At 37.6% G+C, this 128,908-nt stretch overlaps 1 protein-coding gene and 1 long non-coding RNA gene across 4 annotated transcripts; one reads left to right on the forward strand and one right to left on the reverse strand.

Moving 5' to 3' along the window:
- Positions 1–66,607: 66,607 nt before the first annotated feature.
- Positions 66,608–89,681, reverse strand: LOC131662402 (uncharacterized). Of its 3 annotated transcripts, XR_009301553.1 has the most exons (3): positions 89,541–89,681; positions 88,305–88,460; positions 66,608–72,512 (listed from the first exon to the last, which is right to left on the reverse strand). XR_009301553.1 is itself a non-coding variant. In XM_058932175.1 (2 exons), the coding sequence occupies exon 2, from the start codon at positions 82,774–82,776 to the stop codon at positions 81,037–81,039; it is 1,740 nt and encodes a 579-aa protein (XP_058788158.1). In that variant the 5' UTR covers positions 82,777–88,460; positions 89,541–89,681; the 3' UTR covers positions 74,765–81,036. The 3 variants fall into 3 exon arrangements, 1 of the variants encoding a protein (XP_058788158.1); XR_009301552.1 differs by lacking the exon at positions 88,305–88,460 and having other exon boundaries at positions 89,541–89,676; XM_058932175.1 differs by lacking the exon at positions 66,608–72,512 and having other exon boundaries at positions 74,765–88,460.
- On the forward strand, positions 89,448–90,930 carry LOC131662403 (uncharacterized). The gene is made up of 3 exons (XR_009301554.1): positions 89,448–89,983; positions 90,119–90,442; positions 90,596–90,930. It is a non-coding gene; the product is annotated as an uncharacterized LOC131662403 (long non-coding RNA).
- The last annotated feature ends 37,978 nt before the right edge of the window (positions 90,931–128,908 follow it).

The following is a 128,908-nucleotide window of genomic DNA, read 5'->3' on the forward strand; positions in this document are numbered from 1 at the left end:
CCGATGTAACAGAACCACAGAACCAAGAATTAAAATGAAAAACAACAAATAGAAATAACCCTTTCTTTGGAAACAATAAAAAGATGGTCCCCAGTGGAGTCGCCATTTTTCTGTGCGGGTGAAAAATCGTTTATCCTCTTTTTTATGGGATGAGACACCTGATGCCTTCTTTGGGCTCGAGTGCTCATAAAAATGATTTTTCTTTGTTCCGACCAAACTTTTTATTATTTCCAAAGGAGGAAAAGGAAAAAAGTTGCAATAACCTAAAAAGTGGGGGGAGATCTTGGGTAAGAGGGTTGGTTATACGAAGGGAAGATATTAGCACCCAACGTATCTATAGTACTCTATAGGTTTCTTTGTTGTGTTTGTTTCATTCTATGTTATGGTGGAGGTTCTGTTATGAAGTAGGTGGGAGACTAAGGTGTTTGTTTGATTATGCTCGCAAAGATCATCGCGATCCTCTGCATACATATCCCTTAGAGGGAATCAGAGCATCTGTAGCTCGGGGTCTACGGGTGCTAAGGTTTGAGTGGTTTGAGAGAGAAGTTTTGCCCGCCAAGGAGTAAGACCTTGTGCCTACATATTCTCAAAGGGATGTTGAGAAAGTCAGAGCAATCGTAGTTCCCACTTATGCTAGTGGAAGCAAAGGATAAGAGACAAATGTCATCTAAATGTTCGATGTATCTAATCTATATCATCACATACATTTGTTTGTTTTTGTTTGAAAATCTTTTCATTATAAGCCATGGACTGTGCCACTTATGGCGCTTAGAATGATAAAGATGTTTTTTAGCCAGCCTTGTGGCAAAAACTTTCAATGAAGTCAGCCTTGTGACAAAAAGTTTTGATTAATCAGCCAGCCTTGTGGCAAAAGTTTCAATGAAGTCAGCCTTGTGACAAAAACTTTGATTAATCAGCCAGTACGGTGGCAAAAAGGTTTGATTGATTAGCCAGCCTTGTGGCAAAAAGAGTTTGATAAATTTGATTGATTGATTAATTGATTGATTGAAAAATTTGATTGATTGATTGATTGATTGATTGGCAAAAGTCAATGGTGATCTTGTACAATTGACTTTTTCAGACGAATCGCGTTTCTGGAGATTTCAAATGAACCAGGCTATCCTCACCAAATGAATGGTATGAATGGATCATATTTAGGCATTAGAGGATATTGAGCCATGATTTGAGTTGTGGCACCATGTCCTGATTAAAAAGGCAGTTGTTCAGTGAATTAGGTCAAAAAACCCTAATTGTCGACCTGATGAAATTGATGACTGTGGATCTTGAATTGAGATGTAATTTCCATTGGATGTTGTCATAGGGATTATTTGAAGATGATTGAAACCTTTGATTGACTTCCTGGGGATTTTTAGGGTTTCCCAAATGTGATCCCTGATTTTCAGTCCCTGATAGTTCAAAACCCTAATCTGAGGATTTGTTTGATCAATCTCTGGGTGAGGGATGTCTTGATCCAATAAATTAGGTCAAGATGATGTACTTGGGGTCTTGAGGTCATGTCCCAAGTCATTAGGTCAAATTCTGAGCAAAAATCAAGAGTATGCTGTCTTCAGTCAAAACCCTAATTTGGTCGATTCAAAGCTGTTGAGCTTGTTGAAGTGAATCTCTGAGGACCAAATGTTGATTGTTGATGAAGATAGTTCTTTTGAGATGAAGGGAGAATAAAACCCTAATTGATTGTTACTTGCACTGATGAGTGATTTCTTGATTAAACCCTGCTGAGCACAAGTAACAAACACAAGCTATGCAATTTGTTAGAGATGCAAATGATGTATATGCAATGATATGAGGTGGTATCTTAGGTCAAAAATTGGGGTATGACACTAATTTATTTCATAGTTAATCTCAATTTAATAAACAAACATTTAACTATCTTTACATTAATTAACAACCCATTTTTTTTAAAACTAGTAATAAGTTATTAAAACAGTAGCATATATTATTACAATTGCTTTTTTTATCTTTAACCTGTATTTATCTATTTTATTTTCTTCATTATTATTATTATTATTATTATTATTATTATTACTATTATTATTATTATTATTATTATTATTATATATTTCAATAACATATTAATATGAAATTGTAATAAAAATATAATAATAATATAATATATTATTAATCACATATTCTGTTTTTTTAATTGTTCACAATATTCCTCAGTCTCGTTCATCTTCATCTTGTCTCACTTTTTACGATCAACGTTTCCGATGAACAATTCCGATCAACATCGTTATCCATTCTTGATCAATGTTTGCGAGGAGATGAGTTCAATTTCAAGAATGGTAAGTATTGTTACTGGTACAAAGAAATTATGTTCGGATGTTAACGTAAAGTGTGTAATAGTATGTTGATGGATGACGTCGGTGTTCCCATTTTCGGATAAATTTGGAAATACATATATGATGTTCCGAGTATCGGATTGATATTTTGTTTGAACCTATGATGAGATAAGAATATGTTCTATCCTATGAAGTGTTTTCAAATACGGTAGATATATTCCTATATGGAGGGACCCTAAAGTCGGTTACAAAACTAGAGGCTTTTGGGGCATGGATGATTATTACTGCGGTCGTTTGAGACGAGGCCAAGTGTAATATGTTGTTGGAGAATAAGTTGAGCAAGTGAGATGTTCGGTATTGAAAAGGATGTGAAAGTATTGGAGAAGCGCATAACGATGCAGCTGGTCCCGATTAACAATGATTAGAGTGACATTAACCTTTTAAGGAAAGATGTTTTAAAAGGAATTGGATTCGTGTTTATGATGCCAAAGTAGTGGCATGTGTAAGAGAAGAATTGGACAGGATCTATCATCAAACCGATGTAGAACGGTATTGCTGAGATTTCAATTGGAACAAGACGAAGTGTAATGTACTGGCATAGTATTAATTATTGAGTTGGAGAATACTTAACCTTCGTGTGATGCTATGTGAGTTTAATGTGGACAGTGTAATATGTTGAGCATTGGTGCCTCATCGACAAAGTCGAATGAGAGGAAAATTGTGGAAGGAATTGTAAACCTCAAAGAAGATTATTGAATTATGGTGCTTTAGGTGATTTGAATAACAGTTCTAAAGGAACACTATTATAGTTTGGTAATGATGGTTTATACTCCATTATGGTTGTCGGCTGTCTATTGACAAATTGAGGAACTAGTCATCCTTAATCTCTTGTTGATAGTAGAAAGGATCGTATCGGATGGGATAGACTTGTCTTGCTATCTTAATAGTGTGTAAAGTGATTGATGTTATATTGCGAGGATAGTTGCTCACCAGTTGTGTGAATTAATCGAGCAGTGGCTAAGAAAGAGTTTAGACGTATTGAGCAATACGGAGTAGCGGGTTTACATGCGAGCTAACGTCGCAAAATGAAAGATTAAGAATACCAAAGTGAACAAACGATTTTATAGTGGATATTAATGAAGTTCGAAGCTAGATTGAAACTCGTGGACTAGATGGTTAATGGAAATTTAATAAGGACATTGATTTAAGGTGGATGAATAGAGTTGCGCAGCTGAAGCGTGATGTGGCACAGTTGCTATGCGTGTACGACTGGTTAGAGGTGGAAGATTAAAAATATCAGAATTCTATGGGAATGGTGTGTCTTAATCTACATGCTTGACTTAGTGGATTGTTGATATAGGGTTGTTGTGCCAAAGCACTATGTTTCCTAGTAAATATTTGCTGATTTTATAAGGAGATTATTGTGGTTGTTGGTCGATGGTGAGCTATGTGTATGTTTGTTGAGTTATACTGTTGAGTTGATGTTATAATGATTTAGTTACTGTTGTTGTTGATTACCGTAAATGATGAATAATACTCCATAAAATGACGAAGTTGATTATGTTGGTTATGTTGATGTCACTAAAAGAGTGATACAATGGGGTGAATAGATTTGTTGATATTTTGATAATTGATGTCGTATATCCAAGTATGAGTGTGTTGTTGTTACTAACTTAACGGTTATGTCGGGAAGGTGATGACTGATTAGTGTCATACCACAAAATTTGCCCATACATTTTTCTCATTCCAATTCAAATCAGTACCTAAAGTTCATAGATACTTTCTCCCATACAAAGGCTCTGAACTAGGGTTTGGGACATTCAAAGGAAAATCACTGGATCAATGGCTCCAAAGTATCTCATATGGCTCAATACATCTCACATTATCCCTATGACAAGTATCAAGGCTCATCTCAAAGTTCTGGTCACTCAAAAGTTCAGAAAGTCAACAGTCGACTGATTGACCCAAAAGGTCAACTGTGGTCAAAGCAAAGTCAAAACTCCTGATTTCTTGTCAAGATCCTCATATTAAAGTATCATTCACCATTTGATCAATAATTGATCATGGTTCATCAAGGAAAGATCAAAAATCAACAAATCAAGAAGTTTCTAAATTAGGGTTTTGTATAGGAAAAGTCAACTGAACTTTGACCAGCCATACCTCTCACATGGATCATCCAAAATTTTCCATCCAAAGCTCATTTTGAAGGAAATTTGATTCTCTACAAAATTGTGTCTCACATGACAAGTCTAGAAATGCTTCATTTGAGAGATATGGACCAAAACATTATAGGTCCTTTTCAAAAGTCAATAAAAAGACACTTTTTTCAAAAGGACATAAAATGAGAATGGAAAAGAATTTTGATATGAGACCAAAGACACTGGTTAGAGGACTCTTTAAGGTTTCCAAAGAGTCTACAAGCTTGAAAAAATATTGAGATATGAAGAAATGGCATGGGGTGCAAGTTCACCTATTTTTCAATGGTGTACAAAGGAGAAAAAGCCTAAAACTCAAAATATTTCCAAATTGGCCTATATTATCTCTATCCAATCTTCATCATAAGCCCATGCACGCCCTAAGATAAGATTTTTTTTATTTTTAAGCTTTTATTATTTATTTTATGGTTTTTATTATTTTAAATCATAAATTAAATACATAAAATCATAAAAAATAAGTAGAGATCTTATTTTGCTCCAATTCCAATCAAATATATTACATTAATGACAAAAATTTCGTGATCTTTAGAGCTTGAGTGAAAAATATTGGATTGGGACTTATTTAGAAAGGATTAAAATATATTTCCAATCAAATTTTCCAAAACTTGCAAATCAAGAGTCCTCTAACCAATGCCTTTGGTCTCATGTCAAAATGATTTTTGATGCTCCTTGTGTGTCCTTTTGAAAAAAGTGTCTTTTTGTTGACTTTGAAAATGACCTGTAATGTCTTTGATCATATTTTTCAAATGGTGAATCCAATGACCATGGGATCAATGGCATTTGAAAGATAATTGAATTTCCTTCAAAACAAGCTTTGGTTTGAATTTTTTGGATGAAGGATGAGAGAGTTATGATCAGTCAAAGTTGAGTTGACTTTTCAGGCAAAAACCCTAATTTTGAATCTTAGGGTTTTGTTGATTTTTGATCTTTCCTTGATGAATTATGATCATCCAATGATCAAATGATGAATCCTTTGACAAAATATGGACTTTGACAAAAAATTTCATTTTTGACTGTCTGTTGACTTTTTTGGTCAAACGGGTCGTCTGTTGACTGTTTGAGCTGCTGACGGTGCGTCTGAGTGAATTGAAGTTTGAAAATTTGTATGATGGTACTTTGAGATATATGGATGTGTATGAAATCCATTTGAGCTCTCAAAAACTTGTTTCTCCTGTAAAAACAAGAAAAACCCTGATTAGGGACTGTTTGTGTAGGAGACAGTTAAGCGTACCTGATTTTTGTGCAGTGTTGAGTCTCTGCTAATCGCGTGATATTCAGAAGACTTCTAGAACAAAAATCTTGGAATTTTGAATTGTGAAAGATTGATTTGATTGATGGTACAAAACACTGAGAATTGTACTGCCAGCAGTTTGGCTGTCAACTGACTGTTCAGGTATTGATGTAGCAGTTAGAGTGAAAAATCAACAGTCAAAGTTAATTTTCTTTTTTGTTGTTTTTTGTTTTTGTTTTATGTAAAAAATGAAAGTTTATTTACTTGACTTGTTAGAAAAACACAGACATAATAAATAACATATATACTGTTACCAGTACAGTCTGAGTTTCCTGATTCTGCGCCTGCAAAAGGATTTAACTCTGTACCAATTGTGTCAGTACCATTTATCTGTAAATAAATAAATAGCATGTGTGAAGTAATAAACAGTATTTGGCGTTTGCGTAAGAATAAATTCAACTGCAAGCCAAATTACTGTATAAGAAAGATTCTAAAAACTAAGTATTTCATACGTCAGGATATTTGTTGAAATAAAAATCCATGATTATATGAGACTCTTAATTTTCAGATTGGAGTTTTCTTGAAAAATATGTGGGCAAATTTTGGGGTATAACAGTTGCCCCTATTCAATCTTCTTAAACCTGAAGAGATTGTCTGAAATCTGAAGGTAGAAGATGATTGAATATTTAGATGCCCTGAAAATTTGCACTTACCTTGATCAGAAGAGATGTTGGAAGTGGCATTTGAATGTCGTCTGCGAAATGTTGTTGGCAGATTGAAACATTACCTGAGATGGGCTTTCATATGCCACCTGGTGAATGTGTTGATGGTTTGTTCATCAGAATGAATTCATTGATTATATCTTGATGAAGGATTTGAAAGTCTTTGTGTTGACTATTTCGGAACCGTCCAAGGTTACCGCTTTAAGTCTTGGAAGATAATCGTTACGGAACTTGTCCAAAGTTTTTCCGATTTAGATTTTGGAAGTTGATCATTGTGGAACCGTCTGAGGTATCGCTTTAGATCTGCAATGTTAGATCGTTTTGGAACCGTCTGAGGTATCGCTTTAGATCTGCAACGTTAAATCGTTCTGGAACCGCCTGAGGTATCGCTTTAGATCTGCAATGTTAGATCGTTTTGGAACCGTCTGAGGTATCGCTTTAGATCTGCAACGTTAGATCGTTCTTGGAACCGTCTGAGGTATCGCTTTAGATCTGTGATGCTAGATCGTTCTGGAACCGTCTGAGGTATCGCTTTAGATCTGTGATGCTTGTTTTTGAGTTGGTGAGTGATCAGAATGAATCTTCGGCTTGATTATATCTGAGAGAACCGTTCATGGAATTCAGGTGAACACTGCATGTGATTGAGAACATCTTTGTTGAAGATATCTGCCTACCTGAAAAATCAAGTTAGTGATATGCAATGTTTATGATGCATGTAAATGTGAGATATTCCCGGAGAAATATGCATGTTATGCTGTGTATGAATATGCGCATGATGCATGATGTATGATGTATGATGTATGAATATGTGAATGTATGAATGTATGAATGTATGAATGTATGAATGTGATGTCAAGCTTCTAATTGGAAAAATAAATTCCCACTAGTCAGCTGGACATGAATGTATTGTGATCGTTGATGATCTTTTGTCTTGCTTGAGTACCCTCGTCTGGGGAAATTCTTTGAGAACCCGGGTATCCCGTTGAAGGATCTTTGACTACTGCTTGGGGAACCAAAGGTAACTGGAAGTTCTGATGCCCTTTCAAATGGGAATGAGGAAGATGCATAATCCTCCGATGCACTATCTGACCAAGTCCGGGTGCGGGGATCACATCTTCTGAAGATAGTAATCTGGAACAACCCTGCTGGGAAATAAGACTTCTTTTGAAGAGAAAATCTTTTTGAGGAATTCGCTGAGAAATGCGTTTCTCTTGGTGATTTCCTTCTGATGGAATGATGTCCAGATGATCGGGACATTTCCTGAATGCCATTCCTGTTTTTCCTGGTAAACATCAATCATATTCAAATGCATATGTTCATTCAAAATTATCATTGGGACGCTTACGTATTTAAACAGAAAAAATGAAAATAGTGATTTTTGAAAGAGCTGCATTGAAAAGAGCCATGATAGGCGGGTTAGCACAGGGAGACAACAATCCTAGAAGTAGGAAACTGTCAGAAAGTTTTGGAAAATATTTATGAAGATAAATAGCTATGTGAAAATGATCCAGTCAAGTTTCAACTCTGCTATTGCCAATCTGTCTTCGAGCATCTCATCCCTCACTTGTTGGAAGAAAGTGATTAGACTGATCGGTGTCTTTGAGGTGTTGAATCTTGATGGTGAGTAGGCAGCTGAACGGAACACAGTTGTATGCTTCATTCCCTAACTTTTGCCTAGGCCGCCCTTTCAGGTTTTCAGCCTACCGGGATAGTATTTGTTTAGTCTCTAATTTTTGCCTGGACCGCCCTTTCGGGTTTTCAATCCACCGAGACGCTCATTTTTTTGCCTAAGTTGCCCTTTCAGGTTTTCAACTTAGCGAGCTGTTTTTTTTTTTTTAAGAGAAGTATTTTTTGACTATGTCAGCATTCACAGGGTGTGGGAAATCCTCGCCATCCATGGTGGTAAGCAACATGGCGCCGCCGGAGAATATTTTCTTGATTATGAATGGTCCCTCGTAGGTGGGAGTCCATTTGCCTCTGGGATCACCTTGTGGTAAGATGATGCGTTTGACAACCAAGCCACCAGTTTGGTATGCTTGACTTTTGACTTTTTTGTTGAAGGCTTTGATCATGCGCTTTTGGTATAGCTGACCATGACAAATAGCTGCGAGCCTTTTCTCATCAATCAAGTTTATCTGGTCCAACCGTGTTTGAATCCAATCGTCTTCGTCTAGATTGGCTTCTTTCATAATCCTTAGGGAAGGAATCTGAATTTCAATTGGAAGAACTGCCTCCATACCATAGACTAAGGAGAATGGAGTTGCCCCTGTTGAAGTACGCGCAGATGTGCGATAACCATGAAGAGCAAAAGGTAACATCTCATGCCAGTCTTTGTAGGTTACTGTCATTTTTTGTATGATTTTCTTGATGTTCTTGTTGGCAGCTTCCACCGCGCCGTTCATCTTTGGTCGATATGGAGAGGAATTATGATGTTTGATCTTGAACTGTGTGCAAAGTTCAGTAATCATTCTGTTGTTCAGATTTGTGCCATTGTCCGTGATAATCCGTTCAGGGATGCCATACCGACAAATGAGATTGTATTTGATGAACCGGGCTACCACATTTTTGGTGACAGAAGCAAATGAAGCTGCTTCTACCCACTTTGTGAAGTAGTCAATAGCGACCAAGATAAAGCGATGTCCGTTGGAGGCAGTAGGTTTGATTTCTCCAATCATATCAATACCCCACATTGCAAAAGGCCAAGGAGCTGTCAGGACGCTTAATGGAACTGGAGGTACATGTACTTTGTCAGCGTATATCTGGCATTTGTGACATGTTCGGGAGTGACGATGGCAGTCTGTTTCCATGGTAGACCAGTAATAACCTGCTCTAAGGATCTTTTTAGCCATTGTATGTCCACTGGAATGAGTACCGAAGGCACCATTGTGTATTTCTTCCATGATCTGTTCTGCTTCCTTCTTGTTTACACAGCGAAGTAAAGTCGAGTCATGGTTGCGTTTGTATAGGGTTCCATTGCTTAGAAAGAATTTGGCAGCAAATCTCCTTAGAAACTTTCTGTCGTTAATGGATGCCCCTTCAGGGTACTCCTGAGCTTCGAGATATCTTTTTACTTCATGGAACCATGGTTTTTCCTCGGTTCCTTCGGTATTGATCTCATTGCAATAGGATGGTTCATCTTGCCTGTAGATGGTGATCATAGGCGCCTCGTTGTCCCACCTGACTTTGAACATGGATGACATGGTAGCTAAAGCATCAGCTAGTTGATTTTCCTCACGTGGGATGTGTTCGAAAGTGATTTCTTCGAAGTAAAGAATCAAACTCAGCACATATTCTTTGTAAGGAATTAGATTTGGGTGCTTCGTGTCCCATTCCCCTTTGACTTGGTAGATTACCAAGGCCGAGTCTCCGTAGACTTCTAGGAATTTGATTCTTAGATCGATTGCAGCTTTAAGACCCAGAATATATGCTTCGTATTCGGCTATATTGTTAGTGCAATTGAAGCATAATCTGGCAGTGAACGGTGTGTAACTTCCTGCAGGGGAAATGATCACAGCTCCGATGCCATTGCCAAGTGCTTTAGAAGCACCGTCAAAAACCATAGTCCACCGGGATCCTGGCTCGGGTCCTTCTTCTGGTCCTGGTTGTTTGTAGTCATTGACTAGCATAATGTCTTCGTCTGGGAAGTCAAAGTTCAATGCTTGATAATCATCCACTGCTTGATGAGCCAGATGATCAGCTACCACACTTCCTTTGATTGCTTTTTGTGAAGTGTATTGAATGTCATATTCTGTTAAGATCATTTGCCATCTCGCTATTCTTCCAGAGAGAGCAGGTTTTTCGAACACGTATTTGATGGGATCCATCTTGGAGATTAGGAAAGTGGTGTGATTTAGCATGTACTGTCTTAGCCGGCGAGCTGCCCAAGCTAAGGCACAACAAGTTTTTTCGAGTAGTGAGTATCTTGTTTCACAATCGGTAAACTTTTTGCTAAGATAGTAGATTGCGTGCTCCTTTCGGCCGGATTCGTCATGTTGTCCTAGCACACACCCCATTGAGTCTTCTAACACAGTTAGGTACATTATCAGAGGTCTGCCTTCCACAGGTGGCAACAAGATTGGAGGTTTTTGGAGATATTCTTTGATTTTGTCAAAGGCTAACTGGCATTTGTCATTCCACCTTTCCACTTGATCTTTCTTCAACAGTTTGAAGATCGGCACACAAGTAGTAGTCATGTGGGCAATAAATCGGGCGATGTAATTCAGACGTCCCAAGAATCCTCTGACTTGTTTCTCAGTACGAGGTATAGGCATTTCTTGAATGGCTTTAACCTTGGCGGGATCAACCTCAATACCTTTGCTGCTGACGATGAAACCTAAGAGTTTGCCGGATCTTACTCCAAAGGTACACTTATTTGGGTTCAGTCGCAACTTGTATTTCTTGAGTCTGTCAAACAACTTGTGTAAATGACCCAAATGTTCTTCCTCGGTGTTGGATTTTGCAATCATGTCATCGACATACACCTCTATTTCTTGATGAATCATATCATGAAATAGCGCTACCATTGCACGTTGGTAGGTTGCTCCTGCGTTTTTCAGACCAAAGGGCATTACTTTGTAACAAAAGGTTCCCCAGGGTGTTGTGAAGGTTGTTTTTTCCATGTCTTCGGGTGCCATCTTGATTTGATTGTACCCTGAGAATCCGTCCATAAAGGAGAATACCTTGCATTGTGCGGTATTGTCAACCAGTACATCGATGTGTGGTAAAGGGAAATCATCTTTGGGACTTGCCCGGTTCAGATCTCTGTAGTCCACGCACATTCTGACTTTCCCGTCTTTTTTAGGTACAGGGACGATGTTAGCTATCCAAGGAGGATAACTTACAACTTTTAGGAATCCGGCATTGAACTGTTTTTCAACCTCGTCTTTGATCTTTTTTGACATATCAGGCCTACTTCTTCGTAGTTTTTGTTTGACTGGAATGCTACCTTCTTTGATTGGTAGGCGATGAACTACAATGTCCGTGTCAAGGCCTGGCATATCCTCATAGGACCAGGCGAATATCTCGACGTAGTCTCGCAGCATTTGAATCAGTCTTTGCTTGACGCTGTGTTCTAAATCAGCCCCTATTTTGACTTCTTTCTTTTCTTCGTTGCTGCCCAAGTTGATGACCTCAATTGGCTCCTCGTGAGGCTGTATGGCCTTGTCTTCTTGTTCTAGCAGCCTTGCAAGTTCTCTTGGCACTTCACAATCTTCCTCACTTTCGTCCTCAGTTTGGTAGATCGGATTTTCAAAGTCATGACGGGCAATAGCAGAATCGTTGTTGACTGGATCCAGAGTGTATGTGAATCTGCAAGTTAATTATGTGAGTATGTGTGAAGAAAAAACATAGCTATTAGAAAGCGAAGAAAGAAGGAAAAAGGATCACAAAATTTAAATATGCAAGCGTCCCATGATTTTATTGAATGCACATGATCATGATATGATAAGCCCTTATAGAAGGACCAGTGTGCTAAGGCACACGGCTTTCAAGCTCATGGTTCGATTGTTCAGGAACCACTTTTATCTTTGCACATTATACACAAAGAAAACAGGAAATGGCATTTACTCCTGGTCAAAGGAGATCACATCCTCAGCTTTCCAGTTGTTCAATCCACTGTTGTGAGCAGGGGGTACCCAGCTGTTCCAGTTGCAGTTGTCTTTTTCATCTCCCACAGCATTGATTTCATTAGTGGGAAAATGAGCCGGTGATCCTTCGGGATAAGGGATATACTCTGCTGGATACGAGAGCCCAGGCTGAGATATCTCTGTTGGCTGAGCGAGATGCTCGATAAGGCCGTCCCATGAAGTCGGGATGATGTCTTGAATAGAGACTTGTGCATCTTGGTGAGGAGTGTATGCTGACAGAAAGCAACCCTCGTTATTTGGTATTTCCCTGGCTTTTTCAAGAGCGAAATTGTCATCGTAATGTTCATCCCATCCAGTTGGGACAATGTCCTCCATGGCAATTTGTGAGCTCGGAGGAGCGGAATATTTCACCATATAGTCATATTTGCCGCTGGGTTCTCCTAGCGTGTCCCATACTTCTTTGGGTGGATTTTGATATTGCTCAGTGACGGGATTTGTGAAAATTTGATCATTTCCAACTTCATCACCCCATCCAGTCGGGGTAAGGTCCTCCATAGCAATATAAGAATTCTGAGGTTCGGCATACTGATAATTATACCCGCCGTTTGGTTCTCCCACAGCATCCCACATTCCCATGGAAATGGGTGGAATTTCATCTGGATATGGCTGAATGATATGGTTCAAGAACACTCCTTCATCTTCAATAGCGTTTACTTCTTGGCTGACGAAGTGTGACATTAATCCTCCAGAACGAGGACTTTGATCATTCTTTTGATTTTCACTATCATAGCCCAGACCTAGCTTGTCAGACTTGTAGGGTATATCGGGAAGCTGTCCCCATACTGTGCAATCACCCTGTTCAATCATGGCTTTGGCATCTTTGAGAGAAGCCATAGTTGTAGTTGGAGTAGCAGGAATATGCTTGGTGGTAGAGACATCTGGAGAGACCACCTCAAATGATTGGTATGGAGTTTCGATGAATTCGTCCTCCAACTCAACATATTTGGAATTGCTTAGGTGACTAACCACATATTCCTCTTCGCCATAGACTGTGACAATCTTTCCTTTTACTGGATATTTTAACTTCTGATGCAGGGTAGAAGTTACAGCGTTTGCCCCATGTATCCAAGGGCGTCCAAGTAAACAGGAGTAGGCTGGGTGAATTTCCATTACGTAAAAGATAGAATCAAAGATTTGAGAACCCACTCTGATTGGGAGATTCACTTTTCCGTATACTGTTCTGGTTGACCCGTCAAAGGCTCTTACCACAACATCGCTTGGTTGTAACACAATTCCTTCGAAGTCAAGCTTTTCTAGTACTGTTTTCGGTAACACGTTCAGAGAAGAACCGTTATCTACTAGCACATGAGATAGAGTGGTGCCATTACATTCAATGGAGATATGTAAGGCTTTGTTGTGATTTTTTCCAGCAGGGGTTAGATCCACATCAGAGAAACCGAGACCATTGCTCACGGTTAGATTGGCAACACAATTCTCAAATTGGTCGACTGAGATCTCTTGAGGCACATGCGCAGCTTTTAGGAACTTCATCAGAGCTTTGGCATGAGCTTCTGAATATTTTAGCAGAGATAGCATTGAGATTTTTGAAGCAGTGTGCCCCAGTTGCTCAACAATATTGTAATCACTTTTGCAGATGATTTTCAATATTTCCTCCATTTCTTGCTTTGATGGATCCTCAGCAGTGATCTCCACCGGGGTTTGAATTTGTTCAACTTGTGGCTCTTTGCCTCGAGCGTTGACATTTTGATTAGGAACTGGGACTCGGACTGGACCAGCAGCAACATTTGGAGAAATTTCTGGTGAAAAGATTCTTCCACTTCTCGTGATCTTGCTGGTACCCACAATATTACCCACAGTTGGAGTAGTTAACTTTGCGGTCTCTTCAGTCGAGGTACTCTGCTTAACTCCATGAATGTAAACATTAGTGTCATATCCCCATGGGACAGCTTTGTCTGAGGAGTATGGAAATGGAGTTGGACTAGCAATGACTACTGATGCCACTTTGAGTGTAGCAGAAATTTTGAATGGAACCTTGGCAGAGATTTTGAATGGTAAGCTGGAGATCACTGAGACATCCTCTATTCTTATCCCGTTTGCAAAGACTTCGCACAGTACGTCCATAGAAGGGAGCCTCTCAAACATAATGATACGGCGATCCATCCACTTTTGAATTCCCATCCTCAGATTTTCACAACCATTGGGCAGGCATGAGCAATAAAAGCAGTCGGGGTCACACCCTGGGAAGTAACCAGCTCGGATTAGCTTTCCTTTGACTTCGCAGAGTGGAGTTGATAATTCGTTCACATCATAGATGTAAACAGTGTCCAGGATAGCGTTGACAGTTTTGTCATGCTTTGGCATAGGTGCTGTGATGACATTTGGAGTTTCTGGAGGATCGAACTCAATTTCACCAGCATCTATCATATCTTGTATTTTATTTTTCAGGGCCCAGCAGTGATCTGCGTCATGTCCTGGACAGTTTGAGTGATAGGCACATGTCGCATCAGGGCGATAATTCAGAGAGGAAGTGTTGACATTCTTTGGAGGACCTCTTAAGGTGATCAGATCTGCTTTTAGCAAGTGCTGCAATGCCTGAGAAATTGGCATGTTGATTTTGGTGAAATTTCTTCTTGGTGCATCTGGTCGATGCGTATATTTTGGCTGTTGATCTTTTTGAGGTGCAGATGCGGAGATCAGAACTGCCCCTACAGATTGATGCTGCTCACTTTTGCGACTTTTTTGAATTTGAGTTGCATTGACCTCATTTCTCCCACTGATGGGCCTTTTTGTAGTACCAGAGGTGGAACCTATTTGAATTTTTCCATTTTGAATGCCACTTTCGACACGTTCTCCGGTCAGTATCAGGTCAGTGAAACCTGATGATGAGCTTCCCAGCAAATGGCTATAGAAAGGGCCAGTTAAAGTGCCCATGAACATGTCAACTAGTTCGCGATCAGATAAGGGTGGTTGAACCCTTCCAGCCATATCTCTCCACTTTTGTGCATATCCTTTGAAACTTTCTTTTGGTCCCATAGACATGCCCCTTAGTTGAGTACGGGTTGGCGCAAGATCAGCATTGTATTGGTACTGTTTGTAAAAAGCAGCAGCTAATTCTTCCCAAGTATGAACCTTGGTATTTTCCAGCTGGTAGTACCACTCGAGTTGTGTACCCGACAGACTTTCTTGGAAGAAGTGAATCCACAATTTGTTATCTGTTGTATGAGGTTGTATCTTCCTCACATAGGATCTCAGATGTAGTTTCGGGCAAGAAACTCCATCATATTTTGCAAAGACAGGAACTTTGAATTTTGGAGGGATAACAACATCCGAGATGAGCCCCAGATCATTGAAATCTAGGCCAGGTATTTTTTGTATCTCCATAGCTTTCATACGGTCTTCCAGCTGTTGGTATTTTTCATTATCCGGTTCGTCCCCAGAATGATCATTTTCTTCATTTGAAGAGAGAGAGGGTTTAGCAGAACCCTGGTTGCTTTGATTGTCTTCTTGTTCATCATCACCGACTGTTTCAGGGATCGGTGGCTTTGTGAACTTTTTGACTGGGATTTTGATCTTCCTTTTCAGGTGACTCACGCCTACAGATCCTTTAGGCTTCTTTTTCTTCTTGATTATCAGGGCTTTCAGTTCTTGCTGCCCCTTTGCCAGTTCCAGAATTGCCACTTGAACTTGGGCATTCTGTGCTTCGAGATTCTTGATGCTCATTTCAGATTCCATCTCTTCTGACTGAAATAAACAGCGAGAAGATGAGAAATCCGTCATGTGAACCTGTTATGCAATGTGTATGACTGGATGCCATGTGTATGCAATGTATGAAATGTATATGCAATGTATATGAATGCAATGTATGAAATTTATATGCAATGCATGAAGTGAAATGTGTGTGCAATGTTTCAAGGATCTTAGAGTTTAGATTTGTTAAAGAAGAAACAAACGTTAGTTAATCAATTTATTTCTTTTTTCTTTTTTGCTTCTTTTTTCTTTTTTCTTTGCCTCATTTGGGCTTACAAGACAGAAATAAAATAAATGATCCTTCAGGTCTCCCGTGGACGCTTTCTCTTTGCCCCCAGGAATGTGTTGATCTGTTGTTCTTCTTGAAGCTGTCCGGTGAGCTCCAATATCCTTCTCTCATAGTCCTGACAGTATGATTTGAAGGTGTCTCTTTCCTCTTTGAGTTGAACCCAAGATTTTTGCAACTCTTCTAGGTCAGTTGGCATCTCCGGGTGTAGAATAACTTGAGGTTCATATCCTTCGACCTCTGGTTCAATAGTCACAGGTAGTACAGCGGGATATGGCATAAGGAGTTTCTGAGCATGAGTGCGGACCCATCTGAGGTAGGGTTCCATAGGGATAGAATTCCATTGCCCCAGAGTTTTGCTTTCTATTCTATAGACACTGCCCCATGCATGTATGAACCTTCGTCGGTGTCTATGAGAATCATTCTCGTAATCAAACACAATGCCATGGATAATCATGTCATGAGGACCGTTGCTCCTTGCATATCCGAATTGGCGTAGAGCTAAAGAGGGATTGTAAGCGATGCCTCCTTTGATGCCAAGGAGTGGCACATTAGGGTATTCTCCACAATGATCAATGATAGTAATGTCTCTTTGAAAGAAGTTGTTCCACCGGATATCTGAATGAGACAAAGACATAATCCTGCGAGACCAATGCATTCTTTGTTCATTTCTCAACACTGATCGGGGAAGATGAAATGTAAACCACCTAGCCAGTAGTGGTATACAGCACATGAGAGTTCCTCGTTTCTTCATGGTACGAGTGTGTAGAGAATGTAGAATGTCTCCCAGCAATGTTGGTACCGGGTTACGGATTAGGAAAAGGTTGATGATGTGTACACTTATGAACTGGTCGGGATTTGGGAATAAAACCAACCCATAGATCAAAAGTGCCATAACTTCCTCAAAAGCTGGATAACTTTTGTTTTCTAGCAGTAGTCGAGCCTTTTCCAATAAGAATTTGGCAAGTAAACCCTTAACTCCACTCTTTGTTTCCCAATTGGACTCGATTTCTGATTTCCGCAGATGTAAAGCAGCAGCAATGACTTCAGGTTTTGGAATCCTTTCTAAACCAGTGAAAGGTAATTGATTTCGAACAGGCAATCCAATTAGTTCAGAGAATTCTTCCAAAGTGGGTACCAACTGGTAATCAGGAAAGGTAAAGCAATGATGTTCAGGGTCAAAGAACTGGAACAGGACCCGTATCATGTCTTCTTCAAATTTTGAGGTAACCAAATGGAGTAGGTGACCATGTCTTTCAGTGAATTGAACATTCCTGGGGAATTCTGACACTAAGTCTTTTAGTTCAGATGGTACCGTTGAGATGTTGATTCGGATGTAATCTTTGGTGGCGGGAGCCATTACCTGCAAAAACAAAGGTAAACTCTTTGATCCTTGAAGTGTTTGGTGCAAAAATGATATGCTTATGATGCAAACATGTGGCACACAAAAACAAATCAAACAATAGCCTTAGGTTTAAAGGCTTGCATGGAGCTGATAGGTGATACCCTCCCCACTGAAGTTGAGTTGGTTAAAACCTGTCCTAGAATAGTATTCGGGTTCTATGATCCTTGGAAGTAACATCTCAATACGGCGCTCGAGCGGCCGATCAAAATATTCCTCGAGGATAACTAACTTCGATCAATTTCAAAGCTAGCCACTTAATAGGCCACAAGTCAAGTTCAACTAAAAAGGTTCTAAGACAAATTAGTGTTTAATGACATTTCGGAAGCCTAATATACTCCTTGATCGTTTTCAAGGGACATCAGTATAAACCAAAGTATCGCACTAACGATGACTACCAGATCAACCGTATCGGTACATGCCGTACAGTTTCCTTGGTCTAATGTCATATACTTAAGGTATCTCGAGATTCGGGTTAGAATCTTTCACACAAGCAAAATACCCAAGCAAGCCTTTGAAAAATAGAGCAATCAAGTCAATCAATTGAAAACATCGAAGTGATCTATTCTCTTAAGGTAACCCCTTTTGAAAACATTTTGTTTTTGAAAGTATCTCCCCAGCAGAGTCGCCAGTTCTGTGGACCTCCGATTTTTTTTAATACCGGGCCATACCTCTGATCTGTAGAGATACGTGAACTGACTCTTTTTTGTCGCTTAATGCTTTCGCATTTTTTTTGAAAATATCACAGAGTCGCCACCGACCTTTTATTTTATCCAATTAAGGAAAGGTTTATAAAAGAAACAGAAAAAAGACCTTTAAGAAATTCTGGGTAAAGGGGTAGGTTATACAAAGGGAAGGTGTTAGCACCCTTTGTATCCATGGTTATCCATGGGCTCTTAAGTTTGCTTAGCTCACTTGTTTTTCGATCACTTTTCAATTGCTCTGAAATTGCTCATATGTGGTTTCAAATACCTTTGTAAATTGAATTTTGTAATGATCCGTGTGTGGATGTATACAAAATGCTTGTTTATCTTTCGAAAGATGTTTTGAAAAGAACGTTAACTTTGTAATAACCCGTGTTTGGATGTATACAAAGTATTGTCTTTTTTGAAAGTTTTGAAAAATCAACAGTGTATGAGAATTTTGTTTGTTTTGATTTGAGCAAGCAAACTAGGAGGTCTACCCTGAGTTGTAAGGTCTTTATCCTATTTCCTTTAAAAATCTATCCTTTCACCGGATATAAAAGCAAGGTTCGATTTTGTACTCAAAACAGTGGAATTTTGACTTTGATTTTGAAAGGAATGAGAAGGGATTACCTCAAGAGGTGCAAGTGTGATTGTGATTGGATTCAGATATTTATCTTTGAAGTTAGTGATCTAACGGTTCAATTTTATCTTTGACATACACGCAGTTTATATGTGCTGGAAATTAAAATGCGGAAATGTAAAGTGCGGAAAGTAAATCTACGCTATTACATCGATTGTGCAGGAAATGTAAACTAGCCTATTTACATGAATTTGACATCCTATACATTTATCTAGGAATTTAAATTGCAAGAAAAATAAAAGGCATGTTTTTTGGATTTTTTATGATTTATTTTAATTATAATTAATGCATGATTAATTAAATTAAAATGAAGAAAAAAGATGAAAATAGATTTAAACCTAGAAATTAAGTTTAAAATATGTACAAAATATTTGTTAATTAATTTTAAAACAAAACTAATTTTTTTGGAATTTTTGGAAATTGATTTGAAATTGATTTAAGTTAATTAAAACATAATTATGCAAATAATTATACAAATAATTAAAACTTAAAAAGAAAATTATTCAAAATATGTACAAAATTAGTTTATAATATATAAACAATATTTAACACAAAGAACAATTTTTTTTATGATTTTTTGATTGGTTAGAATAATTAAAAAGCAAATATATAAATATATACTAATTAATTATGCAAAAATATTAAAATTTTGAAGAAAATAAAATATTTTTATTTCAGAAAATAATATATTATTTTAGAAGTCTAAAAATATTTTTTGTGTATTTTTTGGATTTTTAAAACTATTTTTAATTAATTTAACAAAGAAATTAAAATAAAATAGAAAATAAAATAGAAATTAAAAGGGATACTTATCAGGTGTGGAAATTCATGAGGGAGTATGATGTTCATGCGTTTTTTGAGGCGTTGGATCAGATTACTAGGAGATCTGATGGCTGAAAAAGTGAGGGAACATGATAGTCACATGGGAATCTGAGCACATAGCCATTCAGGTAGTCAGAGTCCACGCTGGGACCCACGCTGGTTGACCAGCGAGTGAGGGACGCCCACGTGGTCGTCTTCTTCCTTCGTCCCATGCAGATTTCTTGAATGCAAATTATGGCGGTTAAAACCGTCGTAACTTGCGTTGCAGAACCGCCACAACTCGCATGAACCTACATCCTGCAAAAACGTTAGTTTCAAACAACAAAAGCAACCCAGATCCCCTAATTAGGATGCTCTGAGTTCATTGGTGGTGTTAGTTTTGATTAAAATCCACTCTATCTATGGAAACGAAAGCTTTGTATCTTTAGAGTCCAAAAATGGCATACGATGCTCTAGGGTGTATGGCTCATATGTGATACGTTGGATCAGCTTTAATTCATGTTAGGACCACATAGAAATCATCGTATTACATTGAAAAGGATTATAGCATGAGATATTGAAACTGGAAGTTTTAATGGAATATGGAAGAATAGATATGTATGTTCTATGTACAAACAAACAAGACTATTGATTGGAACCTGTTCTATAATAGCCCAGGAGAAGATTGAAATGTTTATTTGAGATTGATATGAGCTTATACAAGGAAAACGAAAATTACAAGTGTTTATGTATTTTTTGAGAATTTTGGTGTGTTTCTTTGATATACCCTTGGCTATTTTCGTGTGTGTTTGGCCCCCCTTTGTTGCTGAAATATCTTGAGCTATTTATAGGCCAAGATGTGCTTAAATTTGAAGCTAAGAAGCATTGATGGCTTTTGTTGAAATTTTGGCTTTCAAACTTAAGTTTCAAGCAACCATTGCTTAATTTCTACACACTCTTGCTCTAGGCCTTCCTTGAATCTTCTTTGCTGCAGAATATTGACTATTTTTTGATGAGTCATGCTTAAGATTTAAGCTACCATTTATCCATCCATTTTCCTTTTAATTTTATTCTTAAAATAAGATAAAATCAAGCAAAAAATGAATAAAAATGGTGTGGGCTTAGTCTTGGTCGTGGGAGGCCCATAATATTGTGGAAATGATGTTTGAACCATGAAAACTTGGCCCCATTTGGGAAAAATGCATTTTTGAGCAATGTTGGTTTTATGCATTTTCCAAAATTTAGCCAACTTCAACAAGGTGTAAATCCTTCAATTTTTGTCATATGAAGGAGATCTTGCACTTTTTGGAAACCTCAAAGAGTCCTCTAACCAATGCCTTTGGTCTCATGTCAAAATGATTTTTGATGCTCCTTGTGTGTCCTTTTGAAAAAAGTGTCTTTTTGTTGACTTTGAAAATGACCTGTAATGTCTTTGATCATATTTTTCAAATGGTGAATCCAATGACCATGGGATCAATGGCATTTGAAAGATAATTGAATTTCCTTCAAAACAAGCTTTGGTTTGAATTTTTTGGATGAAGGATGAGAGAGTTATGATCAGTCAAAGTTGAGTTGACTTTTCAGGCAAAAACCCTAATTTTGAATCTTAGGGTTTTGTTGATTTTTGATCTTTCCTTGATGAATTATGATCATCCAATGATCAAATGATGAATCCTTTGACAAAATATGGACTTTGACAAAAAATTTCATTTTTGACTGTCTGTTGACTTTTTTGGTCAAACGGGTCGTCTGTTGACTGTTTGAGCTGCTGACGGTGCGTCTGAGTGAATTGAAGTTTGAAAATTTGTATGATGGTACTTTTAGATATATGGATGTGTATGAAATCCATTTGAGCTCTCAAAAACTTGTTTCTCCTGTAAAAACAAGAAAAACCCTGATTAGGGACTGTTTGTGTAGGAGACAGTTAAGCGTACCTGATTTTTGTGCAGTGTTGAGTCTCTGCTAATCGCGTGATATTCAGAAGACTTCTAGAACAAAAATCTTGGAATTTTGAATTGTGAAAGATTGATTTGATTGATGGTACAAAACACTGAGAATTCTACTGCCAGCAGTTTGGCTGTCAACTGACTGTTCAGGTATTGATGTAGCAGTTAGAGTGAAAAATCAACAGTCAAAGTTAATTTTCTTTTTTGTTGTTTTTTGTCTTTGTTTTATGTAAAAAATGAAAGTTTATTTACTTGACTTGTTAGAAAAACACAGACATAATAAATAACATATATACTGTTACCAGTACAGTCTGAGTTTCCTGATTCTGCGCCTGCAAAAGGATTTAACTCTGTACCAATTGTGTCAGTACCATTTATCTGTAAATAAATAAATAGCATGTGTGAAGTAATAAACAGTATTTGGCGTTTGCGTAAGAATAAATTCAACTGCAAGCCAAATTACTGTATAAGAAAGATTCTAAAAACTAAGTATTTCATACGTCAGGATATTTGTTGAAATAAAAATCCATGATTATATGAGACTCTTAATTTTCAGATTGGAGTTTTCTTGAAAAATATGTGGGCAAATTTTGGGGTATAACACTATCGACTCAAACACGTTCCTAAGACATCTCTGAGTGTGTTTCAATCATTCCCAGGCTTTAAAACATCAAGAACAAGGCACTGTAAGTCACTTTTGACCGATTCCTATTCTGGTTTGAATCCACTCATTCATGCATTATTAATCAAATTTATATGCATATTCATGTTTGCCATATTGCTATTAACGTTTCTGGAGTTTTAATTGGATTTCTGGGCATGTTTGGGACTAACTCCATTGTTAGGGTTTCTTTAAAGTTTTTTAGGGCTTTCTGATATAAGCATTTGTTGACCTAATTGACACCATAATCAAATTCACGAGGCTTGTATGAATGTAACGAGGCCATCGCGAAAGATTTTTGTATACTCTAGGTCCTCTTCGCTATTTTTCACAGGTGTAGAAGGTGAGGCTTTTTACAGCGTATTTGCAACGTGCGGTGTAAAAAGAATGTTGCAGGTTTTAGTTGAAGAAGATGACCACGCGTCAGCTTCTCATTGGTGCAAAGAGGCGCGCTGAAGAGTTTTCAAACTCTTGGATTCGGTGCGTTAAGAAACACGCTGATACGATGCTCCCTCAGCACGCTGACCACTGGATCAAGCACTCACCAGATCCAACGCACAACAGGCTGCGATTCCACCATGCTCCACGCGCGTGAGCCACACAGGATCCAGCTAAGTATTTTCCAATTATTTTTATTTTTAATTCTATAACATAGTTTTATTTTATATATATATATATATATATATATATATATATATATATATATATATATATATATATATATATATATATATATATATATATATTATATATCAATTTTGTTCTTTTTTCTTTTTCTTCTCTAATATAAGTTTATATATATATTTTATAAAAAAACTTTTTATATATATAATATATTTATTTATTTGTTTATTTTATATATAATATACTTATTTATATAATTAATATGTTTTATTATATTTAGTTATATTTATTTATATTAATTTTATTTTCTTAATAAGATATTATATATATTTATATATTTATTTTGATTATACTTTTAAATTATATATTTATTATATTTATTTTCCTTTTCTTATTTATATTTAATTATTTCAAAAATTCATATTTATTTTGTTTTTATTCCAAAAATTTCCTAAAAATACCTGTTGTGCTCGATTTTATTCTCTCGTCCCGATTTAATTAATTAGGTCGTCAGACCAATAAATAATTAAATTATTTTCTTTTTCTTTTCAATTATACCCTAATCAGGGTTTTCAACGATCGTTCCCTACACTGAAATATTTCTTTGCCATGTCTTTTTCAGGGTCGACTTTTCAAGTGCCTTCCGACTATGCGCCTGATCAAGACTCAAAGCTAAGTACCCTATTTTATTCTTAAAAGTCTATTTTGTTTCCTTTTAAAATCAGGGTTTGCCTTGCTTTCATTCTTCTGCCTTTGCCCTTTTCAGGTTTACCTCCGAGGCTTCCCTCCGACCACCAACCATGTCAGATCAAATTCAAAAGCTAAGTCTCTTTTCATATTTGTTTAATTTCTCTTTGCCATTCTTGTAGTAAATTAGGGTTAACCCTAATTGTCATTGAATTAGCCATACACTCACTGTTTTCTATTATTTCTTTTTCAATTCTCTAAATGGTCAGAGTCAATGCTTCATGCACAAGGCAAACCTTTGCCCATCAACCTTCATCAATCGAAGCTAAGTTTCTTTCACCCTTTTCCTTTTATTGTTATTATTATTGATTAAGGTTAATCCCAATTATCATTTGAACCGATAATGCACTCACCCTCTGTTTATTATTTCTCTTTCAATTTTCAGGGTTCGTCGACTGCCAAAGCTACGAGTACTGGTAACCCTGAACCCTAATCCTGATATTTCTTTTTATTTTTTTATTATTACTTATGTCAAACCCTATTAAGGGATCCGCTGGTTTCATTTTCCCCTTCCCCATACTATTGTTATTGCTTTATATTAAACTGCGTGGTTAGTAATATTAGGGAGTGCAACCTTGAATTGAATTAGCCTCATTAATTACAAGATAATTTAATCGAATTAACCACGTGATTGTTGCACCCACGCACACTTTTGGGGTAACCTCTTTGTTGCCTTGTTGCCTGTTGCTCTGTTGCCTTGTTGCCTGTTGCCTGTTGCCTTGTTGCCTGTTACCTGTTGCCTTTGTGTTTTTTTGCAGAATAAGCCATGTCCCTCGAATATGAGGATACCCCAGCCATGCTGCCTCGATAAACAAAGATCATGGTCCCTAATGAGGCAGCCTTCGATATACTAACATGATCTCGACCCTCGGAAGTTGCCTACGAAAAAGGCTGAGGTATATTCTGGTTGCCTACGAAGAGGCTACTCTGATCCTTCCCTTTAGACTACCTGCCTCTCTATGGCATGAGACAATTTTATGGCGAAGGATATTTCGACGACCCTTTAACATCCAAATGAAAGGCTTTCTGCCCTCTTATGGCACGAATAGACCCTTTCTTCCTGAAAGGCTAAAAGAAACTTTGTTTTCGTCAAACTATAAGGTAATTGCTCCTAATTGCCTTGCTCTGGCTTATCTCTTTTCATCTTTTTCTCAAAACAAACACTCTCAAGGCTACGCTCATTTACGAGCTAAAGTCCCTGAGTTTCTTCTTCGTCTTTTCTTTTCAAACGAGCAAAGCAATTAAGAGCCCATGGAAAACCATGGATGCAAAGGGTGCCTTACACCTTCCCTTTGCATAATTACCCCCCGAACTCAAATCTTTTTAAGGTGTTTTCCTGTTTCTTTTAGCCTTTCTGATTTAATTTGGATAAAATAAAAGTCGGTGGCGACTCATGCTTAACCGCGACATTTCGATTATAAAGAGTCAGTTCACCGTATTACAGAACTGGCGACTCTGCTGGGGATATTCGATAAAAAGAGGGGTTACCTTAAAAGTTTAGGAATCACTTAAATGTTTTCTATTGTTTGCTTTGCTTGTTTTATTTTTCAGGGGCGTTTTGGGAAAATTGAAGGACGAATCCTATTCCCGGATTCAAGAACACTTAAGTTTAGGAGTGGCATAGTCATGGCGACCTCTTTCACATATGTGGGAGATGAGTCAATATGAAGTTCACGCTTGAGTTAGGACTCCATAGCATATGCACACCTTTCTCAAATGAGGGAGGTCTATGTATGTGTCTGTGGGTGCGCCGGAGCTCAAGGACCTTTAGTTACCCTTAACCCATCCTGGCCTTTAGGAACGTAGTGGGGGGACTACTCTTGACAAATGTTAAGAACTAGTCGCCACCCGATGCTACAATTCAGATAGGTTCTTTCTCAAAGTATCATTGCATGGTGCGAATGCATCATGTCCGAGGGTGCTTTAGAAGGGCTGACAATTCTGGATAACTTATAGAACCCGTTGCTGAAATCTCCTTATCCATAGAAGTACCCTTGGGAAGGACACCTGATCAGACTCCATGCAAGCCTTAAGCCAAAAAAATTTGTGACTGGTGTGACTTGATTGTGTTTGCTACTAACCTTCGTTCCTTGTAGGTTTTGTTAAAAGGACTTGTTTGTCCTTACTATCTCACACTATGCCAAATGAACTTCATTCGCATAACATCATGACATCATGACATCATAAGCATAACATGATTTAACTAACCCTTTCAAGGATCTTAGGAATTTAGGGCGCGCAATTTCAGGTGCTCTTATCAAAGACTGAATTCCTATCAAGGGGCAAGAGGATTTACTTTCCTCTGGCCACATACCTTCCAATTCAGAGACTCAGTACCTATCAAGGGGCAAGAGGATTTATTTTCCTCTAGCCGTGTACTTTAAAATTCAGAAGTATCCCGAATCAAGAGGCGATGACCCACTCGATATGGTGAGCTTGATTCTCAAAGAAAGACGTTCAAAGACAAAATTCATAATCCTTCAGACAAAGACGCGACCAAAATATTTTTTAATGTTGCTAACTAAATTCCTAAAGATCCTTGAAAAGATTGCATTTGCATTCATAACATCACATAAAACTAACTTTTCCTTTCAGGTCGACCAACTGGTCAGAAAAATATCATCAACAAATCAATCCTAATCAGATGAACATTCTGGAAGCTTGATCCCCAGACTTCTGAAAGTTCCAATCAGATGAACATTCTGGAAGCTTGACCCCCAGACTTCTGAAACAATCCTAATCAGATGAACATTCTGGAAGCTTGATCCCCAGACTTCTGAAAGTTCCAATCAGATGAACATTATGGAAGCTTGACCCCCAGACTTCTGAAACAATCCTAATCAGATGGACATTCTGGAAGCTTGACCCCCAGACTTCTGAAACATTCCAATCAGATATACATTCCGGAAGCTCGAACCCTGGACATTCTGAAAGTTCCAATCAGATGAACATTCTGGAAGCTTGACCCCCAGGCTTCTGAAACATTCCAATCAGATATACATCCCGAAAGCTCGAACCCCGGACATTCTGAAATATCCTTATCAGATACACATTCCGGAAGCTCGAACCACGGATACTCTGAATCTCTACACCAGTTCCACAACAACGACGCAAGCCAGATGCACCTAAGAGTCAATTCACCAAAATCAATATGTCGTCGGCTCAAACATTACAACATCTGTTGAAGATCAGATTGATTACTCTGAGGGATGCTCCTGAGAATTCTAACACCTCTGGCTATAAACTCAATGCGAGGTGCGCATACCATCCCAACAGTCCTGGTCATGATACAAATAGTTGTTGGTCATTGAAAAACAAGATTCAAGACATGATCGATGCTGGAGAAATTGAATTCAACCACCCGAGAACTCCTGTGGTGATCACCGCTCCTATGCCCAGTCACGACAAGACTGATTAATGTTTAAAGTGGATGAACTTTTAATCATTAGCTTTACTTTCATTTGCAATTTCTAGTCTGTTTGTTTAAACATTCGAATCATGATAGACATTATATACTTTAATAGTTATCATCAATGCATTGCATATGTTTGTCTTGAATACATTATTTCGTTATCACTCATTTTAAATTGTGTATTTACTTTGCATATGTTTTGTGTTTATTCAACTCCTGCTAAGCTGTAAGCCTTTTGAGGGAGGATGACGAAAACGATACCGCAACCTCATACAGTATGCTTTTGGATGGACTATGCTGACGATGTACAGGCATTGTTTCAATTCCTAAACAGTGGAGATATAAGGATGTTAATCCCTCGTCAACCCCTTTGAGCCTAAGGAGTAGAAGTTTCTTTCTTGTACTAATTAAAACCCTTGATCATAATCTGGGGCAGGGTAGTTCTCAGTTAATTTGGCTGTGCATTCTATTTTAAGAGAATCATCCGGTACACCTTTCAACAAATGTTTCAATCACAAGCGTTCATCCGCAAACATCAAAGAAGTGTTGGAGATGTCAATCAAAAGACAATGACGGTTCATCAATCATCCAAACAAGGCAGTCAATATCTTTCAAAACAAAAAATGGAAAAAACATATATACAAAGAAAAGCCTGCTAAGTCAAAAATCAAAAAGAAGACTTAGGCAAAAATCAAAGCGCCCCGCTGACTGTAAGCTCAAAAGAGACAGTTCAGGCAAAAGTTAGGGATATCAAAAAGATGAAAAAAGAAGTCAATAAATTCCTGAACAACACAATGTCGTGACTACCAAAAGGAAGAAGTGACTGCCATCTCAAAAGTTCTCTCTGCTTGTGAATCATCATCATTATCAAAGGTGCAAATCCAAAAATCTCTTGGAACCTGAATGCATAAGTTGAATTAACTGAGCTTAGGACTGAAGAACATCACGAAGAAGGGGATGGGTATAAATAAATTTTGAGCCATTATCCTTTGTTTCTTAAACTGTGAACCAAGCCACGTTACAACCCTTGAAAGTCCTAACTGAAGCATGGTTAGTTCGAAAGCATACTGTCATAACAAAGGTATCCCGACTCCTTAAGGTTTATCACAAATGCTAAGTTGATGCAAACCTCATGTTGTTACAAATATCATGTTTTTACAAATGTCACGCTTTTACATCTCATGCTAATGATTTTCAAAAACCTAAGACAAACGTATGCATTGCATCTCATGAATTCATTATTAAACATATTCTGCTACATAATTTCAAATGTTAGCATCAGAATAAATTTGCACAGGGTATGGCTAATGACTGAAAGTTATCCCGACAAACAAAATTACTCCAAGAAGCCATGTCTCTTACGTATACAAGGGGCATGACATGTTTTGTCCAATCAATCTGGGGCAATCAAGTCAAGATTCCTAGAATCTCTCATGGATGCTCGAACAATTAGGGGCATGCATCCAAGTATATCTAAAGCTACTCCCCAATCAACGTGAGACATTGTCATGAGCCTATGATTACTGGGGGCATATCTCCCAAAGTGAACATCTCATAAAGTCCTCGCGAGGCGAATCTTTCCAAGCTTCCTGCTAATGGGGCAAATCTATGCAAGTCCAGTCCAACATCTTGATCAATACTCAGTGGCGTGTCCTGAATCAAGTAGTAAGTTACTATGATACTGGGGGCAACTTTCAAGACACCTACATCTCCCCCACAGAGCCAGGTTCATAAGATCATATCCCCAGAGTAATAATTAAGAAGATATCTTCAAAAGTTCTCGTCCCGACACAAATATGGATCCCCAACAGAGTTTGCATCTTCAACACTTTGCTCTTCTCCAACATGGTTTACTAATAACTTTTTCCAATCAGGGTACATCAAGTTGCTGATCGTCCCCAAGCAGAAATCATAAATCCCCAGCTGAGCATCTTCAAGATAGGATCAAACATCAAAGTTACAATGACAAGGAGATCCACCTTCTCAATCAAGATGTGTCAAATAGAACAAATCTAGTCACACAAGTCATAAACATACATCATAAACATACATCATAAGTCATAAACACATCCATACATTACATACACATTCCTCATTTATTTTGAAGCATATAACTCATGCATCATGGCATTGCATGAAAAAGTAACAATGTTTGACAGGTACATTACAAGGATTCGAATCTTATTCAAAGCGACGCCTGACGCATGGCATTCCAGACATCTACGGATGAAATTTGGATAAGTCTAATGCACGACTCATCCAACGACCTAACGCACGGTCTTCCAGACATCTAAGGATGCAAGTGAGAATAGTCTGACACACGATTAATTCTCCGGCCTAACGCATGGTGTTCCAAACATCTGAGGATGCAATCAAGATTAGTCTAACGCACGACTCATCTTCAGCCTAACGCACGGTTTTCCAAACATCTGAGGATGCAATCAAGATTAGTCTAACGCACGACTCATCTTCAACCTAGCGCACGGTTTTCCAAACATCTGAGGATGCAATCAAGATTAGTCTAACGCACGACTCATCTTCAGCCTAACGCACGGTTTTCCAGACATCTGAGGATGCAATCAAGATTAGTCTAACGCACGATTTATCTTCAGCCTAACACACGGTTTTCTAGACATCTGCGGATGCAAACTAGAAACAGTCTAACGTATGACACATTCTAACTCTCGAGCTTATCAAGTCAGATGGCATCTTTAAGCCCATCCCCGACGAAAGTCCCTACTTCAGCTGGGGCAAATTTTCTTGGTACTCTAGTGTTCAATCACCTTCCACCTTCAGATACCGACTGGCATACAAACCACTCTACATCTTCAGGTTTAAGACAATTGAACAGGGGCAGCTGTCATACCCCAAAATTTGCCCATACATTTTTCTCATTCCAATTCAAATCAGTACATAAAGTTCATAGATACTTTCTCCCATACAAAGGCTCTGAACTAGGGTTTGGGACATTCAAAGGAAAATCACTGGATCAATGGCTCCAAAGTATCTCATATGGCTCAATACATCTCACATTATCCCTATAACAAGTATCAAGGCTCATCTCAAAGTTCTGGTCACTCAAAAGTTCAGAAAGTCAACAGTCGACTGATTGACCCAAAAGGTCAACTGTGGTCAAAGCAAAGTCAAAACTCCTGATTTCTTGTCAAGATCCTCATATTGAAGTATCATTCACCATTTGATCAAGAATTGATCATGGTTCATCAAGGAAAGATCAAAAATCAACAAATCAAGAAGTTTCTAAATTAGGGTTTTGTATAGGAAAAGTCAACTGAACTTTGACCAGCCATAACACTCACACGGAACATCCAAAATTTTCCATCCAAAGCTCATTTTGAAGGAAATTTGATTCACTACAAAATTGTGTCTCACATGCCAAGTCTAGAAATGCTGCATTTGAGAGATATGGACCAAAACATTATAGGTCCTTTTCAAAAGTCAATAAAAAGACACTTTTTTCAAAAGGACATAAAATGAGAATGGAAAAGAATTTTGATATGAGACCAAAGACAATGGTTAGAGGACTCTTTAAAGTTTCCAAAGAGTCTACAAGATTGGAAAAATATTGAGATATGAAGAAATGGCATGGGGTGCAAGTTCACCTATTTTTCAAAGGTGTACAAAGGAGAAAAAACCTAAAACTCAAAATATTTCCAAATGGGCCTATATTATCTCTATCCAATCTTCATCATAAGCCCATGCACGCCCTAAGAAAAGATCTTTTTTATTTTTAAGCTTTTATTATTTATTTTATGGTTTTTATTATTTTAAATCATAAATTAAATACATAAAATCATAAAAAATAAGTAGAGATCTTATTTTGCTCCAATTCCAATCAAATATATTACATTAATGACAAAAATTTCGTGATCTTTAGAGCTTGAGTGAAAAATATTGGATTGGGACTTATTTAGAAAGGATTAAAATATATTTCCAATCAAATTTTCCAAAACTTGCAAATCAAGATTCAACAAGATTCTTTTCAGTTTTGTTAACCTAAAATCCTTCTCTATAAGTACCCAAGCAATGCAGATCACAGGGGTTCACGAAATTTGCCTAAAGAACCATCAAACCCGAGTTCAAAAAGTGCAAACAAATTCAAGATTCAATTCTGAGTTTAAGGCTAATTCAAGGGTTGTTATCGACTCAAACACGTTCCTAAGACATCTCTGAGTGTGTTTCAATCATTCCCAGGCTTTAAAACATCAAGAACAAGGCACTGTAAGTCACTTTCGACCGATTCCTATTCTGGTTTGAATCCACTCATTCATACATTATTAATCAAATTTATATGCATATTCATGTTTGCCATATTGCTATTAACGTTTCTGGAGTTTTAATTGGATTTCTGGGCATGTTTGGGACTAACTCCATTGTTAGGGTTTCTTTAAAGTTTTTTAGGGCTTTCTGATATAAGCATTTGTTGACCTAATTGACACCATAATCAAATTCGCGAGGCTTGTATGAATGTAACGAGGCCATCGCGAAAGATTTTTGTATACTCTAGGTCCTCTTCGCCATTTTTCACAGGTGTAGAAGGTGAGGCTTTTTACAGCGTATTTGCAACGCGTGGTGTAAAAAGAATGTTGCAGGTTTTAGTTGAAGAAGATGACCACGCGTCAGCTTCTCATTGGTGCAAAGAGGCGCGCTGAAGAGTTCTCAAACTCTAGGATTCGGTGCGTTAAGAAACACGCTGATACGATGCTCCCTCAGCACGCTGACCACTGGATCAAGCACTCACCAGATCCAACGCACAACAGGCTGCGATTCCACCATGCTCCACGCGCGTGAGCCACACAGGATCCAGCTAAGTATTTTCCAATTATTTTTATTTTTAATTCTATAACATAGTTTTATTTTATATATATATATATATATATATATATATATATATATATATATATAATATATCAATTTTGTTCTTTTTTCTTTTTCTTCTCTAATATAAGTTTATATATATATTTTATAAAAAAACTTTTTATATATATAATATATTTATTTATTTGTTTATTTTATATATAATATATTTATTTATATAATTAATATGTTTTATTATATTTAGTTATATTTATTTATATTAATTTTATTTTCTTAATAAGATATTATATATATTTATATATTTATTTTGATTATAATTTTAAATTATATATTTATTATATTTATTTTCCCTTTCTTATTTATATTTAATTATTTCAAAAATTCATATTTATTTTGTTTTTATTCCAAAAATTTCCTAAAAATACCTGTTGTGCTCGATTTTATTCTCTCATCCCGATTTAATTAATTAGGTCGTCAGACCATTAATTAATTAAATTATTTTCTTTTTCTTTTCAATTATACCCTAATCAGGGTTTTCAACGGCATGAGATTATGCTGACTTTGAGAGTCCAGCGTGAGGCCCACTGAAGTTGACTGGCGAATAGAAAGATGAGGATAGGCCACGCGAGCAGTCAAAGGGTCCTCATAACTATTCATCATCTTCTTCAATTTACCTATGGAATTTGCTGCGGATTTACCTGCAACATTAACTGCGGATTTTGCTTTCAATTCTTTAACCTTTTGGATGACCTACAAAACGAAAATAAAAAAGAACAAGGGCCACCCAGATCACCTAAATGGACCCTTCTGAACATGATGGTGTCGTTAGTTTTTTCATTTGGAGCCTCTATCATAGAAAACGAAAGGTTTACATCTTTGAAGCTCAAAAATGGTAGAGCTTCAAAACCACGTTTGAACTTGCATGTAATCACTCAAATCTACCCTATGTCATGCCATGAGTCCATTCAAATGATTAGTTTGTATTATAGTTAAGCATGCATATGAAAACGAAAGCTACATGGTTATGAACATGAAGGTGATCGTGAGCATGTTTAAGGTTGTTTCAATCACATGTTATGAGTCAATCCTTACCTATGATGTTATACAAGAGTAATAGGATGATTATTTTGTATTGATAGTGGCTGGAAATATGAAAACGAAAATTACATATATTTGATATTTTTTTGAGAATTTTATGTAGATGATGGCTATGCTCTTGCTATAATTTCGTGTGTGTCTTGTTGTTGATGTATTCCACTTCATTTATAGGCCAAGAGCTGCTTGGAAGTGAAGCTAAGAGCATTGATTGCTTGGTTGAAAGTTTGATTTTTAAATATTAAAAATCCTTGAATATTTGACCAAGTCTTGCTATCCTTTACTTCTCTTGCCTTGTGCTTCAATTCTCTGCAGAAAATCAGAGATTCCTTGGGTGACTCATGCTTATATTGTAAGCTACCCATTATCCATTCATTTTTCCTTTTAATTTAATCTTAAAATAAGATAAAATTAAGCAAAAAATGAATAAAAATGGTATGGGCTTAGTCTTGGTCGTGGGAGGCCCATAATATTATGGAAATGATGTTTGAACCATGAAAACTTGGTCCCATTTGGAAAAAATACATTTTTGAGCAATGTTGATTTCATGCATTTTCCCAAAATTTAGCCAACTTCAACAAGGTGTAAATCCCTCAATTTTTGTCATATGAATGAGATCTTGCACTTTTTGGAAACCTCAAAGAGTCCTCTAACCAATGTCTTTGGTCTCATGTCAAAATGATTTTTGATGCTCCTTGTGTGTCCTTTTGAAAAAAGTGTCTTTTTGTTGACTTTGAAAATGACCTGTAATGTCTTTGGTCATATTTTTCAAATGGTGAATCCAATGATCATGGAATCAATTACATTTGAAAGATAATTGAATTTCCTTCAAAATGAGCTTTGGTTTGAATTTTTTGGATGAAGGATGAGAGAGTTATGACCAGTCAAAGTTGAGTTGACTTTTCAGGTAAAAACCCTAATTTTGAATCTTAGGGTTTTGTTGATTTTTGATCTTTCCTTGATGAATTATGATCATACAATGATCAAATGATGAATCCTTTGACAAAATATGGACTTTGACAAAAAATTTCATTTTTGACTGTCTGTTGACTTTTTTGGTCAAACGGGTCGTCTGTTAACTGTTTGAGCTGCTGACGGTGCGTCTGAGCGAATTGAAGTTTGAAAATTTGTATGATGGTACTTTGAGATATATGGATGTGCATGAAATCCATTTGGGGTCTCAAAAACTTGTTTCTCCTATAAAAACAAGAAAACCCTAGTCAGGGACTGTTTGTGTAGGAGACAGTTAAGCGTACCTGATTTTTGTGCAGTGTTGAGTCTCTGCTAATCGCGTGATATTCAGAAGACTTCTAGAACAAAAATCTTGGAATTTTGAATTGTAAAAGATTGATTTGATTGATGGTACAAAACACTGAGAATTGTACTGCCAGCAGTTTGACTGTCGACTCACTGTTATCAGTACAGTCTGAGTTTCCTGATTCTGCGCCTGCAAAAAGATTTAACTCTGTACCAATTGTGTCAGTACTATTTATCTGTAAATAAATAAATAGCATGTGTGAAGTAATAAAAAGTATTTGGCGTTTGCGTAAGAATAAATTCAACTGCAAGCCAAATTACTGTATAAGAAAAATTCTAAAAACTAAGTATTTCATATGTCAAGATATTTGTTGGAATAAAAATCCATGATTATATGAGACTCTTAATTTTCAGATTGGAGTTTTCTTGAAAAAGATGCGGGCAAATTTTGGGGTATAACAAATAGCAACGAACTCCTCTGTGTATTATGTATTCAGGCAGAATTTTCTCGGAATCATCTTTAGTGATGACATTGACCGTTGGTCGAGCAGGATTTGAAGGTCCTGGTTTGTCAACCTTGTACTTTGTAGTGCTGAGGCGGTCTTCTTCTGCTTCTTGAAGAGCATAAGATGAGGCACATGTATTCTTAAGAGGCACATGCTCTGGATTTTCAGGATATAATTTCCAATCTTCGGGATGAAGAGACTCATTGTCAGAGACACTTTGTAACGCCCGGAAAATAAGTATATGCTTAATTTGGACGTTTGTGACGCTTATTGGAATTTTACCGTTTTTGGAGTCGTTTCAGTCGGTATTAGTTCGGGATGGCGGGCTAATATTTAATTGAAGGTTTTCATATTTTTGGTACTAGAAATATTAGTAAGGTAATATTCCGCGTTTTGGGGCGTTTGAACGGTATTTGAGCGTAGGGGCATTTTGGTCATTTCCGCGGGATAGATATTTTCTTTATAAGAAAGAAATATTGTGAGAAGGAAAGGGGATGGAAAGAAAAAGGAAAGAAAGAAGAGAAGAGAGGAAGAAGAAGAGCAAAGAGGAAAAACAAGAGAAAATGGAGGATTCTCAACCGAATCGAGTTCCGATCGTTGCTATAGCAAGGTAAGGGGGTGAATCTAATTTATCTTGGATGTATGGTTCTTATAGTCTTGTTCTTGTTCTTCTTGTTCCAATTTCCACAATTTTCTTGTGTGGTCTTTGTTTAATTTAAGTTTGTTTGAGAATGATTGTATGATGATTAAATGATATCCTTGTTGTGTTATGGTGATTGATCATGTTTGTTTTCCATTTCTATGGCTTGATTGAGTTTGGATAAAATGTTAGGTTTTGAGATAGATTGATGAATCAACCATGAAAAGCTTGATGTTATGTTGTTTATATGGTATGTATGTGTTGTATTGGTGTTATAATGATGTTTTGGAGTGGTTTTGGTGGGTATAAGGGGCTTGAGACAGTTCTGTTCGTGCTGGGTTTTTTCTGGTTTTTCGCAGGTCCGCTAAGCGGCCTCAGGTCCGCTGAGCGGAGTTTTCGATGGTCCGTTTCTGGAATTACCGCTTAGCGGCCTAAAGCAGCCCGCTGAGCGGCCAACATCATATTTTATTTTATTTTTCCAAAACTTCGAAACTTCGTAACTCCTGAACCGTAACTCCGATTTTGTCGCCGTTCGAAGCGTTGGAAAGCTAACGCAATGAACTATATTATTATATAATTAAATGATTCATAGGATGAAGTATTCCATTATTTTTATTAGGATCAAGTGATGAATTGTGTAGTATGTTCAATTATCCGAACTTTGAAACCTTGTAACTTTTGATTTGTAGCTCCATTTTGTACGTCGTTCGAAGTGTTAGGAAGCTAGTTGGATGTTCTATATGATAGTATAGGCTTGGTTAGCTTGTTATTAGTTGGTTATGAGGGTTGTTGATGAAAACACATAATTGTTTATATGCGCGATATGATTGGTAAATAATCATAGTGCTTGGTTGTAATTGTTAATGATGTAGGATGTAGTAGTGGTTGGTTGATTTTCATAAATGGTTTTGTGAAATAGTACATGATAAATCATGATGATGTGTTGTGTGAATGTTATCGTATTGGTACGAGGTATGTGATTAGTTGTCGATAACATGAGATCATGTTCATATGTGTTATGTATTAATGAATGTTCATTCTTAATATGTGACAATGTTTGGTTGTTTGTTATTAACATGATGTGTGGCCTTATGGCAAGTAATTGTTGTTATGAGAATGATGTATTATCATTGTTGAATTGTTGTTATTACAACTTGTTGATGATGTATTGATGGAGTTGTGGGCCAATGGCCAATATTAATTTGATGTGTATAAGTGTGTTATACGTTCATCTATGCCGATGTGGTCAATATGTTTGAACGGTGAGTGTGTGCTGTGTGCTGATTAATGCCTGTGTGGTAATTATGGTGTGATGTAATTGATAACGATGTTATCAATTGGTGATGTATCCTTTTGGATAGAATATAAACGGTGTAACGTGGGTATGTGACCGTGTTATATTATTGATGATGTTGTTGTCGTGTAATAGAGTCATATATTTGCACAGCATAACATTTCATTACGTTAATGGCGGAATGCTATTAGCAGGTGGCCTGAATTGGCAATTATTACCAGTGGGGGCTTAATGCTCGGTAAAAAGGTGTATTTGCCCGAGTGGCAAGAGGTCATCAGTGGGGGCTAAATGCTCGATGACGTTTAGTCGTAGCTTGATGCTCGACAAAGGTGTATTTTCCTGAGGGAAAGAAGTCCCAGCATAATGCTCGGCAAAGGTGTATTTGTCATAATGACAAGGGGAGTTTTACTCCGGATTTGGTACCACATGCATATGCATAGTCGAGTCTCATTCATCATTGTATGTCTTTATAATTTATGTTATCATTCATGTGTCACATTACTTAAATATATTGATTGTGGTTGAATGAGTGGATTACTTTGTTGTATGATTCTTGATGATACTTGTTGGCATTACTATAATTGTCATGCTTTCATTATGAATTATATTCTCACCCTTCTGCTGATTTGATGCTTGAGTGGCATCCTGCAGATTAGCCGCTTTGGAAGTCTTTTGGAAGAGGTAGTTCTCGAGTTGGTCTTTTCGGTCGCTCTGATATGTAACACTGGGTAGTCGGGAGTCTGTTTGTTATTTATTTTTTATATGACTCTTTTGAACATGTATATGTGATAACGTGCCATTGTATATTGTAAACACTTTATTTTGGAAAACTCCTCTTTGAGAGTGAGAGCTATACGTATATATATATATATATATATATATATATATATATATATATATATATATATATATATATATATATATATATATATATATATATATATATATCTTCCGTGTGTTATGTATCATGTTATTGGCAGGTGTGTATGCTTTTGACATCGGTGATGTCCGTTTGTTTTCAAGGTGATTGTTTGGTTACTTAGTGTAACATCCTAATTGTGTTGTATGAAATTTTAATACTCTGATATTTTCTTGCCTAAATGCTTTGGGTAGAATTGGGGTGTTACATTAGTGGTATCAGAGCAGGTCGGTCTGCCCGGCCAGTGTTGTCTAATGTTGTTTAATTCCTCAGTACGTGATAAGTGTGTGGAGCACTTTCAGTACTTGTTATGCCTCTAGTCGGTTGTATGTAGGAGTGGTTTGAAGCTCAGTGGGGGAGAAGATATGCTTCTCGGATATGTTTCAGTTGCAAGATGTTAGTATGCTATTGAGGCCAGCAGTACTAGTGTTGTTGGAATTTGTTGTTTTCTGAAGTGAAGGCGACTTGGACTTAAGACTTTGGTTGTTAATCAAGTTGGAGTGTCTCGGAGTAGATTTTGTTATTTCTAAGGAATGGAATTTAGAGAGTTGTGATGCTCTAACGCTACTGATGGACTATGAAGTTGTTGTTTGAGTAGCCTTGTGTGAGGTGTCGTTGTTGGATCAATGATTAAGGAAATTATTGTGGTAGACTTTGTTGTAGGAGTTATTGACGTTGTTGGAAACGTTTTGGAACTCGAGTAAGAATTAGGAGTACGAAGAGATGAGTAGGATCTCAGGTATTTTGTTTTGAGATATTGGTTAGAAGTGTCTTGGTACGTAGCTGCAAGACGTCGGTGTTAGCTGGTTCAGATAATCTTGGGAGATTTATGAATTATGGAATCATAGTGCTTCTGAGCTATGAGAAAAAGTTGGAAAAGAATATTATTAATGTTAGTACTGATAGTTTATATTCTATTATGATTGTCGGCTACCTATTGACAAATTGAGGACTTGATCACCCTTAATCTCTTGTTGATAGTAGACGAGATCGTATTGGACGTGATAGGCTTATCTGGCTAGTTTGATAATATGGGAAGTGAATGAGTCGGTGCAAGGTGGTACGACGTTGTTTATGTTGTCGACGACTTTGGATGTCCTTGAGAAAGAGCAATGGTGAGAATTGCGGATAGTTGTGCATTTGTATAAGTGTTTCTTAAAGGTTTAAGTGATTCGTCGTAGAAAAAGGGGAATTTTGTCTTGGAGTTCTATTTTGACAGATTTAGTTCCTAGAACTATTGTTGTGTCGAGGGTTCCGTATCGGATGCCAACTTCTGAGATGAAAGAGTTGAGGAGTCAACTTAAGGATTTTCTTGAGAAGAGGTTTGTTCGTTCAAGTGTGTCGTCGTAGAGTACACGTGTTTTGTTGGTTAAGAAGGAGTTGTTTGCTAAGTTTCCTTGTATGAGTTTTTGGTTGCGTGAAGTGAATGTTCAAGGGGTAAGTGGAGGTTTATGCTTTTATACAAGTTAAGATTTTTGAAAGGATTTATCTGTCACAAGATTTAGAGTTGGCAGTTGTTATTTCTGTTTGGGAAATTTAAAGGCACTAATTTTTCGGATCAAGATTTGTGTGTGTACGTGACTACAAGAGTTTGAAGTATTCATTTGATCAGGACGAGTTGAATACGAGAAACCATTGCATACGTCTATGTCGATGATTCGAGTATTGTGATTGTTGAAATAATTGTGGGATTTGAGTTGGGTTTGTAAAGAGACTTCTTCAGGCGTTGAGCTTTTTATGTGAAAGCTTACTTATGGCATTCTTGATGAGATTAGAAAAGGTCAGAAATCGGATTTGAATGGGTTGATAAGATGACATTTATTAGTCAAAGGTAAATATGGTGATCTTCGGATTGATAAGAACAATGTCATGGGATGTCATGATCAAGTTTGTATTCCTAATGTTCGGATTTGAAAAGAGGACTTTGGATGAAGTGCTTCGTAGTGATTTGAGTATTCATCCTAATGCTACTAAGAGATATCAAGATTTGAGAAGGTCATTTTTAGTGGCAAGGTAATGAAGAAGGATATGAAGGAATTTGTTTATTTGTGTTTGACTTGTCAGGAGTCGTCTGGTTTCATGTAACTGTTATCCATTCCTGAGTAGAAGTGGAATAGCATTTCTATGGATTTTGTTTCTGGTTTGCCGAGGACGTCGAGTAATTGTGAGGCGATTTGGGTCATTGTGGATATATTGACGAAATCTGCTCACGTTATTTCGATAAGAATGGATTAACCGATGGAAGTACTGGCGAGTGGTATGTTGATAAAATTGTTTGTTGGTTTGTTTGTTTGCATGGTGTTTCGGAAGGTATTGTTCAGATTGAGATCCGAGGTTTATTTCTGAAATTTTGAGAAGGTTCGCAAGGTACTTTGGGTACGAAGTTGCGGTTGAATTTGGCGTATCATCCTCAAACGGATGGTCAGACTGAGAGGACGGTTTGGTCACTTAAGGATCTATGGGGGCTTGTGTTGTGAAACAAGGATGTGTTTGGATTAGCTTTTACCTTTGAATTGGATAATACAAAGACTTTTGTCTGGTGTGCAAGCTGACACATCATATTAAGAGGTTGAGTATGTTAAGAGAGAACAATGAGTTTCTGGTGAATACTAGAAGGAGCTGGAAGATGGTTATGGAATTGGTAAATCTGTTTGTTGTGGGAAATCAGAGTGCGCATCGGGAGCGTGAAATGACGCGGTTCGTATGTGTATGAATTGTTAGAGTTCAAATTATGGACAGTGGATGTGGTAGGAATTATAAGACCACCAGATGTTTTGGTTACATGTTTGACTGCTATGTCTTGGCATGGTTATTTGGATGTTGTGCGACCGGGTTGTTGTCTGTGTCTTGGTTATTTCTTGTGTTTTGGTGTTAGTCGATGAGTGCATTGTATGGGCATTGCCTCTCGTTGTCGTTGTTGTGTTTTGGTTGTTTGGCTTTTAGCTGGAGTGATTCGTTGTTGGTGCTGATTGTGTCGTTGCTTCCGTGGCTTGATAGTTGGTTAGTCGGATGCGAGAGCGTATCCAAGTTTGTTTGTGTTTGGGATATTTCCGAGGACGGAATTCTTCTAAGTGGGGGAGAGTTGTAACGCCCGGAAAATAAGTATATGCTTAATTTGGACGTTTGTGACGCTTATTGGAATTTTACCGTTTTTGGAGTCGTTTCAGTCGGTATTAGTTTGGGATGGCGGGCTAATATTTAATTGAAGGTTTTCATATTTTTGGTACTAGAAATATTAGTAAGGTAATATTCCGCGTTTTGGGGCGTTTGAACGGTATTTGAGCGTAGGGGCATTTTGGTCATTTCCGCGGGATAGATATTTTCTTTATAAGAAAGAAATATTGTGAGAAGGAAAGGGGATGGAAAGAAAAAGGAAAGAAAGAAGAGAAGAGAGGAAGAAGAAGAGCAAAGAGGAAAAACAAGAGAAAATGGAGGATTCTCAACCGAATCGAGTTCCGATCGTTGCTATAGCAAGGTAAGGGGGTGAATCTAATTTATCTTGGATGTATGATTCTTATAGTCTTGTTCTTGTTCTTGTTCTTGTTCTTGTTCTTGTTCTTCTTGTTCCAATTTCCACAATTTTCTTGTGTGGTCTTTGTTTGATTTAAGTTTGTTTGAGAATGATTGTATGATGATTAAATGATATCCTTGTTGTGTTATGGTGATTGATCATGTTTGTTTTCCATTTCTATGGCTTGATTGAGTTTGGATAAAATGTTAGGTTTTGAGATAGATTGATGAATCAACCATGAAAAGCTTGATGTTATGTTGTTTATATGGTATGTATGTGTTGTATTGGTGTTATAATGATGTTTTGGAGTGGTTTTGGTGGGTATAAGGGGCTTGAGACAGTTCTGTTCGTGCTGGGTTTTTTCTGGTTTTTCGCAGGTCCGCTAAGCGGCCTCAGGTCCGCTGAGCGGAGTTTTCGATGGTCCGTTTATGAAATTACCGCTTAGCGGCCTAAAGCAGCCCGCTGAGCGGCCAACAGCATATTTTATTTTATTTTTCCAAAACTTCGAAACTTCGTAACTCCTGAACCGTAACTCCGATTTTGTCGCCGTTCGAAGCGTTGGAAAGCTAACGCAATGAACTATATTATTATCTAATTAAATGATTCATAGGATGAAGTATTCCATTATTTTTATTAGGATCAAGTGATGAATTGTGTAGTATGTTCAATTATCCGAACTTTGAAACCTTGTAACTTTTGATTCGTAGCTCCGTTACGTACGCCGTTTCGTACGCCGTTCATAAATGGTTTTGTGAACTAGTACATGATAAATCATGATGATGTGTTGTGTGAATGTTATCGTATTGGTACGAGGTATGTGATTAGTTGTCGATAACATGAGATCATGTTCATATGTGTTATGTATTAATGAATGTTCATTCTTAATATGTGACAATGTTTGGTTGTTTGTTATTAACATGATGTGTGGCCTTATGGCAAGTAATTGTTGTTATGAGAATGATGTATTATCATTGTTGAATTGTTGTTATTACAACTTGTTGATGATGTATTGATGGAGTTGTGGGCCAATGGCCAATATTAATTTGATGTGTATAAGTGTGTTATACGTTCATCTATGCCGATGTGGCCAGTATGTTTGAACGGTGAGTGTGTGCTGTGTGCTTATTAATGCCTGTGTGGTAATTATGGTGTGATGTAATTGATAACGATGTTATTAATTGGTGATGTATCCTTTTGGATAGAATATAAACGGTGTAACGTGGGTATGTGACCGTGTTATATTATTGATGATGTTGTTGTCGTGTAATAGAGTCATATATTTGCACAGCATAACATTTCATTACGTTAATGGTGGAATGCTATTAGCAGGTGGCCTGAATTGGCAATTATTACCAGTGGGGGCTTAATGCTCGGTAAAAAGGTGTATTTGCCCGAGTGGCAAGAGGTCATCAGTGGGGGCTAAATGCTCGATGACGTTTAGTCGTAGCTTGATGCTCGACAAAGGTGTATTTTCCTGAGGGAAAGAAGTCACAGCATAATGCTCGGCAAAGGTGTATTTGTCATAATGACAAGGGGAGTTTTACTCCGGATTTGGTACCACATGCATATGCATAGTCGAGTCTCATTCATCATTGTCTGTCTTTATAATTTATGTTATCATTCATGTGTCACATTACTTATATATATTGATTGTGGTTGAATGAGTGGATTACTTTGTTGTATTATTCTTGATGATACTTGTTGGCATTACTATAATTGTCATGCTTTCATTATGAATTATATTCTCACCCTTCTGCTGATTTGATGCTTGAGGGGCATCCTGCAGATTAGCCGCTTTGGAAGTCTTTTGGAAGAGGTAGTTCTCCAGTTGGTCTTGTCGGTCGCTCTGATATGTAACACTGGGTAGTCGGGAGTCTGTTGTTATTTATTTGTATATGACTTTTTTGAACATTTATATGTGATAACGTGCCATTGTATATTGTAAACACTTTATTTTGGAAAACTCCTCTTTGAGAGTGAGAGCTATACGTATATATATATATATATATATATATATATATATATATATATATATATATATATATATATATATATATATATATATATGTTCATATCTTCCGTGTGTTATGTATCATGTTATTGGCAGGTGTGTATGCTTTTGACGTCGGTGATGTCCGTTTGTTTTCAAGGTGATTGTTTGGTTACTTAGTGTAACATCCTAATTGTGTTGTATGAAATTTTAATACTCTGATATTTTCTTGCCTAAATGCTTTGGGTAGAATTGGGGTGTTACACACTTTCCAAGTCAATTATGGGGCATCTTCCCCACCATCTTCAAAAATGGCATTTATGTGAGAATAAACGTCTCCAGGGTTATCAACCTTGGCAGATGCGTTGAAGCTGGAATCTTTAGTAATCTCAAGCTGCTGTGAAAGTTGAGAGGGCTTGTAGGCCTCTTCTGGTTGACTGTTATATTCAAAGGGATCTCCCCATCCAGTTGGTTGGATTTCTTCGATAGAAATCTTTGAACTTTCAGGCGCAGTATATTTCACCATATAATCAAACTTGCCACTTGGTTGTCCCAAGGTGTCCCAAATCTCTGCAGGAATAGGCGGAGTTTCTTTAGAAATTGGTTTGACCTTGCCTCTGGATTTCTCTGAAGGAGGATAGAACGGTGCATATGGTTCTTCCTGAGATAGGTATCCCGAATCATTGAGATAACATTTCCATTCTTCTTTAAGATCGGAGAGACTTTCTTCGGTGTCTTCTTCGATAAGGACATTAACCTCTTGAGGAATTGGGTTAAGGAACCCTCCACTAAGGAACGTTTCTTTGATCGGACGAAGGGTTTCATCCTTTTTGGTGCAATTCAAGAACATCGATGAACATCCGAGTCCTGCTCTGGTTTCATTGTTGGTAGGGATTACAACTTACCCCCAGCCGGTGGTAGTGCCATCTTTTACTACCTTTACCGCCTCTTTGTAAGAAGAGATTCGTCTTCTAAAGAGAGACCTTGGAACTGCGTTCCTTCCACATTATTAGCACTAATGAAATAGAAAGTGGATAAGTGGCTCACCATCAAGGCTTGCTCCCCACTTATTGTTACCAACTTTCCATTTGTTACAAATTTTAGTTTTTGATGGAGCGTAGACGTTACTGCCCCTACTTCATGGATCCATGGTTGTCCTAGCAGACAGCTATAAGCAGCTTGAATGTCCATGACTTGGAAGATGATTTGAAATGTATGTGGACCAATTGTCATGGGAAGGTTAACTTTGCCAATAACAGATTTTCGTGATCCATCAAATGCTTTGACTACTACACCACTGAACTTCATAGGCATTCCTTGGTAAGATAAACGAGCAAGAGTCGTCTTTGGCATCACATTCAAGGAAGATCCGGTGTCTAATAGCACATTTGACAAAGAGTCTGACTGATAGTTCATAGAAATGTGTAGAGCAAGATTGTGATTTCTACCCTCCTCGGGGAGTTCTTCATCACAAAAGCCTAAATTGTTGCAAGCTGTTATGTTGGCTATTATCCCATCAAAATGGTCAATAGTCACATCGTGGTCTACGAAAGCTTGATCCGAAAGTCTCATCAGGGCCTCCCTATGGGCTTCAGAGTTTAAAAGCAATGAAAGTATTGAGATCTTTGAAGGAGTCTGCATAAGCTGATCCACAATTTTGTATTCACTTCTTTTGATGAGTTTCAGGATTTCATCAAAGTCAGGATTGACATTGGCTCCACTGGATTGGCCAACATCAGTGTTTGGATTACTGATAGTATTTTCCTCAGGATTCCCCACCGGTGTATCAACAGGATTTTGCCTGGTTGCAGGAGCAACGGGCTCCTTTGGAGGTAGTGGAGTGTACACATGATAGGAAAATAGCAAGTGTACTATTTTTGCCTATTGTAGTAATAAAAGGAATTTCCTCCGAATGTCGATCTCAAGGACTGCTTGAGGATATAGAGTTTGAATATGATTTCAATTAAACAAAAGGTCACTGGTAAATGGTTTGGTTTATAAGGAAACGATGAAAATATGCAATTTAGAAATAGCGAATAAATTGGTTAAACAAATAACAAATATGAGTAGTATGCTAAAGGTAGGTGAATGATTCTGCCTGCAATAATTTCAACTTATCAATGCAATAATATACTTCACAACAATTGATTACCGGTTCTCTAGAGCATCTAAGCCTAAGTCCTTAGTCAGAAGATCTTTGAACACAAACCTTAACTTCTATGTCCATAGTCAATTACGGTAATGATCAAGCATTCAAATATCGAGAATTTTCCGGTCAAGATAAAGTATTTCTAGTCCTAGATAATATTTATTATCCCATGTTCTTATTCAGGTCGATAGATAATAGCTGTCCAGCTTAAAACTTATAAAAACTCATAATCCGTTTTTCCGACGGTTTATGCATTAAGAACGATAACAAGAACAAATCAATTTAACCATGAATAATAAAATTACTGCATTGACAAATACGAATTCATTACATTCATAATCAGGGTCACCCCCTTTAGCAAAAAGGGGTTTAGCTACTCATAATCAAAAACAAAGCAATGAAAAGAATTGTTGTCATTACAAAATTTGTGGAGGAATCAATCTTCAATTGTGTAAACTCTTGAATGATGTGAAACCCTTGCCAAATTCTGAGTTCTCCAGCGCTCTGAACGTGTCTTCGCAGTCCAAAAATCGTCCAACCCGGTGAAATTCGCAGTACTGGTTTATATAGGTTTGAGATGGGCAACATTTTGGGCCTCATACGCGTATGAGACTCCCTATACGCGTATGGGCAGAGCAATTTTTACACATGAATTCAGCACAACGCGTATGAGACGCGTACAGGATGGGGGTCATACGCGTATGACATTCCCATACGCGTATGAGCAGACTGGTTTTTTGCCTTGGAATTTGAGGGACGCGTATGGGACTGGAGCCTGACCAAGGCATACGCGTATCAGCAGGTCCATACGCGTATGGGCTGCCTTAACTTGGATTTTCTCCCTTTCTTGCTTGTCCCTGCTTTTGTGCTCCTGATCTTGGACATCCATGCTCATAAACCTGAAACCACTAATTATACCACAAAAGAGCGTAAAAAGGAACTAGAAAGTGGTTACCTTAAGCAAAAATACTTTTTATTGAAAAGAACAAAGATAACTTAAAATCGCGTGTTAAATCAAACAGTTTACCTGAATTCTTATTTTTTAAATGGTGAAATACTAACAAAAATGGTGACTGATCACAACCCCAAACTTAAATTGTTGCTTGTCCTCAAGCAACTCCAAATCAAGACCAATCATATCACCCCAAACTTATTTGAAACAAAACTCTTACCACAATACCTGTGAAATCTTTCGCACCTCATTTCGCGATCACCCCTTTAATTCTTCCAACTTTATGCCACCATCGCTTAGAGACACTTCCATTTTGAAACATCATTCGACCTGTCAGCTTCTTTCACACTCTCACCAGTTCTCTCAGGGGTTCATGTGTTTACACTCAAATTCATGGTATGTAATACTCACTCAATAATTCGAATGAATCCTAATCCTTGTTAACATGCATAATTCACACACTTTGTCGAGGTCTTTAAGGATGTAATGTGGCTCGGGTCAAGGTGGAATAAAAACAGAAGGATGAAGGTTTCAAGTTTCAAGTATGTGTCTCTGCGTCTCATTGCTAAACACGGTTACTGTTGGGTCTCTTGGAAAAGTTTTCGGGTAATTCCATGCACTTATTCCTGAGTACCTTTTCATTGTAAGCTCTCTTTTTCTTTTTTTTTTTTTATATATATAAATATTATTTTTTTTTGTACTCATATTGTGAGTTCATCTTTTGAACATCATTGCATAGCTACCCCAAACTTACACGTTGCTATTCCAGGAGCAACCCCAAACTTACACAAAAACCAAGAAACCAACAATTGTAATTTACATACTTGAAACAGGGGAAGGTCAGGGTGTGAGAGAAAGAAAAGATAGCTTTTTTTTTTTTTTTTTTTAGCTCGAAAATGGGTAACAAGGGATAATCAACATTAGGTGACTACAAAAGGCTCTAGGGTGAAAGAAAAAAACTTGCCTCAGTGTGTGTTCATGCAGTATACAACAGAAAGGACGCATGCAAATTCTGAATAGTAGAATCATACCTGAATATCTCTCATGGAACGGAATGAATAATCGGCTATATCTGATCTCACCATGGTAGTTTGATGTTGACAGGTCTCCTGATGATTCTCCATATTGTGCTTCTTCACTCAAGTTGTCACAAAGCTGTTAGTATTTCAGGATGACGTTGACTAAAGTGCGTCCGATCGTGAGTCACAGGTATCTATGAATGAGGTAACATGATTGGATGATTTACTCATTTGTGGAGTTTAGAATCAAGGTCACCCATTTAGTTAGAACCACCATCTCTATAAACAAGAAATTCATACTGAATGATAAAACAACGAATTCATTAATAAGTTATGCCCAAAAGGCGATTACAGAGAAATGAAACTAAAATAAAACCAAAACAACGAAAGCAAAGTACATCAAAACACACGATAACTATAAGCAATTGAAACAAAATAAAAACTAACAAACAAACTCGAAGATAACAAAAGAACTCTATGCGTCGGTTCTTCCATCTCTGTCCTGCATATCCGCATCATAACTGATGTGCTCATCGATATCAAAAGGTGTCCCCTGAACAAATGCATCTATTGGGGATACATTCGGCTGTGGGTCAGGGTTTTGCTGATGTGGCTGTTCCTGCGGGATAAAGGGCCCCCCCATCTGAAATGGTGCAGGAAATCCCGGCATGCGAACGATCCCAAAAGACGGATCATCTGAAGTGCCCGAATAACGATCACGGAAGCGCTGAGCATCATTCCACAAATCAGTCTGGTGACACATATAGCGTGCTGGAATCCCCATCTGCAGGCACTGGTCTTGCCACAGACACCAACCTGACATCATAAACCGATACAACCGAGAGTTTTCATCCATCATATCTGCAGGTAAAGATGATGGAACAGATGCAGAAGCATCTGGAGCAGTAGTACTCTCTGGTGCGGGGGTGGTGTTCTCAGGTCTAGCTGTGCCACTCGGTCCTGAGCCATCATCTCTAGGTTCTTCAGCCTGAGTGTTGTGAGGAGCAACGAGAGACAACCAACTCGTCCCTAAGGATTTAGCTGGTCTAACCACCGGTCCATCAAGATCTGGAACGCCTGCTTTCCTGCACAACAAATAAATCACAGAAGCATGACCGAGCGCTTTCTTTGAAGAAGATTGCGCTATGTCGTCCATATCAGAAGAGATGATCCGCCCAATGTTCACAGGACGGTGGGTCAGAAAAAAATATAGCAACATTGCTCTTTCAGCAATTAAATCAGAGCCGCTTTGATTGGTGCTCAGAGTGTGATGGACAAAGAACGCCCAAGCTTTTGGAATAGGGGCCAAATCCACCACCATCATCTTTGAAGGCGAGGCTCTTGTAGTAGGGTGCCAGTCTTTTCCTTCTTGAAGCAACAAATTCTTCATCTCGTCAAATGGCCAGAATCTTCTCATGGACATCTTCATCTCTTGATAGTGACAATGTTCCTCGAGGGGTCGTGATTTCAGAATCCGATTAATCTTATCAGCACTGAAGTTTATTCTTTTACCCCGAACTCGAGATTCCAACACTGGATCAACCTCTGATTCTGGCCTGAAGGCGTTGGCATAAAATTCTTGGATCAAAACTCTGCTAACAGGTTTAATCCGCTCATTCAGAAATGTTAACTTTTGTTCTGGAAGAACAGTTTGGACTTCAGGTAGTTCCTCGGGTGTTAACGTCCAGGATCTTTCTTCAATAATGTTTCTGGTGGCTAAACTCTCAAACTTTGCATAGTGTGCAGCAGATCTGAATCTGTTACGATCATATGGGGCCATGGTTGAGAAGAAAGAACAATGTAACCTGAAAACTGAGGCACAAAAACACAAAAAAATACAAAATTCTGCAGATGAAATGAGAGCAATACGAGAGTTGTGCGTATGGAAAAACAGAATAATGATCAGAAATGTCAGGAAAAAGTATAAATAGTGGGACCAGAAAACCATACGCGTATCATACGCGAGAATGGACGACCCATACGCGTATCATACGCCTCATACGCGTATGGGCAGAGTGATTTTTGTGTGTAAATTTCATGGATCTCGTATCAGCCAAAGTCATACGCGTATGGTGTTTCTCATACGCAACCTCCAACGGTCACAAATTGAAACACGCGTATCCAGATCTCGTATCACATGTCATACGCGTATGGCTGCGTACCTGGCCCACCATACGCGTACCATACGCATACGACCAGAGCCCTCTCCCTTTGTGTCCAATATCCCATACGCGTATGGCTAGGTCTCATACGCGTATGGGCAGCAAAAAATTTTAACTTTTTCAAAAAAATATTTTTATTATTATTTTTTTTTTTTTTATTTTTATTTTTTTTAATTTTTTTATTTTAACTGAATGAAAGAACTTTGCGGTAAAACAAAATGCGTACCTTCCTTGGGTTGCCTCCCAAGCAGCGCTTCGTTTAACGTCGCATGGCTCGACGGTCTCCACATCAAGATGTGAGACGAAGATATTGAATCAAACCTACCTCTTGGACTTGATGGTAAGGTTTTAACCTCTGTCCGTTGACTTTGAAAATATCCCCGTTACTTGGGTTTTTAACCTCCACTGCTCCATGAGGGAATACTTTCGTGACCACGAATGGTCCGGACCACCTTGACTTTAATTTCCCAGGGAACAGCTTCAACCTGGAGTTAAACAATAAAACAAACTGCCCTTCCCAAAATTCTTTCTTCTCGATCCTCTGATCATGCCATTTTTTTGTGTTTTCTTTATATATTTTGGCATTTTCATACGCATAGTTCCTAAATTCTTCTAACTCATGGAGTTGGAGAATTCGGGAACCATCAGCTGTTTTGGGATCGAGGTTTAAGAATTTGGTGGCCCAAAATGCCTTGTGCTCGAGTTCGAGTGGCAAATGACAAGGTTTACCATAAACAAGCTGATACGGAGACATACCTATCGGTGTTTTGAATGCTGTTCTGTAAGCCCAAAGCGCGTCATCCAATTTCACAGCCCAGTCTTTCCTAGAAGCACTAACAGTCTTTTCCAATATCTGTTTGATCTGCCTGTTGAACACTTCTACCTGTCCACTCGTCTGAGGGTGATATGGTGTTGCGATCTTGTGCTTCACATTGTATTTTTTTAGCAAACTCTCCATAAGCTTATTCAGAAAGTGAGTGCCTTCATCACTAATCAAGGCTCTTGGTACCCCAAACCTGGAAAAGATATTGTGTCTAAGAAAGCTCACAACTACTTTAGCATCATTTGTGGCTAATGCTACAGCTTCTACCCACTTGGACACATAATCGACCGCCACCAAAATATAGTTCTTTCCGAATGATGGTGGAAACGGTCCCATAAAATCAATACCCCACACATCAAACAGCTCTACCTCTAACATTGAATTCTGTGGCATCTGGTTTCTCCTCGTGATGTTACCTGTTCTTTGGCATCTGTCACATTCTCGGACCAAGTAATAGGCATCCTTGAATAGCGTAGGCCAATAGAACCCGGATTGGAGGACTTTTGCTGCTGTTCTATCTCCACTAAAGTGTCCTCCATACTCGGAATCGTGACAAGCCTTCAGTATATCTCTCTGCTCTCCTTCGGGAATACACCTTCTGATTAGGCCATCCACTCCCCTTTTGTATAGGAATGGGTCATCCCACAAATAAAACCTGCAATCATAGAGAAACTTTTTCTTTTGGTGAGCACTAAAATCATCAGGTATAACTCCACCTACCAAGTAATTGGCATAGTCAGCAAACCATGGAGTTCCAGTCACCGCTAGGATTCTCTCATCAGCAAATGTGTCTTGGATTGGATGCTCCTCTTCAGTTTCCTTAATCGGGTTCATGCGAGATAAGTGATCTGCAACTGTATTCTCACACCCCTTTTTATCTTTGATTTCAAGATCAAATTCCTGAAGGAGAAGTATCCATCTCAACAGTCTTGGTTTGGATTCCTGCTTAGCAAACAAATACTTTAAAGCAGCATGATCAGTATAAACAATAACCTTAGACCCAAGTAAATAAGACCTGAATTTGTCAAAAGCATAAACCACGGCCAACAACTCCTTTTCGGTAGTTGCATAGTTCATTTGGGCCGGATTAAGGACATGACTAGCATAATATATCACATGTAATAATTTGTCCTTTCTTTGTCCCAAAACAGCCCCCACAGCAATGTCACTAGCATCACACATTATTTCAAAAGGTAATGACCAATCGGGGGCTATTACAACAGGTGCAGTACTCAACTTACTCTTTAAAGTCTCAAAAGCTGCCAAACAATTACCATCAAAATTAAAGGGCTTATCTTTAACAAGCAAATCAGTTAATGGTTTGGCTACTTTTGAGAAGTCTCTGATAAACCTGCGATAGAAGCCTGCATGTCCTATAAAGCTCCTTATCCCCCTTTCATTCACAGGGGGTGGAAGGTTAGCTATCACCTCCACTTTGGCTTTGTCCACTTCAATTCCTTTATGGGAAATCTTGTGGCCAAGCACGATACCCTCCTGCACCATAAAATGGCATTTCTCCCAATTGAGAATAAGGTTAGTTTCCTGACACCTTTTCAAAACAAGAGATAAGTTAGCCAAACAAATATCAAAAGAAGAACCAAAAACAGAAAAATCATCCATAAACACCTCCATATGCTTTTCAAGCATGTCGGCAAATATAGATGTCATACATCTCTGAAAAGTAGCTGGGGCATTGCATAACCCAAACGGCATCCGTCTGTAAGCAAAAATACCATAAGGGCATGTGAAAGCAGTCTTCTCCTGATCTTCTGGGGCTACAGCAATCTGATTGTACCCCGAATATCCATCCAGAAAACAGTAATACTCATACCCTGCAAGTCTCTCTAACATCTGATCAATAAACGGAAGAGGAAAATGATCCTTCCTTGTCGCAGTGTTGAGTCTTCTGTAATCAATGCATACTCGCCACCCTGTTACTGTGCGAGTTGGAATCAGCTCATTTTTTTCATTCAAGATCACTGTGGTTCCTCCTTTCTTAGGTACCACATGTACTGGACTCACCCAAGAACTATCTGAAATAGGATAAATTAATCCTGCATCCAACAACTTTACCACTTCTTTCCTTACTACCTCTTTCATTGCTGGATTTAACCTCCTTTGAGGTTGCACAACCGGTTTCTGGTTATCCTCCATCAGTATTTTATGCATGCATACCGTGGGGCTAATTCCTTTAATATCCTCGATAGTCCAACCAATAGCACTCTTATGTTTCTTAAGTACCTGTATCAACTTTTCTTCATCTTTTTCATTTAACTCAGAATTGATAATAGCAGGACATTTTTCTCCAGATTCTAGGAAAACATATTTAAGATTAACAGGAAGTTGTTTTAACTCAGAACTTGTACCTGTTTTGTTTTCCTTTTTATCTTCTATTTCCGGTGAACCTCTTAAATCCTCCCACCGGTGTGGTTTGGATTTCAACCAAGGTGGTTGTGCATCAAAAAGAGCAAGAATTTCTTTTTCCTTCTCATTATCACTCTCCTCCATCTCCTCAGTTGACAAACACAGAACTCTTTCTAAAGGTGATTCTGGAAAACTACTCTGAATGTTATCGGCTACTATCTGATTAATCACTTCCACTGAGTGATTTGTACCTACATCCTCTTTGTGCTTCATAGTGCTTCTCACATTAATTTTCAGCTCCTCATCATAAACCTTAAGAGTCATAGTACCATTCTCAATGTCTATCATACACCTACCCGTCTCTAAAAATGGTCTACCCAAGATCAGGGGTATCTCCTCATCTTCTGGCATTTCCAGAATTACAAAATCAACAGGAAAAACAAATTTATCAACTTTAACCAGAACATCTTCAACAATCCCATAGGGCTTTTTCACCGAGTGATCAGCAAATTGAAGTGTCATTCTGGTGTCTTGAACTCTTCCAATCCCGAGCTTCCTGTAGATGGACAAAGGCATAAGGCTCACACTAGCCCCCAAATCAATCAGAGCTCTTTTAAAGGATCTATCTCCAATGGTGCAAGGAATAGTAACCGAGCCTCTATCTGGTTTTTTAACTGGAATCTTCATACCCTGCAAAATAGCACTACAAGTTTCAGTTAGTATAACAGAGTCAGTGTCGGTGGTGCGCTTCTTGGATATGATGTCCTTCATGAATTTGGCATAGATAGGCATTTGCTCAAGTGCCTCAGAGAATGGGATGTTGATTTCCAACTTCCTGAACATTTCTACAAACTTCTGAAAATTTTTCTCGTCCTGCTTCTGCTTCTTGTTCCTTTGTGGGAATGGGAGCTTTATTATGGGTTTTTGCTCATTGGACTTTTCCTTCACAGCTGGCTTCACTATGACTTCTTCCGTTGGGGTTGTTTTATTTTCTAAGATTTCCAAATCCACTTCAAGTAGTGTATCTTCTTCTTCAACTTTCTTTTCAAGAACTTCAGTTGCTTTTCCACTTCTTGTAGTTACTGCACTCACATTATTATGCTCTCTCGGGTTTGTCACAGTTGCACTTGGTAAAGCACCTGGTGCTTGAGAGCTCGTGATCTGCTGTGCTATCTGCCCAAGTTGAAGTTCAAGATTTTTGATAGAAGCATTAGTGTTCCTTTGGTTGTCCCTTGTCTCTTCCTGGAATTTAACATTCTGCATTGCCATTTTTTCAATGGCAATCTCCCAATCTGCTTTCTTTGGCCCTTGTTGCTGATAGGATTGCTGAGGTGTGTGATATTGTTGCTGGTAAGGTGGTTGTTGAGGCATGTACTGTTGTTGTTGAGGGATTTGCTTTTGGACATTACCCTGTTGATCCTTCCACGAAAAATTTGGATGATTCTTCCACCCTGGATTATAAGTGTTGGAATAGGGATTATTCTGCCTCAAGAACTTTATACCCTCCACTTGTTCTGCAGTAGCAATACAATGAATGGCAAAGTGTGGTCCAGCACAGATTTCACAAACCATCGCTTGAGCGGGTTGAACTTGAGCTACCGTTTGAGTACCTAAGTGCATACCTTTCAGTCTTCTTTCCACTTCAGCTTTAATTTGATCTTCCATGTTCACAACCTGATTTGCCAATTTTAAATCAATTTTTCCTTCAGGTTGGCTCACAGTACGATCATATAGCTCCAAATGCTCGTTAGCAGCAATAGCCTCAATAATCTTCTTAATACCAGAAGGTGTCGCGAAATTAGTTGATCCACCGGCAGCTGTATCAATAAGTTGCTTTGTCTTTAATCTCAACCCATTCACAAAGTTTTGCATTTGTTCAGTTGCGTCCAGATTATGAGTGGGACATGCAACTAAACACCTCTTAAACCTTTTGTATGCATCTCCCAGTGACTCTCCATCCTTCTGTTTAAAATTCATAATGTCATACCTCTTGCGGATATACACAGAAGCTGGAAAATACTCATTCAGAAATGCTGTTTCCATTTGTTGCCAAGTAGTAATACTTCCTGCAGGTAGGGAATAAAACCATTCTTCGGCGTCCTCAGATAAGGTAAAGGGAAACATAACCAACCGTTTTGCTTCTTCTGAGTGCCCCTCAATTTTTAATGATGTGGTCATTGTCAGGAATTTTTGTAGGTGCTTGTTGGCATCTTCATTGACTTTTCCTGAAAACGGTTTACTTTCCAGCTGACGAATGGTTGATGGGTGCAACTGAAAGTGAGCAACATTTACCGGTTGATTTACTATTGTCAATCTCCCTGCTGGATTATTTTCTCTACCATAATCTCCCAAGAGTCTTTCTGGAGGAGGTAAGTCAGCCATGATATGAATTTCTGGTTGTGAACCTGTGTCTGACTCAGAATCCGAATGTTCGGAGTGAACAATGATTTCTTCCTCGCTTTCTGGTTCTGCCAGTCTTTCTCGTTTAGCTTGTCGAAGTCTAGCTCGCAAAGATCTTTCGGGTTCTGCGTCAAAATGAAAATCAGCTGAGGCCTTACCTCGCATAAACAGATTAGACAGAAGTTAGTATGGTAAAAGTACAAAAGTAACTGTAATAATAAAATTTTAGTCGCGGAGCAACAAAATTTTAATTGAAATAATTCTATTAACTCTATTATCTTTGGCAGTCCCCGGCAACGGCGCCAAAAACTTGATAGGAAAATAGCAAGTGTACTATTTTTGCCTATTGTAGTAATAAAAGGAATTTCCTCCGAATGTCGATCTCAAGGACTGCTTGAGGATATAGAGTTTGAATATGATTTCAATTAAACAAAAGGTCACTGGTAAATGGTTTGGTTTATAAGGAAACGATGAAAATATGCAATTTAGAAATAGCGAATAAATTGGTTAAACAAATAACAAATATGAGTAGTATGCTAAAGGTAGGTGAATGATTCTGCCTGCAATAATTTCAACTTATCAATGCAATAATATACTTCACAACAATTGATTACCGGTTCTCTAGAGCATCTAAGCCTAAGTCCTTAGTCAGAAGATCTTTGAACACAAACCTTAACTTCTATGTCCATAGTCAATTACGGTAATGATCAAGCATTCAAATATCGAGAATTTTCCGGTCAAGATAAAGTATTTCTAGTCCTAGATAATATTTATTATCCCATGTTCTTATTCAGGTCGATAGATAATAGCTGTCCAGCTTAAAACTTATAAAAACTCATAATCCGTTTTTCCGACGGTTTATGCATTAAGAACGATAACAAGAACAAATCAATTTAACCATGAATAATAAAATTACTGCATTGACAAATACGAATTCATTACATTCATAATCAGGGTCACCCCCTTTAGCAAAAAGGGGTTTAGCTACTCATAATCAAAAACAAAGCAATGAAAAGAATTGTTGTCATTACAAAATTTGTGGAGGAATCAATCTTCAATTGTGTAAACTCTTGAATGATGTGAAACCCTTGCCAAATTCTGAGTTCTCCAGCGCTCTGAACGTGTCTTCGCAGTCCAAAAATCGTCCAACCCGGTGAAATTCGCAGTACTGGTTTATATAGGTTTGAGATGGGCAACATTTTGGGCCTCATACGCGTATGAGACTCCCTATACGCGTATGGGCAGAGCAATTTTTACACATGAATTCAGCACAACGCGTATGAGACGCGTACAGGATGGGGGTCATACGCGTATGACATTCCCATACGCGTATGAGCAGACTGGTTTTTTGCCTTGGAATTTGAGGGACGCGTATGGGACTGGAGCCTGACCAAGGCATACGCGTATCAGCAGGTCCATACGCGTATGGGCTGCCTTAACTTGGATTTTCTCCCTTTCTTGCTTGTCCCTGCTTTTGTGCTCCTGATCTTGGACATCCATGCTCATAAACCTGAAACCACTAATTATACCACAAAAGAGCGTAAAAAGGAACTAGAAAGTGGTTACCTTAAGCAAAAATACTTTTTATTGAAAAGAACAAAGATAACTTAAAATCGCGTGTTAAATCAAACAGTTTACCTGAATTCTTATTTTTTAAATGGTGAAATACTAACAAAAATGGTGACTGATCAACACACGTCCACTTCTTGTTACTCGACTCACATCGGCGATATTTATGATATATGAAAGAGTAGGTATGGGAACTTCTTGTCCATTCTTCATCATTGTTGCATTGTAGTGGTAGGGAACTACTTTGTCAGAGTCATAAGGAACAGGTCCAGGTAGACAAATGATCAAAGGAGAAACATGAACTCTTGGTTTGTTGTAGGTAATTTCTATGCGCTCAGGCATGTTGAAATGAGGAACGATGACGTTAACTTCAGACGTTACCGAGTTGATATCTGAGACTAAATGCTCATGCGGATAACATCCTATCATGTTAACTTCATCTTCATTCCTATTTCTGAAGATTTGAATAGTACCATCATCTAGCAAAACTTGAAGATCTCTTCTCACAGTCAAGCATCCATGAGGATCTATGCTACATATTCTACAGGACCATTGTGATATCGTCGAAAGTCCCGCATTTGATAGAGAGTGGCGTGCATTTGCACCAAATTCGCTCTTGACAAGTTTATGTCATAGATTCGGTATTGGCCAGGACATCCATACACCATGTTTACAACATGCCCTCCATGATTGGGCAGCAGATTTTCTTGCACATTGAAGCAACTGGAAAACTCATCGAAACAAATACAATAAAGTCGCCATCGAACATATATTTATCCTATGCACAGGAATGGAAAATATCGAAGAAAACCAGATAACAAGCAATGGTCTCAGAGAAAGGGTAAGGGTGTCTGTTACGTGAGGGGAAGGTATTAACACCCCTCACGTCTGTGGTACTCCACAGGATCCATTCTTGCTAGTTTTCTAATCTAAGGGTGTGTGTGTGTGTGTATCATGCTATGTGTAAAGGGAAACATGCAATAGAAGATATACAAATAAGAGGAAAGATGCAATGGAAGGAATAAGCAAATAAGCAAGAAATTCGAACGAAAATAAGAAAAGAAAAAGTTCGCTCGCTAGGGTGTTCGTACCTTGTGCCTACGTACCTCCAATGTGCAATGGAGAAACCAGAGCGCCGTAGTTCGGCTCAAATGTTTCTGTTTCTATCTCAATTCGCGTCTCTTAGAGAAACGGAACTGAGTACCCTAAGGGAGCATGCAAACAAGGAGCATCACAAAGATCCTAGCAAACATGGCATGTGAACAGGCATCACAGATAAGAACATGCGAACAGGCATCGCAAATAGAAAACAGACATGTAATAAGTATACACGAATGTGAGTGTGTGAACAGGCATCACAAGTGATAACGCGAACAGGCATAGCAAACAACATGTAACAAGCATACATGTGCAAGTGTGTGAACAAGCATCACAAAGATATCATACGAAAAGGCATCGCAGATAAGAAGATAGTGAACAAGCATCACAAAGATATCATACTAATAGGCATAGCAGATAAGAACATGGTGAACAAGCATCACAACCATATGGCATATAATCGAGCTCCGCTCGAGAAACAAACAAACTACCGAAGCAGTAATCAATGCAAATGCAACACACAAACGAGCTCGGCTCGTAAAGCAAGCAAACTACCGAAGTAGTGACCGGGGGACAGGGGAAGTGCTTTAGCTAACGGGGAAAGCCACCTGAAGCTACTATCAACGGGGAAAGCCACCCGAGATAGATACACTACAGACTGTTAGCTAACGGGGAAAGCCACCCGAAGCTATCGTCAACGGGGAAAGCCACCCGAGACCGGTACGCCACAGACTTTTAGCTAACGGGGAAAGCCACCCGAAGCTACTGTCAACGGGGAAATCCACCCGAGACAGGCACAACACAGACTGTTAGCTAACGGGGAAAGCCACCCGAAGCTATTGTGAACGGGGAAATCAATCGCACCAGAAGCGAATTCGTGTCCCACAAATAAAGTGGAACACGAAGCAAGTCGAATCTCAATCAAAGGCTCTCTTGAAGTACCTCGCACATCTCAACAACCAAATCAGTAATAAAAAGGAGGCACGCACCCACCATAGAAAATAATAGAAATTAAATTCTAAGTAAATTCTAAAACAAAATTTTACAAGAGCAAATTGTTTTTATGACATTTTATCTAATAATTAGAACAAAATTATGTACAAAAATATTCCAATTCTAACAAGCAAAAGGTATCACATGTTTTTATTATATCTTCTTATCAATGCGAGAAATCTAATCAAACATAATGTTTTTCATGGTATTTTATCAAAGAATTAAAACTAAACAATATAACAAAACATTTAAATTCTAACAAGCAAAATATTACATGTTTTTTGAATTTTTTTTATCAATGCGAAAAAGCTAATCAAACATCATATTTTTTCATGGCATTTTCATCTAAGAAATAAAACAAAACTATGCAACAAAACATCTAAATTCTAACAAGGAAACTACATGTTTATATATCTTTTTTATCATGCAAAAGAAACTAACAAAATATATTGTTTTTATGTTTTTATTACCTAAAAAAATAAGAAAAATAACTAATTCTAAAAAATGAATTATATGAGAAACAGGGGTTGTTAAGTTGAAAATATGTTGCAGGAAGCAAATTTGGGCGCAGGGTCACTGGAATTAGGCCCAACAGAGTTTTTGTTCAGAATGTTGTATGGAAAAAAATGAAGATGGCCTCCTATGGGGTGTATGAACAGCAATTTGGTGGCCCAAGTTTATCACAAATGATGATATTGCTCATAATTGATTCAGATTTTTGTCTTAATCCCCAATTAAAGTCATTTACATTATGGTTTCAGATTTTAATTCAATTACAAGCTAATCAAATCAAATCAAAATAACGTAAAAGGGGATTAGGTTTACCTATTGTGACGCATCAAGTCCTTCTTCTCCCCCCGTGTGAACTCGACGGCGCGGCGGAATAGCCTCCTTCTCCGATGAACGAAATTGCAGCACCACCGTGATGCCCTCATCAGCACGTATCAACATCTTCCTCTTATTGCATCTCCTTCTCGCCTCTCCATATCTACTCATATCTCATCATTGGAATCAAGTCCCTCCGGCCTCCATTTCAAGCTCTCTCTCATGATCTCCTTCTTCGTTGAGCTTTCGTTTCCGTTCTGAAGCGCTATCGTGAATTAGTGACGATGACCGTTATTGATAGTAAATCTTGACTTCTGCGGATGATTAAAGATGATGATTGAATGGAGACGACGCGTGTACGATTGAAGCGTGAAAATGAAAAGGAATCGGAGATCTTTTGATTGAAACATTGATGAAGATGATGATAATGATTGAGACTTCGCTTGGAGGTTGTGTTGAAAGTCGATGAAGAGCTTGAATCTGCGGATGAAGATTTACTCATGATTATTGAAGAGTGAAACCTTGTCACGATTCAGTTATGGATTTTTCCTTGATGCGATAACTCTATTACATGTTTTGTTCTCTTTGTTCCTTTCTTTTCTTCCTCCTTTCGCGATTTACAATCCTTCACCTTCTCCTTCTTCTTCAACTTGCAAACTTGCGATGGTAATGAGGTTGTGATAGTTATGGTTGATTTTGTGCTGCAGACATGAAGATTCGATGAAGACTTTTCTGTTGATTCAAAAGAGGGATCGAGATTCTTGGATGAAGAGGTTGAAGAAGTTTTTAAAGATGATGCTGATCGGTGTTGAACTACGCAAAGTGATTGATGATGAATTGTGAAGGTTGAAGATATGAAGATTATGGAGTGTGGAAGGCTGAAAAAGTGATGAAGAAGATGAAGAAGTTATGAAGGTGATGAAGGATCGATGATGGAGATTGAAGGTGATTCATGAAGGTGAAGATTGGAATCTGTTAGCCATTGAAGAGAGTTGTGGTTGAATGGTTATCAACACAGTTCAGAGGGAGAGGTAAAGTTTGTTACGTTTCTGTTCTCCTTTTTTTTCTCTTTTCTTTCTTTGTTCTTTTTGTTACCATTTTTGTTAAGCTTTTTCTGTTATGCCTTTTTTTTGTTCCGGTTGATTTCGGTTTATTGAATCCATTTCTTGTGGGAATTATGCAGGTAAAGTTTACGATACGGAACCGGTTTTGACGTGGTTCGGTTTATGAGTACCAGGCTGAACCGAACTTGATTTAGTGCAGGTTTTGGATGTTAGTGTGCAGATGATTGGTTGAATTCGGAATTACAAGGCGACACTGATTTTGATGTCACGTTTTTTTTTCTTTGCGTAGGCTCTGTCTGGGTTTAGGTTGACAATATGCAGGTTTTGGATGGTTTAGTTTATGACTTTTTTGTTGTAATTTTGAAATTTGGCTTTTGTAATGTATATTTGGATATTTGAATTTGGATGATGAATTTTGTAAGAAATTGCTTTGAATGAATGTTATGATTTGAATTATAGAACTTCGTGTGCTAACACCTTATGAATGAATCTTCCATTTTTGCAATCTTGAATTAATTCTTGATAAATCATATGCTTAAGAATTTGGATCCCACCAACTAATCTCGAACACCAATTTGAATTTATGGAATCAAACTTCAAACCCCGATCATCTTATTCTTCGAATGCAACATTAGCTTTAATCGTTAAGCCAAGTCGAAAGTAAATGCGAGAGTAAGCACGTCTTGAACTAAATGAACCCACAAGTCTAACTCTCACGCCATGACATGCACTGCACTTCAATCCGACTTAACAATAAAGCTTTGAGAAATTCTTGAGGAAGATAAGAATCAAAGCACATAAGAAATCCTCAACATGAAATCCAATGAAGCTCAGTTGAATTAACAACTGCAAGCACCTTATAAGAAACTCTTTATTATTTTTCTTCAATTTTGAATGACGAAATAAACATCCTTTATAACTTATAGCACAGGAAAAAAGGCAAATTTTGGGGTGCAACAGCTGCCCCTATTCAAACTTCTTAAACCTGACGAGTGAGAAACGAAAGTTTCAAACCGTTAAGGTGGAAGGAGATTGAATACTAGAATGAACTCGAAAATTTGCGCTCTTGATAATTAACTAATCCAGCTTGCAACAAGAAGGCAACCCCATTGCTGAGGGAAAAACAAACTTCAATTGGTGTAGGCACCAAGAGAAGGTCGACATCTTCGTTTGATCTACATATCAAAACGAAATAGATGTCTTTGGCCGATCTGAATATCGGAAACAAGAATGTCTTCAACTGATCTGGGGACATCAGGACTGAGCAGACATGTCTTCTTCTGGAGAAAATAAATTGTCAGGTGGGTGGATATCCTCAACTGATCCTGTCATACCCCCAAATTTTGCCCATACTATTTTCTTATGTGCAAGTTCAAATAAATACACAAAGCTCCAAGACACACTCCCCTATACCAGGCTCAGAAACTATGGTTTGGTTTGTTCAAAGGAAAATCAACGAATCAATGGCTCCCAGGCATCCCATATGGCCCAAGATATCTCATATTACCTCTATAACAAGTATCAAGTCTCAACTCAAAAGATTAGTCACCCAATTGTTCAGAAATCCAACAGTCGACTGGGTTGACCTAAAAGTCAACTGTGGTCAAAGTAAAGTCAAAACTCCTGATTTTTTTTCAAGATCCTCATATTGAAGTATCATTCACCATTTGATCAAGAATTGATCATGGTTCATCAAGGAAAGATCAGAAATCAACAATTCCAAAAGTTCCTCAATTAGGTTTTGCATAGGAAAAGTCAACTGAACTTTGACCAGTCATAACTTCTACATGGAACATCAGAAATTTTCCATCCCAAAGCTCATTTTGAAGGAAATTTGATTCTCTACAATTTTGTGTCTCACAAGCCAAGTCTAAAAATGCTTCATTTGAGAGATATGGACTAAAAGATTATAGGTCCTTTTTGAAAGTCAACCAAAAACAATTTTTTGTCAAAGCCTATATCATCAAGATAAAATCTTCAAATGGAAAAATGCTTCCAAAGTGGCTTGTAGAGGACATTTTGAGGCTTCCAAAAAGTCCTAGAACTCCTCCATATCTTAAAAATCTTCAATATGAAGGAGATTTGTTTTGATTCTATTTTCACTTGATTCCAATCACCAATTAAATCATAAATTTGGTCCAAATTCGTGGAGATTCATATTGATTAGAAATATTGAAATTTGACCAACTTAGAAAATTGAAAAAATATATTTCAATCAAATCTCCCATGAAAGAAGCGATTTCAGACCAAATTAAAGGTCCCTTTGAGTTCGTGAGGGCATATAGATTCGATCTGGGCTATTGTATTGTGTTTGTTGGTTTGAAATTGAAGGTTTTGAGCATCGTGACCTGTTGCCACGTTAAAAAACCGTGGCCGAATGTCTGTGTTTTAAAGAACACAAAGGTTGAAGATGAACAGTACCGGCGCCAATCTGTTCTGGTTTGAATTTTCACCATTAATTCTTTATATATTATGAAAGAGCGCCATATAATTAACAACAAGCGCATTTGGCTGAAGTGGCAAGGCGTGTTGCTGTGGATTGAAACGACATGGGTTCGATCCCAACGTTGTGCAGTATTTCTTTTTTGCATAATGGTTTCGTTTCAGGTTTCCTTGGCAGATCCAGTGTCCCTAAATCTTGAGGGAGCATCATATGCCCTCATATCAAAACCGCCTGATCGTCTGAGATGCAAATCTAACGCCCCTTCTAAAGCAGGAACACCACGCGCCAACAAATGTGCATCACACTGAATAGGAGCTAAGTTCCAATTTTTTCTTTATATATTTTATTGCATAAGTTAATTTTCTTTTATCCTCCTTTTATATATTTTGATTTGTCTAACAAACTTTTTTTTAATTAAAACCTTTTTCAATTTCCTTTTTATAAAATCACTATATTATTTATTATTTATTTTGATTAATTTATTTTAATTATTAATAAGAATTTCTATTTTGATAATTAAATGTTAAATTAATTTAAATTGTTTAAATTATTTAATTAATTATAATAATTTTTATTAATTGATTAAACTAAATATTAGGTTTAGGATTTAATCAAAACTTTTTTTATTATTATTATCGATTCAATTAATTAGGTAGAATACCAATAATTAATTAAATTGATTTTTATTTATTCTATTAAACTTAGTCTTTATCTAATTCATGCTCGAACCAGGGTTTACAAGACACTGCCCTACACTGAAAAATTCTTTTCCTTGTGCAATCTTTTTAGGGTTACCATCAGGATTCGTCCGACTACGCGCCTTCATCAATCGAAGCTAAGTATTCAATTTAATTTTTAAGTCTATTTTGTTTCCTTTTATTGTAAGGTTTACCTTTTGAACTCCGCATACACTCACATCTATTTTCTGCCTCTGCCTTTGCCATTTTTCAGGGTTAACCCCGAGGCTTCCTCCGACTGCCAACCATATCAGGTCAAATTCAAAGCTAAGTGTCTATTTATTTATTTCATTTTAAATTCTTTTATCCTTTTATTTTGATTAGGGTTAGTTATGTTTGCCTCTGAACCGATAATGCACTCACCCTACTCTTGTTTCTATTTTTACCACCTTTTCAGGGTTTACCAATTTCCAAAGCTTCGAATAGTCGGTAACCCTAAACCCTGATCTTAATTATTACTTGTGTTAAACCTTTTTGCTTTATTTATCCCGCTGGTTTCAATTTCCCTTTCCCCCGCTGGTTTCTTTTTCCCCTTCCCCGTATTCCTTTGATTATATTGTTTATGTTATTGCATGGTTAGTAATCTTAGGGAGTGCAAGTCTTGAACTGAATTAGGATGACTAATTACAAGATAAATAATTGAACTTAATCACGTGATTGTTGCACTCACGCACACTTTTTAGTAACCCGTCATGTTGCCTGTTGCCTTGTTGCCTTGTTGCCTTGTGTTTTTTTTGCAGAATAGCCATGTCCCTCGAATACGAGGATACCTCAGCAAATGTTGCCCTCAGTTCATTCAAAGGTCATAAGTCCCTAATGATGTTGCCTTCGATACACTAATATGACCCCGTCCCTCGAAGTGGCCTACGAAGTGCTGAGGTATCCTCTGGTTGCCTACGAAAGGCTATTCTGGTCCTTCCCTTAGACTACCAGCCTCTCTATGGCATGGGAAAGTCTTATGGCGAACGACATTGCGACGACCCTTCAACCTCCAAATGAAAGGCTTCCTGCCCTCTTATGGCATGGATAGACCCTTTCACCCTGAAAGGCTAAAAGAACTTCTTTTTCAAACTATAAGGTATTTGCCCCTAATTGCTTTGCCTTGCTCTAAAAACTTTTTTTTATATTCTTTCCCATAAACCTTCAAAAATCTACGCTTATTTACAAGCTAAAGTCTTATTTCTTTTCTACACTTTTTTTTCCTTCAAAAGAGCAAAGCAATTAAGAGCCCATGGATAACCATGGATGCCAAGGGTGCCTTACACCTTCCCTTTGCATAAATTACCCCCCGAACCCTGTTTTCTTTAAAAAGGTTTTTTTCCTGTTCTTTTATCCTTTCTAATATTTGGATAAAATAAAAGTCGGTGGCGACTCTTGCTTAACCGCGACATTTCGATAAAAAGTCAGTTCACCGTATTACAGATCGGAACCATCAGGATTGTGTCCTTCTACTGATCTGGGGGCACCAGGAAGGAAATGGATATCCTCAACCGATCTGGGGGCATCGGGAATTTTAAAGAATGCTTTCAACTGATATGGGGACATCAGGACTGAGCAAGTAAGTCTTCTTCCGATGAAAATAAATCGTCAGGTGGGTGGAAGTCCTCAACTGATCAGAAACATAAGGATTGTGCCTTCTACTGATCTGGGGGCATCAGGAAGAAAATGGACCTCCTCAACCGATCTGGGGGCACCGGGAATCAATATTGTCTTCAACTGATCTGGGGACATGAGGACTGAGCAGACATATCTTCTTCTGAACGAACTAAATCGTCAGGGAATAGATATTTCCGACTGATTTGGGGCATCAGAGGGCTTGCTCCTTCGGAAGATCTTAGAGATCTAGAGGCAGTTCTTTCAACTAAACTGAATTTCAGGATAAGAACAAATATCCTCAACGGATCTGGGGACATTGGGAATAGGAGTGTCTTCAACTGACCTGGCGATATCAGGAATAATAGACAGTCCTCTTCTGATGAATTAAATCATCAGGAGATATCTCCGACTGATCTGAGGCATCAGTGGGCTAGCTCCTTAGGAAGATCTTGGGAGATCCGGAGGCGATTCCTTCAACTAATCTGGATATTAGGATAGGAACAGATATCTTCAACCGATCTGGGGACATCGGGAATAAGCATGACTTTCATCTGGTCTGACATTTTCAGGGAGAGGGAGACAAACTTCTTCTGATTTAGACATTAGGTTGAGCGCCTGTAATGATTAGGCGAGTTGCTCTCTGGGAGGCATTTTGAGATTTGGATGACTTTCATGTAGAAAGAAACAGATGTGATATGATCTATGCATGATGCATGTATGAATGCTTTAGGGAATAACATTCCTAAGAAGGAATACGCTATACGCTTTTAAGAATGTTATGCGAATGATGCATGATTCGGATGCTGCTTAGGGAGACAATGGAGGAGCACTGAATTGCTGAAGCAGTCCTGGAGAGAGTATAGAACTCTGTGGGGAGGACAAGATGAGTTACCAAGGGTCACCATTGCAAGCTGACAAAGATGGATCAAAAATCTGCTGGAGATGATCAACTCTAGACGCGAGCTCTGGCTGGGGAATAAATCTCGCTTGGGGATATGAACATCCCGATTAACTGCTTGGGGAATACCCTGGCAACTTTACTAGAGAATAAAATTCTCGACACGCTGGGGATGAGGAGATAAGAGCAAGTCTTGGAGACAACTCGGATGGGGAGTACCACTTGCTGGTGAAGGATGCATCCCGCTGGGGAAATCCTTGAAGGAAACAGATTCTGATGAGGATACAAGTGAAACTCTACTGAGGAGAGACTCAGTGGGGAAGATTAATACTTTCGCATACTAGTCCACTAAGAAGATAAGAAATCCGCTGGGGATAAGGAACTCGGCCTAAGAACCTCTTGCTAGACAACTCCACTGGGGAATAGTGTAACACCCTTCTAAACCCCCGCGGAAAATACAATAATAATCAGAGTAAACATGAAATACAAGGATGTCACAACTTCTTTAACATAAAATACCATAGTCATTTGTCATGCCACACGAGGAACCATTTAACATAAATACAATTCATGTTCAACACAGCGGATTATAATTCATAACATTGCATATTCATCATCATTCATGCAAGTTACTCTAATACAATTATAAAACAACAAAGCCAACAGAGTATTTCGTCTCTAAACTAGCGTTCCCCAGTGTTACAATCAGAGCATGACTCGACACGAACTACGGGCTAGCCTACAAGCTATCTTCACCCAATCAAGACGCCGCTACATCCTTAATCTGAAATCATCAAAGTAAGGGTGAGTTTCATTCGAATTAACAAGCATTATGCAATCATAAGCAATAAAATCTCATAGTAATTATCATCCACTCAATCATACATATAATCAGAATTATTACAACAAGTAAGCATCAATCCAACAATATTGGCCATCGGCCCACAACTCATCAATTATACCAATGATCAAGTTATATTAACAACATATTCTTAATACATCAATCATATAAACACACCAAGGCATAACACTGAATTCCATCCAATCATGTTATAACCAATGCATATGATTAAACTGACACTATGCATGTGGTACCATACATGGGATATACCCATCCAACTGATATCCTCATCACTGAGATACAGTTTAACCAGCACCGATTCCACACACAGGGAATCATGCTCACCAAATATCCAGCACCGATTCCACACACTGGGAATCATGCTCACCAAAATATCCAGCACCGATTCCACACACTGGGAATCATGCTCACCAAAATATCCAGCACCGATTCCACACACTGGGAATCATGCTCACCAAAATATCCAGCACCGATTCCACACACTGGGAATCATGCTCACCAAAATATCCAGCACCGATTCCACACACTGGGAATCATGCTCACCATTTTGATCCACTTTCATCACCGGGATCCATCACCAAAAATGTATGCCAATGAATGCAACATATAACATGCTTACAACATCACCAATCCGATGTAACACATCGTCTCATTATCATCACCAAATCATCACCAACAAGCATGTATATATTCTTAGCATTCATACAAACATATCACACATACGTTCACCACAGTTCACATGTTAATATTAACAGTATATTAACATTCATAAATCATCAATCATCACCACGTTCATACATCGTTACATCTAACATCATTGCACACAATGTAACCAATTATCAAAACAACCCAACAACATAATCACAAAACATGTATTCATTTACGACATGTTATAAACCAACATCACCCAATGAATATCACAATCTCATCACCAATACAGAACATGCATCAATAGTCATATATATAAGCACATATACATATACTATCTTTCAATTCATTAATAATTAAATCGAGTTTAAAAAGTAAAGTTGGCTATTGCCCATTTTATCAATTCATCAGATAAAGCATCTCATTAGCTTCGCAACGCCCAAAACGGCACATAAATCGGATACTCAGATCAAAAGTTATGAGTTTTTAAAGATAAAACATTTTTAGAAACAGTGCTGCAGGAACGGGGTTGTCCCTACGTGGGAACCGGTTCCTGGCAGTCTCAAAAGTCACGTCTCTGATTTTTACTATGGGGAACCGGGTTGTCCCTACATGGGAACCGGTTCCCAGCTACCCAGAATCCATATTTCTCTGTTTTTACAAGGGGGAACCGGTTCGTCCCACATGGGAACCGGTTCCTACGTACCTGCACAGCAAAAATCACCATTTTGACAGCTTTTACCCTATCCCATAACCCCAATTTCAGGTACATACGAACATAGCACACAATTATCATTGTTTTTCACACAATTACACATTTCAAATAGGTTATTGACATGTATTAACATCATATATCACAAGTATCAACAGAATCATGTTAATTCATACAAGATTATCAAAACCTAACAAAATTCCCAAACCCGACACGTACGATTGAACTAGACAACAATCCTAATCAATCATACTACCTACAATCACATAAGGAATACTAACCCGAAGAATCCCCCCTTACCTCAGAGTCGAAACTTCGAAGGTTCTCTTCCCCTTTGGCTCTTCTCACTTTCACGTGTTCTCCTTTCTTCAGACTCAGTTCCTGCTTCTGCTTCCTCTTTTTCCCAAATTCCTTATTTTATGAAAAATAAAATAAAATATTATAATGGGCTTGCTTAGTCAACACCCCCTCTTCTGCTAACCACCACTCTAGGCCCAAATGCCAATATTTCACCATTTTCCAAATAATTCCAAATAAAAATACTAAAATTCCAATTATTTAATTTAAATCCAAATTAAATTAATAAACTGAAATTATGGGGTGTTACAACTCTCCCCCACTAAAAGAGTTTTCGTCCTCGAAAACTTACCTTAGACGAAAAGTCTCGTGATAGGAGTACTTCATTTGACTCTCCCATTCTCCGTTAACACTTTCTTAGTCGAATCTCCAAGTTCATCTGACATAACCAACATAAGCATGTCTCATGCATTCAATCTCAGCTCTTACGTCGCATTTGACCATCCTCAGGTGTACCACTTGCTATAACTCCAACGGTTACAATAATGAAACTTCGAGGTGCGATCCATACAATACGCTCAACAACTGAATAATACAATTACACAATCCATGGTATGATCGCAACTGATCAACACTGTAGTAATAGATTCCATTTACCCACGTACCAACCTTAGACACACTCTTCCAATTGAGCGATAAAGTAATACCTACACTTACTCAGAGCAAATTCCTGAGTTACTACATCTATTAAAAACATTCCCACCATCGGAACAAGCACACATCAGTAGTTATAATTACATAGCTCATTATCCTCAATATACCATTGCTTACAAGATAGCTCAATTGAGTCCCACTCTCCACTAAGAATCAAATTAACTTCGTCCTTCGCAGAGTATAATTCCTCATTATATTCATAAATTTACATAACACCTTACAACAGTACGAAATTATTATAGCGTCATGTAATATCAATTCTTCTTCTTAACTCCTCCGAATACATACTCGTTAGCTACGTACAACCATAACAAAATATCCATCGTCTCGGCAATTATTCAAAAGGTCATAATCCTTTGGCACGACATCCTTACGTCCACGAGATTCTAAACCCAACATATAGATAAACACATATTCTCCATGTAGGATTTCCGACATATTCATTCCTCACTGCTCACGAGTAGCACTCATAACACCACTCTACATCATACTTTCGCTGTACGACTACGACTACTCGTCTTAAGTCACCGTCCAATGCTTCGTACCCCTTCATATTCACTTCCTCCTAAGTTCCCACAATATGGTGAGTGGTTATTCTCACATCTCAGCATTCATCACATCTTATACCATTAAGGTAACAAGCAATCTTATACCATCTATATGATTCCGCCTATTATCAACAAGAGATTAAGGGTGATCAAGTCCTCAATTTGTCAATAGGTAGCCGACAATCATATTTAAGCATAAACCGTTGTTACTACATAATAGTGTCTTTTTCCGAGTTTGCACTCAAACTCATTAACATTGTCATAGTCTAATAATTCTCTATGGTGTCCTTCTTCTAGAATATTCCTTTTCAGCTCGGTAACATCAGGAACACAAACGCGATTTCCGAACCTCATTACACCATCCTCGCCAATTCTGAATTCACCGTCTTTACCTTAGTAATTCAAGGTCGACTTATCGATCAACTCAACATCAGCTTTCTGACTTTCTCTAATCTCGTCTAGAATACCATTAGTCAGTCTCAGCATACCCAATCCAACATTAGTAGGAACACCTTCACATACCAACTTAATTCTCTGAATTGTTCAATTAAATCCAACTCTTTCACCATCAGCGTCGACATTTTTAGAAGCAACCTCGAACCATACAAATAATGTCACTGCAACATCAAAACAAAACCATGGCTGCCAATTCTAAATCATGAGTCAGATAATTCATTTCCTGCGCTTTTAATCGTCCCGACGCATAAGTTACTACTTACTGGTTTTACATCAATACACCATCCAAACCCATCAACGACGCATCACAATATACCACAAATGGTTCCAAAGTCTATGTCACTTTTTTTTTCTACTGATTCCCTCATCACTCAAATCCATTAATACTTAAATCATCTTTATCATCTTATTCATCAACGACATATTCTACTCGACTTCGTTCCGAACAATCGCGGTAATAGGCATTCCTATTCAACACTTGTTCATGCTTCTTTAACCGACATCATCATATCTCCTCATAGGATCAGTCTATGGTATTTATAACTCTTCCATAAGGTATAACATAATCTCTCCTCTTCATGGGTTCAAACGGTACATTAATCCGACACTCAGAGCTCAAGACATGTATGTTTCCAACCGTTACCCAAGATACAATACCGATACCATGCAACGAAACTCTATACGACATCTCCAAAACTTCTCAATTGGCACATTTAATCTCTAAGATTGCTTCTCAACAAGCCTCCTCATTATTCTTTTATTCTGTTTAACTCTGACACTGACATCCCATGCCGCACCAACGAACAATCTAGTTCTAAGGACAAGTGTAACCGTAACTTCACCCCTTTCTAACATCATCCTGACACCAATAAATATGTTACAGCTGCTACAACCATTTTTATAACAAAGTTCATCTCGTTAGCTTTCCGACGCTTCAAACGGAACTCAAATCGGATGTCCAGAACTCCAGTTATGAATTTTCGAAGTTTCATAACGATTCAGCAATCTTCCTGCGATTTGCTTACGAAAATTCTGCTCCAAAACTCATCCTCTTCAAATTAATCTCATTATTAACATCATCTTATCACATCTCTTCGCTTCCAAACTTCTTATAACTTAAACAACACATTTCATCGCTGAAGTTCGATTTCTGTAACATCCTGAAACCAAATTCATGTACGCCATCATCAACCTTCTTATCCTTGAGATCATATTCGTCTCTTTGCATCACTCGCACTTCGAAACCTTCTCAACAACATCGATAACCTCCACCATCATCTCAATTACTTACTAGTAATCCTACGACAAGGTCTACGACAATACTTCTTTTAATCACTGCTTCAACAGCAACCTTTTACATAGGGCTACTCATACAACAACATCGCAGTACGTCAGTAGCACTTGAAGCATCACAACTTCCAAATTCCATTTCTCAGAAATAACCATCATCTACTGCGAGACACCCCGACTGAACAACAACCACGGTCTTCAGTCCATGTCACCTTCGCTTCAGAAAACAATAACTCCACACTCTTGTACTGCTGCTCTGCGCATCACTCTAACATCTTGCATCTAAGACATATCCGAGGGGCATAGCTTCTCCCCCACTAGTTTCAATCCCACTTCTGCAGACAAACAGTTAGAACACACTGAGTACCAACAGTGTTTCACACACATGTCGCGTACCGAAAGGAAATTAACAACAAGACTCTGGTCACAAGGACCGACTATGCTCTGATACCACTATTGTAACACCCTTCTAAACCCCCGCGGAAAATACAATAATAATCAGAGTAAACATGAAATACAAGGATGTCACAACTTCTTTAACATAAAATACCATAGTCATTTGTCATGCCACACGAGGAACCATTTAACATAAATACAATTCATGTTCAACACAGCGGATTATAATTCATAACATTGCATATTCATCATCATTCATGCAAGTTACTCTAATACAATTATAAAACAACAAAGCCAACAGAGTATTTCGTCTCTAAACTAGCGTTCCCCAGTGTTACAATCAGAGCATGACTCGACACGAACTACGGGCTAGCCTACAAGCTATCTTCACCCAATCAAGACGCCGCTACATCCTTAATCTGAAATCATCAAAGTAAGGGTGAGTTTCATTCGAATTAACAAGCATTATGCAATCATAAGCAATAAAATCTCATAGTAATTATCATCCACTCAATCATACATATAATCAGAATTATTACAACAAGTAAGCATCAATCCAACAATATTGGCCATCGGCCCACAACTCATCAATTATACCAATGATCAAGTTATATTAACAACATATTCTTAATACATCAATCATATAAACACACCAAGGCATAACACTGAATTCCATCCAATCATGTTATAACCAATGCATATGATTAAACTGACACTATGCATGTGGTACCATACATGGGATATACCCATCCAACTGATATCCTCATCACTGAGATACAGTTTAACCAGCACCGATTCCACACACAGGGAATCATGCTCACCAAATATCCAGCACCGATTCCACACACTGGGAATCATGCTCACCAAAATATCCAGCACCGATTCCACACACTGGGAATCATGCTCACCAAAATATCCAGCACCGATTCCACACACTGGGAATCATGCTCACCAAAATATCCAGCACCGATTCCACACACTGGGAATCATGCTCACCAAAATATCCAGCACCGATTCCACACACTGGGAATCATGCTCACCATTTTGATCCACTTTCATCACCGGGATCCATCACCAAAAATGTATGCCAATGAATGCAACATATAACATGCTTACAACATCACCAATCCGATGTAACACATCGTCTCATTATCATCACCAAATCATCACCAACAAGCATGTATATATTCTTAGCATTCATACAAACATATCACACATACGTTCACCACAGTTCACATGTTAATATTAACAGTATATTAACATTCATAAATCATCAATCATCACCACGTTCATACATCGTTACATCTAACATCATTGCACACAATGTAACCAATTATCAAAACAACCCAACAACATAATCACAAAACATGTATTCATTTACGACATGTTATAAACCAACATCACCCAATGAATATCACAATCTCATCACCAATACAGAACATGCATCAATAGTCATATATATAAGCACATATACATATACTATCTTTCAATTCATTAATAATTAAATCGAGTTTAAAAAGTAAAGTTGGCTATTGCCCATTTTATCAATTCATCAGATAAAGCATCTCATTAGCTTCGCAACGCCCAAAACGGCACATAAATCGGATACTCAGATCAAAAGTTATGAGTTTTTAAAGATAAAACATTTTTAGAAACAGTGCTGCAGGAACGGGGTTGTCCCTACGTGGGAACCGGTTCCTGGCAGTCTCAAAAGTCACGTCTCTGATTTTTACTATGGGGAACCGGGTTGTCCCTACATGGGAACCGGTTCCCAGCTACCCAGAATCCATATTTCTCTGTTTTTACAAGGGGGAACCGGTTCGTCCCACATGGGAACCGGTTCCTACGTACCTGCACAGCAAAAATCACCATTTTGACAGCTTTTACCCTATCCCATAACCCCAATTTCAGGTACATACGAACATAGCACACAATTATCATTGTTTTTCACACAATTACACATTTCAAATAGGTTATTGACATGTATTAACATCATATATCACAAGTATCAACAGAATCATGTTAATTCATACAAGATTATCAAAACCTAACAAAATTCCCAAACCCGACACGTACGATTGAACTAGACAACAATCCTAATCAATCATACTACCTACAATCACATAAGGAATACTAACCCGAAGAATCCCCCCTTACCTCAGAGTCGAAACTTCGAAGGTTCTCTTCCCCTTTGGCTCTTCTCACTTTCACGTGTTCTCCTTTCTTCAGACTCAGTTCCTGCTTCTGCTTCCTCTTTTTCCCAAATTCCTTATTTTATGAAAAATAAAATAAAATATTATAATGGGCTTGCTTAGTCAACACCCCCTCTTCTGCTAACCACCACTCTAGGCCCAAATGCCAATATTTCACCATTTTCCAAATAATTCCAAATAAAAATACTAAAATTCCAATTATTTAATTTAAATCCAAATTAAATTAATAAACTGAAATTATGGGGTGTTACAAATAGGATGACTCTCCTGGGGAAAACAAGTCAATATGTTGGGGAGAGAAACGCTCTACTAAGGAGAACGAGGAACTCAGGCAAGGAACCTCATTAAGAGCTTGCTGGGGAATCAGATACCATTCAATCATGATTCAACTAGGGAGAAGGTATTCCACCGGGGAATAAGGCTTCTGAAGCACGAAGATCTCGTTGAAATATGCTTTGTTGAGGATATGAGAATCTTGGAACAAAGAAAACCTCATCTGGATGTACTCAGCTGGGGAATGAGAATCTCTCACTTAGATAGATCCACCAACGCGCTGACATGGTGTACTCGAATGGATGTACCTGCCAGGTAAACAGATGAAAATGCCCCAGGATATAGCATGACATTTCCACGGGATTTCCTCACATGGCAGAGGATAGTGATGCTCACCCATAATGGGCAAATGCAAGAGCAAACAAATTGTTAGACAACTGAGCTTTGAAACTTTCCATAGGAGCAATGGATTCACGAGTTGACAGGAAAGCAGTGATTAGAACACCAAACAAGTATCTGCCGGAGAATCAAATGAGCATTGATTTTCTGAGAGAATACCACCAGGAAGTGGGATAGAGGGTCAAGCAAGTATTGAATTCAAAGGGACCAAACAAGCATTGGCTTTCAAAGGATTCTGCAGATTCGCATTGATTGTGAGGATGCCAACAAGTAATGGGCTTACAGTATCAGATCAATACTGAAGATGACGACTTTGACTCCCAACGGCCCTCAGATTAACATGTTGTTTAGCTCACATCTGAACTTTAAACCGAACACCTCCTGATGAGGATAGAATGCCAATGCATAGTGCTTTTCCCCAGCCTGTAGGGACTTTGAAGAAATTCGTCTCGTAAGGACCTCTTGAGATTCGTGCTACTCGTAAGGATATTTTAGGCTCGAAATTATTTGGTGCCCACCCCCTTCGTGATGTTCTCCATTCCTAAGATCAGTTAACTCGGTGCGAGCATTCATCTTTCAAGAGGAACTTGAGATGATCGAGGAATCGACGAGGTCTTCTGGACATGACAATCACTTTACCTTTTGTTTTTGGTGTCTGATCACACGACGTTGTTCTTTGTTGAGGATTCTTATTTTGTAATCCTTTTTTTTCTTTTTTCTTTTTTCTTTTTTTTTTGTTTCCCTAACTTTTGCCTGTACAATATTTTTTGAATTTCGAGTTGGATGTCCAGCGGGATGCCCTAACTTTTGCCTAAGTCACATGCTTTCAACTTGTTGACTTAGCGGGCTTTTCTTTTTTTTATTCATTCTCTTTTTTTTGAACAATTTGTGTGATTATGAGTCTCTTTGACTTGTTGAAATGGTAGTGATTGTGACTGCCTGAGTCTTTGATTGATGAGGAATTACCATTGTGGTATTGTCATATTTTGACCTCCTGATGTGAGGGATAAACACGACGGTTTTGATGTCGATCTCGAACTCCTGATGTGAGGGATAATTTTGATGTCTCGACCTCTTGAGGTGAAGGATAACCGTTATGGATTTGACTTTCCTTAGCCTTTTGAAAGACAACCATTGTTATGTCCTTGGATGCGTACTCCTAATGAGTTCTGAATGCTTGATCAGGTTAACTGAACACTACCCGCCCCTGGGTTAAATGTGAGGGTTTTTCGTATAGAAAAGAAACTCCTACTTCGAAGGCTCAGAGGGGTTATCGAGGGTCTATCTCCCTTATATCTCCGGTGTTTGGGAATTTGAAACAATGCATGTACATCATCAACAAGGTTCTACTCAAAATCATACCATTTGAGGTTAAGTGTATTATGTTCATCATTCTCCCTTCAGAGTTATCATGTTTTGTTAACAAGAGTTGAGTATCACGAAAAGCATAGAAAAACATATAAGAGCAAAAGCGAATGGATTTTTTCAAGACAAACCTATCCAATGCATTATGATTATAGTTCAAAAACAAACAAGTTTTGCATGCAACAAATATTGACAAAGCAAGAAAGATTACACATGAAAATGCATGATGATTCAAGAAATCCAACGTTGAGGAGATTCTCTCCGTATGGAATTATTGCTTCAAAAGATCCGCTGAGTCGGAGGAGAACTTCAATTCTGGCCCTCAAGTGCGAATTGTTAGACGCTGGCCTAAGGATCTAGAGGGGGGGTGAATAGATCGTTCACAGATTTGCGGAGTTAAACAAATTTTAAGCGGAAGTGATTCTGAATCAACTCGCGTCTATTCCGAACCACTATTGAAACGATTGTATATGTGTTTAAAACCAATCAAAAACTTGAGGTAAGTGATAAGAGTATACGTTGGAGAATCAAAGCGTCACTCTTATTGAAAATCAAATTAACTTCTTGTATGATGGACAATGTTTGCAATGCAGTAAAAGTGATAGAAACAAATATACAAACACTTGGTGATAATGATCAAATTGATGGTGATTCAATATGTGATGGATTGTGATATTTATGTATGTTCTTAACTCACAATCTTAACACTCGCTACGACTACGTCTGCCCCCAATTCCAAACTGAAATTGGGAAATCTTTCATTAATGTTGAAAGCAGTTTATACAAAGAAGATAACAAAGCGATAAACAATAAACCGAAATTGTCGATCCTTTGAGTCTTCTTCCCCCTTAATCTTGAGTCAGATCAAGGTGATCCAAGAGCGTCACGTGATCCCTTTTCTGCAGTGTCTTCAATTCCCTCGAACCCTTGTTCTTCAATCTTCACACTCAGATGATTCTTCTATGAACACTCTTGATAAAAACCCCAAAGAATTACCTATCTTGGAGGACAAAACCCGCAGATTTTATTCACCAAAAACCCCACAAATCTTCACCCACTAGGAATCTTCAATTCCGTTCCATGGACGTTATCGAACTCGATCACTAACCCTCAACGCAAGAATGATTATGTGTAATTGTGTTGGAGATGACGAAGAACGAAGATGAGAAGATCTTGTGTATCTTTCAGTCGTTGGTGTTTTTTGATAATTGAACCTTGGACAATATATATGATAGCTTATCAGTTGGAGATGAGAAAAACAGAATTTTTGGCATTCTTGATCAGTTAGGTCGACCTCTTGTAGTGCTTAGGTCGACCTAGCAGAGCTTGAAGAAATTTTCTCCCAGTTAGGTCGACCTGTTGAAGAAGTAGGTCGACCAGAATCCACTTCAGATGCGTTTTGGGGACATTTTCTCAGATTAGGTCGACCTAGTTGTTGTGTAGGTCGACCTAGCAGACTGATATGTAAATTTCTTCATTTTAGGTCAACCTGTGTTGGGAGTAGGTCGACCTGACTGTTGTTTTTCTGAGTTCCTCTCATTTTTGCTTGTGTTGAGTCGACCTGTATGCATGTTAGGTCGACCTGCTCTGTTATGAGTGACCAATGCTTGCTTTTCTTTGAGTTTTCTGCTTCCACTTTGTTGCTTGTATGCTTATTGGGTTTGCCATGAATCAAAAACATCTTTGTGAGTATAATCTTGTATTCACATACTCCCCCTTTTTGATGATGGCAAACCAGTAATCGAAGCTTTGGTAGTAAGTGACAAAGACTCAACAAGGGTCCCCGTATACTCAGCATCTATCTCTCAACAAAGCTCCCCCGTACACTCAGCATCTATCTCTCATCAAGGCTCCCCCGTACACTCAGCATCTATCTCCCCCTTTGACAACATCAAAAAGAGATACAACGAAAGTAGAAGAGTAACGAGAGAAACATAGATGAAATAACATGAAAATAATAAAACAGTGAAATTAACAATAAAATAACATAGATAAACTATAAGATCCAAACATGTTTAGCAGTACACTTTAACATAACAATGATCCAAGAGATTAACAAACCACAAAAGAGTGTGACAACATATAGAAATATAACATAATGATGGTGAGATAAGATGCAATGATATGATAATATGATGAAGAATGCATCCTAACGCCCTCCCCTTCTTCCTCTTCCTCTCTGAAACGTATGCGGGCGATCTTTTTCAACTTGTTCCAACAGATCCAGCACAGCTAGGTTGAGAGTGTTGAAGCTTTGGCTTATGTTTGCATGACGATTCAGAGCAGTTTCTTCAAACTGATTTTGTCTTAGGGTTGAGTTGGATGCGAATGTTTCAAAATCACTCTTGTGGTCTTGAACCAAGCCGTATAGCGATTGATATTGAAGTTGTTGTTCATCATATCGATCTTGTTGTAGCTGTTGCATGGTTTGGAACTGGAGCTGTTGTGATTGATATTGAAGTTGTTGTTCATTATATCGCTCTTGTTGAAGCTGTTGCATGGTCTGGAACTGGAGCTATTGTGATTCAAAATGTTGTTGTTGTTGAAGTTGCATATTTTCAAGCATGGAGATGATGTTGGACTGATCTTGTGGAGGTGGAGTCGTGTATCCCCAAGGGATTTCTTCCTCTTGAGGAGGGACATATTGCCAATTTGGATCCGTGTCATGAGCTACATCTTCCATGGTGTGATCCTCATCATTTGCTATTTCTTGATCATTTCCTTCTTCTTCATTCCCTACAGTATGACCAAATTCCGTAGGATCATCATAGTTGTAGATGATTCTTCCGGCTCCCTTTTGAATGAGATAGTAGGTTTTCCTATTTGGATCCCAATGATATCCCATGAGAGTTAAGGTTGTTTGGGATAAGTCCTGATTCTGTTTCATGTGAACGTAAGACAACCCATCCAGTTTCATGCCAAAGTGGTTTACGATAGTTTGAATGATCGAGCCATAGCATAGAGCAGTAGTCTTCTGTTGTATCTCTTTAAACTTGGCAGTTAGAAAGTGTGGCCAGTGCACACGCGTCCTGTTTTGAATCAGGTACATTAACACAACCTCATTTCTTTCAATTCTTGAGAATCCGCCTGCTCGTGGTCGAATGACTCTTGAGATAATCCAGTTAAGGAGCCTAGGATCTCTTTTTAGGTGACCGGCTGTGATGGATTCATTTGGCTTGTCAAGGACAGCAGGATCTTTGAGAATGGATGTCATGTAAGCGACATGATCATAATTGGCCGGAAGGTCACCGTCTTCTATACGGACTTCGTCTCCCAAGAGTGTAAGACCAAAGATACTAATCCATGCTCGTTTGTCAACAATATGGGATCTTGACCCCATCTTAAACCTAAAATTACAGCCTTCCTCTCTTGTGAACCCTGCATAAAAGGCCCTAACAGTGTTCTCACAGTACGGTGTGGCACATTCCAAAAGGGGGTGAACGTTCTGATGCTTAATAAGACTAACAACTTCAGGAATATGCATATGCTTAGCAACATGTTGATTAAAGATATATTGCTTGACTACCTTCCTCTTCATTTGCCATTTTTCAAAATTATCTCTGCAATCAGGATGAACAAGGGCTACAGCACTTACCGGTTGTGAGGATGATCCAGACGCAATTTCCTTTCCTTTTCTTGATTTTGGAGGCATTTTTGCTGATGATTTGTGTGAGAAGGATGATTTTTGACAACCTTTGATCTTGAGGAATTAGGGTTGGCCGTACACAATGATATGAGAATGAATGGAAATGGAAAGAAGAAAGATTGGTTATGTATGGGGATGGGTCGGGTCGACCTAACAGAACCAATTTGGGAATTATTTCAGCAGTGGGTCGACCTACATGAAGACTGGGTCGACCTAACAGAAGTAGTGAGAAAAAGAACCAATTTAGGTCGACCTAAAGAGTGGGTAGGTCGACGTAACTGAACACTTTTAGTTTCTGCTGAAAATTTTCTTCTGTAGGTCGACTCAGATGCAAGGTAGGTCGACCTAAGTTGCTTCAAATGTTTGAAATGACTTAGGGATGTTGCTATATGATGGATTTATGCTTAGTTGCTTGCTTGTAAGCCCAAAATATGATATGTTATGAGTGGAGATGATAAGCACATATGTAATTGAGATATATGGATAAACATACATGAAGTCACTATAAGCATTTTAATTGATAGCATATTATAGAATCAATAAGATTTTTGGAAGTGAACAATAAACATGTTACCGCTTTCTCAATGTGTAGGAGTTTTGTCATCATTATGTGGGATCTTCTTGTCAGTGTGCCACAATCCTAAATTTGATGATGAATTTGTTTTGATAGAATGTTTCATGTCTTGGTTGCTTGATTTTGCGAAAAACTCATCTAGTATCGATTACTTGATGTTCTCCCGGATGTGAGACAGGGTCCCAAACATTATTCTGCTTAGAATAGGTTTAAATTTCCTTGCAAAGCACTTTGCCAAATGCTTATCAAGTAATACGATCTTTGTGTTTTTCGGGTTAACTTGTATTTGTGATGTATCTTATACATTAGTGGTGGCCAGGTTTCATACATTTCCTTTGCCAAGTAGAGTTCTTCTATTGCTATCTTCATAGATGACATACCAAGAGTGATATGTCTTCCTTTATGTGTCTTGAGCATCAGCTATCAAGGGACCACCACCTTTCGGTGATGTCAAGACACTTTTCCTGCAAAACTTAATTTAGAGTGGAAGGTCCCCAATCTTCATTGGGTCCTTGATGGTGAGTACATAAATTGTTGCATTTTGGCAACAATTGGAACACTCCTTTAGGAACTAGAACCTTCCTAAAATTGCATTTTTCAATGGTATGACCCTTTTTGCAACAATAATGACAGGTAATATGATGAGAATATGCTGTTTTGCTAGTTGATATTTTTGGTACAAAAGAGTATTTACTATATAAAGGAGTATACGATCTTTTGAACTTATTTGGATCAACCGCAAAAGTCACTTTTGGTTGTAGAGCCTTGTCTAATTTGGTTTTTAAATCTCTTACTTCTTTTTGCCAAATATGACATGTCTCACAACCAAACCATGAGGTGGGATCTATCTTAACTTTATCCTTTTGAATATCTAGCATAGATTGTTTTAAAGCTTCCATAACCTTTTCGGTTTTCTCAATTTTAGATTCAAGATATGAAAAGATTTTCTTATTTGAGGCCAAAAGTTTGAAAGCTTCAATCGCATCTCTATGTAATTCTTCAAAAGCAAGTTTTAATTGAGCATGAGATACCTTATCTACAAGTTCAGGTTTAAGATGACTTACACGTTTCTTTTTCTTGTGTTGATGAGCCGAAAGGCATAAGTTTGCTGATTCTTCTTCATCGCTTGATGAGCTTTCACTAGATGAATCGCTTTCCCATGCTATGTAGGCTCTTTTAGATTTGTTGTGACCTTTGCTTTGGTTCTTCTCTTTATCCTTCTCAAGGTATGGACAATCTGGTTTGTAGTGACCGATTTTTCCACAATTAAAGCAAGGGCCTTTGATTTTTCCATTTTTATAGTCATCTTGTTTGAACTTGTTTGAATGCTTTCTATAGTTGATCAAACCTTTGTCAGAATGTTTTGCTCCATTTTTCTTTACGTATTTGTTGTATCTTCGCACAAACAGTCCCATTTCCTCATCATCAGAGTCTTCGTCATTACTTGTATCACTATTCTCTAGCTCTTGTCTTGAGGTCTTGGAGCTTGAAGCCTTTAGAGCTATTGACTTTCTCTCTACCTCTTTCTCCATGTTCTTCTCTTTCTTTGCCCTTTTTTCATGCATGTCAAGGCATTTAAGGTGTTGTTCATGTTCCTCTAATTTGCCAAAGAGAGTAGTAATGTCTAAAGTGTTTAGATCATTTGCTTCCTTTATTGCTGTAACTTTGGGTTGCCATTCCCTGTTCAAACATCTTAAGATTTTGTTAGTAGCAACTGCATTGGAAACAGGTCTATCAAGAGAATTTAAACGATTTTTCAAGTGAACGAATCTCTTCTGCATGTTTTTGATGGATTCACCATCTTCCATGTGGAAGAGTTCAAATTCTTGAGTTAACGTATTGATTCTAGCTAGTTTGACATCATCAGTTCCCTCGTGGGCAACTTGCAATGTGTCCCACATAGCCTTAGCGGATCTACAATGGGAAACACGATAGTATTCATCAACTCCTAGAGCTGAGATTAGAATGTTTCTCGTTTTCCAATCGTATCCGTATCTCTTTTCATCTTCAGCATCCCAAGTATTTTCTGGTTTTGGAACAACTGCACCAGCTGCATTTGTCATGGTGATCTGAAAGGGACCATTGACAATAGCTGTCCAGATGTTCCTATCAATCGCATTGATGTGGACACACATACAATCCTTCCAATAGCCATAGTTTTCACCGTTGAAAACTGGAGCTCTATTGTGAGCCCCTTTAGGTCCGGAGGCCATCTTTCCAATAAGTGTTTCACGTAGCACGGAATAAACCAGAGCTCTTGATGCCACTTGTTATACGCTGGCCTAAGGATCTAGAGGGGGGTGAATAAATCGTTCACAGTTTTGCGGAGTTAAACGAATTTTAAGCGGAAGTGATTCTGAATCGACTCGCGTCTATTCCGAACCACTATTGAAACGATTGTATATGTGTTTAAAACCAATCAAAAACTTGAGGTAAGTGATAAGAGTATACGTTGCAGAATCAAAGCGTCACTCTTATTGAAAATCAAATTAACTTCTTGTATGATGGACAATGTTTGCAATGCAGTAAAAGTGATAGAAACAAATATACAAACACTTGGTGATAATGATCAAATTGATGGTGATTCAATATGTGATGGATTGTGATATTTATGTATGTTCTTAACTCACAATCTTAACACTCGAATCGTTGATCAATTTGCTTTTATACCAATTATGAACAGAACGTAAATGAAAAGATAAAAGCGACAAGAACACGATATTTGTTTAGGCAGTTCGTCGATCGTCCTCGCTACGACTACGTCTGCCCCCAATTCCAAACTGAAATTGGGAAATCTTTCATTAATGTTGAAAGCAGTTTATACAAAGAAGATAACAAAGCGATAAACAATAAACCGAAATTGTCGATCCTTTGAGTCTTCTTCCCCCTTAATCTTGAGTCAGATCAAGGTGATCCAAGAGCGTCACGTGATCCTTTTTCTGCAGTGTCTTCAATTCCCTCGAACCCTTGTTCTTCAATCTTCACACTCAGATGATTCTTCTATGAACACTCTTGATAAAAACCCCCAAGAATTACCTATCTTGGAGGACAAAACCCGCAGATTTTATTCACCAAAAACCCCACAAATCTTCACCCACTAGGAATCTTCAATTCCGTTCCATGGACGTTATCGAACTCGATCACTAACCCTCAACGCAAGAATGCTTATGTGTAATTGTGTTGGAGATGACGAAGAACGAAGATGAGAAGATATTGTGTATCTTTCAGTCGTTGGTGTTTTTTGATAATTGAACCTTGGACAATATATATGATAGCTTATCAGTTGGAGATGAGAAAAACAGAATTTTTGGCATTCTTGATCAGTTAGGTCGACCTCTTGTAGTGCTTAGGTAGACCTAGCAGAGCTTGAAGAAATTTGCTCCCAGTTAGGTCGACCTGTTGAAGAAGTAGGTCGACCAAAATCCACTTCAGATGCGTTTTGGGGACATTTTCTCAGATTAGGTCGACCTAGTTGTTATGTAGGTCGACCTAGCAGACTGATATGTAAATTTCTTCATTTTAGGTTGACCTGTGTTGGGAGTAGGTTGACCTGACTGCTGTTTTTCTGAGTTCCTCTCATTTTTGCTTGTGTTGAGTCGACCTGTATGCATATTAGGTCGACCTGCTCTGTTATGAGTGACCAATGCTTGCTTTTCTTTGAGTTTTTTGCTTCCACTTTGTTGCTTGTATGCTTATTGGGTTTGCCATGAATCAAAAACATCTTTGTGTGTATAATCTTGTATTCACACGAATGTGATAGCCTTGGTGTCAACAAGGTCTTGAACCTTGTCTTTGAATGACTTACAGTCTTCAATCAGATAACCAAGTGCCCCATAGTGGAAACCACACCAAGCATCAGCATATGTTCTTGTAGAACACTTTAGATTACTTCCTGGAAGAAGATTTCGGCGAAGCCATACAAAAGTTGCAAGTGTCCAGCTTTAGGGATTTGAGTTGTGCCAGTGGTGCACAAACTTAAGATACAAGGTGTCTTTCTTATCCCTCGGTCGGCAGCCCCAAATAACAACGACTGGAGTTTGTGAATGCTTTACGGATTTGAGCTGCCAATGATGCGAACTCAAGAACACGGAGTCCTGCTTATCCCTCGGTCGGGAGCCCTAAATATAGCTGCTGAAACAGAAATCACCATCATGAATGGAGAAAACCTTGTATTACTATTGGCAAACAACAATAACCTCTGCCGCTTGGTCATCAAAGTCGTTACTTGGAACACACAAGAGTTGTTGGGAAGGAAGCCTCTGGTAGTACCAGTTGCAAATGATTCTCATGAGTTACTCCTCGAGGAAGACCAAACATTCCACTTGCAATAGATGAAATGGGATTGACCAGTAGAAACCATTATGAGTAAACTCAAACATCTCTGTATCGAGCAAGTCCTAGGCTCTTTGCACCTCAACACCTTGTAAGGCTTGACATTGTGATCAGGTGCCCCTAGATTGGAACACACCGACTATTGTCATCGGAATCAGGAGAGCTATCTGTGGTGAGGAAGAACCAAAGCAAGAACCTTAACCGATTGAAATTCCACCAAGTAGGAAATCAACTGAACACCAGGATGGGGATTACATCAACTTGCTTCTTACTCTTTCCGTCTCTGTTGACAAGCAAAGGATACTGACAAGGAAAGTCCAAGAGAGGAGGAGTTAACTCAGAATATGAAGCAGAACCTTGAGAATGCAAGGTGCCTCTGCAGAACACTCTAGATTACTGTCTGGCGGAAGATTCTGGCGAAGTCACATGGAATTTATAAGTGCTTTAGGGATTCGAGCAATGCAAATGGTGCAATGCTCAAGATAGACAACGTCTTTCTTATCCCTCGTTCGGGAGTCCCAAGCAACTTAAAAGACTTGCAGATCTTGACATCACGACCAAGTGCCCCATAATAGAACTCACACCCAGTGTCATCTTCATCAAGCAGAGAATCTGTAGACATCCACACAGTATGGCGCTTAACCAGTTGCAAATAAAGCAAGCATGGAAGCAAATGAGCATAAGACACGAGAATCAGATATATTTGTCCTTCCAGGCCTCTTTTATTGAGAACATACCCCTTGAATTCATGAGAGAAAGGAAATTAGCCGCTGATGTGGAACTTCAGAAACCGTAAGGTTGTGAAAGAGATCCACGACATGATCCCTGAGGTTTTCTTACTAAGAGTCCTTGAGCACGGGTCACAACTTGCATGTCTTCATAAACAACCCCAATTGAGCTTTCTTCTCGGTAATATCCCCACAAAGTTGTTCCATGACCCATCTTTGAACATACAATAAGAACAAGTCAAGTCTGAATCTTGAGAGAATACCGAGTCTGAATAAGAAATCCTCGATCCTGAACATCTGTTATGCATGAGATGTATGAGATGCATGATATGCGAGAAATGGCATGTTCATTCAATTCCAAGGAATCCTCATGTTTTTTATTTTTTAGCAAGTAAAAGATGGAACAGCTCGACACGAGGCTTAAAGATATGATTCCTTGGAAATGGAAAGAACATGTATGCTAAAATGCTAGTTATTTTTTGTGCATCATTTTTTCGAAAGTAAATGTGCAATGATGCAAAACGATGGAAACCACGATACTGGATATAGTTGCACTGCCGCAAAATCACACGGCACAGGTTCAAAGATTCGGCACAGTTTCAGAACAACAAGAACCAATTAACCGCTGATAGTAGCACTTCTGTTGTACCACTTTTGAATAGAACCAAAAGTAATAGGATCAAATCTCCGCCCTCGTTTCAGAATACCAAAATATCGGGCATAATGAGAACATACCAAATAAAGGTCCGACCTCAACTCTGAAGAAGCAAATGGTATGTAGGAGCCACGGTTTCCTGTCCCATCCCAAACCTCACAGGTAGGAATCCTAAACACACACAGGATGTCCCTAATGGTTGCCAGGAATTTCAAACAAACAATGAGAGCGCCTGCCTACGGCAATAAGCATGCCGGACAGAGACCACCTCACCAAGTTCTCTCCTGGTTGTGGTATGTTATGCCAACTCTACGTGCCAGGCGCCACGAGAGCCAACATAACTATCCACGCTAATCTAAGTGTATACTTGGTCTGGGTAATGGACCTTTTACCTCACGGTAACATCCCGCCCGCCAAGAAAAACAACCAGCAAGCACAATAGTATATCCAGAATATGGAAAGCGGTAAACACATAGATGCAAATGCATGCAAGCAGTATATACAAATGATGCGAGTAATAAACACACAAACACCCACAGAAAAGAAATCAAGCAAGAACTAGGAACGACTCTCAGGTTTCCCCAGTGGAGTCGCCAGCTGAAGCAACTGGAAAACTCATCGAAACAAATACAATAAAGTCGCCATCGAACATATATTTATCCTATGCACATGAATGGAAAATATCGAAGAAAACCAGATAACAAGCGATGGTCTCAGAGAAATGGTAAGGGTGTCTGTTACGTGAGAGGAAGGTATTAGCACCCCTAACGTCTGTGGTACTCCACAGGATCCATTCTTTCTAGTTTTCTAATCTAAGGGTGTGTGTGTGTGTATCATGCTATGTGTAAAGGGAAACATGCAATGGAAGATATACAAATAAGAGGAAACATGCAACGGAAGGAATAAGCAAATAAGCAAGAAAGTCGAACGAAAATAAGAAAAGAAAAATTTCGCTCGCTAGGGTGTTCGTACCCTATGCCTACGTACCTCCAATATGCAATGGAGAAATCAGAGCGCCGTAGTTCGGCTCAAATGTTTCTGTTTCTATCTTAATTCGCGTCTCCTAGAGAAACGGAACCGAGCACCCTAAGGGAGCATGCAAACAAGGAGCATCACAAAGATCCTAGCAAACATGGCATGTGAACAGACATCACAGATAAGAACATGCGAACAGGCATCGCAAACAGAAAACAGACATGTAACAGGCATACACGAATGTGAGTGTGTGAACAGGAATCACAAGTGATAACGCGAACAGGCATCGCAAACAACATGTAACAAGCATACATGTGCAAGTGTGTGAACAAGCATCACAAAGATATCATACGAACAGGCATCGCACATAAGAAGATAGTGAACAAGCATCACAAAGATATCATACTAACATGCATAGTAGATAAGAACACGGTGAACAAGCATCACAACCATATGACATACAATCGAGCTCCGCTCGAGAAACAAACAAACTACCGAAGCAGTAATCAATGCAAATGCAACACACAAACGATCTCTCTTGTAAAGCAAGCAAACTACCGAAGTAGTGACCGGGGGACAGGGGAAATACTTTAGATAACGGGGAAAGACACCCGAAGCTACTATCAACGGGGAAAACCACCCGAGATAGATACACTACAGACTCTTAGCTAACGGGGAAAGCCACCCAAAGCTATCGTCAATGGGGAAATCCACCCGAGACGAAACGCCACAGACTATTAGCTAACGGGGAAAGCCACCCGAACCTACAGTCAACGGGGAAAGCCACCCGAGACAGGCACGAAACAGACTGTTAGCTAACGGGGAAAGCCACCCGAAGCTATTGTCAACGGGGAAAGCCACCCGAGACAGGCTGAAAGTAAAAAAGAAAGAAGCAAGGAATAGTAAATAAACAAAAACAGAGCCTCTTTCGAGGGCTTGGCCAGATGAATGTCTACCCTACTTCTCATGTTAAATATGATGCTGCATGCCTACCCCACTTCTCATGGCAAGATATGGTACGCGAAAGAGTAAAAGGGGCAACGAGCGGTACCATACGGATAGCAAATCCGCAATGAGCTAGCAAGCGTAAGCATATAAGTCTGGAATACTTCGCGTAAGCCAGCATCAAGCAAAGTCAACAAGCATCGTCGTGAAAATAAATCACGAACAACATGTGGTACACATCGAGCATAACCACACGAGCAATCTGCAAGAGAGCACAAACCAGACAATGCAAGAATATAAATCTCAATGAATGAAAGATCAGATGAATCGCATCAGGAATAAGTTCGTGTCCCATAAATAAAGTGGAACACGACGCAAATCAATCGCCCCGGAAGCGAATTCGTGTCCCACAAATAAAGTGGAACACGAAGCAAGTCGAATCGCAATCAAAGGCTCTCTTGAAGTACCTCGCACATCTCAACAACCAAATCAGTAATAACAAGGAGGCACGCACCCGCCATAGAAAATAATAGAAATTAAATTCTAAGTAAATTCTAAAACAAAATCTAACAAGAGCAAATTGTTTTTATGACATTTTATCTAAGAATTAGAACAAAACTATGTACACAAATATTCCAATTCTAACAAGCAAAAGGTATCACATGTTTTTATTATATCTTCTTATCAATGCGAGAAATCTAATCAAACATAATGTTTTTCATGGTATTTTATCAAAGTATAAAAACTAAACAATAAAACAAAACATTTAAATTCTAACAAGCAAAATATTACATGTTTTTTGATTTTTTTTATCAATGCGAAAAAGCTAATCAAACATCATATTTTTTCATGGAATTTTCATCTAAGAAATAAAACAAAACTATGCAACAAAACATCTAAATTCTAACAAGGAAACTACATGTTTATATATCTTTTTTATCATGCAAAAGAAACTAACAAAATATATTGTTTTTATGTTTTTATTACCTAAAAAAATAAGAAAAATAACTAATTCTAAAAAATGAATTATATGAGAAACAGGGGGTGTTAAGTTGAAAATATGTTGCAGGAAGCAAATTTGGGCGCAGGGTCACTGGAATTAGGCCCAACAGAGTTTTTGTTCAGAATGTTGTATGGCAAAAAATGAAGATGGGCTCCTTTGGGGTGTATGAACAGCAATTTGGTGGCCCAAGTTTATCACAAATGATGATATTGCTCATAATTGATTCAGATTTTTGTCTTAATCCCCAATTAAAGTCATTTACATTATGGTATCATATTTTAATTCAATTACTAGCTAATCAAATCAAATCAAAATAATGTAAAAGGGGATTAGGTTTACCTCTCGTCGCATCTTCGTCTCGCCTCTCCATATCTACTCATCTCTCATCCTTGGAATCAAGTCCCTTCGGCCTCCATTTCAAGCTCTCTCTCACGATCTCCTTCTTCGTTGAGCTTTCGTTTCCGTTCTGAAGCGCTATCGTGAATTAGTGACGATGACCGTTATTGATAGTAAATCTTGATTTCTGAGGATGATTAAAGATGATGATTGAATAGAGACGATGCGTGTACGATTGAAGCGTGAAAATGAAAAGGAATCGGATATCTTATGATTGAAACGTTGATGAAGATGATGATAATGATGGAGACTTCGCTTGGAGGTTGTGTTAAAAGTCGATGAAGAGCTTGAATATGCGGATGAAGATTTACTAATGATTATTGAAGAGTGAAACCTTGTCACGATTCAATTATGGATTTTTCCTTGATGCGATAACTCTGTTACAGGTTTTGTTCTCTCTGTTCCTTTATTTTCTTCCTCCTTTTGTGATTTACAATCCTTCACCTTCTCTTTCTTCTTCAAACTTGCAAACTTGCGATGGTAATGAGGTTGTGATAGTTATGGTTGATTTCGTACTGCAGACATGAAGATTCGATGAAGACTTATCTATTGATTCAAAAGAGGGATCGAGATTCTTGGATGAAGAGGTTGAAGAAGTTTTTAAAGATGATGCTGATCGGTGTTGAACTATGCAGAGTAATTGATGATGAATTGTGAAGGTTGAAGATATGAAGATTATGGAGTGTGGAAGGCTGAAAAAGTGATGAAGAAGATGAAGAAGTTATGAAGGTGATGAAAGATCGATGATGGAGATTGAAGGTGATTCATGAAGGTGAAGATTGGAATCTGTTAGCCATTTAAGAGAGTTATGGTTGAATGGTTATCAACACGGTTCAGAGGGAGAGGTAAAGTTTGTTACGTTTCTGTTCTCCTTTTTTTTCTCTTTTCTTTCTTTGTTCTTTTTGTTACCATTTTTGTTAAGCTTTTTCTGTTATGCCTTTTTTTTTGTTCCGGTTGATTTCGGTTTATTGAATCCATTTCTTGTGGGAATTATGCAGGTAGAGTTTACGATACGGAACCAGTTTTGACGTGGTTCGGTTTATGAGTACCAGGCTAAACCGAACTTGATTTAGTGCAGGTTCTGGATGTTAGTGTGCAGCAGATTGGTTGAATTCAGAATTGCAAGGCGGCACTGATTTTGATGTCACGTTTTTTTTCTTTGCGTAGGCTCTGTCTGGGTTTGGGTTGACAATATGCAGGTTTTGGATGGTTATGACTTTTTTGTTGTAATTTTGAAATTTGGCTTTTGTAATGTATATTTGGACATTTGAATTTGGATGATGAATTTTGTAAGAAATTGCTTTGAATGAATGTTATGATTTGAATTATAGAACTTTGTGTGGTAAAACCTTATGAATGAATCTTCCATTTTTGCAAGCTTGAATTAATTTTTGATAAATCATATGCTTAAGAATTTGGATCCCACCAACTAATCTCGAACACCAATTTGAATTTATGGAATCAAACTTCAAACCCCGATCATCTTATTCTTCGAATGCAACATTAGCTTCAATCGTTAAGCCAAGTCTAACTCATATTGCAAGCCGAAAGTAAATGCGAGAGTAAGCACGTCTTGAACTAAATGAACCCACAAGTCTAACTCTCACGCCATGACATGCACTGCACTTCAATCCGACTTAACAATAAAGCTTTGAGAAATTCTTGAGGAAGATAAGAGTCAAAGCACATAAGAAATCCTCAACATGAAATCCAATGAAGCTCAGTTGAATTAACAATTGTAAGCACCTTATAAGAAACTATTTATTATTTTTCTTCAATTTTGAACGATGAAATAAACGTCCTTTATAACTTATAGCACGGGAAAGAGGGCAAATTTTGGGATGAAACACACATTTGGATTCAAATTTCTAAAAGAGAGGAGATTTGATCTAACCAACCTCTAAACTATAGATTTCAAAGCTATGCAATGCTCGAGATCATGGTCGGGTGCTCCTTGATGATAAGGGCATGAGACCTCTGCTTTGTACCACCATGGAAGTTTCTCAGGTACTGGTGGTGGTGCTTTAGTTTGAACAAGACCTCTTTCAATCAAAGCAGGATACAAATCTGTGTAGGTCATTGGAATCGGGTCAAACTGTAAAGCTCTTGGCACACGATTCTGATTGTTGTTAAACTGTTGAGCCTATTTTCGAGGCTGATGTTGTTGAAACTGCGGGGTAAATCTCAGATTTGGTGCTGCATTAATGGCTGGTGCGATAGCACCAATCTGTCGTTAACGATTGACATTTCCTCTTGGCTTCCCTTGGGATACCATATCAACACTTTGTTCTTTCTTCTTTGGGAAACCACTTCCAAACTTTTTGGTTCCACTTGAATATCCACCTTCCTTAGTTAGACGTCCGATTCGGACTCCTTCTTCTAGACGCATCCCCATGTTTACCATCTCGGTGAAATCACTTGAAGCACTAGTAATCATGCGTTCATAATAAAATGGGCCAAGAGTGTTTAAGAAGATCTTTGTCATCCTTGAAAGTAATGGATGAGCAACTGATGATTATCTGCATAAGTAGACATCTTCCTAGCATACATCACGAGATGGCTTTGTGGACAAGAACTACCTTTGTACTTCTCAAAGTCAAGGACCTTAAATTTAGCTGGTATTTCTACACTAGGAACTAAACATAACTCCCGGGCATTCTTCCCGAACAAGTCTTTCCCACGAATAGCTTTGACTTCTAGTTGTATCTTGTTAAATTGTTCTTGGAGATCTTCCATGCGGTTACGCTGATTTGTGCTATCACCTTGATCATGATAAATCTCATTGTCTCCGTAGGGATTAGTGTGAATCATAAGAGTTGAAACCGTCATAATGGGTTGAGAAACTGACATAGTGACTTGAGAAAAGGTTACCCCCTGATGTGGGGTGAACACTGAACTTTGTGTAGCAGGTGCTTCAGTTGTGGATGTTGGAATCCTAGAGAAATTATAGCGAAAACCTGTACCGAAGTTGAAAGGCGCGCCCCAACTTTCGGGCATGCTGAATGCAACTATAGAGACCAGAGTAGTGATTTCAGATATCATTGTTGCTTGACTGTTGGGTGGTGGCTGCTGATTCTGCGCGGCCACTAAGGAGTCAACCAAGGTAGTGAGACTTTCCAACTTTTCATGGAAGGTGGCCACTGTACCACGAAGCTCAATATTCTCTTGTTCAAAGTTTTTCATCACTATTCTTTTGTTTGCACGAGTATTGTATCTATGATCTGATTACAAGTGCGGTCGAGAAACTTTGAGGCGTGACAGCTTGACAATCTAATGGAGGAAAATCCAAAAGATGATACTCTAGACAACAGACTCGAAATGCAAAATGATGCATGCAAAAAGTTTATGATTTTTCCAAATATTTTAAAGATCATTTCCTTGCAAACATTTGAACACAAACTATTATTTTATTGAAATGCTGGGAAAAGGTTACAACATTGGAGCGTAGCTCCTACAAAAGCAAATGATAAGCTAAACAATCCTAAGCATCCTCATCGGATGAAGAACCAAATGCGTTATGCAGCTTGAGCTTCATGATTTCTTTCCCATAGTAAGCATTCAACTCGGCCTTTTTGGTCCTTAGCTTGTCAACAACATTCTTCCAATCGTCAGGAGTTGGAGTGTCACTTGTTGAGCCTTCAAGCTTTTTCTTGCTTTCTTTGATGTATCTCCTGATTGCAGCGTCTTTTCGACGAATCTTCTCATCTTTACTCATGAGCCATTCATCTTGACAATAGAGGGTTTCTTCGTGATCTTTCACTTGTTTCTTCAACCTTATGTTTTTTACATAAGTCTTACGAAACTTTTCTTCCCGAGCGTCTTTTTCTAACCTCATCTTGGCTAGAGTCTCTTGGTATTATTCCACAGTGTTAATGGGAATGAAGGGTAGTTTAGATACCACAGGGAACATGGGTTTTTCATAATCATAAGGCATTTGGAACTCCTTTTCTCTTTTCTTCACCCAACAGGTGTAGACGTCCATGGCAATGCAATTCCTTACCTCACCTCTTTCTTTCTTTCGGATGTCGTACCAAGCTCTCACCATTCTTGATTTTAACCCTTGAGGATCCTACCCCTCTTGATAGAAGTAGCTTTCCACTATGAGACCAATGGGTTTATTTGAATTTGCTTACCCGATTTGTCGTCGGGCTAAGACCGGATTGTAGTTAATTCCTCCTTGTGTACCAATGAGGGGTACATTGGGGAACTCCCCACAACTGTCAATGGTTTCTGTACCACAGCGAGCCAGGGTATACCAATGAATATCATTATTAGTAATGGACATAAGTCTTCGAGGCCAATGCAAAACTTCTCGGTTTTCCCTGAAGATAGGAGATTTGGGTAAGTGTGAAACAATCCATTTGAACAACAGAGGTGCACAACACACAATGATCCCATCGCCTTGGCGATTTCTGTGATGGATAGAGAAATACATGCCACCAAGCAAAGTCGGAACAGGATTTCCAATCAAAAATATTTTTATGGCGTTGATATCAACAAAGTCGTTGACGTTGGGGAACAAAACCAACCCATAGATAAGAAAAGCTAATATAGCTTCAAAAGCTATCATGCTACCAGTTTCGGCAAAACCAAAAGCTTTCTTCATTAGAAACTGAGAAGTCAAACCTGAGAGGTTTCCTTTAGTAGTCCAATTATTGTGTACTTCGGATTTTTTCAAGTGAATAATTGCTGCAATGACTTGTGATTTAGGAATGGCTTCCAAACCATTGAAAGGTATTTTGTCAGACACAGGAATACCCAAAAGATTGGCATATTCTTCCAAGGTTGGTACCAACTGGTAGTCTAGAAAGGTGAAGCACCGATAAACGGGATCATAGAACTGAACCAGAGTTTTGAGAAGTCTTTCATCAACATGGGCCTTTAGGATAGGCAAAAGCTTTCCATGGCTTTTCCTAAAATCGGAAGGATCTTATACCAAAGATGCTAACTCTCTCAGTTTTTCCACATCAGGCAATTTGAAACCGTACTTTTTGGTATGCCTTTTTACCCATTCCATAACTTATGCCTATAATGTTTGCAAAGAAAATTCTCTAAATTTTTGGAAAAATCATGTTTTTTTTCTTTATGAAAAGGATGGGTTTTCAATGAATGTATGAATGCATGGATGCATGAATGCCACTTATACAGATATGGTAACGCAAACATGACAATACAAACATGGTAGACATAGGTTCAAAGGTTCAACGTCACGAGCATGAGGTCAAAGAACCAAACATGGGCTAGTATTAGGGGTTAATCAGCTGCACAGCATGTTTTACTGATACGTCAGAGTCCGCATTTTTCTTTCGGATATTATCGGCTTGCACAACTGAAATTGTGAGCCAACAATATTCTCAAGAAAAACTCTTCTGTGTGTGGCTCTCCGCATGACAACTAATCCAAGTCTTCACCTTAATAGTTTCTGCGCCATAAACTAATAAGGCCATGATGGGATAATGGGTTCTACGGCCAACTCAGCTTCTACAGTCCAATGAAAGCAATAATGTCTTCACAACTGAACTTGCTAAACATATACTACCAACAAGGAACCTCCACTGAGCGGAAGGATTCTCATGACAGCTTGTTAGGGACTGAACTCCTTGTATGCCATACATGATATCCCCCACCTAATTCTTATGTGTACATAATTCGGGTTAGGATTTGCCCATAATGTATCACTTGTAACGGAACCACACATGTAGCAAGAATGAAATGACAAATATAACAATTAGGATTCACACTTTCTTTGGAAACAATAAAAAGATAGTCCCTAGTGAAGTTGCCATTTCTGTCGTGGTGAAAATCGGGATGAGACACTGGATGCCTTCTTTGGGCTCGGGCTCAAAAAATGATTTTTTTTTTGTTTTTGGGTCACGACCAAACTTTTTATTGTTTCCAAAGCAGGAAAAGGGAAAAAGTTGCACAAACCTTAAAAGATATGCAATGCAAATAATATAAAAATAAAAGCAATGCAAAAAGGGGGGAGAGATTTCGGGTAAGGGGTTGGTTATACGAAGGGAAGGTATTAGCACCCTACGTATCTATAGTACTCTATAGGATCCTTTGTTATACTTGTCTGTTATTTCTCTTGCTATGCTATTGGGGAAATTATTTCTTTTGTGAGATATGTGGGACCTAAGTTGTTTGTTTGACTATGCTCGCAAAGATCATCGCAATCTTCTGCATACATATCCCTTAGAGGGAATCAGAGCAACTATAGCTCGAGGTCTAAGGGAAGCTAAGGTTTAAGTGGTTTGAGGGAGATAGAAGTTTGCTCGCCAAGGATAAGACCTTGTGCCTACGTATTCTCAAAAGGGTGTTGAGAAAGTCTGAGCAATCGTAGTTCCCACTTATGCTAGTGGAAGCAAAGGATAAGAGACAAATGTCATCTCAATGGTCGATGTATCTAATCTATTTAATCACATACATCTGTTTTATTTTGTTTGAATCTTTCCATTATAAGACCTGGGCTATGCCACTTATGGTTCTTAGAATGATAAAGATGTTTTATTTAGCCAGCCTTGTGGAAAAAAGTATGATTAGCCAGCCTTATGGCAAAAAGTTTGATGAGCCAGCCTTGTGGCAAAAAGAGTTTGATTAGCCAGCCTTGAGGCAAAAAGTTTGATTGTGATGATATATAAGAGATACTCCTATCATAGATATGGTAGATGCTAATCTCCTAGGGTATTTGATTATGATATGGGGATGCTTTTAAAAAGCCCGTGGGTCCTTGTACAAAGCCCAAGAGGAGGCTATTTGAGGGTCCTTGCATTGTAAGCCCAAGAGGAGGCTATGGGAGGGACAATCGAGGGTCCTTACATTGTAAGCCCAAGGGGAGGCTATGGGAGGCAGAGTCGTTTGTATGAAGCCCAAGATGAGGCATGGTATAGTTGGTTTGAGCTCTTAGAGCGATTTCACCAGGAAACCATACTCTATGTCCTAACCTAGCTATGGGAAATTCTTTGCACGAAGCCCAACAAGAGGCTATGGGGAACCTAGTGTTGTACTAAGTTGAACAAGTATATATAACATGATCATTTTTCCAATTCTATCATCACGAACGGTGTAGACACGATCAACATTCAAAGATCTAATTTGGTCACCACGAACGGTACTGACACGGTCAAAGAAAGAGACAAACTTAATCATGACATTCAATTCAGTCACGACAATGAAGTCACGACAATGGAGTCACGACAATGGAGTCACGACAATGGAGTCACGACAATGGAGTCACGACAATGGAGTCATGACAATAGAGTCACGACAATCAATTCACTTATATGATCCAGACGCTCAGGGCAAAGAAGCCAACAACTTAATTCTGACATCATCGGATCCGGTCTAATGTACGACCTATCCTTCAGCCTAACGTAGGGCTTTTCCAGACATCTATCGATGCAATCGGACCTAGTCTAATGTATGACTCGTTCTAAAGTACAGCCTAACATACGACTTACTTAATGCAATCGGATCCGGTCTAACGTACGACCTTTCCTTCAGCCTAACGTACGACTTATCCAGACATTAATCAATGCAATCAGACCTAGTCTAACGTATGACTCGTCCTAAAGAACAGCCTAACGCACGGCTTACCTTGACATTTATCAAAACAGCGGGTTCAGTCTAACGTACGACTTATCCTAAGTATATCTTTTCAGATACAGTCTAACGTACGACTCATTCTGACTTTCAACCTATCAAGGCAGGTGGCATCTTTAAGCCCACTTCATACTCCCAACGTCCTGATGGTATCTTTAAGCCCATCTCCGACAATACTATTCTTGGATGGCATCTTTAAGCCCACCTCCGGAAAAAGTCCCTGCATCAGTAAGGGCAAATTTCTTGGTATTCTAGTGTTCAATCCTCTTCCACCTTCAGATTCCGACTAGCACACGAGCCAATATACATCCTCAGGTTTAAGAAGATTGAACTGGGGCAGCTGTCATACCCCAAAATTTGCCCTCATATATTTGCAAATGTCACTTTATTTTGAATAAATGACGTAGCACAGTTGGTAAGAATTTGAGATTAAAAGGTACAAGAGCGAGAGGTCCCGGACACGAATCTCACTTCTAACTTTTATCCCTTTTATTTGTTTTCTAATTTTAATGGTAACTTTATTTCTATTTATTCAAAAATCATAAAAATTGTATTCTTTTACTATTTTAATTTAATTTTTGCACTATTTAAATATGCATTTTTTAAAATAGTCAAATTTCACTTTTATGCATTTTTTTAGTCAAAAAATCATCAAAAATCATAAAATATTCAAAAAAATCCAAAAAAAAAAAGAATTTTTTAATTTTATTTGTTCTAATTTTAACATTTTTCACAACTTGGGTAACAAGTAAAGATCTTTTTAAGAAAATATTAGTTAATCATTTAAAAGATCACAATCAAATTATTTTTGATTTGAACTTTTAATGAATAGTTAATATTTGATTTTTTTTTATTCCATATTTGCTGACCTAAGTTACACTATAAATATCACTAATTTTTACACATTATGCATTCACAACAACTTTCTAACCCTTATTCTCACTCTCTCTCTCTCTCTCTCTCTCTCTTCTCACAAACACAAAAATTATTTTCTCCTCCTTCTCTCTAAGGTCAAACTTCACTTTCTCTCATGAATACCATAACAACTTCATAGCTTGTTGAAGAAGAACTTTCATCTTCGTCTCACCGTAGAACCGAGTGGTTCAACACACATCTTTCCTCCACGAACCGCCATCGAAGCCCTCAGATGGTGTTCTTTATTTATTTTTATTTTTTTGTTAGCTTTTTATTGGTTCAATTGATGGCCATGATTATTGTTCTGAAAGTGTTGTTTTCTTTTGATTTAATTTTGTTTGTGTGAATGGAGAAGAGAGAATACATATGGGGAAGAATATGAAATCACATGGAAAATAATCTACCAAAGACGTAGAAGAGGAAAACAAAAGAGAAGTGGAACTCAGTCAGAACCACCGAATAAACCAGATCTGCAACACTCCTTCACGCCTTAACCGCTGGCGATCCATCCACTAACACCAAAAGCACGCTGGCACGGTTGGTGGCATAAGATCGCCAATCACCTTCCCAACTCGGGTTCGACCCCCAGGTTTACCCTTTCTTTTTGTCAATTTTTTCTTCTTTCTTCTTTCTCTACAATTTTCTTTATTTAACCACATAATTAAAATCAACCCATAACTAATTAGGACTAGGATTATGGTTTAAACTATTAATCATTTTTTTCTTTCACCTTTTTGTTTAATTAATTTAATTTTAGTAATTAGGTTGCTTAATTCATTTAATTTCCATAAAATCATAAAATCACAAAAAATATTTAGTTTTAATAGTTAATTTGATTTAATTGTCATGACATTTATTTTAATTGACTATAATTAGGATTAGATTAGATTTTTTAATTAAGACTAAATTTCAATTTAAAAACCAATTAGATTAGATTTAATTTGATTTGATTTAATTAGATATTTTTTTTCAATAATTGATTAGATTTAGGATACTCGTAATTTAATTTAGGATTCAATTAACAACATTAACTTAAAATATTTTTCTAAACATCAAATATTTTTTCTCTTCTTCGAATATTTTCTTGATTTCTCAATTCGTCCGCTATTTACTTTCTTGCGTAATTTTTTTATAATTTATGTAACTGCTCCTGGTTTGTAATAGTAATTAGGATTTTTATTTCCGTATTTTATTTCTTCATAGTTTTTCATATTATGTAACTGCTAAGGGTTGTAATAGTAATTAGGCTTTTTATTTTTCGTATATTTTATTAATTACTATGTAACTGCCCCAAAGCCTTGTAATAGTTGTAGGTTTATTTTTTGCATTTATTTTTTGCATTTATTTTCTGTCTTTCCCGTTTTGGTTATGTAATCCCCCTCCCCGAAGCCTTGTAATAGCGTAGGGTATTTACTTTCCGCAATTTATTTTCCTATAAATATATTAACTAGGTGGTTAGTAAAATAGGGAGTGACAACAGTTAATTGAACCGTTAGCGCACTAATTTCAAGATAAAATATCCGAATCTAACACACTCATTTTACTCTTCACACACTCACCTTTAGGGTAACCTCTTTTGTTGCCTTGTTTCCAGTTGCCTTTTTATTATGATTCTGAAATAGTCAAGTCCCTCGATTCCGAGGATACCTAAAGCAAATGCTGCCTCAGTTCATTATCATCATCATATGAGATCTAGGCCCTCGTTGTTGCCTCGAAATAAGATGATTGTCCCATTGCTAAGGTATCCTCGCCTCTTGCCTAAAATGACTATTATATCCTTCCCTAAGACTACCTTTCCTCTTTATGGCAGGGACAGTCTTATGACGAACGATAATTTCGATGACCCTTTTTACATCCAATGAAAGGACTACCTGCCCTCTTTATGGTATGGATAGCCCTTTCCCATTAAAGTCTATAAGAACAATTTTTCTAACTTATGGTAGGTGCTCCTGATTTCTTGCTCTATTCAAATTCAAATTCAAATTCAAAATTCAAAATCTTTTTCCACTTATTTTCAAAGAATCAAATAAAAAAGGCTACGCTTATTTACAAGCTAAATTCCTTATTCAAATTCTTTTTCTATTCACACACTACACTTCAAACATTTTGAAAATAAAAGTGAACTAAGCAATCAAGAGCCCATGGATAACCATGGATACAAAGGGTGCTTACACCTTCCCTTTGTATAACTTACCCCCAAAACTCAAAGTCTTTTAAAAAGGTTTTTCTCTGCTCTTTTTGCCTTTCCAATTGGATAAAGTAAAAGTCGGTGGCGACTCTTGCTATCCGCAACATTTCAAAAAGTCAGTTCTCCCACCGTATTACACATGTGATTATGTAATCATTACATTTAGGAATTTATGGCAAATGGTGAATCATCAATTGGAATATTTTCTAAGCCAATTAGAAAGCTCTACACATTAGAATTGTCCCCTAAGATCAGAAGAGATCAATGGATGAGGAGCTAGCTCGAAAATGCCACCATTACATTTTGGATATTCCTTGAATTTCTTCATGGCCAAGAAACCAAAACTACTTCACTAAGCAAGCTCACTCTATCCAAATGCTCTGAACCTTTTTCCTAAAAGTAGAAGAGCATACCTCAGTATAATACACACCAAAGCAACATAAAATTCTTTCTTTCTCCTTCTCTCCCTCATGCTTATGGTTTTCAAAAGTTCTTTGGCAAGAAGAATCGAATTCTTCTAACCAGAGCTCTTCTTTTGAAAGTAAGCCTTCTAACATCTCAAGGAGGTTTATTAGAAGTGATCCAAGCACCTGGAACACTTCTGGAAGTGCAAGAACACCATCTTCACTTTCATTTTGGGGCTTAAGCATCTGGAGGTCTATAGAACAATTCAAAGGGTGTCAAACAAATCTAAGCACATCAACATGTTCCTAGGGGTGTAGTGAAGCTATTCAGATGCCTGCAGCACATCTGTAACCACATAATCACTAACCTCCATGTTCACTTGAAGCTCAAATAGAAGGTGTCGAGTAGAGCAATTTCTGAAGCATTCAAGTTGGAGTAAGCATTCAATTAGCATCACTGAGTCACCAGGAAGCTTTTGCAATCATTCATCCATAGCCAGGAGCTCTCCACCATAGTCATTGACCTCCATTTTAAGAAGTATTTTTTCATACTCTAAAACCCTTATTCAAGTGTTCTTTGCAATATATCTCAACACCAATTCATTCAGCATCATCAGAGGATTAAAAACCCTCCATCATCATTCATTTATTCTTCAGTATAACCATTTAATTTCATTTTCAATTTTTAGGTTTCTTCACGTATTTTAGATAATTAAGTAGCTATAGTTGATTATAGTTTATGATAGATACATATTTGAAATCGTGAGAGAATTTAGAGCAAGTTTGATCTTTACATTTTTGCAATTGGTTGAGAATTATGAGAGTTCATAAATTCAAAAATGGTTGAGCTGGAGGTTGAAGACGAAGATGGTGATGGCGCCATTTTTTGAATCAAGGTTTCAAGTTTAAAATATATTTAGTGGTAGCCGTTTACTAAACAAATTCATCGTTTGCCCTAGTGGCCTCACACGTGCTCTTAGTCTCTCTTGCCCACAAGTCTGGGGTTCGGATCACCCTCGCCCCAGACTTTTTGATTCTTTTATTTCTCAATGATTTTAAACTTGTTTTAAATCATAACCAAATGGATGCGTGTTATAGTCACCAACTAGCGCATGGCCCAGTGGTGTTATTTTGAACTAGTGACTTCAAGGGCGCGGTTTCAAACCATGGTGGAGACAAAACCAATTTTTTACCACTTGTTTATTTCACTTTTCTTCACAACTTTAACCAATTGATCCACCCTTCAAATTAAATCATTTTTGCTTGATTTTTCACACACTTGTCATTTGATATACCTATTCTATGAATAAACAAAAAAATCACAAAAAATATTATTTATTTGATATTTTTTTATTAGGTTTAAAATGGTGTATTTTTAAGTATTTTAAAATACTTTTAATACATGTTTTCATTGAATTTTCAAAACCTAATCACTTTGTAAATATTTTGTGATAAAACCCTAATCATTTAGGTCTTAATTAGGTATAGACTTTGTCTTTACCCTAATTAAGTTGACTTTTGTCAAAAATTCAAATTGTTTTTCAAGTCTTCAATTAAACAGATGATTAAGGTCTTCATTCAACAAAACCTTACATCCAACAAAAGTTTTCAACTGTTTTTCATAAATAGTAAATAAATATTTTGGGCCTCTAATAGAGTGTAAGTCCCAATACATTTTTCTTTTCATAGTTTGTTTTCAAATCATATTTAAACAGAAAACTTCCTCATCTTTTTTCAAAAACTTTGATCTCGGTATTGAAGGGCATTATTCCCGGTGAAACTCTTCATATACCTATGCGACCTAGTGTCCATCTTCACTTCTTCTGTTTTCAAAACAAAAATATTTAATTGTTTTCAATCAAACTTTCAAACTATTTTCAAAACAATAACAACTTCAAATCCATTTCACATGGGCCTCTCCTTGAGTATAAGTCCCAACCCCCTTTGTACATACATATTTCAAAGGCCTCCTCTTCATCCAGGTTAGGCTTTACAACTTTCATTTAAATTCCTGTCAAATAAAAACTGTATATTCACTGTTTAGAACTCCGTCTGAGAACAACCTTAGGACAAATAAACTATATATATATATATATATAGTATAGGAATATGGCCTAGGATTGAGAATGTCTTCCCGGTGAAGGCTCTTTCCTAATTAGAGATCTTTAGTTCAAACCTCAAGATGAATTATTCCCTGTGAAACATCTTGAAAAAAAGCTTAGAACAAAAATAGGACACATCCACCCAAGAGGAATTATTCCCGGTGAAATTTCTTACCCATTTGCTTATAGCCAAAATAAGTTCAAAACCAACATAGCTTTCTCTTGTGCTATAACAAGGACCCTCGATTAGCCTCCTCTTGGGCTTACAATACAAGGACCCACAGGCTTCTTAAAAGCATATTCCCAGCTTTCTCTTGAGCTTGTATACAAGGATCCATCAGGTTTCTTATAAACATTGGAACAGGTCTTTAGTCACCTTTTAGCCTACCATAGCTCGTGAGATTCTTCTATTCTTCAAACCAGACTTCAATAAGCCAAGATTGTCTCAATCTCAGTATTAAGTTCACCCTTTGGAATGAGATACATGGACAGTCTCTGTCACCTTTATTTTCAATCTTCAATAAATCTTCTCCTTAGTAGAGTCTAGGTTCCACATCTGGAATTATCCTCAGTCGAGTCAGCCTTAATCTTGGGATTTAAACACGAAGTCTAAAAAATAAATATTTCAAGTCCAAATTCCTTGGAAAGGGTTTGCTTCCAATCAATCCCCTCATTTTTATAAAACCCCTGGAAAGGGTCAGCCTCCAAAATCATTCTTTCAAAGTCAAAATCCCTAGAAAGGGTCAGCCTCAAACAATTCCTTCAAAATCTAAAATCCCTGGAAAGGGTTAGCTTCCACAAATCACTCTTTCATAATCCAAAATCCCTGGAAAGGGTTAGCTTCCAAATCATCTTTCATTCAAAATTTCAAAACTCCCCAGTTGAGTCAACCTTAGGTCAATCTCAATCAATAAAACAAATTCCCCAGTTAGAGTCAACCTTCAACTCTGGGCTTTCATTCATCAATCTTTGCTTAATAGAAGCACAGTCCCCATAAGGTCAACCTTTAGTCTCTAAACAACAGAGTAATCCTCATTAGAATTAGCCTCAACCTTGGGCTTTGTACAAGGCAGATATGTGAATACAAGATCACACTCACAAATATGTTTTTGACTCATGGCAAACTCAACAAGCATACACGCAACAAAGCACAAGCAGAAGAACTCAAAGAAAAACAAGCATTGGTCACTTATGACAGAGCATGTCAACCTACTATGCATATAGGTCGACTCAACACAAGCAAAACAAGAAATATGCAAAAAAGCAGCAGCTAGGTCGACCTACTGTCAACCCAGGTCGACCTAAAATGGAGAAAATTCCATACACTTCTGCTAGGTCGACCCACACATCAACTAGGTCGACCTAAATTGAAGAAATGTCCCAAAACGCTCTTGAAGAGAATTCTGGTCGACCTACTTCCCTAACAGGTCGACCTAACTGGGAGCAAATATCATTCTAAACTAATGCACCTCTGCTAGGTCGACCTAAGCACTACAAGAGGTCGACCTAATTGATCAAAAATGCCAAAATTTCTGGTTTTCTCTGCTCCAACTGATAAGCTCTCATATATATTGTCCAAGGTTCAATTATTGAATAACACCAACGACTGAAAGATACACAAAGTCTTCTCATCTTCGTTCTTCATCATCTCCAACACAATTACACACAATCATTCTTGCATTGAGGGTTAGTGATCGAGTTCGATAACTTCCATGGAACGGAATTGAAGATTCCTAGTGGGTGAAGATTTGTGGGGTTTTTGGTGAATAAAATCTGAGGGTTTTGTCCTCCAAGATTGGTGAATTTTGGGGGTTTTTATCAAGAAGCTTCATCAAGGATCCAGCTGAGTGTGAAGATTGAAGAACAAGTGTTCAAGCAATTCAAGACACTGCAGAAAGGGATCAAAGTGAAGCTTTTGGAAGACCTTGATCTGGCTCAAGATTAAGGGGGAAGAAGATTCAAAGGATCGACAAATTCGGTTTATTGTTTATCGCTTTGTTATCTTCTTTGTATAAACTGCTTTCAACATTAATGAAAGTTATCCCAATTTCAGTTTGGAATTGGGGGCAGACGTAGTCGTAGCGAGGACGATCGACGAACTGCCTAAACAAATATCATGTTCTTGTCGCTTTTATCTTTTCATTTACGTTCTGTTCATATTTGGTTATAATTACAAATTGATTAACGATTCGAGTGTTAAAATTGTGAAGTAAGAACTTGTATAAACATCACAATTCATCACACATTGAATCACCATCAATTTGTTCATTACCACCAAGTGTTTGTGTTTTTATTTCTTTCATTACTACTACATTGCAAATCAAGTTTATCAAATCAGAAGTAAAGCGTTTTTCTGTAGGGAAACATATTGATTCGATAACATATCATTTCATCATTAATCTTAAGTATCTTGTGGTTTCTGTCACATATACGACCCTTGCAATAACGGTCCGGAATAGACGCAAGTCGATTCAGAACCGTTTCCGCCTTAGTTCGAAATAATTCCGAAAAACTACTAGAGATCTATTCACCCCCCCTCTAGATCCCTAGGCCAGCGTCTAACAAGTGGCATCAAGAGCTCTGGTTTATTCCGTGCTACGTGAAACACTTATTGGAAAGATGGCTTCCGGACCTAAAGGGGCTCACAATAGAGCTCCAGTTTTCAACGGTGAAAACTATGGCTATTGGAAGGATTGTATGTGTGTTCACATCAATGCAATTGATAGGAACATCTGGACAGCTATTGTCAATGGTCCCTTTCAAATCACCATGACAAATGCAGCTGGTGCAGTTGTTCCAAAACCAGAAAATACTTGGGATGCTGAAGATGAAAAGAAATACGGATACGATTGGAAAGCGAGAAACATTCTAATCTCAGCTCTAGGAGTTGATGAATACTATCGTGTTTCCCATTGTATATCCGCTAAAGCTATGTGGGACACATTGCAAGTTGCCCACGAGGGAACGGATGATGTCAAACTAGCTAGAATCAATACGTTAACTCAAGAATTCGAACTCTTCCACATGGAAGATGGTGAATCCATCGAAAACATGCAGAAGAGATTCGTTCATCTGAAAAATCGTTTAAATTCTCTTGATAGACCTGTTTCCAAGGAAGTTGCTACTAACAAAATCTTAAGATGTTTAAACAGGGAATGGAAACCCAAGGTTACAACAATAAAGGAAGCAAATGATCTAAACACCTTAGACATTACCACTCTTTTTGGTAAACTAGAGGAACATGAACAACATCTTAAATGCCTTGACATGCATGAGAAAAGAACAAAGAAAGAGAAGAACATGGAAAAGAGGTGGATAAGAAGTCAATAGCTCTAAAAGCTTTAAGTTCCAAGACTTCAAAGCAAGAGCAAGAGGATAGTGATACGAGTGATGATGAAGACTCCGATGATGAGGAAATGAGACTGTTCGTGCGAAGATACAACAAGTACATAAAGAAAAATGGAGCAAAACACTCCGGCAAAAACTTGATTAATCATAGGAAGCAATTCGACAAGTCCAAACAAGACGATGATAATAAAAGAAAATCCAAAGGTCCTTGTTTCAATTGCGGCAAAGATGGTCATTACAAACCGGATTGTCCATATCTCAAGAAGGAGAAATACAAGAATCAAAGCAAAAGTCACAACAAGTCTAGAAGAGCTTATATAGCATGGGAAAGTGATTTCTCAAGTGAAAACTCATCAAGCGATGAAGAAGAATCGGCAGACTTATGTCTTACGGCTCATCAACACAAGAAAAAGAAACGTGTAAGCCATCTTAAACCTGAACTTGTAGATAAGGTATCTCATGCTCAATTAAAATTAGCTTTTGAAGAACTACATAGAGATGCAATTGAAGCTTTCAAACTTTTGGCCTCAAATAAGAAATTTTTTTCATATCTTGAATCAAAAGTTGAGAAGACCGAAAAGGACATGGAAGCTTTAAAACAATCTATGCTAGATATTCAAAAGGAAAAAGTTGAGATAGATCCTACATCATGGTTTGGTTGTGAGACGTGTCATATTTGGCAAAAAGAAGTAAGAGATCTAAAGGCCAAATTAGATAAGGCTCTACGACCAAAAGTGACTTTTGCGGTTGATCCAAATAAGTTCAAAAAATCGTATACTCCTTTATATAGTAAATACACTTTTGTACCAAAAGTATCAACTAGCAAAACAGCATACTCTCATCATATTACTTGTCACTATTGTTGCAAAAAGGGACATTGTAACACCCCAAATCTACCCCACAATTATTAAGAGAAATCAGAGTATAAAACATCGGCGCAAGTAACAAATTTGAGGCATCACATATTCGACTTAAACAAAACTACAATTCATGCTCAAAGTACATGGATACATAACACTTATATCGGAGGAAACTCATAATTCATTGAACATCTAAATCCAAACAAATTCATCATATTGCAGCGGAATCCAAATAACAACACAATATCCAAATCTTGTATTCTTGTGAACATGGCACAATAGGCCTAAAACATGCCCACACAACATAACATCAAAGTTCAAGAAAAGATAAACAACATAAAACAAGACACAAGCAAGTATCGCAACATCCCCCCCGAGTGCTACATATCAGAGCATTGACACGCCGACTCGAGCTATAAGGTACACGGCTACTCCACGTCGTTACCTGCACGTTACCAACGGAGGGTAACATTCAAACATAAGGGGTGAGATATCATTCATTATAAAGAAACGTATGATAACATTCCAAGCAAGAGAAAAGATCATACATTGGTCACCACCTCTCACCACAATACTCAATACAACAATTTCACATCACATAATCAAATAAGAAATGACAACAATGTCATCAATTCAACTATGGCAATAAATACAATTCGCAAGTGAAATTCCATACAATCACAACAAATATCTCATCATCAAGTCACCACATCAAAACCAAGTAAGACTCGAATGCAACTCACATGTAACTTGACTTATGCAAATGCATATGGTACCATTTGGAGTAACACTCCCACGTCTCAAGATTTTCCATTGGGCACACCGTCGCTAATTGCCATTAAGGCCACCGTCACTTTTTACCATTAAGGCCACCGTCTCTTTATGCAATGAATGTGACTCACTAGACGCAACATCCATACAAACACGACATTCACAAATACATCACAAATACTGACTAAGCATCATTACTTTTATAGTAATTCACCACTTCTCAATCACGTCGCTACGTTGCATCATCATACAACAACACATCACTTCACCATACAAATCATAACATCAACAAATACATTCAAAGAAGGATTAAAAAAGGTTTACAAGCATTCTTAGATCACATTCATCAGAAAGGTTTCAATTATAGCTTCGCATAGGTTCAAACGGCACTTAAAAAGGAGTTACGGTTCAAAAGTTACGTCATTTCAAAGTTTGGAAAAATTCTGCAAAACAGGGTTCGCGGCGCCAACAGGATTCGCGGTGCGAACTGAGCGAATCCAAAAATCCCCAACTTTCTGCCAAGCAGTTCGCGGCGCCAACAAGGGGTCGCGGCGCGAACTGAGCAGATCCAATTTTTCCCAAGTTTCTGCCAAGAGGTTCGCGGCGCGCACAGGGGTTCGCGGCGCGCACTGGCGATTTCAGAAACCCCCAAAACACAGAAACAGCATACGAAAACCCATCCCAAAACCCCCAAACTCAACCTAATCAAGTTGGAAACATCAAACATCACGAACAACCACAGAATGCATGATATAAACACGAATACAATACATATTATGGGTCTTATAACATCATAACATCTTCAATCATGCTTAGATTCATAATCTCATAGAAGTTAATCATAAACCCTAACAATCTCTATTCAACTTCTACACAATCATGGATAACAACATACAATCAAAACCCCACCCAAAACATCATCATACATCCCTTTAGCATGAAAGAATCCCACCCTTACCTTAGGTTTAGGATTGAAGCCAACTCTATCTTCAACCTTGAGATTCTCCTCTTCTCTCCTCTATTCTCTCTTCTTTCACCACTTTGTCAAAATGAGCTTCTAAGTCTAAAACCCCTAAAAACCCTTGTTTTGTTAAACCCTTACTATTTTAAATTACTAATGGGCTCTAATTAACACCCCTCACTTACTAATACCAACTTAGGCCCAATAATCAACAACACTCACTATCTTATATTATATACTAATAATTCCCAAATAAAACAACATAAAATCAATTAAGCATATAATTAACACATAGATCAAAATTAATTCACATAAATCACTTAAATAAGGAATTAAAGAAAAACGGTCGTTACAGACATACCATTGAAAAATGCAAATTTAGGAGGATTTTAGTTCCTAAAGGAGTATTTCAATGGTTGCCTAAGTGCAACAATTTATGTACTCACCACCTAGGACCCAATGAAGATTGGGGACCTTCCCCTCTAAATTAATTTTGCAGGAAAAGTGTCTTGACATTGATGAAAGGTTGTGGTTCCTTGATAGCGAATGTTCAAGACACATGACGGGAGACATATCACTCTTTGTTGAGTTCCACGCAAAGAAAAAGAGGTATGTCACCTATGGAGACAACAATCGGGGAGCTATACTTGGTAAAGGAAGTGTAGGTAACCCGTCTACCACAACTATAACTGATGTGTTACTAGTAGAAGGTCTTAAACATAATCTCCTAAGTATTAGTCAATTGTGCGACAAAGACTTCAAAGTAAATTTTACAAATTCTGGCTGCACAATAGAACATATTAAGAAAAGAGGCATCATGTTTAATGGCATATGAGTAAACTACATTTATATGCTAAAACTTGGACAAAGGCATATTTTTTTACTCTCAATCTAGTAAGGCATATAGGCATATAGTTTCTCTCAATTCATTTACTACTTATTGTTGAAAAGTCAGTTCATGTGTCCCTTGATGAATCTTACTCAAAATATGTCGAGAAAGGTATATCTTTTGATAGTGCCGGCCCATCTAGTGAAGACATTGTCAAAGAAAGGGAAGACGAAAGTAAAATTGTTGCAAAGAAAGATGCTAAGGAAGAGAAAGATGAATCTCATGATAACGTTGAAAAAGAAAGCATCTCAAACAACGAAGATCTTCCTATGACCTGGACAAACGTAAAAGATTATCCAATCGACAATATAATAGGTGACATCTCAAAGGGCGCTACAACACGCTCCAAGATAAGTAACTTTTGTCACCACTTCGCTTTTGTTTCACAAGTTGAACCGAAAAACACAAAAAGACGCATTACTTGATGAGCATTGGCTAATGGCCATGCAAGAAGAATTAAACCAATTTAAACGGAATGATGTTTGGGACCTTGTTCCTCATCCGGGAGAACATCAAGTAATCGGCACTAGATGGGTTTTTTGTAACAAACTTGATGAAAACGGAGTTATCACTAGAAACAAAGTTAGATTAGTTGCTCAAGGTTACAATCAAGAGGAAGGTATTGATTATGAAGAGACATACGCTCCCGTAGCACGTCTCGAGGCTATTCGCCTCTTACTTGCCTATGCTTGTTCAAAAGACTTCAAACTATTCCAAATGGATGTTAAAAGTGCCTTTCTAAATGGATATATAAATGAAGAAGTCTATGTTGCTCAGCCACCCGGCTTTGAGAATTACATGTATCCAACTCATGTTTATAAGTTGAAACATGCTCTATACGGTCTTAAACAAGCCCCTCGGGCTTGGTACGAACGTTTGAGCAAATTTCTTCTTAGCCAAGGGTACTCTAGGGGTAAAGTTGATACTACTCTCTTTATTAAAAGAAAAGATAAAGATGTTCTCTTGGTCCAAGTTTATGTAGATGATATTATATTTGGGTCGACTAATGCAAAACTTGTCAAAGAATTTTCTAAGCTTATGCAGAGTGAATTTGAAATGAGTCTCATGGGTGAGCTAAATTTCTTCCTTGGCCTACAAATCAAGCAACTCAGTCATGGAACGTTTGTAAGTCAAACTAAATACTGCACAGAGCTGCTCAAAAGATTTGGAATGAGTGAAGCGAAGGAGATTGACACACCTATGGCAACAAATACTAATCTAGACAAAGATGAGAAAGGTAAAGAGGTTGATGTGAAATTGTACCGAGGTATGATAGGTTCCCTATTGTACCTTACTGCCTCAAGACCAGACATCATGTTTAGCGTGTGTATGTGTGCAAGATATCAATCTTGTCCAAAAGAATCTCACTTAAAAGCGGTCAAAAGAATTCTGCGATATCTACGTGGTACTCCTACATATGGCGTATGGTATCCCAAGGGAAATGAGTGCTATTTGGTAGGATTCTCCGACTCAGATTTTGCTGGTTGCAAATCAGATAGAAAGAGCACCAGTGGAACATGTCATCTATTCTCAAACTCCCTGATAAGTTGGCATAGCAAGAAACAAGTATCGGTTGCATTATAGACTGCTGAAGCAGAATATGTGGCTGCCGGAAGCTGCTGTGCGCAGATATTATGGCTCAAGCAACAACTTATTGACTTTGGTATTAAGCTTGATCGTATCCCTATCATGTGCGACAACACAAGTGCCATAAACTTGAGTAAAAATCCTGTCCTACACTCACGAACCAAGCATATTGAAATAAGGCATCACTTCCTAAGAGATCATGTAGAGAGAGGAGACGTCATATTTGAATATGTAGAAAGCAAGAAGCAACTAGCCGACATCTTCACCAAACCTCTAGCAACGGAGAAATACTTCAATATTCGTAGGGAATTAGGGATACTCGATATCTCTAATTTGGGCTAATTACATTTGTTTCTCTTAAGTTTATTCCTTTACTTTATATATATATAGGTATATTTTGTTTATTATCCAGCTAACATTTCTCTAAGTGTGGAGGTAGTTCTTCATCAAGCAAGGAATCATTCCACATCACCTAAAGTCCTTCACTAAATAGGAACACCTACATATAGAGAAGACGGTAACATGGTTGTTGTTCGCTTCCAAAAATATCATTGATGCTATAATATGCCATCAATAAATATGCTTATAGTGACTTCATACATATGTCTATCTTACTCATGTATGTGTTTCCATCTCTAGTCATTGCATTTCATTTCATTATCATTATGTTCTATTGCTATATGTTGTCTTATAAGTTCTTTTCTTGGAGTATGTATGTTAAAGTGTACCTTTAAATATGTTTGGATCCTATGCTATCTTTACCTTTTTTTATCTATTATACTATTAATGCTAGCGTTTTATCTATGTTTCTCTCGTTACTTTCCTCTTCTGTTTTTCTTGTATCTCTTTTGATGTTGTCAAAGGGGGAGATAGATGCTGAGTGTACGGGGGAGCTCAGCTGAGTGAATAGATGCTGAGTGTACGGGGGAGCTTTTACCACTTATTGCCAAAACTTCTATTACCGGTTTGCCATCATCAAAAAGGGGGAGTATGTGAATACAAGATCACACTCACAAAGATGTTTTTGATTCATGGCAAACTCAACAAGCATACACGCAACAAAGCACAAGCAAAAGAACTCAAAGAAAAACAAGCATTGGTCACTTATGACAGAGCAGGTCGACCTACTATGCATATAGGTTAACTCAACACAAGCAAAACAAGAAATATGCAGAAAAGCATCAGCTAGGTCGACCTACTGTCAACCCAGGTCGACCTAAAATGGAGAAAATTGCATACACTTCTGCTAGGTCGACCCACACATCAACTAGGTCGACCTAAATTGAAGAAATGTCCCAAAACGCTCTTGAAGAGAATTCTGATCGACCTACTTCCCTAACAGGTCGACCTAACTGGGAGCAAATATCATTCTAAACTAATGCACCTCTGCTAGGTCGACCTAAGGACTACAAGAGGTCGACCTAATTGATAAAAAATGCCAAAATTTCTGGTTTTCTCTGCTCCAACTGATAAGCTCTCATATATATTGTCCAAGGTTCAATTATTGAATAACACCAACGACTGAAAGATACACAAAGTCTTCTCATCTTCGTTCTTCATCATCTCCAACACAATTACACACAATCATTCTTGCGCTGAGGGTTAGTGATCGAGTTCGATAACGTCCATGGAACGGAATTGAAGATTCCTAGTGGGTGAAGATTTGTGGGGTTTTTGGTGAATAAAATCTGAGGGTTTTGTCCTCCAAGATTGGTGAATTTTGGGGGTTTTTATCAAGAAGCTTAATCAAGGATCCAGCTGAGTGTGAAGATTGAAGAACAAGTGTTCAAGCAATTCAAGACACTGCAGAAAGGGATCAAAGTGAAGCTTTTGGAAGACCTTGATCTGGCTCAAGATTAAGGGGGAAGAAGATTCAAAGGATCGACAAATTCGGTTTATTGTTTATCGCTTTGTTATCTTCTTTGTATAAACTGCTTTCAACATTAATGGAAGTTATCCCAATTTCAGTTTGGAATTGGGGGCAGACGTAGTCGTAGCGAGGACGATCAACGAACTGCCTAAACAAATATCGTGTTCTTGTCGCTTTTATCTTTTCATTTACGTTCTGTTCATATTTGGTTATAATTGCAAATTGATTAACGATTCGAGTGTTAAAATTGTGAATTAAGAACTTGTATAAACATCACAATTCATCACACATTGAATCACCATCAATTTGTTCATTACCACCAAGTGTTTGTGTTTTTGTTTCTTTCATTACTACTGCATTGCAAATCAAGTTTATCAAATCAGAAGTAAAGCGTTTTTCTGTAGGGAAACATATTGATTCGATAACATATCATTTCATCATTAATCTTAAGTATCTTGTGGTTTCTGTCACATATACGACCCTTGCAATAACGGTCCGGAATAGACGCAAGTCGATTCAAAACCGTTTCCGCCTTAGTTCGAAATAATTTCGAAAAACTACTAGAGATCTATTCACCCCCTCTAGATCCCTAGGCCAGCGTCTAACAAGATATTCCCCTTAGAGTCAAATATTACACATATGTATTCCCCTATCCAGAGTCAGCCACAACCTTGGGCTTTGTACAAGGCAGATAATAGAGTCTCCATAGTGAGTCCTTCTCCATCAAGTAGACACAACCTTAGGCTTTGTACAAGGCAGATAAACATCATTTCCTGTGTCAAAAGATTCCTAACCTTTAGTATCTTTTCCCCACTAAGTCAGCCACAACCTTGGGCTTCGTACAAGGAACAAAATAGAGTCATCCATAGTCTTCAAACTCATTTTCCTCAACAGTCAGCCACAACCTTGGGCTCCATACAAGGCAAAAAATAGAGTCTCCCTAGGTAGAGTCAGCCATAATTCTGGGCTTTGTACAGAACACCAAATGAAATCAATCAAATAAATAAAACACTCTCCTGTTAAAAGTCAGCCTCAATTCTGGGCTTCATACAGAACACAAAATTCCTTTAGTCAAAATCAATTCCCTGTGGAGTCATCTCCCATAGTCAATCAAAAAGCCTCAAGCTTGGGCTTCATACAAGCCATCTAAAAAATCAAATCTTTCATAGAGTAGATAGATATAATTTATCTCTATAGAGATATATTTCTCCTATTTCACCACATTCAAACAAACAAACGTTTCAATTTCGATTTCAAATATTCTCCCATTTAGGACTCTGAAAGACATGCTCTAGCACATCCCCAGACTTGTACAACTTTCCTTAAACTGGTTGAGAATCTTTCTTTCATTCAAGAGACACGCGATTGTCCTATTTGTACACAACCAAGTTAGGTCCCTCTCTTATGAAACAAACTCAGTTTTTTTTCTTTTTTCTATCACTTCAAATGTTTGTGGTAGAATAGTAGAAATACCTTTCTGTAAATATGACTTCATGTCTCTTTACTGTAAACATAGATTTAATTGAAGATCCAACCTTGAGCTTCAAGCAAGGCACCCAAAAACAATTAACTTCCCTAATTAGTTCCCCGAACTATAAAAAGCTTTGACTTCCATTAGGGATATGTAGGTATGAGGTTCACAAGGAATCTCAGCGAGCTAATGAAAAACCAAAACCAGTCAGTCTTTCAATTCAATTCAATTCCTTCTCCTAACACAAAGGAGAAACTTTCCCAATTAAGCATTAGCAAACACAAACACATAGACACAGAGAAGGTACCCGTAGAGTACTACAGATATGTAGGGTGCTTAAAACCTTCCTTATGTATAACCGACCTCCCGGACTCCAGAACTTCTAATTAGGTGAAATCCCCACACCTAGAAAACTCCTAGGGTTTATTTGAGATCTTTTTCCCCTTCCTCCTCGTAGGATAATTAAAAAGTTTGTGTGCTATCGTAGGAAGAATTGAAATAAAATTCATCCCACAAGGGCGCCTTTCTCTTTCCAAATTTCGCGTGAAGGGTCCGGCGTGCCGTCCTCCCAAGTGAAACGGGGAGGTAAAAAATGACACCAGAACGTGCCTTCTAGATACCTGCAAAATATCGGGTCAACCATCTAAAGCTGAATCTGGGACTATAGATCCAGTAGACACTGACTCACCCCCTTTTCAATATATAAACTATTCACCTTTACAAAATGTTCAGAATGTTTACTAAAATCTCTGAAATAGTCTTTATGTTTAGCTTGTGCTACTGCTTTATCAAAGTATTTGTGAATCTCAATGTGGTCCTGTTGTCTCGAAAGAACCACTTTCTGCACTAGATTACTTGTTGCATCCAATTTCACCTTACTTTTATTCTTTTTAGTCGCACTATCCTCGCCTTAACTTGTGCACTTCGTGGAATAATTATCAGATAAATCAACGTGGTCTTTGTAGAACTCTTCCTCTTCCATATCTCCTCCAAGTTTTGACCCAGAGTCCCTCGAGCTAGATTCTCTCGACTGAAAGAATTTAGAATCAGAGCATGTTCTTGTTATACGCATCGGGCCCAAAGAGTCCTCCCTGAATGACAACTGAAACTCCACTCCATCAACTTCCACCTTAAGACTATCTACAAATGTGAAAGATGCAGACACCCTCGCCATGACCCTTGCAATATCCATACATGTTTTATTTGTCATGTATTCGTCTAAGCAAATAAAAGATCCAAACAAATTGGCCAGCAGAATAAAGAAATCTAAACACCAAGCATGACATGAAACTCCGTAAATGCGTATCCACATTAATCTCTCAAACTCGACATCAGAAATGCTCCACGGTCTAATCTCTTTGAAGCATTGTTTCCTCTAGGTGTTACCCTCTCCGATCAACTCACTGATAAAGTCGTCTTCCAATTCCTCCAACAAGCAAAGCTTTGCTCCCAGTGGAGTTGTTTTAATGGAGAAAACACCTCCCACCTCAAAATGGGTTTGTATGTTGTAAGTGGAGCCGGGGATCGAAACTACACCCACAGACTCTTTACTTAGCTTGGCCATTTCTCCTTCGTTAGATGTGAACCTCATAGCAGGACAATCAAATACAGGCGAGTCCACCTTCTCCTTTGTGACTACATCTACAAACAAACGCCCATTGTGGAACCCAAAGTTTTCTTCCCTCCTCACAACACCCTCCTTTTGAATTCCACCGGAAAAACCTATCTCGAAAGAATAAATCAAACATATTCGTTGATCTTATTCTATTTGGAATTTCCGAGAAAAAATAAAAACGATAACCTCCTTCACTCCTATCCTCCGTCCACCATTAAAAGGGAAGCAATTCTATTTAGGATTCACCGAGCGAAAGACCTTCCTCAGAACTTTCTTCACTCCTATATGATTTTTTAATGTTAAATATATGTCAGGTATCCTTTTTATAACAAATTATATTTTATATAAAGACAAAGTGTAACAAAATTATAACTAATATATTTAAGCAAACCATATTATTACAACCTTGTGATTGGTATGTCAAACTTTTTATGTATAATTAGATAATTTTCGATAAAAATATATTTTACAGTATTTCCTTCTCCCAACAAATGTTTATATGGATGTGATAGCAATATAAAATAAAATTATTAACTGAAAATAATTTATTTCATCTATAATCTTATGATAATATAATAATTAATTTTTAATAAAAAATAAATTTAATTTAATTAATTAGTTAATAATAAATATTTATCTCATGTATAAATTGTATTTCCTAAAATTTATTTTCATAACTCATTTACATAAGAACAAAAATAAGTATTATAAAATGTAAAATATTATAATTGATGTTTAAAAATAGTTCTATACTTAGGTCAAAGATATCATATATAGATAAAGTGTAACAGTTATAATTAGAGTGAAGGTTATAATTAGAGTGAAGGTTATTTTAGTCTTTCACAAAAACTGCTGAGGACCATTTAGTCTCTGAGAAAAAAAAGTCTCTTTTAAATCTCTTACAAAATTTAACCGAGTCATGTTAGTCCCTCAACTAATTTTTTTTTAAACCGGTTTTTTTCTTACTTTTGAACCATAACTGAACTACCAATGAAGACTCATTTTAGTCTCTTACAAAAAAGAGAGAGTCCAAATTAGTCCCTAAGAAAAAAAGTTCATATTTAATCCTTACAACATTTAATTGAGCATGTTAGTCCCTCTTTTAATATTTGTTCAAAGGATTTTTTCCTATTTTTAAACTCTGACTGAACTTGACAAGATATACCTGCTTTTAGAAATTGGAAACTCAAACAAGAGAAACCAATTTTCTTCCAACATATCATGTGTATTATTTTCGCCACAAGTATTATTTATAAAAGTAATAAATTAGCATAAATCATCCCAGTAGCAGAACTAAACCTTCTTAAAAGATCATTAACAATTGAAATAATAACAACACTTAATACACAAGAATACATAACAAGAAAAACCTTAGTCACTCACCCATAAGCCTGATAATAAACCCCACAAAAAAATACATAATGGTATCGCGATGATTTATCTAAAATCCATTCTCAAATAATTTCAAATCGTCAGTCATAAAATAAGAGTCCAGTCACAGTTTAAAAATAGAAAAAATTATTAAAAGAGACACTAACAGGACTCGGTTAAATTTTATGAAAGATTAAATAAGGATTTTTTTCTCAGGGACTAATTTGGACTCTCCCTATTTTGTGATGCACTAAAATGGGTCTTCACTGACATTCATGTCCGGTTCAAAAGTTAAAAAAAACTCAGTTTAGAAAAATATTAGCAGAGGGACTAACATGACTCAGTTAAATTTTGTAAGAGATTTAATAGAGACCTTTTTATTCTCAAGGACTAATATGTTCTCTACAGTTTTTATGAGAGACTAAAATGGACCTTCACTCTTATAATTAATATATTTAATTAATATATTTAGTAAATCCATGTTATTACAATATTGTGATCCGCATGTTGGAACATTTTATATATAATTGAATATTCTTCGGTTAGAGTCTATTTTATCATAATTTTCCCTCCCAACAAATATTTATATGAATGTGTTGCTTAATAGCAATATAAAATATACTTATTTATTGATAAAAAATCTCATATATAATCTTACGATAATATTATAATTAATATATTATAACTATTCTTATTTATAGTTATAAATATTATAATTAATTAAATTTAAGTAATTGATAGGTAAAAAAATGTATTTCACTTCCATTCTCTTTCACTCTTGCTCTCCTTGGATTTCGTTGTATCTGTCGTATGCTTTCTCTCTCACTCTATCTGTTTGTTTTTCTTATCTAATTTAATTGTATGAATTTTATGCGATCAGCAATTGGTTCTCCGGAATGATAGTTTGATTCTTGCTGTGTTTTAGATCATGGAAATAAAATGCAATATTTGCTAGATCAAGTTTCAGAGTTATAAAATCATGATTCAACACTATATGGATAGTCATTCGAAAGTAGCTAGATTTAACTACAAGAAATGCAGAAGCCTTTTCAAGAGTAAGGCTGAAAAGAAACTTCATATCAAGACTGAAACCTGCAGCAAGATATGAGATAAAATACTTGTTTATAGTGGGTTTTTGTTTTTCAAGATTCTATTTCTGTGGTATACTATATGAAGCTTCCAAAACAAGAAAATGTGTTCAAAGCTATTGTTAAGGCTTCATATCAAGACTGAAACCTGCAGCAAGATATGAGATAAAATACTTGTTTATAGTGGGTTTTTGTTTTTCAAGATTCTATTTCTGTGGTATACTATATGAAGCTTCCAAAACAAGAAAATGTGTTCAAAGCTATTGTTAAGGTATACTATATGAATTTCTTACTTTGATTTCATAACATTCTATTTAGCTATTGTTAGTCCAATACAAGAAAATGTGTTCAAAGCTTCCAAAAAGAAAATGTGTTCAAAGCTTTTAATTATAAATATTCATAAGATAAATGACTTGTTATTTAAAGCGATGTGTGAATGTATTGTGTATTAACTCTATATCACTTACACCCTTGAAAAAAAAGGTATGTTTGTGTTAGTGTCCATATTCTAAACAAATACATTCACCAAATAAAAATTTGGACTGACATTTTTGATTATATTTGATTTATTATTTTTTAAAATTATTATTAGTGTCGACGTGTCAGAGTCGTGTCGGTGGTGTGCGTGTTTTGTAGTGTGCGTGTTTTGTAGTGTTTTGCATAAACCCGTTTCATCCATGGTGTCATTGTAGCAAATGATAAGAAATCCGTTTCATCCCTGGCTACTTTTTCACAAGTAAATAAAGTAGATTTTGGCTTCTTTTCTCTATGAATTTTGTAATACCCCAATTTTTAACAACAGAGTGTATTTTTTTCTTTCTATAATAAATTTTTTGAAATAAAAACATATGCAATCATCTTTAAAATAAATCAGAGTAAATCTTTTGTAAGACAATGATCAAACTACAAGACATCTTTTATAAATTGTGTTCTCAAGTAAAGGTTTAAGAACACAAATCAAACGTACCGTCTAAAACAACAAAATGAAAATCTTTAATTCAACGAATAAATAAATAATAAAGTATGAAAAATATTAAAAAAAAAATAAAGTGGAAGTAATTTTTAGGATTCATATATTGATTAAATTATGCTATACATACAAAAACATTATTACTCGACAGTGTTAAAATCATAAAAAATTTTACGAAAAAATCAATAAAATATAATCTTTTAAAATAACGTCAATATAAAAATATACAGATTAATATGTAATACAATTTTTTAATTAAAATTTACCATACAATTATTAATAACTTAAAGGAAGTTAATTGTAAAAAAAAAAAAACTTAAAAAAGTTATCGTAAGTGTAAATATACCATTCTTTATACTTAAATGTGTAATGGACTTTTTTTTAAGGTTTATAAACTTAATTTTGGTGATTGTTAGGATATATTTGCGTCTATTCGTTAGTGAATATCATGTTTATATAATATACAACTTAAATTTCAATATATTAGATAATTAAAAAAAATAATAAAAAATAAGTGCAAAATTATTTAAATGGAAAATACTAACATGTGATTAACATTCATTTCACAATTGTATAAGTAAAACTTGATTACAGATTTATTTGATAATTGTAGTAATAAAAATAGATTAATATTTCATTGTTAAATAAGTAATGATTTGCTTCCGGTTTCTAAATTTTTAAAAACTTTTTCATGTTAAATTTTTATCTATTTAAATAATTTTGTTTGTAAAAGAAATTAAAATAAATGGATGCCAACAAAAACATATAAATAGAATTTATATACGGTTAGTGTAGAATAAAATATGTCTATATATAATTAAAACAATGTTCTAAAGAAAATGTGTAAATTAAAGACAAAGTGTCTCTCTAGTTTTCATCATGCATTCTCATTCTTTCATCATGCATACACTTAATACATGCATTAATCATTATGTATTAAGTTATGACTTACTGCGCTAATGCACTTTGCATTATTTGAACTCCAATCATGGTTTCCTCCATTGCTAGAACATAGTCATGTATGTCACACCAGCAACCCCATTAAACACCTGCATTGCATTTTAATATCATTCATCTATCATTGTTATGATATTCAAGTCAATGTGCATGAGAACTATTTTAGAGATTGAAACACGTACTCTCATCATCATATTCGTATTAAGATATATATTTCATATATGAAACCTCAACCGGCCATTTCATTCTTGGCATAATCTTGAAACATCATATATATATATATATATATATATATATATATATATATATATATATATATATATATATATATATATATATATATATATATATATATATATATATATATATATATATATATATATATATATATATATATATATATGTATATATATATATATATATATGTTGAAATTTTATTGATATTTCATTAATCTATAAAAATTAACAGTGGTTAAACAATATTTTGATTGGTTTTGGAATATCTATATTATGATAGGTAGATATTAGACATCACAAGGTAGATGTACTTAAATAATGTGTTTTTTTATAAACAAAATGAATTAATAAGCGGCACAATGGGTGCATAACCCATCAATACAACTCGAAACTGATTGAAAAAAACACTCGCAAAAAAAGACTAACCACAACAAAGACTTGGAAAATTATTCCAATCCGACCAAGAATAATCAAAACTGCCCTTTTACCCACAAGAAACCACTCCCAAGACAACAATTTAAGCATCCCTAAACTAACGAAATTGTTCAAAATTTGCCCATAAAAAAGAATGAAATTCTTACAATTCCAAATCACCCAACAATAAGTTAAACCAAACAACCACTCTATATTACACTTAAAGATATTAAACCACAATACCTCCAAAGCTTGCAACCGAGCGGTGATAGAACTGGAAAAATCAACAAGGTCGACATGGAGCAACCAACAAAGTTTATTCCACCAAAGATTTGAAATTCGATAACCTCCAAAAAGATGCTCCAAATCTTCATTAAACATATAACAAAGAGGACAAACCAAGTCATGAACACATACTAAAATGCCCCGCCTAGTGAAATTCATTCTCGTCGGAAGTCTATTAAGAATCAATCTCCAACCAAATATCGCAATTTTACTAGGAACTTTTGCTCTCCAAAGACTCTTAAACATCGTACCACTATTTAAATCCAAAACAACATCCGCATTAAAAACCGCAAAAATGACCTTGTAACAAGATTTAACGGAGAATCCCTGCTTATGCCGGCATCAAACAAACCAATCTACTCGATCCCTCAAAGGTTGAACCGATTGAAGCAATAAAATTAAATCCAAAAAAATCACCGCCACAGGCGTAGGAAAAGAACTCAAGAAAAGATTTGGTTGCCAAACCCGCACGTCATCCAACCAAGAACTAAAATCCACCACTTTCACGTGATCCAGAGAGGAAAGAAGAAACAAAGAAGGAAATTGAACGCAAAGCTAGCTTCCCCAAGAAAAATATCGTGCCAAAAATCAATATTATTACCACTCCCAAGCTTGCACACAATAGAATCCTTGAACCAATTTTCCATTGGCGAAATCTCTGACACACCTGATCAGTGGTTTTCACACAAATATTTATCTTTTTTTTTAAGTATGTTTAAGTTATGTTATTGAGTGTTTTATTTCTTTATTCGTCATTTTATGCTTTGGTTGCATGTTTTAATGTTTTCAGGTTCATATGGAGAAATCAGAGTAAATCAGTGCAAAACTCGGAGTTTCGAAGGAATTTCAAAAATATGCTACAGGAGGCCTGACACGGGTGGCCGTGTTGCCCAACACGGGCCGTGTCAGGAAGAGGGCGCAAGAAGTTGGAAAAACAGTGGTGCAACACGGGTGCCCGTGTTGCTCAACACGGCCCGTGTTGCTAAGCCTGGGACTTGGATCTTGAAAAATAAATGACAGGGGACCAACACGGGTGCCCGTGTTGCACAACACGGCCCGTGTTGGGTTTGACGTTGATTTCAGTGATTTTTATTATTCAGTTCAGTGGTTGGCCTGCAGGGGTGTTTTTGGGATTTCCAACCAACTTAAGTGAGTCTGCACTATTTAGGAGGGTTTTCAAGATGAATTAGGGATCTTTTTGCCACACGAAGAATTGGAGGATTGAGAGAAAAAGCCTATGCAATTGGAGAAGAACAGAGAACTCTCATGAGCGGAAGCCATTGAAGATCAAAGTTCATCATCTCTATTGTAATGTCTTTATTTGATATCTTTGTAATTTCTTTGGATGATATGAGTAGCTAAACCCCCCAATGCTAGGGGGGTGTCCCTGATTAACATTTGTGGTGATTTTGAATTCCGAATTTCAATAACATATTTCTCTTTTACATTCAATTTAATGGTATAAGGTTTTTAATGCTTTCCTCGTCGGACCAACTGGATTGATGTATGACTGACAATTAGGATTGACCTCCATTGTTAGGGTTTTTATACCATTATATTATAGTAGATATCACCTAGGACTAGGGATACCCTATAATAACCGGATTGTTCTTGATTATAATAATACTTGATTTGATCACTAATTTCGAAGGACTTTGGGATTAGGATTTCAATGTTCAAAGGTTTGCCCACTAAGGACTTAGGAGCAAATACCCTAAAGAACCGGTAATTGATAAGTTGAATTTTGTTAATGAAACAAGGATTCAGAATTGTTACATATGTTAATGCACACACCTACCCTGGCATGTTACTCATATTTGGCTAAATCATCCTTTTTAAGTTTATTTGCAATTTAATTCATCATTATAAAAACCAAAACCCCCAAGGCTTTTTGTTTAATTTAATTCCTAATAACTCTATAATATCACGCAGTCCTTGAGATCGATATTCGGGGAATTTTCCCTTTATTACTACAGAGGCAAAATAGTACACTTGCTATTTTTCCGATCAAGTTTTTGGCGCCGTTGCCGGGGACTGCCGAAAATTATAGAGTTTTTAGTTTATTTCAATTAGAATTTTGTTGCTCTGCGACTAAAATTTTATTTTCTGAAAACAATTTTTTTTTAAAAAAATAAAAATAAAAATAAAAATAAATACATATATTTTATTTGACTTTTGTTCTTCATTCTAATAATTGTCTAATCTGTTTATGCGAGGTAAGGCCTCAGCAGAATTTCTTTTTGACGCAGAAATTGAAAGGACTTTTCACACAAGGCGCAGACAAGCTCGTCAAGCTAAACTGGAATCTGAGGAAGAAGTGGTTTCAGTTCATTCTGGTTCAGACACCGAAAGCGAAGAAGAGATCATGGGCGAGGTACCACCACCTGAGAGACTTCTCGGAGACTATGGTGCTAGAAACACACCGGGAGGAAGACTAACTATTCTCAACCAACCGGTGAATGTTCCTAATTTTCAATTGCATTCAAGCACCATCACTCAGCTCGAAAGAAAGCCTTTCACCGGAAAGGTTAATGAAGATGCAAACAAGCACCTACAGAGGTTTCTGACCATGAGTACAACTCTAAAAATTGAAGGTCATACAGAAGAGGCCAAGAAGCTGAGAATGTTCCCATTCACCTTGGCAGAAGAAGCAGAAGAGTGGTTTTATTCCCTTCCAGCGGGCAGCATTACATCATGGGAAGAGATGGAAAAAGCTTTCTTAAATGAGTATTTTCCCGCATCGGTATTTATAAGGAAGAGGTATGACATTCTGAATTTCAAGCAGAAGGAGGGTGAGCCCTTAGGAGATGCCTACAAAAGATTCAAAAGAATTCTAGTGGCATGTCCCACTCACAATATGGACAAGACTGAACAGATGCAAGTATTTGTCAATGGGCTCAAAATGAAAACAAAGCAGTTAATTGATACAGCAGCTGGAGGCTCGATAAATTTCACAACAGCCTCAGGCATCATAAAAATCATTGAAGCAATAGCTGCAAATGAGCATTTGGAATTGTATGACAGGTGTGCTAGCAAACCGGAAGGAATCATTGATCTCAAGCTGGAGACTTCTAAAACTCGGGTTGAAAATGCGATAGCCGCAGAAGTGGAAAAGAAATTGAAGGCTATGAATATAGATAAACGACAGGTGGCTCAAGTTCAACAAGCTCAACCTGTCAGCTGTGAAATCTGTAATGGCCCACACCAAACGGTGTACTGTTTTGCTACTCCCAAGCAGATTGAAGAAATCAAATTCCTAAGGCAAAACAACCCGTATTCTAACACCTATAATCCAGGGTGGAAGAATCATCCAAATTTTGCTTGGAAAGATCAACAACAACAAGGTAGCCAGAAGGCAGAGTGGGAAGTGGCAATTGAAAGATTAGCTGGGCAGTGTTCTCAGTTCCAAGAAGAAACAAGAAACAACCACAGAAACACTTCGGCCTCAATTAAAAATCTGGAAGTTCAAGTGGGGCAGATAGCACAGCATCTCACTCTACAGGCCTAAGGTACCCTTCCGAGCTCAACTGTGAAAAATCCGAAAGACCAAGAGAAGATTAATGCTGTTACTACAAGAAGTAGGAGAGTAGCAGAGTCTGAAAAAGAAAAAGAGGAAATAGATGACCCTATGGTAATAGAGGTGGATCTGGAAATAAGAGAGAATCCAAAAGAGCCAGAAGTTGTGGTGCCACCGGTTAAACCAATTGAAGAAAAAAATAAGAAAGACGCGGAACCGGTGATAAAACTGCCCTTCCCCTCCAGAGTGACAAAGAAGGGTTCAAGAGAGAAAGACTTTGAGAAGTTTACTAAATTGTTCAAAAAGTTAGAGGTAAATCTACCATTCTTTGAAGCACTTGAGCACATGCCTTTATACAAGAAATTTATGAAGGAGGTGTTGGGGAAAAAGAGATCACTAGGAGGAGAACCAAAAATTGCAACGGAGAAGTGTGGTATAGTTTCGACAGCAAGAAAGATCCCAATAAAGAGGAAAGACCCTGGGGCGGTGGCGATAGCATGCACTATCAAGAATATAGCATTTAAAAAGGTACTCCTCGATTCTGGGTCTAGTGTGAGTTTAATGCCTTTGTCCATTTTCAAAAAGCTTGAATTAGAAAAGATTAGTGAAAGTAAGACACAGTTAAGGTTCGATGATCACACCGTCAAGAAATCCTATGGGGTAGCTGAAGATGTATTAGTGGAAGTTGATAAGTTTGTATTCCCTGTTGACTTCCACATCATGGATATTCCGGAAGACGAAGAAACCCCTATCCTTCTTGGGAGACCATTTTTGTCGACAGGTCGCTGCAACTTCGACATAGAAAAAGGGACACTAACACTGAAATCATTTGATGAAGAAGTAACCTTGAAGATGTTAGGAGTCAAGAAAAATAGGGCAGGTGTGGATGAGAAAACTTCAGCTGGTATGACAGAAGGTGAAAAAGAAGACAAAAATCCTAAAAATCTCCAAGAAAAAGTTTCAAGCATAGCCTCTCGGTTGGAACCAACTTATGCTGCTGTCAAAAGTCCTAAGAAAGCTAAGGAAGTCAAGAAGAATGTGGGAAGTAAATTGAAGAGGATGGTTATCCATGCTTTTCATCTTCATGAGTTCGTGGTTGCGGAAGTGGTGAGCAACAAGGTTTGGAAAATGAAATACCCTCCATAATAAAGGGTAATGGACCGTCGAGCCATGCGACGTAAAACGAAGCGCTTCGTGGGAGGCAACCCACGATTTTAATAATTAATTTCTCTGTTTTTTATTTTATTTTCAGGAAATAAAAGAGGACGTCTCTGGTGAAAGCTTTGAAGTGATCATTAGAGCCAATTACCCTCTGTGAGTCACCTCTCTCAGGCTCGTTCTGAAACATTGAGGCCAATGTTTAGTTCAAGTTTGGGGGAGGCTCTTCTCTCTTCTCTTTGCATCTTATTTTTATGTTATTTTTATGTTATTGGTATGATGTGAAACCATAAAGTGAATTCTGCCCAAATTTTGACCGAAATTTTAATTTTTGTTGAAGAAGTTTTGATCCTAAAGAGCGGTCGGGAATAGTATATAGAGATGAAGCGAGGATTGTTTGAGGACAGGAAGTGCGGAATAATGTGACAAGAGGTTTGTTTAAGCACCCTTGAGTCCCTGAAAGAGATACGAGTCTAACGTGTAGATTTGCACCATAGTACTTGTCTCCTGAGAAGTACTTATCGAGTAGTTTATTGATACAGTCTGGCATAATTCAGATTCACTTGCATGATGACTGGTTGAGAAAAAAAAGAGAGATATAAAGTTGGCACCAAATGATGAAAAGGCGGTAAAAGGCAATCGGCTCGCTAAGTTGGGTAACCCTCACCCGGTTATTCAGCCCAAAGGAGATTGAACCCCAAACGTCGTCCAAAAGGACAATATATAACTGCAAAGTTTGAAAATTTCATCGGTAATAAAAAGTAGCCAATGCTGCTAGTTTGGTGCCAGGAAAAGAAAATAAGAAGCCTCGACTCGTCTCATGCAAGTGATGATTATTATAAGAAATGCAGTGCCTTAATATGATTGTCCGAATGAAAGAGGAGGAAAATCGGAAAGAGACTTAAGTGCAAAGCATAGTTGGAGAGGTATCCGAAACGGGAGCTTGAGGTTTAATGTGGTAACAAAACTCGTCGCGTCATGTGAATGCCGAACCAACTGTTTCTTGATCAATACAGACGGATATCTCACGTATGAACACCGTGTGCTTTGAGGGTCATTAACTTTTGTAATTGTCGCTTGAGGTCAAGCAACAGTTTAAGTTTGGGGGAGTTTGATCAGTGGTTTTCACACAAATATTTATCGTTGTTTTTAAGTATGTTTAAGTTATGTTATTGAGTGTTTTATTTCTTTATTCGTCATTTTATGCTTTGGTTGCATGTTTTAATGTTTTCAGGTTCATATGGAGAAATCGGAGTAAATCAGTGCAAAACTCGGAGTTTCGAAGGAATTTCAAAAATATGCTACAGGAGGCCTGACACGGGTGGCCGTGTTGCCCAACACGGGCCGTGTCAGGAAGAGGGCGCAAGAAGTTGGAAAAACAGTGGTGCAACACGGGTGCCCGTGTTGCTCAACACGGCCCGTGTTGCTAAGCCTGGGACTTGGATCTTGAAAAATAAATGACAGGGGACCAACACGGGTGCCCGTGTTGCACAACACGGCCCGTGTTGGGTTTGACGCTGATTTCAGTGATTTTTATTATTCAGTTCAGTGGTTGGCCTGCAGGGGTGTTTTTGGGATTTCCAACCAACTTAAGTGAGTCTACACTATTTAGGAGGGTTTTCAAGATGAATTAGGGATCTTTTTGCCACACGAAGAATTGGAGGATTGAGAGAAGAAGCCTATGCAATTGGAGAAGAACAGAGAACTCTCATGAGCGGAAGCCATTGAAGATCAAAGTTCATCATCTCTATTGTAATGTCTTTATTTGTTATCTTTGTAATTTCTTTGGATGATATGAGTAGCTAAACCCCCCAATGCTAGGGGGGTGTCCCTGATTAACATTTGTGGTGATTTTGAATTTCGAATTTCAATAACATATTTCTCTTTTACATTCAATTTAATGGTATAAGGTTTTTAATGCTTTCCTCGTCGGACCAACTGGATTGATGTATGACTGACAATTAGGATTGACCTCCATTGTTAGGGTTTTTATACCATTATATTATAGTAGATATCACCTAGGACTAGGGATACCCTATAATAACCGGATTGTTCTTGATTATAATAATACTTGATTTGATCACTAATTTTGAAGGACTTTGGGATTAGGATTTCAATGTTCAAAGGTTTGCCCACTAAGGACTTAGGAGCAAATACCCTAAAGAACCGGTAATTGATAAGTTGAATTTTGTTAATGAAACAAGGATTCAGAATTGTTACATATGTTAATGCACACACCTACCCTGGCATGTTACTCATATTTGGCTAAATCATCCTTTTTAAGTTTATTTGCAATTTAATTCATCATTATAAAAACCAAAACCCCCAAGGCTTTTTGTTTAATTGAATTCCTAATAACTCTATAATATCACGCAGTCCTTGAGATCGATATTCGGGGAATTTTCCCTTTATTACTACAGAGGCAAAATAGTACACTTGCTATTTTTCCGATCAACACCCACCGAACAAATGTCCCTCCACCAAATAGAGTCTCTCTCAGAAACATAAGAAGCCCCACAATTGAGCATGAGATTTTTAATGATATCGAACCTACAAAAAAGAATGTTAGTCCAAAAAGAATTCCCCTCATCTAAAATCCTCCACTTCCATTTAAAAAGAAGCGCAAGATTAAATATTCCAAAATGCTTAACTCCAAGCTCTTTCCTTCTTTGATAAGCACACTGAAATTCTAGTATGACATCCTCAAGATGTCACTCAAGATGTCAAGATA

The sequence above is a fragment of the Vicia villosa genome, linkage group LG3 (genome assembly GCF_029867415.1).
Source record: "Vicia villosa cultivar HV-30 ecotype Madison, WI linkage group LG3, Vvil1.0, whole genome shotgun sequence".
In the NCBI taxonomy this organism is placed as follows: Eukaryota; Viridiplantae; Streptophyta; class Magnoliopsida; order Fabales; family Fabaceae; genus Vicia; species Vicia villosa.

Coding starts and splice junctions, on each gene's coding strand:
- LOC131662402 (XM_058932175.1), bottom strand. CDS start 82,776: ATGGCCTCCGGACCTAAAGGGGCTCACAATAGAGCTCCAGTTTTCAAC.